Below are 112,039 nucleotides of genomic sequence, written 5' to 3' on the forward strand. Positions count from 1 at the left end.
AGAATGTTTTATACAATTTAAAATTTTATAAACTTATAGGACAGGCTAAGGTTAGGGCTTGTTCGTTTCATCTTAACTCATATTTTTTAAGAGAAATCTTTTAACTTTAAGAGAAAAATGGTTGTTTATTTCCTTTTGTCTCTAATTTCTTTAAGTGTAATGATACAATTTTTTTATTTTCCACTGATACCCAAAAAGATAAAACAAAAACTCTCATATATATGATCAAAATGAATATTTGATAATTTTTAAAATTTAGAATAATAATATCTAATCCACAATTAAAGAAAAGAAAATTTCACCAATACCCATTTATCTTTTAACATAATTATTGCACTTTGAGACAATAGACTTCAAGCAAACAAACATGCTTTTAAAAATGAATGTTTTTTTATTTTTTTATTTTTTGTTTGAAAGAAGAGGAAAAAACAATCTAACCCACCTTGGGGCCTCTCGTTTTTATACTTCTTCCCACAAGATTTACAAGAATAATTATTGGCCGTGTGCCTGTGTCCGGAAGCAGACCTAACCAAGTGAAGTGACAGCCTACGAGTAGTCAAAATCTCCTCTCTGTTTACCAAAAATAAAGTCTCGTCTCTGTCTCTGCCATTCTCAGACAAGAGCGGAATAACCCGAAATGCAGGAAAAGAAGGGAGACATGGTGCACAGCGGTAACCCTTCTCCCCAAAACCCTAAAAAGGCTAATCTGATGGATCCTCATTCTATCAAACATCTTCTCGACGAATCTGTCACGGAGGTAACAGCTCCCAAATCATTTTTTCTCTTTCTGAGTGGATCCATTCTTCCCCTCCTTTCTAGTAGATTTATAGCGCATCTGATTGTTTAATAGCGTTTCGTCTCCTAGCTCGTTACCGGTCGCGGATATGTGGAAGACGTGAGGATGAGCAATATCAGATTGTTCATGGGAATCATCATCATTGTCATTGCTCTCGTTGCTCAGTTCTATCCGAAGAAATTCCCTCAAAACAGAGACTTTCTCATTGGATGCATCATATTATATCCTTTCTTTTCTTACCTAGTTTATTAATGCGTCTCTGCTATAGGAAATAATTTAGTGGTTCCGTGGAAGTACACCTTCAAAAAGTTCGTTCCTTCTTTGACTCTGGCAAGTATATTGTCTTCAATGGATTGTTGCAGTTAATCATCTACACGAAGGAAAAGAATGCGGTCCTTTTTACTTATCCACTCCCTGTAAGATTTCCTAATTCAAAAGAATTGTTGTTTTATATCTCTTCTCTTTTACACTAGCAGATTTCTTTCTATTATTTATATGTCAAGATCTTTTAATTATCGAAACATTTTTTTATCATTTTAATTTAGTGGTTGATTCCTCTAGATGTACTGCATATATTTTTCATACAAATACGTAAATTGCAACTTTTGCTTTGTGTTTTTTCATTTCCTGATAAGTTTTTTTTTTTGCCTTATGCTATTCTATTGGTTCTAATAATTTCTGGAGACGGCTGATGCTCATAGGATATGAATTGGCAATCTAGATGAGGTATATAGTAGGTTTAGCCAACATGATTAGGTTTGTCAAAGACTTAACTATTTTTTGGGGTGATAAATTGTCAAGTGATTCTACAACCAGCTTTATATAGGATGGTGATGTGAGAAGCTTCCTAAACCCTCACTTCTGATCATGGCAGTGGAACGTAGCTAAGGGCAGGAATTTTGAACTGACTTCAACTCGAATTGGATCTTGATAGAAGATATTTATCAACCATTCAACTATTGAAGATGAGTTTGACAGGAGATTGGAACTCACATGTCAAGGTCATATCTCTAGGTCTTATATTTTCAATAAGGAAATTTAACAGGGGGAGAACAAAGGTTGAAAATATATTTATCTACTCCTATGACCTCTTTTAGCTGAGAGTGTGTATGTGTGTATGTTGGGGGGAAGGCTCATCATTTGTTTCTGATTATTCTCTTGATGTAGGATAGGAAGGTCCAATCAAGAATATGAATTGCAGTTTTAGATGTTTAGGTTTGTTATCTAAGATATGCAACTTGATCCATAAAGATTTTTGGGTCAAATTCAATAATCTATCAGTTTCTCCCTTAACTGATAAAATTTATGTAATTCAAAGAAGCAGGTGTAGGGATGGAAAGTTGCTATGGTAATTGGTATGCAGGCTTAGGATGGTGAGAAGTATGGAAAGTTTCAAGGTGTTCTCAGCAGCTTGAACACAAAAGAACAAAGATTCTCCATGAGAGGAAATTCAAAAATTCCAGAAATTAACATTCTAGGTGGAGAATTTGAATCGATACTTGGCAGGATGAATATGGAAATTAATGTTAGACATCTGGGAGAGTGTTAGCTGGCAAGGCTGTGTGGACGCCAAATTTGAGTATGGATGGCAATTTCCACCCAACCTGGTGCATCAGGGCAGCTTTTTTTTGTTTGAATAATGGATTTTGGGGTGGGGACGGGGGTTTTGGGGTTTCAAAACCTGTATGTGTATGGGTTTTGGCTAAACATGACCCTCCCCAATCTGTACATTAAATTTACTAAAGTACCCTTAGTGCTTATATTGGTCTTCCAACACCTGTTGCCATCTACCTCCTATGTAATGACATGTTTTGTCTTCAATTAAGTAGAAAGCCTTATGTGCTGATTTCGGCCAAGCTTCTTGTGAAAGGAAGAGTAGAAAGTTGGGGATTTCAGCAAGAGATAGAGGAAAAGGAAGAAAAGAGAAGAAGGTCGACTAGGATAAATGATCATAACCCTAGCCGCCAACCCCTCATTCTATTTATAATTAACTTAAGTATGAGATACTACAAAGATGCCCTTAGTAGGGCGGCAACTCAAACTAAGTTGGGAGTAGATGTCATACATCCCCAACTTGCGTAGATCATGCTCCAGCTTATTCTTTGCAACGCCTTTTGTGAGGACATCAGCAAGTTGCAAATCAGAAGAAATGTATGGAAGACAAACTTCTCCAGAAGTTACCCTTTCTCTGATAAAATGTCTATCTACTTCAATGTGCTTAGTTCGGTCACGTTGGACTGGATTATGAGCAATATTAATTGCTGCCTGGTTATCGCATTATAGCATCATAGGTTTTTCTGCCTGAACATCGATTTCTTCTAACAGAGAACGGATCCAGAGAAGTTCTGAAACTCCATGTGCCATGGCCCTATATTCGGCTTCTGCACTTGATCTTGCCACAACTGTTTGTTTTTTACTCTTCCATGATACTAGGTTACCCCCAACTAGGGTGCACACTCCTGAAGTTGATCTTCTGTCGTCGAGGCATCCTATCCATTCCGCATCTGTATAGGTCTCTAGCTTGAGCTGTCCATGATCAGTAAACAATATCCCTCTGCCTGGATGTCCCTTCAAATAAGCAAGGATCCTGTCAATTGCCTTCGAGTGCTGGTCTCGTGGAGCATGCATACTCACTACACTTACTGCATAGGAGATGTCTGGTCTTGTCATACACAAGTATAATAGCCGACCCACAAGTCTTTGGTATCTCCCAAGGTCCTTCACTGGTTCACCTTCTGATGCACTGGTTCTATGGTTCTGATCAATGGGGGTGCTAGCTGCCTTTGTTCTAAGCTTCCCTGTCTCTTGGAGAAGGTCCAAGACATACTTCCTTTGAGAGATAGAAATTCCATGTTTCGATCTTGCAACTTCAATGCCTAAGAAGTATCTCAGTTCTCCAAGGTCCTTAATCTCAAATTTCTCATGCAGGTTCCTCTTAAGACTATCAATCTCACTTAGATCATTCCCAGTGACAACAATATCATCCACATAAACAATTAGGATTGACACCAAGGATCCCCTGCGCTTCACAAACAAGGTGTGCTCAGATTGAGTTTGAGTGTAGCCAAAAACAATCAGGGCCTTTTTGAATCTGTCGAACCATGCTCTGGGGGATTGTTTCAAGCCATATAGTGACTTCTTCAGTTTGCATACCTTTCCCTCTTTAGCATTATCATAAAAACCAGCTGGAAGATCCATATACATCTCTTCTTGCAGATCCCCATTTAGGAAAGCATTCTTCACATCCAGTTGAAACAAGGGCCAAGAGTATGAGGCAGCAAGAGAAAGGAGTATCCGAACAGAGGTCATCTTTGCAACTGGTGCAAAAGTCTCTAGATAATCAATGCCATAGGTCTGTGTGTACCTTTTTGCAACAAGTCTTGCCTTGTACCTCTATATGCTTCCATTTGCCTTATACTTTACTGTGTAAACCCATCTGCATCCAACTGTCTCCTTGCCTTCTGGTAGGTCCACAATCTCCCATGTTTGATTCTTAATCAAAGCCTCCATCTCTTTTTGCATAGCTGACTTCCACTCAGGTTTGGAGAGAGCCTCACTAACACCCTTGGGTATAGACACAAAATCAAGAGAAGAGAGAAAAGCACGGTAAGAAGGAGAAAGTCCACTGTAGGATAAGTATTGTGATATGCAATGAGTAGTGCACTTTCTCTTCCCTTTTCTAAGAGCAATAGGGAGATCAAGGTTATCTGTAACAGTGTTAGTGGGACCAATGGGAACTGAAGTAGTAGAGAGATCAAGAGGAATACCTGGATCTGTATCAGTTGAATCTGGAGTCTCCAAGGGATCGACAAGAAGTGGTGTAAGTTCTGCTGTAGTGGAATCAACCTCCTTATGAAGTCTCTGCCGTGAGTAATATTGTGAGACAGAACGCAAAGGGGGTGGCAAGGTAGGTGACATCGGATGGTTGTCAAACACAGTAGTAGACACAAGAACTGGAACTGGGAGAGGGATAGACTGCTGACTTACTTCCCCAAAACACTCCCCCTGAGAAGGATTCTTTGAGAAGAAGTATGTAGATTCGAAAAAGGTGATGTCCATAGTAACAAATCGGTTCGCAGAGACTGGATCATAGCAGCGGTACCCTTTTTGATTCTCTGCATATCCAAGGAAGACACATTTCTTTGCCTTGGGGTCAAGCTTTGAACGGTAAGGACCAAGAATATGCGCAAAGCAGACACACCCAAACACCCTTAGAGGAATATGAAACATCTCCTCTTGAGGAAAAAGAAGGCTGAATGGAGTGCTGAATCCAAGTATACGAGAAGGCATTCTGTTAATCAGATATACTGCCGTGAGAACAACATCACCCCAAAAACGAACCGGAACTGTCGCTGTGATCATCATGCTTCTTGCCGTCTCAACAATGTGTCTGTTCTTTCTCTCTGCAACACCATTCTGTTGTGGATTGTAGGAGTAGCTACTCTGATGGACAACACCATACTCCAACAGATATGAGGCAAGATGTCTATCAAAATATTCCCTAGCATTGTCAGATCTGAACATCTTGATTCTAGTTCCAAACTGTGTTAATACCATCTGATGGAATTGCCTCACCAAGGATGGTACCTCATCACGTGATTTCATCAAGTAAATCTAGGAATATCGAGAGAAATCATCCACAAACAGGGGAAAATAGTGATAGCTGCCCATAGAGGGAACATGATAAGGGCCCCACACATCTGAATGAATAACATAAAAAAGGAGAAGAACATCTTTTATTACTCGGTTTAAAAGAGTGTCTACAATGCTTTACAAGTTCACAACCTTCACACTTCAACCTTGACAGACTCAGAGACTCAACAGTTTTGGAAACAAAGAACTTAAAGAAGAAAAAGACAAATGACCCAGACGATTATGCCAAAGTATAATATGATCCACAAGTTTTGACTCATTGTCCTTGTAAACATGATGACTTTGGTGAATTGGAAGAGTATCCAGGAGGTAGATTCCATTCACTTCACGACCATTTTCAATCATCCTCTTTGAATCCAGCTCCTGCAAAATACAATGTCCAGGAGAAAAATTACTGAGCAGTTCAGATTCTTAGTCAAACTACTAACAAATAACAAGTTGGTGCTCAATCTAGGAACATGGAGGACAGAGGGTAAACAAATGGAATCATTGATCTTGACAGATCCCTTCCCAGCAATAGGAACATGGGATCCATCAGATGTGGAGACCCTATCTCTGCCAGATCTGAGCTGGTAAGAGGAGAAAATGGTGGAGCAATGGGTCATGTGCTCTGAGGCTCCAGAGTCTATAATCAAAGGAGATCTCTCCTTACCTGAAGTAGAAACACAGTTTGCAGTGACATGTGGACTACCTATGTGGGCAAGGGAGGTAGAGTGAGTTCCACCTGTGCTACCTGTACCTTGTTGTCCGGTTGCGACTGAATTGGAACTAGCTGTATCCCTCTGATTTAGAAGTAACCCAAACCTCTCAAGCTCGGCCCTTACTGCAGCAGCTGCAACAGACTCCAAGGCAGTTGTAGTAGGGGGGGGCGGAGTGTCACCAGTAACTGCTATATGTGCATTTCCTTTCTTATTCTTCAATCTGGTTGGCACAAGGTGTGGGTGAAGCTTCCAACTAGTATCTCTTGTATGCTTCGGTTTCTTACAGTAGTCACAGACTAAATCCTTTTTGTCTTCCTTCTTGTTCTCATTGCCATTCTGTTTAGGTTTCACAGCACTTACCATAGCAGACTGATCAGACATGAGATTCTTAATCATTACATCCCTCCTGCACGTCTCTCCTGACACAAATGCATATGCTTGGGAGAAAGTGACATTGTCCCTGGAAAGAAGATGCTGTCGTGCAATGTCATACTCAAGGTTAAGGCCAGCAAGGAATTCGAACACCCTATACTTCTCTAAGTGTCTTTGATAGATAGATGCATCCTTGGTGGTTTCCCAAGCAAAGGTCTCTAGATGGTCAATTTTCTGCCACAGGGTCTTAAGGACTGAAAAATAAGCTGCAACAGATCTATCTCCCTACCTAGTAGCAATAATTTGATTTCTCAGTTGATAAGCCCTAGCAACATTCTCCTTCTGTGAATAGGTCTCTACAACCCCATCCCATATCTCCTTAGCAGTGTTTGCCCATAAAAAGTTTTTACTTATATGTGGCAAAATAGAATTACACAACCATGTCATTACCATATAATTTTCTTGCACCCACCGGGAGTTGCCAGTTTCGGGTTTTACCTCTTCACCAGTAATATACCCCAATTTTCCACGAGCCCCAATGGCCATCTTTGCAGATTGCGACAATTCCAAGTAATTTGTACCATCCAACCTAACTGTAGTAATGGTTCCGGCTCCGAAGGGGTCTCCAGCACCTCCTCTCACTGGTTCCATTTCATTCCCGGGCTTATATTCAACTCTGTGTCCCTCCACGTGTCTCAAAGAGGTACAAAAAGCAGCTAAAAAATGCAATGAGAACAAACAGAATACCTTCTGGAACCAACGACACTCCTTTAGTGTCCTGGACTTTCTTCCCACAAAAGATTCCTTTTCGGTGGAATGGGGAGAAGAGAGAGAAGAAGCAACCATCCTCTCTAGAGGCCTCCAAACCACATGGAACTTGAATCGCCCCTTACAAAAAACCCAGAGGAACCCTAAAAAAATAGGGCACCACTACCTAGGTCAAAATTGAAGAGTCCAACAAAATCAGGACTCTTCCCCTTTCTCCAGTTTTTCCTGATTCTGATGAGAAACCCTAGACTAGCTATAGGGCATACAGATCCATCAAGAAAATCCAAAAACTGGGCTTACCTGAAAGCTTCGATTAGCCTCTTAAATCTCCATGCAGTCTGCCGATCTAGGGCTGCAGGAACGAATCTCTTCAAGAACCTTCAACCTGCTCTGATACCAAGTAGAAATCCTTGTGTGCTGATTTCGGCCAAGCTTCTTGTGAAAGGAAGAGTAGAAAGTTGGGGATTTCAGCAAGAGACAGATGTAAGGGAAGAAAAGAGAAGAAGGTCGACTAGGATAGATGATCATAACCCTACCGCCAACCCATCATTCAATTTATAATTAACTTAAGTATGAGATATTACAAAGATGCCCTTAGTAGGGCGGCAACTCAAACTAAGTAATTATAAAAACTAATGGGCCCAAGGCCCAACAACATCTTAATTTAAAGAAAATAAACTAAACACAAGTCGGCCCACTCAACAAATTATTTGAAATTTTGATGTTTGTTGATGTTACTTTGGTTGTTTGTTGCTTATATATAACATGAATTATTTCAATTATTGGAAATTTTAATGTTTGTTCATGTTATTTTGGTTGTTGTTAGAGTCGATAGTCAGGGGTATTTGAGTCATTTCATGGTAAGTGTCCCATACATAAAGAGGGGCACTATGGTCATTGTACTTTAAATTAGAAGTCTATATATATTGTTCTGGTCGGTTGGGGAGTGAGACTTTTCTCTTTTGAGAACAGCCAAACAATCTCTTCATCTTCTCCTCTCTTCTTATCCTTCTTCTTTCTCTCTTCTTCCTCTCTATTTTCCCTTTTATTTTAGGAAGTAAATCAGGTCTGATCGAATATCTAACAGTTGTTTATTGCTTTTATATAGCAGGAAATAATCTTGGTGAAAAATAGGAAGTAACAAGGAATTAGATGCTGGTTTTGGACCTAATCCACCCTACCCTCAAATGCAGGGCGGGTTTTGCATTTTCATGTGTGGGAAGGGTTTGGATTTTCCTGAAAATCCGACCTGCTGCCAGTATGGTTGGGTGGCTTGGGGAGGTGGGGAGGCTTTGGAATTTGCAAAACCCTCCTTGAATCCACCCCTTTTTATCCCTACATTTGAGAAGGAACACCAATATAGGGAGCTATTCACAGTAACCTTGCTTCTTGAAAAGCTTAACAGATGTTCTTTTTTTGAGAGAAATTAAGTGGAATTCATTAGAAAAACAAAGAGGTAGAAAAACATTGGTCAGAAAAACAAAGAAGTAAACGAGAAGATGTACAAAGGGGCAAGGTGAACCCCAAGAGATTACACAAGAAGCAATCTATCATTACACAACACATCTAAAAGAGCACCAAACTTTGCTAAACCATCTGCTACTAACTTTAGATCTCTCAAAATCCAGAGCAAGTTGACACTTAAGGGATCCAAGAAGTCTCTAGCCTCTGAAAGGAAATGACTTAGTATCTATGGGTCACCTTCTTTATCACCTAACCATTTTATGGTATTTGCAGATTCACCTACAATGGTTAGGTTCTGACTTCCCAAGTTTCTAGCTATTTGAATACCTGCGAGGGTAGCCATCACTTCAGCCTTGGTAGAGTCGGCATTTTCAATTGGTCCACTATAGGCTCAGCAAATAAAATCCTTGTTGTCTCTTAAAACTCCTTTGATGCCAGCTATTGGACACTGAGCTGCCCAATCTGCATCTTTATATCCCTCTATTTCAAGACCTTCTCTTGATTTTTATAATAATCCATGACCTAGAGCCCTTTTCAAATACTATACAATCCTCGGAACTGCATCCTAAAGAGGAACTCAGGGCTTTTGCATAAATTGGTTGACCACACTCACTACAAAGGAAATGCCAGGCTAGGTAATAATAGTCAAATAATTCAACTCACTACTAACCTCTTGAAACTTCGAGGATCATCAAATTCATCACTAGCATCAATGCTTAGTTTGATGGTAGGCTCAATGGGTGTTTCAGCTGGGTTAGTACCCAACAATCTTGTCTCTTCTAACAAGCCTAGTACATACTTCATTTGGCACAAATTGATGTCATGCTTCGCTCTTGCAACTTCTATTCCCATAAAGTATTTTAGTTTGCCAAGGTCTTATGTTTGAAATTGATCATTACAGAAAAGCCTTCAATTTATTAATCCCCAACTTATCACTACCTATAATAACAATGTCATCTACATAAACCACTAACAGAACCTTTCCAGTTTCAAATCATAACTGAATACCGAATGATCAACCTGACATTGCTTCATACTAAAATCATTAACTACTTCACTAAATCTACCAAACTAGGCACATGGAGATTGTTTCAGTCCCAAATTGCCTTCTTAACTCTACACACCTTACCATCCTCCCCCTGAGCAACAAACTTTGGTGGTTGCTCCATATACACTTTTTCACTAAGGTCGCCATGTAGGAAGGCATTCTTAATGTCAAGCTGAAATAAGGGCTAGTCATACATAGCTACTATGGATATCAACACACAAAAGCCAATTATGGAAACAAGAGAGAACTTTTCTATATAATCCACTCCATACAATTGAGAGTACCCCTCGGCAACCAACCTAGACTTCATGCGCTCTATGCTTCCATCTGGTAAGTATTTGATGGTATGCACCCATTTACAACCTATAACATGTTTGCTAGGAGGGAGAGTGGTGAGGCCCCACATGTGATTATGATCAAGTGTTGGGAGTTCTCCTTCCATTGCTTGGCACCACTCTAGGGAGGTGATAGCTTCCTAGACATTCTTAGGAATAGAAACAATAGACAAAAGGGAGACAAATTGAAGATGGGAAGCAAAAAGATGAGAGACAGAAACATAGTTAGAAATAGGATGAAAAGTACAACCATCGTTGTCAAGGCGACAAGGCGCCCTTGGAGGCTTGCCTCGCCTAATCGCCAAGCAGTTTCCTATAGCATGTTATAAAAAACATTTATATTCTTAATTTTTTGAGGTTATAATTATAAAATAGTCATTTTTAAACTAAAATATTCATTTTGTGTGTGTATACACCAATTTCTTTTTATTATTTTCTTATTTATTAGGGTTTAATCAACACAAACATTGCTAAATACCCTTAGCTCCAATCAGAATGATGTACAATATGACATTTAATGTAAATGGATAAAGTACATATTTGATTTGTATTATTATGGTGTGTTTTTGTGTAATACCCTTAAATTGGACACGTATGAGACTCGTGTTAGTTTAGAATCTTCACAGCCGTTGGATAGATCTGGGAAGATTTATCCTGCCAAGGCTGACACTTATGTGCCACCAAGTTGGTTGGGGTGGCTTGTCTCAGCTGCTAGGGTGAGACCTAAGGTACATGCAGTGTGGGTTTTCTTGAAGCTCTGAACCGGATCAGAATTCCAGTATTGCCCTGGACCTTGGAGATAGATGGACAAAACTAGAATGTTACACCTGACCCCTAGACTCGATTATGATATTGCACTAGGTGTTGGATTGGGCTGTCTTTGATATGCTAATCAGTGAGATCCTTAGAGGGGGTCAAAACCTGGTATGTTGGGACAGTCCGAGAATTCATCTGAGTGGGTGATCATAGTGACAGTATCAACCCCTTTGTCGGACAAAGTGAATGATCAGGGATGCACTCTCTCTGATGGAAACCAAAGCTGTCGGGAGTCGATTTCAATCGTTGAAATTTGTTTTGCAAAATATATTTATATAGAGATATACATATACATATATATATATATGTATATATTATAGTTTCAAAATGCTTGCAAAATGTTTTGATTCCCGGGATCCATGTGAGTAGAGAGTGTAGCACTGTACCTTACAACTGAGGGAGAGATCCTCTCTTGTCAGGCAGTGTTTGATCATTATGGGTTGAGAGATTAAGTGTAAGACCATTGAGGGTAATACCTGATGGGCTAATCTTGCATCTGCCCACAATCATTGGGTTTTTATAAGGTGGTTTGCTCCAAAGACCATTTAGTGTAAATGTTGGGCCCATTAAGAGCCCATGGTGATGGACTTGGGGGTTCACTGTCTCCTATAGTGAATTCGGTCAGGCCTTGTGTTAGAGGTTGGGCTGAATCCATGTGGCTGATGTGTAAATCAATGTTTGGGTCCCACGTCATACAAGGATATCCAACTCGGCAACAGTTTGAAGGATAAGTGAGCACATGGACTTAATGGGCCTAAATCCCAATTCGAACTGGCTTAATTAGATTTAATTAAAGAGGGGTGGTTCTGGAATTTAGATCAGCAGATAAAATAAGGGGTTGTCCCTATCCACTCAGAGAGTCTAGATCCAAATAAAGATTTGGATAAGGAAACTCCTAATTAGATTAGGAGGGCTGATCTTTATCTACAGTTGAGATAAGGAAACTCCTAATCAGATCCATATACAAAATTTGGATTAGGAAACTCTTAATAAGATTGGGAGATGCTCTCTTTAAGGCTATAAATAGAGGAGCAGGGTGAACCTCCAGTTCATCCCTTCAGTTTTACTGATACAAGAGAGAAGATAGCATACAGTTGGACTGATGCCATCTTCTGCTCTTGCCTTCTCCTGCTATTGCCGCCATTACCAGTTCGATCTCCACCTGTAGGAGCGATCAAGAAAGGGTTCTTGATATCACATTTTGGCAGAAAAGGTGATTTGAAGTCGTGCTCACTCGCCCTCCATCAGATTCTTGGTGAAGAATCAGGTTCTTGCTGAAGAGCCATCCTGTTGATTCTACTCCACCCTACGCTGTGTCATCTTCAGTGGGAGCAGTCTTTGGTATTCGCTTTGGGCGTGAACACCTTCGTTGGGGGTTACTACTACTCCGTATCAGGTATATCCCTGTCCTACATTTTGGTTTCAGATATGGTTTGGTTTAGGTTCAAGATTGATCTTTGAAAATGCAATTTTTTAAAATAGGGAATGTTATTCCCACATGGGTGAGAGAAATTTTTGAAATTTCGCCCAACCTACTTGCAGGGTTCGGCCATCCATATGATGGATCTCTCATCCCTTCAATAATTATAAAATAGACATTTTTAAACTAAAATATTCATTTTGTGTGTTTATACACCAATTTCTTTTTTATTAATTTCTTATTTGTTAGGGTTTAATCAACACAAACATTGCTAAATGCTGTATTGAGCCTTCAAAGGCTTCAAAACCTGAACTAAGAAGTAAAGAAGAACATAAAATATTGTCCAATCAACACATTTTCTTCTTTTGCTCTACTAATTTTATGTGTTTATATACTAATTTCCTCTTCTTCCACCTTTTCTTTTCTTGTTTTCCTATAACAAAAATAGGGGTTCAGCCCCTATATTTTTTTAGTTTTTTTTTCTTTCTTCTTTTTCTTCTCGTGAATATGTTGGAATATGTTGATTTTCTTTACTTTAACATGAAATGCATACTTTTCTTATGATAATTATGGATATTTATTAAGGAAATATGGTTATGGAACCTAGGGAACTACCCTAGGATATATGTTTTTACTTGAAAAAATCCATCGCCTAGGCGACTAGGTGACAAGGTGCCCCCCTGTCGCCTAGCCTTGACTTGGCACCTTGAAAACTATGAGTACAACTACATTTACCTTTACGCAAAGCAATGGGAAGATCAAGGTCAGGCTGAGAGGGCACCAAAGGGTTAGAAACGATTGTCGGATTTGTTGACAGAGAAGAGACTAGAGGAGGAGCCGGTATCGGTCGATGCGTATACATGTGCCTGAATGGTGGTCACTCAGTAGGAACCTACAAAGGAGGTGAAGACTTGGAAGCACCATGAATAAGAGGAATGGGGCCATCAATAGGAACTGGAAGTGGGAGCACAAGGGGATGAAGAAGAAATATTACTACTTGTAAAGAATAGGACAAACTCAAAACAGGTGACATCAGGGCACACAAAGGAATACTGAGAAGAAGGATTATAACACTTGTAGCCCTTCTGTGTTCGAGAGTAGCCAAGAAAGGTACACTTTGTAGAGTATGCATTTGACTTGTCCACAGATTATGAACAAAGCATACACACCTAAAAACCTTGGGAATAAGATGAAAGGAAGACAATGTAGGAAACAAAACTGAGAAGGGAGATTGACCTTCAAGGATAAACAATGGCATCCGGTTAATAAGGAAACAAGCTGTAAGAACAACATCACTCTAAAAAGGGATCGAGCAATCTCAAGTATATGACAGTTCTTGCATTCAGCCACCCCATTTTGTTGATGTGTATAAGTGCAAGAGGTTTGATGAATGATCTCGTGTTATTCTAAGTATTCTTGAAACAGTGTGTAGAAATATTCTTTCCCATTATCAGAACGAAGAATCTTAGTGTGAACACCAAATTGAGTGTGGATTTCAGCATATAATTTTTGAAAAATGGAGAACAATTCACTCTTTTCTTTCATAAGATAAAGCCATGTCATCGTTGAATAATCAACAACAAAAATTACAAAGTACTTATAACCATTGTACGACACAACTCTGTTTCGACCTCAAATATCAGAATGGACCAAAGAAAAAGGACTGAAACTACAAATATTGACTCTAGGACTGAAGGGAACCCGATGATGTTTCCCATACTAACACGACGCACATTCCAATGAAGAAAAACGACACAATGACGGAACTAGTAACTGAAGACTCTTGAGAGATGAATAACCAAGTTTGCAATGCCATTGGAGAGGTGTAAGAGAGGATTGAAGAGCTACTGTCGAACCACCCCCATCAAGATAATACAATCCACCGGCTTCATGCCCTCTACCAATTTTCATCCCTGTCTTAAGATCTTGAAAAGCACAAGAGCTAGGAAAGAAAGTTATAGGTTTGGTCAATTTTCTAACAAACATAAGGCTGAAAGGGAGGAAAACAAACCTGGAGTCTCAGCCATATGATCGGAAGCTCTAGAATAGATAATCCAGAGTGAAGGTTTGAAAGCCAGACAAGCCATACCTAACTGGGCAAGAGTAGCCATATTCTGTTGGGAATACTCATCATCTCCTTCCTAGAGGCACTAGTAGATGTAGAAGGTGCTTGGTTAGTCTGTTGGGTATCAATTGCTTCACCACTTCCTACTGCTCTATGATTAGCCCATGTAGATCATAGCAAAAGTTAATGGTGTGTCCTTCCATGCCACAATGTGTACACTTCCTAGGCCCATAACTATGACCTTTACTATGACCTCCCCCTGAGTCTCGATCTCCACTACATCCACCACCACATTGCAACATAGGTCTATCACAACCTCCTCCTCTATTTACACGGCCTCCCCTTCTCATCACTACAAGGGTTGATCTATTTGAAAGACTAAAACTATGGAACTCTTTGAAGACCCAATAGTAATCCTACGAAGTTGTGCAAACACCTCCTCAAGAGAGGGAAGAGCAGAGCCTCCTAGAATATGAGGTCTAACTAGTTCATACTTAGCCTTAAAACCCACTAAAATTCTGGTCACATCCAGTTGTTCCCTTTGTTGTTGCTGAATTTTAACATATGATGTCAAAGGATGATAAATATTGAGCTCTTTCTGAAGGTTCCTCATATTAGTATAATATTCTTCAAGTGTTTGATTTCTTTGTTATAAATTAAAATAATCTTGATAGAGCTGATACACTCTGTAGTATTGTATTTTCCAGAACAAAGCTTCTTGGCATTGATTCCACCACTTGTCCCTCTCATCCCTCTGACATCTTTCCCTTTTCTTTTCTTTTCCATGTTCAATTAAATATAAGGTTTTATCTCCTATAATAAGTTGATCTTCTTCTGGGTTTAGCATTTTTGGAAGTGAATTAAGATTATTCTTGATGTTTTCATTGAGTATTGATTGAAGCATAAAGTCTCATAAGTAACTCTTTCACTGTTATCAAAATCCATGTATGCTGAATTCCCCATCTCAAAATGTCAAATATTAATAAAGTGGCGATGGGAAGGAAATAAAAAAGTAAAAAAAAAAGTACAATAAAATATAATAGTAAAAAGGGGCAAATAGAATAACGACTAAAAATAAAGTAAAATAATCACGCATTTGTCAAATTACTGAATGTAAAGAAAGAGCGTTGGCTTGGCATGGAAACTTGTTGTTTCACTTGTTTGTGTGATTTATAGTGTTTGTGCTTGTTAGTATCCCATTTTGGCCCCACCTATTGGACTCAAGAGAGGGGTGCCTAACCCCTTCCATCTCTCATCCAACTCTTATTTGGACTGGTTAGCCGGTGCCTTGGGCTCTAGAGTCACTAATAAAGCAAAAACGCTTTCCGATTTAAATCTCAGAGGTCCCATAACCTCCACTTCATTTATTTGATGGGTGGGCAACTCCATTCCCAGCCCAAGTGAGCCATTTTTCTGACGCTCACAACAGACAATTCCTTTTTCATTGCTGGGCGCCACCTTGTGTGTCTTGGGTTAGGATCACAGGTAAGCTTAGTTTTCTTGAGGAAAATAGGCTAAGAGACTTTGGTTAGTGAGTTCTCAGAATTCTCGTATGTCTCGCGGCTTGCCTCTTCCCCTTTTTATAGAGGGGATCTCGATGCGATTAAGAGTATAGAGTCCAAAAGACAACTTTTCCTATCAGGGAAGGGGATCTTTGCTCTCATGTCAGCCACCGAGTGAACTCCACTAGGGTTTCACCATGTGTTCAACGAGATCCTCCAGGAATCTGACTTTCCCTTTCCCTGAGGATTCTCACATAGCATGTGTTGGCTACATCCGACCACGTGTCGGCTTGTCAGGGTCTTTGTCTTTGGTTAGCTTTGTGTTTGAGTGTTTCATTAATCATCCTCGAGATGCCTCGTCACAACTTGTTTTTGCCGTGAGAAGCGTAAGTTGACCGTGCACAGGTATCACTGGTTTTGAGCTTCGTTTACCATTCATCATAGGCATGTGTCACTATTCTAGCCTTATTGTGAGTTTTGAATGATGCTTTATGCTCATCGTAGGGTGCAGATGGTGTTCTGTGTTTGTCATAGTCCTACGATGTTGTCTTATGCCCAATGCAGGTCCCAGATGGCACTTGATGCTCATCGCAAATCTTGGATGCCATTTTATGCTCATCGCAGATGTGTGGTACTTATGTCACCTTGATAAAGTGTCATTGTGCTATTACAGAGGTGTCTCGATTACTCTAGTACCTCAGACATTGTTTATTGTCTTTGTTTAGTTTGATTACTTTGTTCCTTCAACTGTTTATTGTCTTATGTCACCTTGATAAAGTGTCATTGTGCTATTACAGAGGTGTCTCGATTACTCTAGTACCTCAGACATTGTTTATTGTCTTTGTTTAGTTTGATTACTTTGTTCCTTCAACTGGGATTTCCTGCGCTAGTTCCCTGTAGATGCTGGTGAGTTTAGAAGGAATGGACTCCGTGTATTGTAGATGGTGGGCTGAAACAGTCCCGACCAGGGGAAGTGCTAACAAAGTAGCAACGTTTTCCACCATTATCTCGAACTCACTGGAAGCACCCACAAAAGTATGGGTCTGACAGCACCAATGAGACAAAAGTGGCTCCATAGAATCCACACCATCGTGCCCTAGAAGATGCATAAAACAATCGACCAGTATGAGAAGTCTGGCACTATGCAAAATCCTCCAGTGCATCGGGATTTCCATACAATGCCAGGACGTGAAACTACAAGAACCCTTAACGACTTTAGTCTTTGATTCTGGACATTTGTATGTCACACTCCACTTTTTCTGACCATAAAAACATAGAGCTCATTACCCTTCAAATCGTCATACGTTTTGTCCCTACCTAAAGAAACTGGCACAGGAGGCTAGAAACCCTTACCAAGATCTGTTTTCTTTGTTGTTTCATACTCGCTAAGTAGCTCTACTGTATGTACTTCCCAAACGAAGTCTACAAACGAGCAAACTTCCCGAATGAATTTCTTCTGCTTTCAAGGAGCCATTTAACTTAAAAAGAAGGCAAACCCTAAAGAAAAGAGAAACTAAGTAGAAGAATACGAAATGAACTGGAAGAATAGAACTGTTCGACTACCCACAACAAGAAAGCTTAGGAGGGAAAACTTCCCCCGCATGTGCTTTTAAACATGATGACACGTGCCAAAGGCTGAGGCTGCACCGTGCGGTGGTTGAAGTGACCGTCCACGCATTCCTTTGACCCTAGCCAATCGTATTAACTATTTAATAATAAAAATACACTATTACCCTTAAAAAGGGTGAGACTTTATTAAGGGCAACTTACATAATGCTATCACAGCCCTACAAAATCCTTTAGGTGTTATAGTGGCTTTACGGACGACCTGACATGCATGTGGCTCCATACACACCAATCAATCATGATACAAACAGTCCAATACCAGTAGACTTCATAGGGGGGCTGCACACTTCAGTTCCCCTATCTCGCATGTTTCTTGATAGAACACCTTCTATCAAGACATGGAGGGGGGGCTTTAAACTTAACAAGCCACAAACGTAATGTTTCTTGACAGAAGGCCTTCCATCAAGAAACAAGGGGACTAAAATAGAGGAAACACTAAACTACAACTCATGAAACACCCTTCCAATCCCATTTACACCTTCAAGACTCTAGACACGACCTAAACAATCCAAAAAATGTTGTGAGCCAATACAACACCACCAACAAAGAGAAACCCAATTTTAATAAATAGCCCCAGCCACACACTTCGTTCCAATAAGGTACAAAATCACCTGATTCTTTTCCTTTTGTGACACCCATCAAGCCGCAATCTGCGATGGATCAATCAGCTTCTCTGTTTCCAAAACCACCTAATCACGAATATATACTACTAGACGAGCAAAGTGAATCACAAAGAATGCTTATTGACAAGAATTCTCTTATTAATAAGCAAGGGGGCTAATTGTAAGTACATGTAGCTTGTCATCACCAGAACGACAATGGAACCCTAAATAAGGACTGCATAGGGAAATCCTAGCCAGAGGGAATAGAGCAATCATACTAAGCAAGACAATGAACAATGTTTGAGCTACTAGAGTAACCGAGACACCTCTGTAAAAGCACAATGACACTTTATCAAGGTGATGTAAGACTCACACACCTGTGATGAGCATAAAATGCCATCCAAGACTTGCGATGAGGATAAAGTGTCATCCGGGACGTGCGATGGGCATAACATGACATCGCAGGTCTGTGACAAACACAGAACACCATCTACACCCTGCGATGAGCATAAAGCGTCATTCAAAACTCGCAATAAGCCTAAAATAGTGACACGCCTGTGATGAATGGTAGACGAAGCTCAAAACTGGCGATACCTGTGCACGGTTGACTTACACTTCTCACGGTCACAACAAGCTATGACGAGGCGCCTCGATGATTAATGAGACACTCAAACACGTCAGCCAACCAAAGGCAAAGACCTTGACACGTGGCTGGATGTAACCAACACGTGCTATGTGAGAATCCTTAGGGAAAGGGAAAGTCTATTTCCTAGAGGATCTCGCTATACATGTGGTGAAACCCTAGTGGAGTTCATTCGGTGGCTGACGTGAGAGCAAAGATCTCCTTCCCTAATAGGAAAAGTTCTCTTTTGGACTCTTCTCTTTATAGCATCGAGATCCCTTCTATAAAAAGGGGAAGCGACAAGCTGCGGAACATACAAGAATTCTGAGCACTCACTAATTGAAGTCTCTTAGCCTATTTCCCTTAAGAAAGCTAAGCTTACCTGCGATCCTAACCCAAGACCGATCCCATCTTCATCCTTCAAGGAGATCATTCTCTATCGCCTTCCCACCACACCTACATTAGCATAATACTCCTCTAGGCTTTGATTTTCCTGCTTTAGGTTAAAGTGCTCCTAATAAAGTTGGTATACTCTAGTGGTGTTATCTTGGCCATAATAAAGTTTCTTAGCATGGTCCCAAATCTCCTTGGCTGTTTCTAAGAACATAAGATTCACACTAATTTGAGGCTCCATGCTATTCCACAACTAAGTCAAAATCTGTGCATCCTCTTGTTCCCACTCACTATGCCCCTAAGAGTCAGATGAGGGTTTCTCCTCTTTCACATGTTTCACATTCTTCTTAGTTCTTAGAAGCACTTCCACTGACTTAGTCCATGGAACATAATTCTCACCATTTAATTTGATAGAGGTCATTTATACATTTAGGTAATCAAGAGAAATCATAACACCAGGCGGGCGCCTAGGCGATGCTTAGGCGACAAGGCACCCTTTGAGGCTCACCCCACCTAATTTCCAAACAGTTTTTTACTATGTATTATAAAATACTTTTTTATTCTTTATTTTTTGACATTATAATTATAAAATAGGCACTATTAAACTAAAATATTCATTTTGTGTGTTTATATATTAATTTCTTTTTATTATTTTCTTATTTGTTAGGGTTTAATCAATATAAACATTTCTAAATGCTGTATTGAACCCCCCAAAGACTTTAAAACCTGAATATAAACATTACTACTAGTTTTCTTTTCTTTTTTTCCTATAACAAAAATAAGGGTTCAGCCCCTATATTTTTTGAATTTTCTTTTCCTTCTTTTTCTTCTCATGAATATGTTGATTTTCTTTACTTCAACATGAACTCTATACTTTTCTTATGAAAATTATATTCTTAAGGAAATATGGTTATGGTACCTAGGGAACTACCCTAGGATCTATGTTTTCTACATAAAAAAATCCATTGCCTAGGTGACAAGGTGCCCCCTTGTCGCCTAGCCTTGCCTTGGCGCCATGAAAACTATGCTGCTGTCACACACACATTTAGACATAAATATGAAGGAAAAACAGTCCCTACACATACCTACCACTCAGCATTTGCACATAGTTGAAATCCAGTCCAAAAGAGGGAGAAACACCATGCTATCAGCCAACTATAGAATTCTGTTAACACCTGTCCATGAACCAGCCCTCTTGAGTCATTGAGTAGAGGGTTTCTAGCAAACCACCAAGACCAACGCTACCACAACAACTAGAGGCATAGTTACCTCCTAGAAGGAAAAACAACCAGTCCATTGTGGCCTCTTATCGATCCTCCAATTGGTTGATGAGATGTTTCAAAATCTCAGGTCTGATATGGCGATCCAAGGAGAAAAGAAAGGAAGGAAGAAAAGTGTTTTCTAGTGCTCTAATACCATGTTTATGATTCGATTAAAACTAGTTCTGTCCTAGGTCTGAAGTAAGAAAGAAAGAGAGAAGAAGAAGAGAAAGAAGAAAGGAGAGAAAGAAAGGGTTCGGCTAAAGAGAAAAGTTTCACTCTCTTAGCCGACCCACCTTTTATTTATAGTTTGTGCATTAGACTACAAAATACAACTGTCCCTCATTAGGTATGCAACACACAACTTAAACAAAGACAAAATAGACAACTCACCTTTAATTAAACGACAAATGACTAAACTACCCATATACTGCTGATTCTAACAGCATACAATTCCTCATGTAGTCTGTTGAGTGTTGTGGAAAAATAGGAGGATCTTTGAAGGGAAGAGAAGTGAAAATGAAGATGTGGTTCAGTGGGCAGTTGCAACTCTTCATTATTGGTTGTCATCCAGAGAACCGTTTAATAAAATTCCACATCGTTGGTATTTTGATCACAATATCCTTTTTGGATGTAAGTATGTTTATGTTGATTGAAGGATCTGAGGGGTTTTTTGGTTGTTTGGGTAGCCTGATTTTTTGGCTTGCTCAGAATGATGTATAGTGTTATGGACGCATTCCTCAAGAAGAAGTATCATCGCTGCCGCCAGCAGCAGGGACCTGACCGCCGCCAGCAGCAGCAGATTCAATGTTCTCATCCTACCCAGTTCGACAGCAGTAGTCTTATCCATATTAGATTAGACTATCTTGTTCTTATCTTATTTTATTAGTTGATTAGATTATCTTATCTTATTAGATTAGGATTAAGAGAGACTTATCTTATCCTATCAGTTTTACCTTATCAAGATAGAGCAGGAGGTCTCCCTATTCAGCAAGGAGTCTCCCTAGGATTAGGACTCTTGTAATCTCCTATTTAAGGAGACACCATTATTGAATGAAGATATCGAATATTCAGTCAAGAAGTGAGTTAGGAGAGCTGGTGATCTCTTGAACAAATCACCAAGGTGCCAAGATAGGTTCATCAAGAGCAGGAAGGAACAAGGGAAAACATGAGGTTTTCCCCGTGGACCGACCCGTGACGAGATCCTATTTGCGGGCCCTCAACAATTTGGTATCAGAGCAAGGCGTCATGGGAGATCTGGAGTAGCTGCCATCCAGGGTCCATGACCTCGAGCACCAACTCGTGGAAACCAGTTTAGAAGTACGTGAGATCAAAGACAAAGTCAGGGAGCTACGATGTCTGATGGAGTTATTCCTTTCTACCAAGGAAAGGAACACTGAAGGGGGGACCGCCACTAGCGGCCGCCAACCAGATCTGCCAGAGTCTTTCGGCGAACAACAGTTCGTTAGCTAGGGGGCCGCTGTCATCCCCAAGTACAACAGGTTAGAATTCCCGTCGTACAACGACAACGGAGACCCCTTGGGCTGGCTGTACCGGTGCGAGCAGTTTTTTCGAAATCAATGGACATACGACCGGGATAAGGTAAGCCTAGCTGCCTTTCACTTAACAGAGGAAGCACAACTTTGGTTCTATCGGTTAGAACAGGAAGAACCCGAGCTCAGTTGGCCCCAGTTCAAGTCCTACTGCCTTCTTAGGTTCGGACCCTCACTGACAAGCAACCCCCTAGGCGAGCTGATTAACCTTAAACAGACCGGCACGGTGGCAGAATACCAACGCTAGTTCCAAACCCTCATCGCGAGGGCATCCTCAGTGCGACCGGACCAACAGGTGGACATGTTCACGACAGGGTTAGCAGAACCCCTGCGGGTGGACGTAGATATGCAGAATCCCCCAAACCTGGTTACAGCCATGAACTTAGCCCGCACGTTCGAGCGCAAGCTGCAACTCAGCCGCGAGACCTACAATATGGGACGTCCGCCGAACTCATGGGCACCCCCGAAATCAGCGACAGTGACCCCTCTTCTGCAACTAACTGGGAACTGAGATCTCACAACCAACACCTCTAGATCGACGACAAGTGCAAGAAGCAACATGGTAGCTCCACCCATTAAGCGTTTGACCAGGGTAGAAATGGCAGAACGCCGAGTGAGGGGCCAATGTTTCAACTGCGACGACCTCTACTCGGCAGGACATAGGTGCAAGAGGCTTTTCTGCTTCCTAGTAGATGAGCAAGAGGAGGATGAAGAAGAACCCGTCGATCACCGGAATAAAAATTTCTCAGACCATGCAGTTACAGGCACAGATAGTAGGTAATCCGGTCCACATACTCGTTGATTCAGGGAGCACACACAACTTGATAAGTGAACATGCCGCCCTTCAGTTAAAACTACCAATGGAACTCCGGCCACGACTACAGGTAGCCGTCGCAAACGGTGAAAGAGTTCACAGTCCGGGAATCTATAAGGACGTCCAGATACAGGTCAACTCTGAACTATTCTCTGCTGATTTATTCGTACTCTCCTTGGATAGGTTTGATATTGTTCTTGGGGTCAAATGGTTGATTAACCTAGGTCCAATTTTATGGGACTTCAGCGCACTCACAATGACATTCCACTTAAATGGGAAGCAAGTTTCTTGGCACGGTTGCAGGGTTAAGGAGAGGACACCACAAGTCCATGCACTTCAGACAGAACCGACAGCCATGGGTAGACTCCTCGCCGAGTTTTCAGACGTATTCCAGGAATCCAAGGGACTCCCTCCTCCCCGAGCATGTGACCATCGAGTCCCTTTGGTGGTGGGCTCAGAACCAGTCGTTGTCTGGCCTTATCGCTACCCTCACCTATAGAAGGACGAAATAGAAAAACAATGTGCAGAGATGCTGAAACAAGGGATCATACGCAAGAGCCACTTCCCCTTCGCCAGTTCTATTGGTGGCGAAAAAGGATGGAACTTGGAGGTTCTGTGTTGACTACAGAGAGCTCAATGGCCGGATGATCAAGGATAAGTTCCCTATTCCCGTTGTGGACGAACTGTTGGACAAGCTGCATGGTGCTCAGTACTTCTCCAAGTTGGACCTTAGGTCCGGGTATTTCCAGGTTCGCATGGCTCCCAGTGACGTGAAGAAGACTACCTTTCGAACCCACCATGGTCACTTTGAATTTTTAGTCATGCCATTCAGTCTCACCAACGCCCCATCCACATTCCAGTCATTGATGAATGAGGTATTTCAGCCCCATCTGCGCAAATTTGTTTTAGTATTCTTTGATGACATCCTCGTTTATAGCAAATCATGGGTAGAGCATGTGCACCATCTGCGGACTGTTTTTGAGCTTCTGCGCCAACACAAACTCTTCCTAAAACGGTCCAAGTGCTCCTTCGGGGAGCGGCAATTTTTTTATCCAGGCCACGTCATCCACGGGCAAGGTGTGACAGTTGACAGTTCCAAAATTCAGGTTATCAAGGAATGGCCCAAGCCTCAATCAGCCAAGGCCTTACGTGGGTTCCTAGGATTAACAGGTTACTATCGCAAAATTGTACAGAATTATGGACTGTTGGCTGCCCTGTTAACCAACCTGTTAAAGAAAAATTCCTTTCGGTGGGACGACGCAGCCGATGTAGCTTTTCTGACACTAAGAGACACCCTGTCTTCCACCCCAGTCCTGCAATTACCAAATTTCGCTCTCGAATTTACAGTCGAGTGCGATGCCTCTGGAATGAGTATCGGGGCCGTGCTACAGCAGCAAGGGCACCCGATTGCCTTCTTCTGCCGCAGGTTGGCTGACTGACATCTGAAACTTCCAGCCTATGAGTGCAAACTAATCGGCTTAGCTAGAGCCGTCCAGCACTGGAGGCCGTACTTGTGGGGGCGATCGTTCATCGTCAAAACCGATCATTACAGCCTCAAATACCTGTTGGAGCAACGTCTCACCACTTCCCCTCAGCAACATTGGGTTAGCAAACTGCTTGGAATTGATTTCAGGGTGGAATACAAGGCGGGAACCTCAAATCGCGCAGCTGATGCCTTGTCTAGGCGCGATGAAGACACAATGTCTCTGTGTGGAATTTCCCAACCCCGGATCTCTCTGTTAGATGACATCAAGAAGGCAACACCGCAGTCTCCGGAATGGTCGCTCCTAGTCCAGAAGATCCAGTCCGGCGTTGCCGACTCCAATTGGTCCCTTCAGGACGGGTTGGTACTGTATAAAGGTCGGGTACATCTTCCGCCAGACTCCCCGTTGATTCCCACCATCATCGCCAGCATCCATAACTCCACCCATGAGGGCGTTTAGAAAACGCTGCACCACGTCTGGGCTGATTTCCATTGGCAAGGTATGAAGACTTCTATTCAGGATTTTGTCCAAAATTGCTCCACGTGCCAACAACATAAATGGGAAAACCTACACCCGGTAGGCCTCCTTCAGTCCCTTTCGATCCCGACACAGATCTGGGCCAACATCTCCATGGATTTCATCGAGGGGCTACCCAAGGTAGGTGGCAAATCAGTCCTCTTTGTGGTGGTAGATCGCTTCTCTAAATATGCCCACTTCATTCCTCTATCACATCCATACAGTGCCATTTCACTTGCCCTTGCCTTCTTTACGCATGTTTTTTCGCTTACATGGGTTACTAGAATCCATTGTCAGCGATAGGGACCTGGTTTTCACTAGTGCCTTCTGGAAGGAGTTATTTTTGCTAAATGCGACGCCCTCCTAGCCGACGTAAACCTTCGCTTACAGCAGGCCCAGCTCCGCATGAAGCTCACCTATGACAAGCACCATCGGGAATTGTGGTTCGAACCAGGACAATTTGTTTGGTTAAAACTCCAGCCCTACCGGCAACGCTCCTTGCGCCACAGGGCTGCCCTGAAACTGGCCCCTAAGTTCTATGGCCCCTTCAAGGTTCTGTGGCGGATTGGCAGTGTGGCATACCAGCTGGAATTACCGGAGAACAGCCGGATTCATGATGTTTTCCACGTCTCCTTGCTGAAACCATTTACGGGTGTTCCTCCGGACGAAGTTCCCTCCTTGCCACCCTTGAAAGAAGGCAAACTTGTTCCCCAGCCTAGGGCTCTCATCCGCTCTCTTATCAGTCGAGGTATTCTTGAAGTTTTGGTGGAATGGGACAGCTTACCATCGGTCAAAGCCACCTGGATTCCCTTGGCAGAGTTCCAAGCCACGTATCCAGAGTTCGAGCTTGAGGACAAGCTCTTAGTCCAGGAGGGGAGTCATGTTATGGACGCATTCCTCGGGAAGAAGTATCATCGCCGCCGACAGCAGTAGGGACCTGACCGCCGCCAGCAGCAACAGTGATTCAATGTTCTCATCCTACCCAGTTCAGCAGCAGCAGTCTTGTCCAGATTAGATTAGACTATCTTACTTGTTCTTATCTTATCTTATTAGTTGATTAGATTATCTTATCTTATCAGATTGGATTAAGAGAGACTTATCTTATCCTATCAGTCTTACCTTATCAAGATAGAGCAGGAGGTCTCCCTATTCAGCAAGGAGTCTCCCTAGGATTAGGACTCTTGTAATCTCCTATTTTAGGAGACACCATTATTGAATGAAGATATCGAATATTCAGTCAAGAAGTGAGTTAGGAGAGTTGGTGATCTCTTGAACAAATCACCAAGGCGCCAAGATAGGTTGAAGGAACAAGGGAAAACATGAGGTTTTCCCATGGACCGACCCGTGACGAGATCCTATTCGCGGGCCCTCAACATATAGTTACTTGCTGTACATGATGCACATGTTATGCATACTAGAATCTGAGTTTCACAGTGAAGATATAATACATTACAATACTCTACCTCTTTTTTTTTTTTAAAAGAAAAGAAAAAGGTTGTGATCTTTATTTACTCTTCAGACTCATGATTCATTGAAATTGATTGATTTATATCACCCTTGCTTGTGGGTGAGTAAGAACATTTCGGTTATCTAAATTCGTAACTGGCATACTTGCATATGTGCACACGGTTCACTTCATGTTGCGCACAAAAAAGTGCTGCTTAGCAAGGTTAAGTTTACCTTAGAACCGTTTAATGACTTTGGCATTACCTGTAAAACATAATGATGGATGCTAATCATACTCTTTTGGTGGAATCAGAGATGCACTTTTTGCTATTTCTTTTATAAGTGTACATGACAAAAAAGCATTATTGTCTTTTTTTACACGAGGGTCGTTTGGTAATTACACTGAACATGGACACATGTAACTGCAATTGTGTGAAAGTACCTCTAGTTCTACAGTTCTACTTGAGAGTTTTGGATTAGCATATCTCAACATACAATTATCAGCTTACAGTTGAAAAGTTAAAGAAAGTCGGATGACTATAATTTTGCTTGTATTTCCTTTATACAGGGATCCTTCAACAGCACTGGGCTTGTAGTCTCATCTACAATGCCAAGATTTTCTGACATGTACACATTGACAATAGCCAGCGCAGATCCAAAATCAATTTCTGCAAATAAACCAGTTCAGTTTACGAAGAGCGTTACACAATGGTCACCTTCTCTCTCTCTCTCTCTCTCTCTCTCTCTCTCTCTCTCTCTCCACTTTATCATCTCCATTAGTCGTGTATCTCCATCTTTATTTCTGAACCGAAATTTGTGGGGTGAATGTGCACAATGCCGCAGGTTTACCAAAGATGGAATTCTTGTTGAAGGTCTTTTTTGTAAAGATGTTGATGCGCTGATCAACCAATATACTGGAGAGTCTGGGAAGAAGAACAAATGAATTGATGCTGACCTCTCAATAGGGCAAGGAGAGGATATAGAAGCACTGCTATTCAGAGATTCCTAGGTTGTTTTGCTTATGAGAATATATCGTGTCACTTAGGTTTGAATTGATCAACCAAAATTTACCGACTTAAGGAAACGGGTTCCATGATATTGAACTACTCATTTTCACCAGAAAAAGAAAATTAAATAACCAAGCCTCTCCTTGTCTCGTTTAATTGCTCATTTGGGAGGGCTCAAGTTCGGCGGCTTCTGGCGTTCTGAGGTGGTTTCTACATGGACAACCTATGTATATGTTTGGAAGCTGCTTTGAATGGGTTATCAGAAGTGCTTTAGAACACGGGCGGGTTTGGGTTGCGATTTTGTTAAAATTTCAATAGGCCCAGTCTGAAAACGTGGGTTGAATCTGTAAGCTTAGGTAGCGCATTTGCACCCCAGATTTTGATCCATTGTATTGGGTTTAATTCTGGTATATAACTATATACAGCATAAACTACTATTTATTTATTTCTGACAAAGGCACATTCACAACGAAAGGACGGGACCATATGCTGCTAATAATGTAAAATGACAATCAATATATGAAATTATGCCATTCTTTCCGGTGTAAGGTTTTTATTAGGGGTGAGCAAATGGGTAGGTTTTACTCGGAACTGAATCAAATCGACTTTAAACTAGTTCCATTCTTTCCGGTGTAAGGTTTTTATTAGGGGTGAGCAAATGGGTAGGTTTTACTCGGAACTGAATCAAATCGACTTTAAACTAGTTCTATTCGACCTGTTACTGAGTAGGGTTTGGTTCCAAATTCTTGGAATCGATCTTCACCTAGGTTGGTTTTAGGGTTTAGGGGTTTATCCTATTCGAACCGACATGATGAATCGGCCATGGAATTGAACTTGTCTTGAAATAAACCCTAAAGTATTTTAAAGGATGTAAAGATTTGAACCCAAGCACTCAAGGTTACAAAAGCCATGGTCTCACTTGACCATCGAGTTATGTAAGTGATTTGATCATTTTTTTTTTCATTTCAATATTTGTATATAATTAATAATGTAAAAGGAAAGGTCAAAGTATCAACACATGCTGATACACTGTAGGGCGTCATCGGCCTATATCGATACTTATTTTTAGGTTTTATTTATTTATTTTATCGAAATCGGTTCAGAGGAGTCGGTTTAAGGTTGGCTACCCTTTAAACCAATGTTTGACCCAATACAACCCTTGGAGGGGCGAATCAGGAAGCCATCGACACGATATGTATCGGTTGATACGTATCGATACTTTGAATCTTGTAGTAAAAGGTAATATTCACAAAATTTAAATTATAATGACAAATTTTGAGCCATATATTAATAAATTATTGATAATTTACTTATTAAATTATTAAATTAATCAATAAAGATAATATAAATTTTAAACTACATATTGGCATTATTGAAAATAAAGTTTTTGAAGGATATATTTCATTTTTTTTCTTGAAGGGGAGAGTAAAGAAAGAACAGGTTCCACGGGTAGACCTTGGAACCAATCTTCACAGAGTAGGTTCCAGTTCAAAAAACCTGGAACCAACCCTTATAGGTAGGGATGTACAATCAGCCGATTCGATTCGATTTGGTTTAAATCGAGGACCTAATCGACTATTGGGTTTTATCATTTTCTCAAACCGAATTTGGTTTGGTTGGACCATGGTTTCACATAAATGACAAGCATTTGATAAGTGTTATTAATGAAAAGTTTAAAATAACCCCAAAACCCAATGCTTTTAATTAATTAATTATTAATTATTATTAATTAAAAGTTAGATGACCCCAAAGTCCAACAATTTTAATTAATTAGCTATTATTAATTAAAAGTTAAAATAGGCCCAAAGCCCTATGTCAATGGGGAATAGGCGAATTGGCCATTTTCAAAAGTAATTAATAATTAATGAACAATTAATAACTAATAAACAATTAATAATGAGTCTAAGTTTTAATTAACTATTATTAATCGTTCATTGGAAAATTTAATAATTAATTAGCATAGAGTATTAAATAAAACATTAATGTTTAATATACTTAACTAAACAATATTAGTTCGGTTTTCGGTTTGGTTTGGTTGAAAATTTCAGTCAAATGGAACTGAAACTGAAAACTGATTAAAAAAAAAAAAAAATAAAAACTGAACCAAACCGATAGTCGAATTAACCAAACCAAATTAACTTATTCGGTTTGGTTCAATTCAGTTTTTGATTTATCAACCGAGTTTGAACACCCCTAGGTTCCAGGTTCTGCCATAGGGGAGACAGTGAATAATAGGTGGGAGGTGTTGGTAAATAAAACCCAAAAATCTAATAAAAGTCCATAGGTGGACTGGACCTTAAATTTCCCAATATAGGTTGCTAACCGTTAATTAGGGGTGTGGCCCATTTATCACATGCCCAAATTACACGATGGAATTTCTTGCAAATAAAAACCCAATACATACTCTGAAAGCATGAGAATCCAGCCTCACATTGGAAATATCTATGAGCATGTATCGGATATAATTCTTAGTGTGTGAAATATTTTCAATGTGCAATTGCATGTGTGTAGAATTTTTGCTTGCATGAGATTTGGCATATCCCAAATCACCACCCTTTTTCGTATCATTGGAGTTCCCAGTTTGGTTATTGTAGGAAAATACTTAAAACATTTACCAACTTTTATCTCTCCTTCACCTAAGCTGATAAGGTTGTTCGTGGACCTAAGTTTCAATTTCAATCACTTGGGCCCAGTTTAGGTGGACCTGTCTCGAAATTTAAAGTAGATTTGACTACGAGTCACAAGGACCCGATTTGGATATACGTTTTGATTTCTGATACCCCCTTCTTGTTTTCTTGTTTTCTTTTTGATGCAATAAGAGTTGTGGCTCTGGCAAGTTTGCGAAGGCTATGCTCTGTTTTCTGACCAAAATTTGAATTTGCCTACCTCAGGATTGGAGCAATTAATTTTCATGGCATCACTTGTTTCCATCCATGGTAAATATGGCAAGAATATGTTTAAATTGAGCAATATGCAATCTACCACTAATGGTGGCTGACTAGAATCATTTGGTGGTGTCCTATAGAAGACCCTCTATCAATTTTATATGCAAATTAATTCAGTGTAAGAGAATCAATTAGGGACCATACTCTGGAATATCCAAAATTATAAATGACTTTATATTTCAACCAACACCAATTCTTCGAGCTGGTGTAGCAAATCTTCATAGGTTGCTCATTTCCTTCTTGCTCTTTGTAGTTCTTTGTTTTTCTTGGAGCTTTCTTCTTCTTATAGAGAGGTTGAAGATGAGGATGTTCATATCCTCACAAGTAAAATTTTCACTTTCTTCATCAGGATATGCTTAACAAGATTAGGACTCAGAGAAGCTTACTTGGATTAGTTGCAGCCTTAGCACAATATTAATACTTTCAACAAGTTTGTTATCATCAGAACATATAAGGTCAACATGACTATCTCTACACCACGTTCACAATTTCCATTGTCTTGATTGCAGGCCTCACCTTTATAGCTCCTTGTGGTCGTCACAGTGTGCCTACTGTTAGACAGTTTTGTATGCCCTTAGCTTCAATCAAAATGATGTACTTTATGAGTTTATTGTAAATGAATAAAAGTGCATATTTGATTCATGTTCCCTTGATATGTTTCTGTGTAATACCCTTAAATTGGACACTTAATGAGACTCGTGTTAGTTTAGAATGTTCACAGCCAGTGGGTTGGTTTAGGGAGATCTATCCTGACAAGGCTGACACTGTTGTGCCACCAAGTCGGTTGGGGTGTTTTGTCTCAACTACCGGGGTGAGACCCTAGGCGCATACAGTGTAGGATTAATTGAATCTTTGAACCGGACCAGATTTCCAGTATTGCCCTGGACCTTGGAGATTGATGGGCAAAACTGAAAAGTTACACCCGACCCCTAGACTCGATTATGATACTGCACTAGGTGTCGGATTGGTCTGTCTTTGATATACCAATCAGTGAGATCCTTAGCGGGGGTCAAAACCTGGGTATGTTGGGACAGTCTGAGAATTCATCTGAGTGGGTGATCATAGTGACAGGATCAGCCCCTTTGCCGGACAAAGGTAATGATCGGGGATGCACTCCCACTGATGGAAACCAAGACTACTGGCAGCCGATTTCAATCGTTGAGATTTGTTTTTGCAAGAAACATTTTATATGAGATATAAAAGTATATATATTATGGTTTTGAAATGATTTGCAAAAGGTTTTAATTCCCTGGATCCATATAAGCAGAGAGTGCAACACTGTTCCTTGCAGCCGAGGGAGAGGTCCTCTCTTGTCGGGCAGTGTATGATCATTATGGGCTGAGAGGTTAAGTGTAAGACCATTGAGGATAATACCTGATGGGCTAATCTTGCATCTGCCCATAGTCCTTAGGTGTTATAAGGTGGCTTGGCCCAGGGACCACTTTGGGTAAGTGTTGGGCCCATAGAGCCCATCTGATGGGTTTCATGGGGTGCACTGTCCATAACAGTGTATTCAGCCAGGCCTTGTAACAAAGGCTGGGCTGAACCCATGTGGCTGATGTGTAGATCAATGTTTGGGTCCCACACCATACAAGGAATCCCAACTGGGCAGCAGTTTGGAAGGCTAAATGAATACATAACCCCAAATGGGCCTTAAGCCCATTTCGAACTGGGCTAATTTGATTAATCACTTAATGGGCGAATTCTGAGATGGATCAGCTGATAGGATTGGGCCCAGACCCTATCCACTTAGTGAGTCCAAGATCTAAATGAGATTTGGATCTGGAAGCTTTCTAATCAGATTAGGAGATGGCTGATCTAATCTGTAGATAAGATAAGGGTTATCCCTTATCTTAAAGGGACTTCTAATCCAAATATGATTTGGCTTAGCAACTCCTAATGTGATTATGAGCTGATCCCTTTAAGATTATAAAAGGAGAAGGGGGCGGTAGCCTTTAGACATGCAAGACACACATCCTTGTCTTCAGTGCTGAGATTACCAGAAGAGAGAATTCTGCACCCTGCAAATGCTCTCTTGATGCCTCCTTCCTGCAGCCGCCGCCTATAGCAGTTCGATCTCTAGTTCCTGGGAGAAATCAAGATTGGATCTTGATACCAATCTTTTGGAGAAAAGATTGGTGGGAGTTGTATTCACAAGCCGTCCAGTTGATTCTTGTGAAGGGTCAATTTCTTTTGGAAGAACACTGCTGATTCTACTCCACCCTGCACTGCGCCATCTATAGTGGGAGCAGATTTTGGATCTTTCCTTGGGCGTGAACACCTCCATTGGGAGATACTATTTCTCTGTATCAGGTTTTATCTCTCCCTACACATTTTGGTTCAGATCTGGTTCAGTTTATGATTCAAGAATGATCCTTGAAAATGTGATTTTCTAAATGGGGAATTCGATTCCCAGTTGAAGGGAGAGAAAAATTTTTGAAATTCGCTCCCTTATTCCGCAATTTTTGGGCATCAATGTGATGGATTTCCCATCCCTTCAGTGGTATCAGAGCCATGGTTCAAATCTTGAGCCATTCTGTTTCAGATCTGAACCTGTGCAAATAGGGAGAAGGCGTTCTACCCAATTTGCGCAGATATGGGTTTTGGGAAATTTGTTCCCAAAATTGATGGGAAAATAATCTGAAATTAATTTTATATAAATCTGATTATTATTTAGAATAGTTCTATATGATTTTCTTGATTTATGGGCTGTTCGTACAAGAGGAGATCGAATTCTTGATTTGCGTAGGGAGAATTACAAGATTTGCAGTTTTTGGATTTATTTATTACATTTGGTCTGTAAATAATTTTTTTTTTTAATTTTAGACTCAATGTATAGGCATTCGATCTGATGTAATTATTAATAGAAATATGATTTCCATTTAATTTTATTTTGGATCGAAGATGGCGGCACAGAAAGGGAAATTTCGTAGAGAAGGAGATTTCGCAAATGGGACATTCGCTATTTGGGATTTGCAGTTTGTGAAACTGCAGATTATGATCTAACCTCTGTTTTGCAGGATGGAGTGTGCAAACAACCCTGTTTAACTGATTCTTGATTTTCTTTTTTCAATTATTTAATTTCATATTATTTTCTTGAATTAAAGATTTAAGTAAAGATCAATCCCTAGACCCATTCGAACCAAGATTGGTTCAAACTGTTTGGACCAAATCTAGGGTTTAATCAAGGCTGAAAGTCAGCCCTAATTTTTCCACTAATGGGCATGAGGATTGATATTTAATTAAATGGTTAATTCCGCCCAACCTGTAAAGGCCCAGCTTTAAATAGTTAAAACTGCTAAAAACTCACTTCAAAGGATAAAGTTATATGGGTCGAATTGGGTAACCCTAATTCAGCCCATATACCTAGATAATATTAATGGTTAATATTATGGATTTTTAACGGGCTTCCAATGGGCCTTATAAATAATTAATTGATTGGATCAATTTATCCCTGCATGAGATGTTTGGATGTGTGATGTGCTACGTGCATGGGCCATAAGTGCTTGGCCCATGATCATTCGACAGTGGCTCTTGCGCACACTATGGCTGAATGCACATCATTGCCATGGTGTCCCTTTTGGTCATTGGATGACCTCCCTCAGTGGTGGCCCCCACACCTCATCAAGCTGTTACGTGCGGAACGCTAGCCGATTTAAGGCCCACCGAAATCTGACTTTATGAATGTCAGTGGGAGCCACTTTGGTTTGACCTAAATCAAAATAGGGCGTAATTAACTGTTGCCTCCAGCTAATATGAGTGCACGTGATAGGGAGATTCATATGATGAACTCTAAAGGCCTTCCATTATTAGCATGAGGATGGGTCCTTTAGTAATGAGGAAACACACCAGAAAATGGGCTATCCATTTGCTGTTGGGCTTGTCTAAGTGTTTCATAAGATGATAGGGGTGTCATAGACCGATGTGGGAGGGGCTTCACCAGAAAATGGGAACTCTCTCACGGTACCTTGTCGTTCACGAACATAATGGGTGAGCACTCACTGGATAGAAATGTTTACCTGAAAATGGCTCTGAACCTTGTCTGACAGAGGCCAAAGGGAAAACTCATATGATGAGTGGATATGATCCTTCACAGAAAGGTGGTGGGGTTATGCAGCTGAAACAGTTGGCTCCATGCACCCTATGTGATTTCCCACATTTCCAGAGACAACCCGTAGTCTCCATCACTGAGAAAGGAGGGAAATCTCAGAGATGAATAAATGGAAATGGATCATAGATTAAAATCCATATCTATGAAATGAACATGAATCAAATTAGGTTGTGGACTGATGTTTGTTCTTTTATCAGAAAATGGCAAACAGATCATTTGCAAAGCTTCTTGACGACAACAAGCTTAAGGGCTCAAACTATGCCGATTGGTACATGAACCTTATGTTGGTCTTAACCTCTAAAAAGTTGGATAAGGTAGCCAAGAATCCTGCCCCGGATCGTCCGGGAGATAGGGCTTCTGAGGCCCGTAGACGAGAATACCAAGAATGGGAGGAGAAAAACTCCCTTGCCCACTGCTATATCATTGCCTCCTTGGACAATCCAATTCAGAGGCATTTCGATCAGATCGAACTTGCCAAGGACGTATTGGATAGTCTTAAGACAATGTACGAAGAGCAGAATCGTTCTACTCGGCAGAAGGTCTTGAAACAGTTCATGACCTCGTAGATGTCAAAGAACCATCAAGTTCACGACCATTGTCTCTGGATGATGGGTTATATCAATGAATTGGAGGCTCTTGGATTCGGGCTGGATCTGGTAACATAGATCGATGCTATTCTCAACTCTCTGCCTCCATCCTTTAATCCATTCATCATGAACTACAACATGAACAACCTGAACGTCAGTTTGCAAGAACTCAACAATATGTTGCAAAGAGATGAAGAATTGATTAAAAAGGATGAGCCCATTGCCATGCTTGTTGAAACTAGCAAATCAGACAAGAAAAGGAAGGCAAAGAGAAAGCCCCAGAAGAAGGCTGCCAAACCCAAGAGGCAGAAGAAATACAAAGCATCGGATGCCTGTCACTTCTGAAAGAAGACCTGCCACTGGAAAAGGAACTATCCTGCCTAGCTGGAATCCAATAAAGGTAATTTCGAATCTTGTGTTATAGAAACCAATTTATTGTAGCTTCTGCGTCATGGTGTATTGACTCTGGGGCTTCAACTCATGCGTGTAACTCACTGCAGGGGTTCAAGGTAAGCAGAAGGCTGATTGAAGGAGAAGTTACACTCTACTTGGGGACTACTGCAACTGTTGTAGCCGCGACAATAGGAACCGTGGAGTTAATTTTTAGAGAAGGAACAATTGTACTAAAAGATTGTCTTTATATACAAAATTTAAGGAGAAATTTGATTTCTGTTTCAAAATTATGTGCAGATGGTTATTCTGTCTTCTTTAGTAATACGATTACTATTAAAAGAAATAACAGATTCATCGCATATGGAGAACTGGAGAATGGTCTCTATGTTCTACATACTTCTCTGGAAACTAACATAACCGAAACTACGTCGGCTGAAATCCCCAAGAAGAGAGCCCGTGATACAGTTAATCCCATGTGTTTGTGGCATTACCGACTTGGCCACATCGGTGTTGACCGAATCACAAGGTTGGTAAATGATGGTCCTTTGGATTTTCTAACTGTAGAAGATCTTCCCACCTGTGAGCCTTGCCTACAAGGCAAGATGACGAAATGGCCATTTAATGGTAAGCCTGAAAGATGTACATGCACACTTGACCTAATACATACTGATGTATGTGGTCCCCTGAGTGTTAGGACACGAAATCAACACGTGTATTTCATCACCTTCACAAATGATTGCTCACGATATGGTTATGTGTACCTAATGAGACCCAAGTCTGAATCCTTTGAAAAGTTCAAAGAGTTTAGACAAGAGGTCGAGAAACAGTTAGGGAGAGAAATTAAAGCCCTTCAATCAGATCGAGGTGGCGAGTATCTCTCTGACAAATTTAGGGACTACTTAAAAGACAATGGGATAGTATCACAATTAGCTCCTCCTGCTACACCACAACTTAACGATGTTTCAGAGAGGAGGAATAGGACCTTATTGGATATGGTCCGGTCACTTCTCATACACTCAGAGCTACCCACATCCTTTTGGGGTTACGCATTAGAGACCGCAATTTACGTGCTGAATCGGGTTCCAACCAAATCAGTTCCGAACACTCCATATGAACTTTGGACCGGAAAGAAACCAAGTGTCAGACAGTTAAAGATTTGGGGTTGTCCGACACACGTTAAAAGAACGAGTGCAGACAAGTTGGAATCCAAGACCAGCCGTTGCTTATTTGTAGGCTACCCAAAAGGCTCTGTAGGTTACCTATTCTATGACCCAAGTGAGCAGAAAGTGTTATACAGTCGAAATGCCCAATTCTTGGAGACCGATTACATCCTAGACACCCATCGTTAGGAAATTGTTCTTGATGAGGAGAGCTCAGGAGCAATGGGAGATGTCCCACAAGTTCCAGATAGTGACCAACCTAGAAGATCCACTCGGGTATCCAGGCCACCAGTCTGTTATGGTTATGACCAGGATAGTTACCTGGTGGAAACCTTGACTAGTGAGGAGGATCCCGTGACTTACGCGGAAGCTATGTTGGACATAGATTCCCAGAAGTGGGTGGAGGCCATGAGAGCAGAGATGGACTCAATGGAGACCAATGGAATCTGGACTCTAATAGATCCTCCCTCCGGGGCAAAAGCAATCGATTGCAAATGGATTTACAAGAGGAAGAAGGGCCCCGATGGTAGGGTTGAGACCTTCAAAGCTCGTCTGGTGGCGAAAGGGTACACTCAGAAAGAGGGCATCAATTATGAGAAAACCTTTTCGCCTGTGGCCATGCTTAAATCCATTAAGATCCTACTAGCTGTAGCAGCATACCATGATTATGAGATTTGGCAGATGGATGCCAAAACTGCATTCCTGAATGGAGATCTTACTGAAGATATCTATATGCAGCAGCCGCAAGGCTTCATTGCTGCAGGTCAGGATAACATGGTATGTAAACTCAATAGATCCATTTATGGACTTAAGCAAGCTTTAGAAGTTGGAATATCCGTTTTGACTCTGCTGTCAAATCGTTCGACTTCGAGCAGAATCTAGATGAACCCTGTGTTTACAGGAAGTACAGTGGAGATAAAGTTACCTTCTTGGTTCTGTATGTAGATGACATTCTACTCATTGGGAATGATGTAGGAATGTTAACTACGGTGGAAGTTTGGCTTTCACAGCAATTCTCCATGAAAGATCTTAGAGAAGCCTCCTATATACTGGGTCTTCGATTCTATAAAGATAGATCGAAGCAGATAATAGGATTATCCCAATCTGCCTACATTGACAAAATAGTAAAAAGATACAGCATGGAAAACTCCAAGAAAGGAAATGTTCATTTCAGGCACGGAGTCACTCTCTCCAAGAAGATGTCTCCTAAGACTTCTGAGGAGATTGATGGCATGAAAGACGTTCCTTATGCCTCTACCGTAGGGAGCATCATGTATGCCATGCTGTGCACTCATCCTGACATTGCTCAGGCAGTGAGTGTAGTAAGCAGGTTTCAGGCCAACCCAGGGCAGGAGCATTGGACTGCTGTGAAAAACATACTTAAGTACCATCGAAGGACAAAAGAGTTTTGTCTAGTATTCAATGGTAATTCACTACAGATCCAAGGGTATACTGATGCCGATTTCCAGTCGGATCCAGATGATAGAAAGTCTACATCTAGATATGTTTTCACGATAGGATTGTGTGCTGTTTGTTGGAAAAGCAACAAATAGGGGTCCACTGTAGACTCCATGACCGAGGCCGAGTACATTGCCGCAAGTGAGGCTGCCAAAGAAGCCGTGTGGATGAAGAAGTTCGTTCACGAATTGGGAGTAGTTCCGTCCAGCACATCACCCATCCCATTATTGTGTGACAACAATGGAGCTATTGCTCATCGCTAAGGAGCCACGAGCACACTCGAAGTTGAAGCACATCAAGAGGAAGTATCATGTACTAAGTGAGATTGTTGGTAGAGGGGACGTCCTGATTCAGAAGGTAGCATCAGCGGAAAATGTAGCAGACCCATTGACGAAGCCACTATCACAGAAAGTGTTTGAGAAACACGTGGAAAGCATGGGACTCCGGCTAGTACCTGATTGGACCTAAGTGCAAGTGGGAGCTGTTAGACAGTTTTGTATGCCCTTAGCTTCAATCAAAATGATGTACTTTATGAGTTTATTGTAAATGAATAAAAGTGCATATTTGATTCATGTTCCCTTGGTATGTTTCTCTGTAATACCCTTAAACTGGACACTTAATGAGACTCGTGTTAGTTTAGAATGTTCACAGCCAGTGGGTCGGTCTGGGGAGACCTATCCTGACAATGCTGACACTGTTGTGCCACCAAGTCGGTTGGGGTGTTTTGTCTCAACTACTGGGGTGAGACCCTAGGCACATACAGTGTAGGATTAATTGAATCTTTGAAACGGATCAGATTTCCAGTATTGCCTTGGACCTTGGAGATTGATGGGCAAAACTGGAAAGTTACACCCGACCCCTAGACTCGATTATGATACTGCACTAGGTGTCGGATTGGGCTGTCTTTGATATACCAATCAGTGAGATCCTTAGCGGGGGTCAAAACCTGGGTATGTTGGGACAGTTTGAGAATTCATCTGAGTGGGTGATCATAGTGACGGGATCAACCCCTTTGCCGGACAAATGTAATGATCGGGGATGCACTCCCACTGATGGAAACCAAGACTACCGGCAGTCGATTTCAATCGTTGAGATTTGTTTTTGCAAGATATATTTTATATGAGATATAAAAATATATATATATATATTATGGTTTCGAAATGATTTGCAAAATGTTTTAATTCCCTGGATCCATATAAGCAGAGAGTGCAACACTGTTCTTTGCAGCCAAGGGAGAGGTCCTCTCTTGTCGGGCAGTGTATGATTATTATGGGCTGAGAGGTTAAGTGTAAGACCATTGAGGATAATACCTGATGGGCTAATCTTGCATCTTCCCACAGTCCCTGGGTGTTATAAGGTGGCTTGGCCTAGGAACCACTTTGGGTAAGTGTTGGGCCCATAGAGCCTATCTGATGGGTTTCAGGGGGTGCACTGTCCATAACAGTGTATTCAGCCAGGCCTTGTAACAAAGGCTGGGCTGAACCCATGTGGCTGATGTGTAGATCAATGTTTGGGTCCCACACCATACAAGGAAGCCTAACTGGGCAGCAGTTTGGAAGGCTAAATGAATATATAACCTTAAATGGGACTTAAGCCCATTTCGAACTGGGCTAATTTGATTAGTCACTTAAGGGGCGAATTCTGAGATGGATCAGCTGATAGGATTCGGCCCAGACCTTATTCACTTAGAGAGTTGAAGATCTAAATGAGATTTGGATCTGGAAGCTTTCTAATCAGATTAGGAGATGGCTGATCTAATCTGTAGATAAGATAAGGGTTATCCCTTATCTTAAAGGGACTTTTAATCCAAATATGATTTGGGTTAGCAACTCCTAATGGGATTAGGAGCTGATCCCTTTAAGATTATAAAAGGAGAAGGGGGCGGTAGCCTTTAGACATGCAAGACACACATCATTGTCTTCAGTGCTGAGATTACCAGAAGAGAGAATTCTGCACCCTGCAAATATTCTCTTGCCGCCTCTTTCCTGCAGCCGCCGCCTACAGCAGTTCGATTTCCAGTTTTTGGGAGAAATCTAGATTGGATCTTGATACCAATCTTTTGGAGAAAAGATTGGTGGGAGTTGTATTCACAAGCCGTCTAGTTGATTTTTGCGAAGGGTCAAGTTCTTTTGGAAGAATACTGCTGATTCTGCTCCACCCTGCACTGCGCCATTTTCAGTGGGAGCAGATTTTGGATCCTTCCTTGGGCGTGAACACCTCCATTAGGAGATACTATTTCTCTGTATCAAGTATTATCTCTCCCTACACATTTTGGTTCAGATCTGGTTCAGTTTATGATTCAAGAATGGTCATTGAAAATGTGATTTTGTAAATGGGGAATTCGATTCCCAGTTGAAGGGAGAGAAAAATTTTTGAAATTTGCCCCCTTATTCCGCAATCTTTGGGCGTCCATGTGATTGATTTCCTATCCCTTCACCTACCTTGCCTCATTTACGGGCCTTATCATACATCCACCTACTCTCGTCCACGAACCTTGTAGTTATTGCTGAAATAGCCTAATTCAAGAAGGGGGGGGGATTGAGTTCTATAGGTTTCTTTCCCAATTAATGCCTTCTTAAAATAAATTCAAACGCAAGAATGATTCATAGCAATGATATGGTTGCCCACACAAATTTATAGAGGTTCAGCCAAACCTTGCCTATGTCGGTATGTCTTCTCTCCAGACACATCATCTGAGAATTTCCACTATATTAGTTGGCTTTCCTTTGTAACTTTTTCCTTTCTTTGATAGATTTATATTGGTCAATCCACTTCCTCAAAATCTTTTGCATAAACTCATGCATAAATATCACGAATCAAAGCTAGAGAGCATAGGGCCATTATTGAACTGTTAGGAGAGGATCAATCCACTTTAGGAAACATCCACAGCTTATTCCCAATGATGTTGAAGGCTTACCAAAAGACGAAAGAGCTATTAAGCTTTTACATGGTCGAAAATTTGATTTTTTTTTTCTTGTAATCAATTAAATCAAGCAGCCTTGTTAGAAGTAGGTAGTTGACTATTTGGACGAAATAGTCGACTTCTACTTGCAAGAGAGAATCTATTTTCTCTAGTAGTCGACCACCAGGTGAAATTTAGTCTTGGATGTTATGCAAATTCATATCGGTACCCCATGGAGTGTGCCCCCATAGGAATGGAAACGGGGCGGGGCAAGGCCATGTTTTGCCTGCTTGTACTCGACTCTGAATTCAAATTCCCCACCCCTTACCCGCCCTGAACCCCAATGCCGACGGGATAAAAATCCTAACCCCTTTTCCATCCACATGGGGAACAGGAATCCTCGACTTTTCCTTGCCTTGCCTCGCCCTGATCATTTTTACTTCTATACTTATTAATTTATTTTTTGAATTTATCTAAAACTATTATATCTATCTATCTATCTATCTATCTATCTATCTATCTATATATATATATATATAATATTCGGGGCTGGGGTGTGGTGGACAAATACTGTCCCTGACCCCAAAGTTTTGGGTTTTCCCTGAACTACAATCAGTGGAAAAAAAAACCTGCCTTGATTGAGGTAAGGCGGGGCCCCATGGGGATGAGTCAAATTGCCATCTCTAGTGCCCCACAGGTGCCCCACAACACATCCTAACCCGTACAAGTATGGTTAGGGTACGTTATTAGGCTAAACCTGACCCACATATTGTTAAAAAGCATATGAATTTTGTGTATTAAGTGTTGAATTTAATAATATTTCAAATTTTATGTGAAAAATAATTGATAGCTTATGTATTTTTTGTCTTAATCAAATAATTGGATGTTTTTATGCTTGTTCATGTTATTTTATTTATTTATTGCTTATATATAACAAGAAGTAATAGGAAATTAGATGTGGGTTCTAAACTCAATGTGCTTGCGCCTTACCCTTGAATGTTGGGAGGGTAAGGTTGGGAGAGGATTAGGAATGGAAATGGGGTGGGCCTGTCCCGTCCCTGTCCCTACGGGGATCTCCATTCCTCATGATTTTTTATAACGTTAACCATTTTGTTTTTGTTTTTTATTTTATCTAAAAAATAAAATTAAAATAATTAAAATTTACAATCCTATTCAAAAAGATTCAACTAAATTTAAAAAAAATATATATATATATATATGTGTGTGTGTGTGTGTGTGTGTGTGTGTACTTATATACTTATATAATGTATACATACATATATACATATATTAGTGTTGGGCCATATATACATATATAACGTGGGGACGGGGATCAAAGATCCCGCGAGGCGGGGAGTTCCCCATCCCCGCCCCATCCCCACTAACGGGGATGAAAATTTTCCCCATGGGGGGGGGAATCATCCTCATCCCTGCCCCATTCGAGGCGGATCCCCACGGGGATCAGGGAAATGGGGAAAATTGCCATCCCTAGAGAGGATAAATAGAATAAATAGCATGAATCAAAGTTAGAGAGCATATGACCATTATTGAGCTGCCAGGAGAGGATCAATCCACTTTAGGAAACATTCAAAGCTTATTCCCAACGACGTTGAAGACTTACCGAAAGAGGAAACAATCATTAAGCTTTTACATAGTCGAAAAATTGATTTTTTTCATTAAGTAGTCAATTAAATCAAGCAATCGAATGATGTTAAAGGCTTACCAAATTGCTTCATCTTGTTACAAGTAGGTAGTTGATTATTAGGATCAAATAGTTGACTACTACTTGCAAGAGGGAATCTATTTTCTCCAATAGTTGACTATTAGGTGAAATTTAGTCTTGGATGTTACACGAATTCATATCGGCACCCCATGGGTGCCCTACAGGTACGATTAAGGTATGGTATTAGGCTAAACCTGTTCTATCATCACCCCAAAATCCATCATTCAAACAAAAAAAAACTGCCCCATTGGAATGATTGCCCACCAGGTAGGATAGAAATTGCCATCCCTAACAAGAACGATACCATGTTCTCATTTCTAGAATGATGATATGGCATGCCTTGTATCGGGTCATATTGATATTTTAAACATTACTTCCAAATCGAGAATGTAAATGAATCGATTTTGCATTACTTGTACAAATCTATTTTCAACCAATTTGGCCCATGGAACAATCAACTTGGATGATTTATCAATTACACAGGTTTTATGCAAACAAAGCAATTTAAGCTACAAGGGAGTTGATCCTCCAAAACGTTTTGTACAAGGTGACCCTTTGTTTAGCAAAGTTCCAATTCCATTCCTTGAAATGTTTTCATTTCTAGCATTTATCATTACAAAAGGCTACAAAATTTAAAAGAGGAACACCTATCCTTATCGTAGGACCTTTTAAGAATCGTAAATCTCCAAACTCTAAACATCATTTGTACTAGCATCCAAACAACCAATGGCCAATAAACCTGCATGAAAGACAAAAGAACAAAAAAAGGAAAGTAAATCATGTCCTTTAGTGAAAATATGTCTAAAAGGAAAGGAAACAATAAAGCTCTTGCAGCAATTAAAGAAAGGAAAAAGCATTTTAAGATTGAGAAATACAAGGCAATTAAAGTTTATAACTAGAGCAGAAAAAGTATACCCAGAAGAAACGCCGGAAATCTAAACAAAGACAACTCCATGCATCCCAGGCAGGACAATATCAAATGTAACTATGCAAATGAAATGCGATATTACTACTGTTATGTTACTTTGGATTAATGTCATAAAAATCAAATCGAATTGCGAATTAGGATTACTTCTATTTTTTAGAAAGTGTCAAATATTAAAAATGAAGTACCAACCACATTATATATATATATATCCCGGTTTATACTTCATAAGGTTCTGCCTGTAATATTGGACCAACCACAACACACCACGTCAGCTTCATGGACGAGGGTTTCAAATGTCAGTTTGACATGGTAATATGATGATTACTGGCTCAATATCCTCCAATTCACATAGAGGGTTCAACTAAACTTCCGAAAAGCAAAAAAAAAAAAAAAAAAAGGTGACTAGAAATCATCCCCCAAGAGAGGAAGAAAAATAAACGTACTGCCAACTGCACTGCTGAACCAAAAACCATACAAGAAAAAAGCAGACCATAAACCAAGCTCTCCAACCAAAGACAGCCCAAACAATCTGTTAAGCATCAGCCCAGGCCTGAAGATGCTTCAAGACCTAACACCAACACACAGGAGTCCAGGAAGGAGCCCAACAATATGGCTTGTTCCCGTGCAAACTTTAAGCATGTACATGTTCAATGTCACATCCATGTCACTAACTCACGTGGATCCTCTTTCTTGTGTTCAGGCTCTATGTAAGCAAAATGTAGGGATGTTCAATGTCCACATCCAACCACAAGATCTGCTGCAGTGATGGAGGATTGAGTTGATCAGATCAAGCAAGATCTGCACAAAATGGCAGGAGAGGTTACAGAGATCAGAGAAACTTTATTGGTGGTGGCTTCTTCTTATGAGAATCTGTCTGCTGGCAGAGCCCAGGACAAAGAATTAGAAGGATCTAGCAAGGAAGTGATCGGCAAGCTTGATCTATACTCCCTGGAAGTCAGCCAAGCTATAGTTTCTATCATACTCGGGGGGGATCCCCTTCCTTGGATCTTCAAGGCTGAGCAATAATTTGAGCTCAAAGAAATACCAAGCCACCAGCGATTTCAGGTTGCATCCGTATATCTAGAAGGGGAAGCAGAGATATGGTACCAGTGATTCTGATGCTCCCACCCTCAAGTTACCTGGTCCGATTTCACCAAAGCACTTTGCGTGTGATTTTGGAGTATCTGGTTTAAAAGATTACAAAGAAGATTTAGCTAAACTCAGGCAAACAAGGCTAGTCTGTGAATATTAAATTGTCTTTCGAATGCCTTTCCACGAGAGCACATGGCTGGCCAAAGAAGGCCCTAATTGGATGTTTCATCAAAGGTCTCAAAGAAGATATCCGCCTGGATGTAAAGGCCCTGCAACCAACTTCTATCACGGCTACAGTTAGGCTAGCCTGTCTTCAAGAGGAGAAATTAAATTGCTTGAGACAGGCTCATTCCATTCTAAAGCCCCCTTGGCCCATTACTTAAGCCCACCCCTGCCAACAGAACAAGGAGCATATTGGGCCAACCCCCTGGATCACCTAACCAGTCCATTCCATTTAAAAGACTCACTTGGGACAAGATGTAGGCCCGAAGGGAAAAGGTCCTTTGTTATAACTATGAGGAGAAATTTGGGCCCAGCCACAGGTGTAAAACCCAGCAGGCCTTGCTACTACAGACCAATGGACCTAAAGGTGAATATGGGTCGGGACCTGAGAGAATTGGACAGGGAAAATTCCACTGAAGGACTAATGCAGGCCCACACCCAAAGGCTACCTGAGTTATGGGCCTACTTAAGGACCACATGGTATTGGTGCTTATTGACAGTGGCCGCACCTTGAACTTTGTGGTCCTTGAGCTTGTCAAATATCTGGATTGCTTGAGAAAGACACTCAATCCTTCACCATTAATGTAGCTGATGGTAACCGATCTGTGCACCGGTGCTTGTAAAGACATGGCTCTTCAAATGCAAAAGAATTATTTTGTTATAGACTTGTAACCACTGGAGTTCAGTGGAACAAATGTTGTTTTGGGCATTCTAGCGGTTTAGCCAATCAGCCAACTAGGCCCAGTGGGGTGTAATTGCAGCAAACTTCCCATGGATTTTGTCATTGATGTCATCTCAATACATCTGACTGGCATCACACCAATTGACACAGCATTTTAGCTTGGCCTCGGTCCATAAGCAAGGCTAACTGATGCTGATGCAAATGGGCTCTTCCCATAAAGGCCTAGCTTTGTTTTTTTTTTTTTTTTCGATATATTTTGAAGGGCTACACAACGGGGGGGTAGCCCATCCCTCAACCCAGGTGCAGGCAGGATTCGATCCCAAGTCTTCGCTACAACCAGTAGGAGACCTTATCAACAAGCTGGTTGGCACCTTACATACAGGCCTAGCATTGTCCACTACTGAACAGCAGGTAATTCGTAGATTGAATAATTTGGGCCAGATACTCCATGAGTACAGTCATATTTTCCAAGAACCCATGGGTTTGCTTCCCAAGAGGGAACACAACCATCACATCCCTTAGTGCCAGGTTCAGCCCCTACTACTGTACGACCAGATAGGTATCCTTACTATCAAAAGGTGCAAGACCTTCTTGACAAGAGAATTATACAACCAAACCAAAGATTTTTTTCCAATTTCATATATGAAAAATTGTACACATTGAATTTAAAATGAAAAAAAAAAAAATTTAGATTTTTTCAATTTGTTGTCTATCTTGTTAATTTTTTGCTAATTTTTCATTATTATTATTATTATTTTTTAATTTTCTTTCATTTTTACTTAACAAAAAAACAAAAAGTGGGCTGACCCAACACAAGCCTACTGGCTCCTCTCCTTGCAAATCATGCCAGCACAATACGGCCCACTATAGTGTAAACAACCTGCCAATGTAGGTCATGCTGGCTCGACACGGCCCACATTATAGCTATATCTTTGTGGGGGGCTTGTCTAGCTGCAGCCTAGCCTCTTCTGTTGTACTGTTTGGCTTTCTCTAATAAAATTTCTACTTTACCTTTTGAAAAGAAAAAAGAGAGATGCTCTTCTGCTCTTTATCCTATTGCTAAATTTGTGTTCTATGATTCAATGTCTTCTTTTCTTGTGCTCATTTACTTCTTCCTTGTCTCAAATTCAGCTTCCTAAGAACATCCAAGAAACCTTGAGCAAACCAACGTAAAGTGGGTGTTTATTATAAAACATAGACCTAATGGCATGGTTAACAGATACAAATTAGGTTGGTGGCAATGGAATTCAGTCAAACTTGTGGAGTTGACTATTAGGAGTTGTTTCCTCCAGTGGATAAAATGAATTTCATCATAGTTGGTTCTCTCATTGACTACAAATATGTCAAGGCCCTTACACCCAATGGATGTAAATAAATGCCTTCTGTTACATGGAATGCTGAAGGAAGAAGTTCATATGTCAATGCCACTTGGAATCATGATATTAGATGATCAGAATAAAGTATGCAAACTTAAAAAGGCCATATATTGATTAAAGCAGTCTCCAAGAGCTTGGTTGGAAAAGATTAATGGTGTCATCAGAAGTGAGTTTTGTAAGAAGCCAAGCTGACCACTTTATGTGAAGAAAACTACCAACTCAACTACTATATTGTTGGTGTATGTTGATGACATTGTGATTACACAAAACTACAATGAAGAAGTTCAGCAAGTGAAGAAGTTCCTAGTCAAGTGGTTTGAAATCAAGGATTTAGGAAACCTCAAGTACTTCCTTGGTATCAAGGTGGAGCTCCAAAGCTGGCATTTTTATTTTTTAGTGAAATAATGTGCTTGATCTTTTTTTTTTATAATTAAAAATTCATTAAGGATTCATTACAACAGTAAAGATAATCAACTGTTACAAGCTTCCCTAGTGGAGGCATGAGGTGTAACCTCACTCATAAAGAAAAAACAACACCAGAATTACAATTGAGCCCAATACAACCGATCCCTAGTTACCCTTTGCTTAGCTAATGAATTAGCTAGAGCATTTGCCTCCCTCCCCACCCATTGTATCATCAAACTCATCTGCTGTGTTAACCATCTGAACTTCTTCATTTCGTCTCGATAGCACCACATCACTGGATCCAGGTCTTTTAGCTAGCCAACCACCACCTTGGAGTCCCCTTCAATCACCAGATTTTCCAAGTTCATCTCTTTTGCAATCTGAACACCTTCTAAGACTGCAAACAGTTCAGCCCTTGAAGAGTCTTGATTCCCTACTGGTCCTGAAAAAAGTGCTACTAGATCCCTTCCCTATCTCTTGTGACTCCTCCAATTCCAGAAAGACTTGGATTGCCTTGACTACTCCCATCAAAATTTAATTTCAAGAAACCTTCATTGGGAGGTGCCCATATCAACCTTGCTTTTAACCTTTTGTACTGAGCTAGAAGCCACTAACAACCAATTCCTCCAAATATCATCAAAGGAGAATTGTCTAAACAAATCCAAAGTTAATAGCCATGTATAATTGTAGTCAATACACAGTCCATAATTTCTTCTTTGCTTCTCTGTTTCTCTTGGAAAATTCTAGCATTTCTTTCCTCCCATAATGTCCGAATCACTATTGCTCTAGTGCATCTCTACATTATTCTTCCCCTTCTCTTTGACCAGACAAAGGTAGATAGATTAAATAGCATCTTAATCTCCATTGGCATGTTCACCTACATCCAAACAAAGAGAAAAACCAGTCCCAAATATCTGTAGCAAAGGAATAGGAGATTAGTAAGTGGTAACAAGATTCACCATCAGATTTACATAGAGTGCACCAATTCGGGGAAATACACAAAAAAAGGCCTCTTCTTTCACAAGTAATCTAGAGTGTTAACTTTCCCATAAGCCACTTCCAACAAAAAGCCTTAATTTTAGGAGGAATCAGTTGACACCAAAACTTCCTTAGCAGGAAAGGAAAGAGGAATTAGGGACTGGCAAAGAGCATTAAAAAAAAGAGGCCCTTAGAATTTGGGCACCAAACCCTTCTATCCAGTTCAGGGGGCTCTAAGCAAACTCAAGCAACAATAGCTCTAACAAACAAGTGACTTCTTCATCCCTCAATCCCCTTCAAAACCCAAAATCCCAATTACGACCCAAAGGTAAAATAGGAGGGGTTAAAAAAATTGAGGAAATGAGAAAGGGACGCTATGGATTGGTTTCCAAGGTGCTGCCATAGTCTGATGTGATACACCAGCATCCCAATCACTCTCCAACCTCCCATGAAGAGTATCCACCACTTCATGCCACAAGCTTTCCCTCTCTAATGATCATCTCCATAACAGCTTCCCTAATAGAGCCATATTCTTCTTTCTCACATTCCCAATTCCTAAACCTTCTTTCTTACTTTTACACACAATCTCCCACTTAATCAAATGGTCTTTTTCAGACTCTCCCGCCTTCCAAAGAAAACCCTACATAATTTTTTCTAATTTCCCCGCTTCCCTTGGTTGAATCCTAAACACAAAGAGTGACAAAGTTCAGACCAGTGATATTCTTAGGTTCGAAATAATGAATAGAAATAAATACTAGAGAAAGGTTAGAAGAAAGAAGAGAAGAGAAGAGGAGAAGAAGAGAAAACAAAGTCTCGTTTGAACTTGAGAGATCTCTCTCTAGTTGGTCAGTTCTATTTATAGCTTTCTAAAACATTGCATGAAGTCTATTGTGCCCTCAATTAAGTGTGGGACACATCACTTAACTTACGATCTACTTATAACTACATCAGCATATAAAACAATGTAAATTGACTATACTACCCCTCAATAGCCGACTTTAACACTCCCCCTCATGCTGGTAAGTATATGTCATATAGTCCAAGCTTGTTACATATGTAATCCACTCTTCCCCGACTCAACCCATTGATTTCCTGTCTGTATTCGCATATGTTGTGCTTATCACTCCACTAAGCACCTTCTCTCTTACAAAGTGACAATCAACTTCTATATGCTTCATAGGTGTGTTAATCGAGTACCCCATTTCCTCTAAGGGATGCTTTAGCCATACTAGTTCACATGTTGTGTGAGTCATGGCTCTACATTCAGCTTCTACACTACTTCTTGTTACCATAGTTTCCTTCTTATTCTTCCATGTCACCAAATTGCCCCCAAGAAACATGCAATACCCTGTAGTGGACCTTCTGTCAGATATGGAACCAGCCCAGTCAACATCAATGTATCCTTCTATTTCAAGGCTCTCTCCACTCTTAGATAACAAACCATGACCTGGAGCCCCCTTCAAGTACTGTACAATCCTTAGCACTACATCCCAATGTGGGATTTGAGGATTTTGCATAAACTGACTCACTACACTAACTGCAAACGAAATGTCAGGCCAAGTGATGGTTAGGTAGTTCAACTTACCTACTAACCTTCTATACCTTCCAAGATCTTCAAACTCCTCACCCACATCACTACTCGACAATCAGTTCCATTGGTGTTTTAGCTGGTTTGTGTTAGGAACCTGCTTAACTCAGGGCTCTTCGAGGGGCCAACCTCCTGAATTCTTGGAAGGAGAGAGAGAGAGAGAGAGTTTAATGCTGAAAGAGTCGTTCCCTTATTCCTTTTCTGCTGTACTAATAGTTTTACAATCTTGATTGTTACAGTTGTTACAAGTGGATGGTTAGTTGTGCTGATGTGGCCTCCTCTTGTAAAACTGATTAACTGCCTTCTGTTCCTCTTGTAAAACTGATTAACTGCCTTCTATTGGTCAGTTCCAGCAGTCTTGACAATCCCCCCTTCCTTTAGAGCGACCTTGCCCTCAAGGTCTAATGTGAGAAAATTTGATTGCAGGTCTAAGTAGGAAAATTTGAGCCCATGTGCATGAATATGGGCTGATCTGGATCTCCTCTTTGCTTTGTCAGTGTTGCAAGATTGATGGGCCTTGGGCCCTTGCATGTTTTCCCTTGTAGATGGACGTAGAGTTTCTTGATGTGAAGTCCATGGTGAGATGAGCCCAGTCATAGACCACAGGTCCTAGTTGTCTTAACTATTGAATGCCTAGCACCACGTCTGCTCCACTGAGATGGAGAGGATATAGGTCCACCGCAAACTGATGACCCTGAATCTTTAGTAGTAGGCCCATGCAAATGCTATTGCAAGATAGGCCGTTATCGTTGGCCACATGAACCGTAAAGGCCGTTGTTGGTTGAACCGGAAGTCCCATTTTATCCACCAAGACTTGAGTTATGAAGTTAAGGGAGCTGCCACTGTCTATGAGGATTGACACTTGGCATCCTAGAATCAGCCCTGCAACTCTCATTGTTTGAGAGGACGCAAGTCCCGTAAGGGCTTGTAAGGATATTTCAGGCATGCCATTGGATTGTATTTCCCACCCTGGGTTAGATTCTCCGCAACCGGTGATGTTATCTTCCTCTTCGGTATCTGTTTGGAGGAGAAACGCTTGCTGTTTTCTTCAACGATGGCCCGACTCAAATTTCTCTTCGCAGTTGGAACAGAGACTTTTGTCTCTGCAGGCTTGCATCTCTGCCCAGGTCAGCCGTTTGAAAGGAACCAGTGGGCCTAGGCCCAGTACTCCTTCCTCCTTGTCTGGTGTTGTCGTCCTTTCTTGCTCCCTTCTTGCTTCTAGACCCCATGGTCGCTGCACCTTTCTTGCTCGACTGAACTTGTCCTCATACAATCTTGCTAGTGTTGCCGCATTGATGACCGAAGTGGGCTGCATCGCTTTCACTTCCAGTCACAGTTCTTCTTTTAGGCCACCGACGAAACTTCCCACCAACGCCTTCTCCGTCCACCCTTGGACTCTCACGGCCAACCTTTCGAATTCCATCTGGTATTCCTTTACTGATCCCACCTGCCACAACTTTGCCAAATTTTCATCAAGATCTTCGAACCCAGATGACCCAAAACGGACAGTCATGGTGTTCGTGAAGTCTGCCCAGGTTTGACGAGGGTGCCCCCTTCGGTACCATTGAAACCAGAGGATAGCTTCCCCTTCAAGATGCGCAGAAGCCAAAGCTACCCTATCTTGCCCCGGTATTTCATGGTAATCGAAATACCTTTCAACTCTGAGAATCCAGGGAGTTGGGTCACTGCCTGAGAAGATGGGGAAGTCGATTTTGGCTATTCTTGTTGCCGCCCCTGTTCTGCAGCTGTTTTCATTGTTGCGCTCTTCTTGGCTTCCTCTGTCAATGTTCGTTGCCCTTGCTCCAGTCGAAGGAGGAGAGCAGTGAAGCCTTCCTTCATTTCTTTGAGATCTGAAGACATTCGATGGATCTCGACCTCCATCTGATCCACTCAGGTGTCTACTGATGTGTTTCTTGTGTTGGTCATGCTGGCTCTGATACCAAATTGTTAAGAACCTGCCTAACTCAGGGCTCTTCGAGGGGCCAATCTCCTGAATTCTTGGAAGGAGAGAGAGAGAGAGAGAGAGAGAGAGAGAGAGAGTTTAATGGTGAAAGATTCATTCCCTTATTCCTTTTCTGCTCTACTACTTATAGTTTTACAATCTTGACTGTTACAGTTGTTACAAGTGGATGGTTAGTTGTGCTGATGTGGCCTCCTCTTGTAAAACTGATTAACTGCCTTCTGTTGGTCTGTTCCAGCAGTCTTGATAGTTTGGCACCTAATAGCCCCGTCTCCTCTAGCAGATCAAGAACATATTTCCTTTGACACAAATTAATACCATGTTTAGATCCTACTACCTCTATCCCTAAGAAGTACCTTAATTTTCCAAGGTCCTTTGTCTGGAAGTGATCATGCAAGAAGGTCTTTAACCTATCAATTCCTAACCTGTCGCTGCCAGTGACAACAATGTCATCTACATGTACCACTAATAAAATCTTTCCAGCACTAGACTCATAACTGAATACAAAATGGTCAACTTGACACTATTTCATGCCAAATTTCTTAACCACCTCACTAAATTTGCCAAACCATGCACGAGGAGACTAATTAAGCCCATACATAGCCTTCTTCAGTCTACACACCTTACCATCCTCCCCCTAAGCAACAAACCCTGGTGGTTGCTCCATATATACTTCCTCAAGGAGGTTTCCATGTAAAAATGCATTCTTGATGTCAAGCTGAAACAAAGGCCAATCATGCATAGAAACAAGGGAGATCAAAACACAAACAGAGCCAATCTTGGCAACTAAGGAGAAGGTGTTTGTATAATCTACACTACATCTGTGAATAACCTTTAGCAACCAACCGGGCTTTCAACTGCTCAACACTGCCATCAGGTAAAAACGTAATAGTGTACACCCAACAACATGCTTACCAAGTGGAAGAGTGGTAAGTTCCCACGTATGATTATGAGCCAAGGCCAAGAGTTCTTTCTCCATTGCTTGGTGCCACCGTGGAGAAGCAAGTGCTTCCTAGACATCCGTGGGAACAAAAATAGAGGACAATAGGGAAACAAACTGGCGATGGGAAGCAAAAAGGCGAGATATGGAGACATAATTAGAAATGGGATGAAGAGTGCAACTGTGTTTACCTTTCCGCAAAGCGATAGGCAGATCAAGGTTAGAAATAGGGGTTAAGGCTGGTGGATTTGTTGACTGTGACGAAGGTAGAGGAGCTGGTACATGACGATGCATATACACTAGTCAAATTGGTGGTCGTTCAACAGAAAGTGGCACTGGAGACAAAGACTTGGTCACAACTGGAACAAGAGGAATAGGGTCCTCCACGGGAACCGGAGGTGGAGGTGGAGGAAGAACAGAGGCATTTGACCTAGAAAAAAATAAGAACGTAGTGTGTACATGTTTAGAATTAGTGCAGGTGCTGTACAAGGGTGTGTGATCCCCTTTATCCAGGTATGTGCTGTGTTTAGAATTGGTGTGTGAAGTGTGGAGTTTACAGCAGTATACTTCTTGGATTGTTTTTTTTTTTTGGACTGTTTATGTACTACAAGAAACCCTTCAATAGTATGTACATGCTTTTAGAAGTAGTGTGTGGAGTTTTGTGGCTAAATTGTGATTATTAGAAATAGTACTGGCGTGAGGACTAGTCTTGTGCACTTGTAGTTTTTGTTTTGACTTGCAGACCTGCCTTTGAAAGTGGCGAATGATGATTCTGCATCATCTGGGGTTACATCAACCCATGGTACAACAGGTATTGGGACTGAAAGCATGATATTTCCTATGCCGATTACTCCTTTAAATGGTTTGAACTACCTGGAGTGGGCCAAAGGTGTAAAACTTTATGTAACAGTAAGGGGAAAAGTCGGTTACATAAATGGAAGGGTGAAAGAACCCAAGAGTGGGACTGTTGAACACGATCGATGGGACCAAGAAAATAGTATGGTGATGTTTTGGCTTCTTGCAGCCATGGAATTTGATGTGAAAAAAAATTTTATGTGGGTAGATACTGCAAATGAGATATGGGAACGGACCAAAATCACCTATTATGAGCAAAGGCACTTTACTAAGATTTACCAGTTACAAACTGAATCTTCAACTTGTAAATAGGGAAACTACAACTTATCAGCCTATTATTCAGCTCTTACCTCAATTTGGAAGGAATTGGACCACTCTCAGGCTATAGAATGGAAACATGAGGATGATGCTAGAGCCTATAAGAAGATGGTTTCACAACAGCGGGTTTTCACCTTCTTGTTGGGACTAAACCCCATATATGAACCCCTTAAGAGTTCAGATTTTAGGAAGTAAGGAGTTGCCTTCAATTCAAGAGGTGTATGCCGTTGTTCAGTCTAAGGAAAGTAGGCGGAGTGTGATGGTTACAATTGAGGGGGAGCAACAAGTAGCATTAGTTGCAATGGGTGGAAATAATATGAGAAAGAAAAATGATTCCAGGAAAGCCGATGATAAGGATAAGTGTTTTGCACCCACTGCCATCATTCAAGACATACACGTAACACATGTTTGGAGCTCCAATGGGAGACCAAATGGGCTGTAAAGAACCAAGAACAGGGTAAGGTATAGAGCCAGAAGAAGCCTAATACAACACACAATGCAGCAAATGTGGTAATCCAAGAAACTCAGTCTGTTGGGATGCCAACTGATACTACTTGAGAACACTTCATTGGTTCTGACCCCAAGGAAGACATTATGAACTCCTTCTGTAGTCCCTTGGAATCATATGGTAGGGCCTTGCGCCAGATGGACAGATCAGCCACTAGTAACCCTTCTACTTCATTTGCGTCTACATCAAGTAATGCAGTTTCTGCCTTCCATGTCTCCACAGCCACTGATTCCCCTTGGATCATTGACATAGGGGCTTCTAATCACATGACCGGTAAGCCAAACCTATTAAGTTCTTATAAACTTTTGTCAGGAAGGGATAAGGTGAGACTTGCATATGGATCTTTTTCTTCCATTATAGTTCAATGATCAATATACCTTCCTCAAGGACTTAACCTGAATAATGTTTTACATGTCCCTTAGCTTCCTATCAACCTTCTTTCTATTAGTAGTATCACAAATTCATTAAATTGTAGTATATAACCTTTTTTCCTGATTCATGTAATTTTCAGGACCTAACTTCTAGGAGGAAGATTGGTAGAGGAAGCTTAGCAACAAGGCTGGTTTCTTGGTGTCATCTTCAGAGTCTTATAGTCAGTCAAATAATGGTCAAATTGTTTTGTGGCATAATCAATTAGGTCATGTGTCTTTTGAAATAATAAAGTCTTTGTTTCCGTTTTTATTTAAGTCATGTTCAGTGTCAGATTTTCATTGTCAAACGTGTCAGAGTAAGCAATGTAGAACAATATTTTCTTCAAGTAATAAAAGACCGAGTTTCCCTTTCCATATTGTGTATTATGATATGTGAGGGCCTACTACCATAACGTCGGAGGGTGGTATAAGTACTTTATCACATTAATTGATGATTTCTCCTATGATACATGGGTTTTTCCCATGCGTAGCAAAGACGAAGTCCCAAAGATCGTAACAGATTTCCAAAGGATGGTGTCTACACAGTTCCATGTGGAAGTTCAGATTTTTCAATCCGATAATGCGAAGGAATATTTCCATGGTGAGCTAAATGAGTTCTTTGCTTCCCATGGATCGACTCATAGAAGCTCATGTGCAAGACCACCACAACAAAACGGTGTTGTAGAAAGAAAGAACAGACACCTCCTTGAGGTAGCCCGAGGGATGATGTTACATATGAATGTTCCCAAACGATTTAGTAGTCGATGTAGACTACAATCAATCTTGAATTAAAAAGAAAAAAGGATGAAAAAATGAATAGAAGAAGAAGAGAAGAGAAGAAGAGAAGAGGTACATGAAGAGAGTTTCAGAAAAGAGAGAGGGAAGGTTATGATTTCTGCCGACCCCACTCTTAGTATTTATATAACTATTGGCTAACTGTAAAAGGGCTGAATTGCCCTTATTGCTTACATGGCAAATAGAATAAGAAATAACTAATAATAAAGCTTAAATAACAAACTGAAATAACTACCAACTAACACTGTCATATCTAACAGAAATATTGTTGCCATACGAACACTGTGGGGACCACATCAGTGTTCTCTACACTCCCCCTCAAGTTGGGAATAGATATTTGCCATTCCCAACTTGCATAGATCTGCCTCTAACTTCTTCCTTGGAACAACCTTGGTGAGAAGATCTACAAGCTGCATGCTGGAGGTGATATACAGAAGACACACTTCTTGAGATGAAACCCTTTCTTTTGACAAAATGTCGGTCTACTTCAATATGCTTAGTTCTGTCATGATGTACTAAATTATGAGTTATATTAGTAGCAGCTTGATTATCACAATACAACATTAAGAGCTTCTCATAAGCAATACCTAACTCCTCAAATAATGATTTCAACCATAGGATTTCAGTCACACCATTAGCCATGGACCTATATTCAGCTTCTGCACTAAAACGAGAAACAACACCTTGCTTCTTATTCCTCCAGGAGACCAGGTTACCTCCTACAAAAACACAATATCCGGAGGTAGACCTTCTATCATCAACACTCCCAGCCCAATCAGCATCTGTATAAACCTCTATCTTCATGTGATTATTATTCTTGAATAGTATACCTCTACCCAAGCCCCTCTTCAAATATGCTAATATCCTCTCAACTGATTGACAACGCTAACCGCATAACTGATGTCTGGTCGTGTGAGACAAAGATAATGGAGTTTTCCAACTAACCGTTGGAACATAGTTTTATTTTCAAATGGCTCTCCACCCTCAGTACTAATCTTGTGATTCTGTTCAATAGGTGTATCTGCAGGATTAACACCTAATTTTCCAATTTCTTCCAATAAATCTAGAACATACTTTTTTTGAGAAACAAAAATCCCATGTTTAGATCTAGCTACCTTAATACCCAAGAAGTATCGTAGCTCTCCCAGATCTTTCACCTCAAATTCTTGATGGATTTGTTTGAGACTTGATCTCACCATTATCATTCCCTGTCACTACAATATCATCCACATATATAGCAAGAAAGGTCAAGGAAGAGTCCACTCTCTTAATAAACAATGCATGGTTTGGTTGGGTCTGTACATAGCCGAACCTTTCAAGGGCTTGTCTGAATCTATCAAACCAAGCTCTGGGGGACTGTTTGAGTCCATACAAGGCTTTCTTCAACCGGCAAACCTTCTTTCCTATTTCTGCATCATAAAATCCAAGAGACAACTGCATGTAGACTTCTTCCTACAAATCTCCATTGAGAAAGGCATTTTTAACATCCATCTAGAACAAGGGCCAAGAGTAACTGGCTGCAAGAGACAATAAAACTCTAATAGTGGTCATCTTTGCTACTGAAGCAAAAGTCTCCAAGCAGTCTATACCATAAGTTTGAGTAAATCCCTTTGCAACTAACCGAGCCTTATATCTTTCAATGGAACCATCAACATTATGTTTCATAGTAAATACCCATCTACATCCAACCAGTTTCTTCCCTTTAGGCTGGTCAACTAACTCCCAAGTATTATTCCTCAGAAGAGCATCTATTTCAACCTTCATTGCGTCTTTCCAATCAACAACTAACAAGGCCTCCTGCACTGCTTTGGGGATAGGAACATCAGCAATAGATGTGATCATGGGACAAGAACTGGGAAATGCAGTGGGCTATGGATGTGGTGCAACGATGTTTGCCTTTACGGAATGCAATGGGGAGGTCAAGGTCATCCAAAGGAGGTAAGGGCTCAACAGTGGAAGGTATCTTAATGGAACCTGGATCTGATAAAGGAATTATAGTACTCGGATCTGGATCCGCAAAAGGAATTGGGGCTAGCCTGAACTGCTGATGACCGAAATCAACCTGCCTCCATCGCCTGTGATAGACTCTCAAATCCCGACACCTCTGACACCCCTCCCCATTATATCCCTCGTCACTTAGTGGAACAGGTAAAGGAACTTTTGATGAGTTAACCCCACACTTACTACTCTCCCCCTAAGGAGAAACCCTAGGATAATAGGATACTACTCTCCCTTTTGAGTTTGTGCATAACCGAGAAAAATACATTTGGAGGCCTTAGGATCAAATTTGGAACGATGAGGTCCAAGAATATGAACAAAGCAAGTACAACCAAAGGTTTTAAGGGGAACAGCAAACAAGTCTTTATCAGAGTATAGGAGGGTAAATAGAGGCTTCATGTCAAGAACCCGTGAAGGAACTCGATTAATGAGATACACTACTGAAAAACACATCGAACAGGGAAAAAGGTTATTGAGTGATTTTGATGTTTTGTAGTGCTACTGACTGAAAGCAAATTAGTATTAAGCTTAGGAACATGCAGAACTGAAGATAAGGAGATGGCATTAGACAACTTGATGTCTCTCTTGCTAGAAATGGGAACAAGGGAACCATTGACAATGGACACTTTATCTCTGCCAAAAGATAAGTGATAGGTAGTGAACAGTGACATCAAGCCAATCATATAGTCAGATGCACCTAAGTCTATTACCCAACAATGTTCAGTGCTACCTGGAGCTGAAACATGATAAGCTGAGGCCCGAGTACCTGAATGAGCAAAAGCTAATGTGGGAGCTGATGGCAACTGAGATGATTGAGCTGAATTGCCAACTTCCTTTTCCAACCGAGTCAGGGCAGCTCGAACAGCAGCTAGGGTGTCTAGAGGTGTGCCTTTTGTGCCCGATGAGGAAGCACAATCAATATTAACAACCATATTAGCATTACTCCTTTTGTTCCTGAGTTTTGTTGGGACTAAATGAGGGTGCAACTTCTAACAGGTGTCTTTAGTATGCTTGGGTTTCTTGCAATGTTCACATACTAGATCCTGCTTGTCTTCCTTCTTTATATCCCTCTCCGTATCACCCCCAGACTTAGGTTTGATTGCTGCCAAGGCTGGTGGAAAGGGCTGATGTTGCATCATAACCTTTCTCCTAGTCTCTTCACTATGCACTAAGGAGTAGGCTTGTGATAGGGTCACACTGTCTCTTGTCAGTAGTTGTTATCTCACAATATCATACTCAGTATTCAGACCAGCTAGGAACTCAAAAACCCTATTAGTCTCAACCTGCTTTCTATGAGTCTGTGCATCCTTCTGGCTTTCCCACTCAAGTGTTTCTAGATAGTCAATTTCATGCCACAAAGATTTCAGTGTAGAGAAGTAAACTAAGACTAGTTTCTCACCTTGCTTAAGGTTGTTAACCTCACATTTCAGTTCATAAGCCCTAACAACATTAAGGGGTTGGGAGTAGGTCTCTTTCATGACATCCCAGATTTCCTTAACTGTTTTCACCCACAAATAATTCCGGCTGATATTATATGTGGCTGCATAGAGTTGCACAGCCGTGTCATAACCAAATAGTTCTCCTGAACTCATTTGGTATAGGTTTAGTCCTCCTTAGTTGGTTCTTTCACATCTCCCAACAAATAGCTCAGTTTTCCCCTGCCCCCAATGGCCATCATGGCCGATTGAACCCATTCTAGGTAGTTTGATCCATCAAACTTAACTGTTGTCATCTGAAAGGTATTCTCAGACATGTTACCAGAATTTCTAGTCCCCAAAACACCTTCCCCTTGATTCTTGAACTCCATTCTTGATCAAGAATTAATAAAAAAACCCTTTTTTAATTACTGTAATAGAAGAAACAACACCCAAACAATTGATAACAGTTGGCCTAGGTCTTCCAAAGAACACAGAAAACAAAATTCTGAATGAAACTAGTTCAAATTCTGATCTGAAACAAATAACAGTTCTGAATTTTAGGGTTTTCTCTCAAAACCCTAGAGAAAACACAGATTTTCCAGCCGCACCTCGCAGACTAAACCAAGATGATCTTTTCTAAAGTGAATCACAAGAAAAAAGTTTACTTTATTAAAAAATCTCTTACTGCCACCTTCTAGTTGATGCAAAACCCCAATCTTGAGGATCTGAAGCTTCTTTTGATCCAAGAATCAGTCGATCCTCCTTGTTGAAAACTTCCAAACCTAGGAGGTTCTCATGCAGTCGGCCTAATCAGACTAGCATAAGAGTTCCTAGGTTGTCTCTGATACCAAGTAGTCGATCTAGACTACAATCAGTCTTGAATTAAAAAAAAAATTGATGAAAAATTGAATAGAAGAAGAAGAGAAGAGAGGAAGAGAAAAGGTACATGAGAGAGGGAAGGTTATGATTTCTGCCGACCCACCCTTGGTATTCATATAACTATTGGCTAACTGTAAAATGGCTGAATTGCCCTTATTGCTTACATGGCAAATAGAATAAGAAATAACTAATAATAAAGCTGAAATAACTACCAACTAACACTGTCGCATCTAACAGAAATATTGTTGCCATACGAACACTGTGGGGTCCACATTAGTGTTCTCTATAGATTTTGGGTTGATGTTATACTTGTTGTTGCTTATGTCATAAACCACATGCCCTCTAGAGTGTTAAACTACAAGGTCCCTCATCAGTTATTGTTTCCTCAGTCTCCTCTTTTTTTCATTCCCATGAGGGTGTTTGGTTGCCATGCTTTTGTCCATGACTTGTCCCTGTCCTATGGTTAGTTGGATCCTCGGTCTATTCCATGTGTCTTTCTGGGGTATCCCTCCTCGCAAAAGGGTTACTGATGCTTTGATCCCGTTGGCCATAAGTTCTTTCTCTCCATGGATGTCTCCTTTTTTGAGTCTGAACCGTTTTTCCCTACCTCTCCTCAGGGGGAGAGTAATGTGGAAGAGGAGAAGCAAGCCCAGGTTCGTCAAGTCTCCCTTCCTTCTATTCCGGATCTCGCTCCTTTTTGTGTCTTCCAACGTCAACGTTGTAGAGATCAGCAAGGTGACAAAGATGTGGAGCCACCAAACACTGAGCAACCAACACTGTCTGATTCCCAGGAGGTAAGTCCAACACCTATTGATCTTATAGCCCCCGTTTCAGTTGTGGATGACCTTGACATTCCTATTGCTCATAGAAGAGGGGTTAGGTCATGCACTAACAAACACCCCATTACCTAGTATGTGTCATATGACCACATTTCCCCCTCTCACCGTGCCTTCCTATCTATAGTTGATAGTACTCCTATACCCAAAAACGTGACAAAAGATTTAAAATACCTTGAATGGACAGATGCTATAGAGGAGATCAATGCCCTCCACAAGAATCAAACATGGGAGTTGGTGGATCTTCCAACAGGGAAAGACCCAGTGGGGTGTTTGTAGTGAAACACAAGGCAGACGAGACAATTGAAAGGAACAAAGCAAGGCTGGTAGCTGAAGGGTACACCCAAGTTTATGGTGTTGACTATGATAAGACATTTGCCCTAGTCAGTGTTTTAAAAAGCGTGAGAGGCATATGCCTGGAGGTGCACCTCCAGGTGAGGCGCTCTCAAAATGCCCTGAAGTGTATGCCAGAGGCACTGACACCTATGAGGTATATGCCTCAGGTGCAAGAAGTGTACGCCTCCTGCGTCTTTTTCATGAGGCGTGCTAGAGGCGTACGCCTCATGCACATCTAATCTAAAAAAAAAAAAAGAAAAAAGAAAAAAAAGGAAAGGAAAGGAAAAGGGAAGGGAAAGAAAAAGAAAGAAGAAAAAAAAAGAGAGAAAAGGAAAGGAAAGGGAAGAAAAGAAAAGATAAGGGGAAAGAAAGTGGTTTGCCCCTTGCCCCTTCTTAATATAAAATTATTTTATTAAAAATAAAGAAAAAATGAGATCCCCCCTTCCTCTTCATCTTCCTCCTAACCCCCCTCCTCTTAAGGAGGCTTACGCCTCTTGCGTTCTGAACTACGCCTCACACCTCTAGGTAGTGGAACGCCTCAAGTCATGCCTCCACGTTTTAAAACATTGGCCCTAGTAGCCAAGATGAATTCAATACGGGTTCTTCTATCATTGGCTGCAAACCTTGACTAGGATTTGCACCAATTGGATATAAAGAATGCCTTTTTAAATGGTGATCTAGAGGAGGAGGTGTACATGGTTCAACCCCCTGGTTTCTATGCCAAAGGAAGTGAAAGTAAGGTGTGCAAACTAAGAAAGTCTCTCTAGGGTCTAAAACAATCTCCTTGAACATGGTTCAGTAAATTTCATATGGCGGTTCAACAAGTAGGGTTCAAGCAATGTCAGTCTGATCACACTCTCTTTGTGAAAAGATGTCAAGAAAAAGTGGCTGTGTTGATAGTGTACGTAGATGATATCATCATTACAGGAAACTGGAGCACAAAAATACAAAAGTTGAAGGAATTCCTAACCTCTTAATTTGAAGTGAAAGACCTGGGCCCCCTAAAGTCCTTTCTTGGAATTGAGGTTGCCCGCACAAAAAGGGGCATCTTCATCTCTCAGAGGAAGTATATCCTAGATCTGTTATAGGGTATAGGAAAGTTAGGTGCAAAACCAATTGACACCCCTATGGATGTTGACCATAAACTGGGAAATTGTGATGGTGAATCACTAAAAGATGTGAAACAATTTCAAAGACGAGTGGGAAGGTTGCTTTATTTGTCTATGACTCGCCTTGACATTGCTTACTTAGTTGGGGTCCTAAGCCAATTCATTCATTCCCCTAAAAGATAATCATCTGAAGGTGGAAGTCTACATAGATGTTGACTAGGTAGGTGTTGTGGATGATAGAAAATCCACAAGTGGGTATTATACCTTTGTAGGATGAAATCTAGTGACATGGAAAAGTAAGAAGGAAAGTGTAGTGGCAATGTCAAGTGCTAAAGCAGAGTAGGCACATGGGGTGGATGAAGAACCTTTTAAGAGAACTTGGGGTTGCTGTCAACAATCCTATGTCCCTCTACAATGACAATAAGGCAGCCATTAACATTGTTAGTAATCCAATCCTACATGATAGGGCCAAGCACATTGAGGTGGACAGGCATTTCATAAGAGAAAAGCTGGAAAAGGGAGAAATTTGCACCCCTTATGTCAAATCCAAGGAGCAACTTGCTGATGTTCTCACAAAAGGACTTCCACACCTACGACACAATGAGTTGTGTGACAAGTTGGGTATGATAGATATATTCAACCCAAATTGAGGGGGAGTGTTGTTAGATTTAAACTGTTTTTTTCTTTATTCATGTTGTTACAATATTGTCAGCTTAGATTGTTGTCAGCATGTTCTTTTCTTTATGTTTTAGGGTGTGCCGCCAAGGGCCTATTTGCAATTTCTCTTTTTATATTTGTTATGGCACATTTAAATAAAAGATAAGTTGGGCACCGCCATCTTTGATTCTTTCGACTCTCACATCTTTTCTCTACTTCTTCTCCTCTCCTCTCCTCTCTCCTCTCTCTTCTTCCTTTTTTCTTGTATGATTACATCCTGGAATAGCCAAGAAAGAAAGGAGATTATGGACAAAACACACACCTAAAAACCCTAGGGGAAAGAGAGAAAGGAGACAAAGCAGGAAACAAAACAAAAAACGGAGAATGACCTTTAAGGATAGACATGGGCATGCGATTAATAAGGAAACAAGATGTAAGCACATCACTCCAAAAGTGTTTGGGGACATTCATATGGTGCAAAAGAGGCCGGGCAATTTCCAAAAGGTGGCGGTTCTTTCTTTCATCCACCCCATTTTGTTGAGGGGTGTAGGTACACAAGGTTTGATGGAGAATGCCATGTTGTTCCGAATATTCCTGAAATGGTGTATAAATGTATCCTCGGCCATTATCAGAACGGAAAATCTTAATGCGTACACCAAATTGATTATGAACCTCAGCATAAAATTTTTGAAAAATGTTAAACAATTAACTCCTTTCTTTCATAAGGTAAAGCCATGTCATCCTTAAATAATCATCAACAAAAATTACAAAGTACTTGTAACTATTATATGACACTATATTTGGACCCCAGATGTCTGAATGGACTAAAGAAAAAAGACTCGACACACGACTATCCACCCTAGGACTAAAGGGAACATGATGGTGTTTCTCGAACTGACATGACTTACAATCCAATGTAGAAAGACAACTCAATGACGGAACAAGTAACTTAAGTGCTTTGAGGAACAGATGACTAAGTCTGTAATGCCATTGAAGAGAAAGAGATCTCTGAAGGGCTGTTGTCGAACCACCTCCATCAAGTTAATGCAGTTCACCAACTTCATGCCCTCCACCAACCTTCATCCCCGTCTTAGGATCTTGAAAAATACAAAATGAAGGATAAAATGTGATAGAACAATTAAGAGACTTGGTCAATTTACTAACAGACATAAAGTTAAAGGGAAACTTGGGAACATGCAAAACTGAGGATAGGGATAATGAATCTTTGTCAACATTACCAACACCACATATGGAATATGTGGAACCATTAGCAAGAGTAACAGAGTGTGATGTGGAGGATTGAGAAAGGGAAGAAAACACACCTAGAGTCCCAATCATATGATCAGAGGCTCCAGAATCGATAATCCAATGGGAAGGTTTAGATGCCAGACAAGCCATACCTGAATGTGCAAGGGTAGCCGTGTTCTGTTGAGATGTAGCCTGAATAAACCGCTCATACTCATCTGTCTCATCATGTGGGACACTCATCATGTCCTTTCCAAAGGCATCCATAGATGTAGGGGGTATCCGATCAGTTTGTTGGATTTCTTATCACAAACCACCACCAGTAGTCATTGCATGATTTTCCCATGGGTCCACCACCATCATGGGCTTACATGGGTTCACCACCACCACCACCACCACGACTAGGCTGAACCTCTCAGGCTCCTCTACCTCCACGGCCTCCCCCTCTTGTGACTGCAAACATAGACATATCTGATATAATGGAATTCTCCATAGGTCCAATTGAGATCCTCCGGAGACGGGAAAACACCTCTTCAAGAGAGGGAAGAGCAGACCCTCCCAGTATTTGTGCTCTCACCGATTCATATTCAGACTTTAACCCTACTAAGAATCTAGTGACATCCAACTGCTCTCTCTGTTGTTGCTGAATCTTGACGTCAGATGTAAGGGGGTGATACACATTCAACTCATTCCGAAGATTTCTCATACTAGCATAATATTCCTCAAGACTTTGATTACCCTGTTGCAGATTAAAATAATCATGATACAGTTGGTAAACCCTAGTTGTGTTGTCTTGTCTACAATAAAGCTTCTTTTCATGATCCCAAACCTCCTTGGCTGTATCTAAGAACATAAAGTTCAAACTGATCTTGGGTTCCAGCCTATTCCATAACCACATCATAATCTGTGCATCCTCTTGCTCCCGCTCATCATACCCCTAAGAGTCATATGAGGGTTTATCTTCCTTCACATGCTTCACTTTCTTCTTAGCTTTCAGAAAAACTTCAACAGATTTAGCCCAAGGCACATAATTCTCAACCATTTAGTCTGATAGGTGTCATCTACACATTCAAATGATCAGAGGGAACCATTACAGCAGACTTTTCTTCACTGCCGTCTCCCATGGCTGCCAAAAAAACCTATCACTAGTATGTCACTCCACTTCACTAAAGAGTCACAACACTACACCCCAACAGCTTATTATTGTTAGAGTACTTACTGCCACAAGTTCCAGAAACAACATTCACTTTTGTTCACCACTTTCAGCAACAACACCATTGCTGTCTTCCACTTTCAGCACCATAAACCACCAAAATACACCTCACATACATAGTATTAGGTTCTGCAACACATCGAAATCTATTCCTCCCTATAACACTCATGCAACCTACCTATTTGAACCCTCTTACAAATCAGACTTGTGCTGTCATTCAACTAAACCACTGAAACCAGCCCTCTTCAAACCGAATAGAGGGTTTTCTACCAACCACACATAACAGCCACAACACCACCCATTGGAGGCATGGAAACCTCCATAACAAAGAAACGATCACTCCTTTTTAGCCTCTCTATGAATCTCCTATCGGTTAGTGAGAAACCTGTAAAAACCTAGGAGGATAGGCACTGAAAAGGAGAAAACTGGGTTGGTCTGAACTAGATTATATTGGCTCTGATACCATGATAAAGTTCAGACCAGTGATATTCTTAGGTTTGAAATAATGAATAGAAATAAATACTAGAGAAATATTAAAGAGAAGAGAAGAGGAGAAGAAGAGAAAACAAAGTCTGGTTCGAACTTGAGAGATCTCTCTCTAGTCGGCCAGTTCTATTTATAGCTTTCTAAAACATTGCACAAAATCTATTGCACCCTCACTTTAGTGTGGGAACATCACTTAACTTATGATCTACTTATAACTACATCTGCATATAAAACAATGTAAATTGACTATACTACCGCTCAACAGCTGACTCTAACAGAGAGGAAATAGATTGGTAGGTTATTCAAAGTTGATCTTACTAGGGTGATCCTACCTCCCAACGAAATATAGTCCCTCTTCCAAGCAGCCTATCTTTTTTCACATCTTTCTACGATTGGGTTCTAGAATCTACTTCCCTTAGGCTGTGTTTGGTTTGAAGGAAAAAGTAAGGAAAGGTAGGGAAACCTTTACAAACCTTGTATGAGTTTCCCTATCTTTCCCTTCCTTTCCCTACATTTTCCTTCAAACCAAACATAGCCTTAGGGTTGGCTCCCAAAAGAAGACCTAAATATGTCAATGGCAAGGGGTGATAGGACACTCTAAGCAGCCCGCTACCAAGTTTGTCATTGTCCCCCATGTTAATCCATGCTAAGCAACTCTTTTCTAAGTTGAATTTCAGGTTTGAGATCTCTTCAAACTTCTTGATCAGTTCTTTTAATCTCCTCACCCTTCTAATATCACCCCCTTCACAAAATATTATGATATCATCTACAAATTGGAGGCGAGTAATTGGAACATTGTTTCTGCCCACTCTCCAGCCCCTAACCTCATTTTCCCTATCAGCCTTAGAGAAGAGTCTAGAGTCTACTAAACACATCCACTAACGTAAAAAGGAAGGGTGAGAGAGGATCTGCTTGCCTTAATCCTCTACAAACTAGGAAGAAATCTTTAACCACTCCATTAACAAGGATAGAAAAGTGATAAAAACGAATAAAACCAAACACCCAATTGCACTATCTCTCCCCAAACCCATGAGTCATATGCCTTTTCTAGGTCCAATTTGCAAACAAAACCTTCCTTCCAGGATCTCTTCATTTCCTCTACACATTCATTGGATATTAGGATTTGGTTAATTATTTATCTCCCTTGCACAAAATCTCCTTGAAACTAACTTATGTGGGATGGCAATACCGTTTTAATCCTCAAAAACAAGACCTAAGAAATTATTTTGTAGATACTAGTCACCAAATTAATGGGTTAGAAATCCTTGGGTTGGCTAGCATTAGGCATTTTTGGAATTAAGGCTAGGAAAGTTGCATTAACTCCAGGGATAGCAATGTATCTTCGAGAATTCTCTGAAGACTTCAAATAATTCGTCTTTCACCACTTCCCAACAATCCCGATAGAAAGCCATTGTAAAGCATCTGGACCCGGTGCTTTAGATCTGACCGTAGAAATACTGCCCTTTTTATTTCTCCTTCCTCAAAATCCATTTCTAGACACCTTGCTTCCCCCTCTTCTAGTAAAGGCCACTCTATCCCTTCTATATTCAATCTTTCTTCCATAGGTCTTCTGTAAAAGGATTTGAAATGGTCCACAAAGATCGTGGTTATCTCATCTTGATTAGAGGTTACTTCCCCATTTACTTCCAACCATTGGCTACCACATGAAAGAATTTTATATTCCCATCCCCTTCCTTGATCCATTTATGTCTTGATTTTTGTCTCCAACAGACTTTCTCCCTATTGAGGACTTCCTCCAATTCCTTTTTCAACTTCTCTCTCAGTTTCCTTTCTTTCACAACAAGGTTTCTCTCCCTTTCCCTTTCATCCAACTCTTCAATCTTAGAAATTAGAGTCAACTTCCTTTCTTCTATTCTTCCAAAATGTTCTCTATTTCACTCATTTATTTTAAATCTCATTCTTTGCAATTTTTTTTGTGGAATTTTGTTCCCTCCCATCTGACCCCCCTTAAATCCTCCTTCCACCACTCCTCCACTTTGCAAATAAAATCTGGATATGCCAGCCACATATTTTCAAATCTAAAGGGTGTAGGACCATGCAAAAAAAGATTTTAAACCTAATCTAATGGGGTGGTGATCCGAAGTGACTCTAGGCAATGCTCTAGAAATCAAACCTTCCCAATGATCTTCCCATCCTCTATTGAAGACAAACCTATCCAATTTTCAACACAACAGGTTTTCTTGAAAGTTGGACCAAGTGAACTAGCTTGAAAGAGAGGAATTTCCTTCAATTCACACAAGTCTATGAATTCATTAAATCTTTTCATATTGGTGGTAATTGATTAACAAGAATTAGAAGTTACATTGGAGAATCTTATCACATTAAAATCCCCTCCCAAAAACCATGCACCCTCCTACAGACCCCAAATTGCATACAGTTCTTCCACATTTCATTCCTCTCTCTATAATTATTTGGTCCATATACATTAGTTAACACCCAAGTGAATCAATCCTCCACATTCTTAAACTTTATTGATATTGAATATCTGCCAATTAGCTCCTCCTTTGATTCCAATACTTTATCCTTCCGTCCTCCATTGAAGTGTACCTAGGTTAAGATAAGGAAAACCCAACAAAACTGGACACACTTGAGAGTTGAGCTATGATATCTTCATATCCAATACCACATCCAGCAGTTTGCCATATTTGGCTAACATAGATTGTGAGCCTAGGTCCACCTAAGGCACACCTTTTAAAACTCTGGGTGAAACATACCGAAAACGTAAAATTCTCTTATAATTTGGCAGACTAGATAGTGCATAAAAAATGACAAGTTATAAAGTTACATCAAGAATACCACAATTCAAATGTAAAAGATATAAATCAGTGGAAGCATGTGGATTTTCATATTATCAGACTTTAGAAATGTACCTCAGCTAAATTACACCCAAAATAGAACAGGCCTCAATCCCGAAGACCAAGCTCAAGCTCTAGCTCATCATCCTCTTCGAAAAGCCTTAAAAGGCGGGCATGCTGCTCTTCTCTTTTCTTCTTTTGCCAATGCTTGAATAGAAATACAGAAAATGCCACAAGAGCAATCACGCCAAGGCATATTATAAATACCCTAAGCCCAGTACCCTGATTGGAAGCAGCACGGGTCTCAGTTTTTATCCCATTATCAGAGTTTGATGGGTCTTTGGCCAAGCCTGAGAAGAATGAGAAAATGTCTAACCAACTGAAGGACTGAAAATTAAAGAAAAATTCCAGAAGCATACTGAAGGTGTTCAAATATGAAATTTAACTCTCAAAACACGTATTTCAGAGGAACTACATCAATTCATTTGTTGGTAAATCCATGATTTTAAGGAGCAAGTAGGCATACGTATTACATGATCGGATCCTAAAAGTACATTCAAAGATTTTCAAACAAAATAGAATGCCAATTAATTATAGGAACAGACAATTTTTTTTTGTATTTCAGATAAATTAAGCTTAATGAACATTCCAACAATGAGGAATAGAATAAGGATAATGTAATGCAATCATTTTTATGGATCATGCAAATAGAATGCCAATAATATTCATTTAACAATAATTAATGATAATAAAAACAATGATCATGAAAAGGAAAACGATGCATTTAAATGATAGAAACACTTCTGAGCATTCCATAAGATCTTTTGCATGACCACCCATCTCATAGCTGTAAACATCTTAGCTCAGCAATTAAATGAGAACGAAATTCAAAATTAGTGAGTTCCCAAGGTGTGACTCTATCAGTAGATACAAATCGTAATAACTTATATAAGGATTAGAAGCAAAATCCCCAAATACTAATGTATTATCAAAACCTAAGTCGCACCAAAGTTCATTGATTAAATGAATTCCACTTTTAACACAATTTTCTCAATATCAGCAGTTTAGGACAAAAATCAGATACGAACACTCAAAGAGAAGCATAAAATGGCAGATATTAGCAAAGAGAAGCATAAAATGGCAGATATTAGCAAACCCACAAACCAAAATTATCGAATTGTATAGCTTTCAACAAAAATAAAACCAGAAATCAAGAAATCAAAGACTGATCACCATAAATTACCAGCTACGAATTACTTAAAAACCCCCAATAAACAGAAACCGAGATCCAATTACTAGAAATTTCACTAAATGCTGAGCATGATTCAGAAGAACAATAACCTGAACGCGGGAACAGAATTGAACAAGAGCATGTGAAATTTATGAATTATAGATGATGTCGAGATCCGTATGCTACTCTGAAGCACTAATGAGAAAATATATTCGATTCAAGAGTGGACCTTGTTTTCTGATCGTTCAAAGAAATAATTAAACAAGAAAACGTGTGAATCAGAAAACAAGGGTTTCTTCTATTCTTACTTTCTTTTCCACAACGTTGACCAGGGAAACGAACCTGAAATCAATTGCAGACAAATCGAGGAGAAGAAGACAAGGAACCGCAGCGATCTCCGGTTTGTGATTTCCGTCATCTCTCTCAAAAAATTATCACTCTATTGCTGTTTCTTTTTTTTTATTATTTTAACTTTTATTTCTAATGTTCCTTGATATATATAAATTGAGCGATGTTTCCAAAATCACTTGCCTCTCAGCCGTTTGATCCTCTTGAACTGGGGCTTCGTTTGTTGGGTGGTCATAGTCCCAACACGGTGGTCTGAAGCGGGAAAAAAATAAAAAATAAAATAAAATAACAAGAAATAATCTGGCCATGGGTAAATATTGGACAGTACTTATATCACCTTAAACCAGGCGTTTAAAATGACATTAGCACCGGAACTTGATTTCTTTTGCAACAAAAACCCACTTTGGACTCTAGCATTGAACTCGAACTGGAGATATTCACAATGCACGGTTGCAAATGGCCGTGAGTATTGTTGAGCATTAATCCGTTCTCTCTGGCATTTGCCCCTCCTGATATAACTGTCACGTGAAGATTTATATATATATTAGTAAGTATGCATTTTTTATGACAATTTTTTATGATGGCAATGATGATAATAACTAATATGTTTCTAAAACTTTTTTATAATTTTATATATTTTTATATGTATAAAATTTATTCCGTATTTGACATGCTTAGTTTTGTTTAATATGATGAATATATGATCTTAGAAATGTCTTCAAATATTTGTTTTTGTATTTTTTAATTTTAAATTATTTAATTATGACATTGACACATTTGATCCAAAAGGTTGAATTGTTGACTTATCATTAAATGGGAAACACTCCATTTTTGGATTGGTTTTTAGTTTGTATTTTATTTCCATCATTAATAAAAACAATTATTCTTTGTCACACTTATTTTTTTAATATGGTTAATTAATATAATATATTAAAAACATGCCCAAATGTTTTTATATAATTTATATATTTTTATGCGTTTTATCTTTTTTAACTTTTATTATTTAATTATGACTTCAAACAGGAAAAAAATTCACTTTCAAGTTAGTTTTAAATTTTGTATTTTATTTCTATCATCAATTAAAATTAAAAACATTTTTTGTTTATTGTGTTGAATTTTAAATATGATTAATATAAACTATTATAGATGCACCAAAATGTTTTCTATGAAGTTTCTATATTTTTCATTTTTTGTATTTATATCTTTTTAATTTTTATTATTTAATTATGAGATCAAGGGTTCACATATACCACCAAAAAGGTTGAATAGTTGACCTGCCACCAAGAAAACAATTTCATTTATGGGTTGGTTTAAAATTTTAAATTTTTTTACAACATCAATAAAAACAACTATTATTTAACATACTTATTTTTCTTTAGTATGATTAATATAAAATATTAGATAAAGTACCAAAGTTTTTTTTTCACAAAATTACTATCTTATTACATAATGTTTTTGTTTTTTTTTTATCTTTTTATTTTTTATTTAATTATGATATCAAGGTTTGACACATTTAACCAAAAAGATTGAATTGTTGACCCTCCACCACAAAAATAACTTTTTTTTTCTATTGGTTTTAAATTTATATTTCATTCCAACATTAATAGGAATAATTATTATTTATCATACTTATTTTATTTATATAATTTTTATTTTTATTTTAAAAGTTTTTATTTAATTATGACATCATGGATTGACCCATTGACCTAAATAGTTAAATTTATTACTCGCCACCATGATGGAAGAATAGTTCCCGTTTTTGCTCAAATTGAAAAAAGCATGTATTTTATATCACTAAAAGTATGGTATATAGATCTAGTTGATAAAATTTATTGGAGAAAATAGTAACTTAGATATGGAATTCAATGAGAGAATGAGAGTTAATACCTAAATATAAGACTTAATGAGAAGGAATTAAATAAGGAGAAATGTAGTAGTTCAAATTACATTTTGTGCCTTCATAATTAGAGAGGGACCAAATTCAAAAATAGGGGTGTTGTAGTAAAAAATAGGATTCAATGAATGAGAATGGGAGTTAATACTTCAAATATAAGACTTAATGAGAGGGATTTGAATGAGTAGAGAAGTGGTTGTTCAAGTTACATTTCTATCCTTGCAATTATAGATGGACTAAATTAAAAAGTTATGATATTTTAATCAAACAAAAATTCCACACTCCCATTCACACCTTTAATAGTAGTATAGATATAGGTAACTTTTAAAACCCAAAATTGTCTTTTGTGTTATTTGTTGACACCTTTTTACTCTTATATAAACTAGAAAGAAAAATGAGGTAAGGTATGCTTGTTTCTTCTTTCTTGTTCTAAGTATTTTGTCTTCCTTTGATTGCCATTGAGAATGGCATAGTGAGAGCAAATAGAATATAATACTCTCACAAAAAACTATTACAAAAAGCCATATATGAATAATATCATTCCTAACAAGATGCATGTACAATCATATGCCTATATGCCTTATTTTCAATGGAAATTTATAACAAACATCTTTTGTTTCTTTGCTTGTGTAAGTACATGTTTTTACCACGACTGCAATTGCAATGAAGGTACCAAATTGGAACCACAGAAACGCCGATGGCAACATGTAAGCCGATGTAGATTCTCAACAAGTCCATAACTTGTCACAGACCTGTGATGAGTTCAACAACGTCGAGGACCTGCGATACACTTAAGAACTGACGTACATCTACAACAAGCCAAAGACTATGTTACCCATGCCGACGATAGAACAACTAGGGCAACACACTAGACTAACTTTGATATCACCCATGCCATGTTGACAAAGGGGACTCATGAAAGGAAGTAGCACATGTGCACTAGGAGAATCCTTGGACGAAAGGAAATTTCATCCTGCATTGATCTCATGTGACACATGGCAAAACCCCCGATAGTGCCTCCTGATGGCCGATATCGAGCCGAGGATCCTCTTTCCAAACAGAAGTCAAATCCCTCTTGGCTACTTCCCTTCAGGGCCTTGGGATCTCCCCTTATAAAAGGGAGTGTAGACCATAACATGACACAATTCTGCCAATAGATGATTGTAGCCTACCTTTGTTACCCAAGACTTATAGCCTTTCTTTGTCCTTGAAGGAGACCACCGCACTTAGCCTTACCCTGTCCTAGAAGAACAAACCAATAATCTCAACAATGCTAACCTAAAAGTCAAGGACTAGGTTGGCTAGGAAACCACTAACTAGGTTGATATCAAAATCTTGGCCAATAAGGTGTACGACTTTGAAACTCGTTTTGACTGTCTAGAACGGATGCAAACCAAAATGAGAAACACCTTGCAACTATTTTTAAAAACGACAACAACTGAATACTCCCCATTCACTCCTGCTAGCCCTTTTGCGCCTGTCCCCACTAACCACCCTAGAGGTCTAAACCCTGGAATGACTGAGCATCCTTTCGGAGCTAACCTTCCACCTGCACCAGACATAGAAGGACCCGCTTCTCAGCCGTCGAACAACCTCACATAGTCCCACAAGGTAATGCAACGATGGAGGAGCCCTTTAGTTAAATAGAGATAAGGCAATATGTCCAGGCTTTGGTGGAAGAAAGCCAGAATAGAACCCAACCCATACTCATACTCCAAAAACCTTACTCTAATCGCATCTTATACAAGCCATATCCCTCTAGTTATGTTCCCCCGTAGTAGTGGCCACAATATGATAGGTAGAAAGGGAGCCCACAAGAACACATCAACAAGTTTGAAGATGCACTAGGAGCATTTGACTTGGATGGAGACTTAAAGGTCAAGAAATTCTCTAAATCCTTGACTGGATTGGTGTATTTGTGGGTCGTCAATCTGATGACAGGGAGCACCGACTGTGGGCAGAGCTAGAAAAGTTCTTGTCCAAGTGGTTCACTCTCAAGTGGAGGCTAACAAGGGCAAACCTACGCAACACAAAGTGGTTGGAGAAGACCTTCTTGCATACATCATGCAATTCCAAAAATTAACACACTCCGTCATCAAAGAGCATGTGACAAAAAAAGGCTTTGTGGAGCAATGCAACCAGGAGATGCACCTAGCATATAGAATTGGGGTCAAGAACATCGAGGTTGAAACCTTTAGCCAGCTTTGGAAGTGCGTTAAGAGAACAACACAAACCGTCACCACCTTGACATCACAACCAATCTCATTAAGGTCGCAGTACACTAGGAACGAGACATATGCTATCGATCGCAGACCTTAGAATGCTAGAGGGCCTAGCCAGGGGGCCTACTATGGCAGCGGTAGCCAAAACTAGTGAAGTGAACCGCTACTGGCACCCCTTCCTCCTTTCCCCTACAACAAGAGAGAAGTAATCATGATCATGAATAAGCTCGTAGAAGACCATGTAATCAAGCTACCACCACCACCGGTCGGGGTTGACCCCGAGAAGGAAAGACATGGGGGGAGATGGTGTAACTATTATCAGTCGCCAAACCATGACCTAATGGACTGCTTTACCCTTCAACTACTCTTACTACAGAAAGTAATGCTGGACAGTTTTGTTAAAAGGAAGCCAATGTAGGTAGAAACCGACCCCCTCCCCTCGCACTCGTGAGGAGGTAGTATAAATATGGTTGGATCGTTAGGAGGTGATCATGCAAACATGTTGATATAGTGGTTTGAGCAGAACCCAGACTTGTAACAATTTCTCAGCAAATAGGGGGCCAATGCCACGGTGCAAAGGCTCACTATCAAGGCACTGGCGGAGGCTTTCAGGAGACCACTCAAACCTCACTACGTAGACAAGTTCCATGTGGATTTCACCCTAGATGACATGTTGGCCACGGACCCCCATCACAAGTTCCATGTGGCGGAAGCTTTTGTTAATTGATCAATGAAGCTCTGTGAACCTGATCTCCCTCCACACCCCGAAGCTCATGAATATACAAAAAGAAACTATCAGAGGGCTGCCCATAGAGGTTACGGATTTTAACGAAAACGTGTTTGTCATGGAGGGGTTGATCGAATTTTCAATAGCCATTGGACCTTTCTTCATTAACCAAGAGTTCTAGGTAACTTCTTGAAAAATGATGTACCATGCCTTGCTAGGGCAACCGTTGATACACGGCCTGGCATTTGTCCTGTCCACCTACCACTAGTGCATAAAAGCCAAGCACAAGGGTCGCACCATCAGGATCTCAACTACTCGCGTCCCATTTCATAGTTCAGAGGCCCACCTGCAAGATGACATATATTACATAAAGCTCATTGAAGAATGAGAAACTTAGGTAGCAAAAGTAGAAATTGTGTGATTGTTAGACCCGGTGAACGAGCCTTCAACAGCTTTGGAGAGAAAAAAGCGATCTAGGTATTTGTGGGGGACAAACGGAAATGGAGGGAGCTATTATACCACCGTAGAAGAGTATGAAGAAGCTAATGCCCCAACCACGAAGAAAGCTGTTCTGGAGGTATGATTTCTCTTACCGTATCTCAATTTATTTTCAAAAATCAGTTAATCATTGTAATTGGTTTGCTTTAACAATAAAAAGAAAATGAGCATATATATATATATATATATATATGCATTTTAAATATTGTCTTGGTCAAAACTACTACATTAAAGGCTCACTATGAAATCACCTTGCAAAGACATCGTGATGCTCTGATCGCAAGTAGAACTTGAACATAAACAACAAAACGCAATAGCACTGAAGGTACATGAATTAATATCCTTAAACATCCATTAGTGATAAGAGAAATATTAAGACAATACTAATAACATGACCATTCTAAAGAAACAATAGAATACTATGATGGAATCCACGTGCCCCCTAAGCACATGCAAAAATCAAATGGTGCCATGGAAGAGCCCTTGGAAGAAGCTAACATGGCCACCAAAGAAATGGAAAGGAAGTTGTTGTATGCGTCGGCCAAGTTAGACCCTAAAGAGAAGAGAAAATTGTTGGATCTCTTAAAAGTACTAAATATCCATCCTAATCGCAAAACTAGAGGACTTGTCAAACACGACTGAAGTGTTTCTTCTCCTATAATAGAATCCTAGGATGTTTTCACTTGGTCATACGACTAGATGCCCAGACAAAACTTAACACTAGTCAAGCATTTGCTTTACATCAATCCCAAATTCAAACTCATGAAACAACCACAACATGTCTTCAAACCAAAAATAGCCCTGAAGATCAAAGAGGAAGTTGAATGACTCCTTAAAGTAGGCTTCATAAAGCCAATCACTCACCCACAATCAACAAGAAAAATGGCAAGTTAAGGTTAGCATCTAAATCCCAACACACTGGCTCATAACCATTACTACACTAACTTCCTTTAACTCTTACCCTAGGTGTTGTGTAGACTTCAAAGACTTGAACAAAGCTGCCTGACTCCTTAAAGTAGGCTTCATAAAGCCAATCACTCACCCACAATCAACAAGAAAAATGGCAAGTTAAGGTTAGCATCTAAATCCCAACACACTGGCTCATAACCATTACTACACTAACTTCCTTTAACTCTTACCCTAGGTGTTGTGTAGACTTCAAAGACTTGAACAAAGCTGCCCGAAGGATGAATTCCTACTACCTAATATGGAAATCCTCATTGATGCTATGTTCGAGAACCAACTATTTTTCTTCATAGATGCGTATAATGGCTATAATCAGATCTACGTGGACCTCGTAGACGCACCAACTAAAAGATGATGCCCTTCAGTTTGAAGAATGTTGGGGTCACATACCAAAGATCAATGACAAGTGTCTTCCATGATATGTGTATGTACATGTTTATCACCACAACTACAATAGCGTAGAAGGTGCTAAATCGATGTCATAAAGATACTTGTGACGAGTTCATGACTCAGCACACATCTACGATGAGCTCAAAGCCTGTATAGACTTGTAATGAGGACAAGGCCATCGCGAGTCTGCGATGAGCTCAGAGTCATCATGAACCTGCGATGAGTTCACAACCATCACAGGTCAGAGGTGAACAAAGAAACACATGACTTACTGATGCCACTCATGACAGAACACTTAGTATGATTAGAAAAGACACATAAGATTAGTATTGACGTCATTCGTGCCACGTCAGTTTAAGAGACTCACAAAAGGAAATATCATACATGTATTATGAGAATCCTCGGATTAAAGGAAACCTTGTCCTGTAGCGATCTCATATGCCACGTGGAAAAACCCTAGAGGTGTCCCTTGACAATTGACACTGAATCAAAGATTCCATTTTCTAGTGGGAATAAAACACTTTTGGGTCATTCCTTTCAGGACTTCGAGATCTCTCCCTAAAAGGAGGCCTAATTCATAACGAGAACATCATTCTGTCAGTCAAAGCCTTTAGCCTACCCTTTGCCCTTAGCCTTCTTTCGTCTTTTGAGGAGACCCCCATATGTAGCCTTATCACCAGACTCACATTATAATCATTGATTCTTCCTTGATCACGAAGGATGGCCGCCCATAGAATCAATCTCTCCCCTGTTCTAGAAGAACAACTTAATGAACATGACAACGTTAACCTAGAGGTTGGAGACCTAATCGTCCAATAATCAGTCGAGCAAGTTGACATCAAAATCCTCTCTAGCAAGGTGTATGATTTTGAGACTCATTTCGACTGCATAAAGCAGATGTAGGCCGAGATGAGAAGCACCTTGCAGTTACTTCTTCAAAAGTCATCTGCAACCGAGCATTCCCCATTCACCCCTACCATCTGTGAGCTTCGAGAAGCTCATGGCAGCTTAAAGAGCTGGAGTCGCTACCTATTTTTTAGAGGAAATGGGCCATCATTTTTAGATTCGAAAAATGGTTTACCTGGCTTGATAGTGATTCCGCTCTCCGCCAAGGAAAGGCATTGAACCGAAAGTCTTTGGGTTCCAAAGATTGGGAGAGGGAAGGTGTTAGGCACCCCTTTCTCCAAGCTGCTATAGCAGCCCACTATGAGAGTAATTCAGGTTCAAACTCCGGTGAAACACGAACTAACAAAATTGCTCAAAGCTCTTGAAATCTGGCAAAAATGTTCCCAACTTCGCCCAGAATTGATTTGAGGTGATGCTATTAGGTCTTAGGAACTGGTTTCCTTAAGACCCACACCTCTTGACCTCTTTTTCTCAATCTGGAGGAAGCTGCGAATACAAGTTTCCCAAAATTTAAGGATTTTAAGAAATTTGAAACAAAACTAAAGCAGAGAGATGGGGGGTGAGAGGCTTACCTCTCGTGTATGACCTTGAAACGAACTTTCCACTAGTTAAAAGGACCTCAAATGAATCTTGAACAATTCAAGAGCTAGGCTGGGTGTTTCTGGTGTTGAGTATGGAAAACAGAGGGTGAGGCTTGACTTTGGCTTTAAGGATTCCGGGATTTCCAGCAAGCTGGGTGTGTTACGGGAGTTGGAAAATTATCCCCCTCTCCTTAAGCTTGAGATGGGCCTCTATTTATAGAGAAAATTGAGGGAGAGGGGTCTGAAACTTGCCTAACTACAGTGTCTGTGATTCGGTAGAGTTTTTTCACTGAAATAGGCAAAGATTTTGAGAGAGAAGGGCTTGTAGTTGACCCTTCTTTCTTTGTGCAACAAATTTTCTCGATTTTGGGTGGTTTCTTATGGGTTTCTTGCATCCAATGAGGGATTGGGGCATGCCAGACGTTGCAGCTCCATATTTGGGTTTGATAGTGGCAAAGAACATAAATTTGATGGGCTTTTAAAAGTGGTTTTGTCATTTCTTGGTTTTAAGTGGGGGCTTGTTTGGTATTTTTATTTTTTAAGCCTATTAGGCTCAAAATAATTGGTTCAGGTATTTTAATGGGATTATGTAAGGAGCTGATGTCAGCCCCCCCACTTAAGATGCTAGGTTAGACAACTGATGTGGCGATTCAATCTGGTGCATCGAAATAGTATTTCTTCAATTTAACGGTCAAATGGATGAATCTGGTTATGAAATTTGGTGTGCTGGGGTTTTTTGGGTATCTAAATTCAGTGGTGAGGTCTGATTGGACAAATGGGGTCGGGTTGATTGAGATCCATTGCTGTCAAGTTCAGATTAATAAGATTTATTGAAATGGAATCTTTGTTTGATGAAAGGTCAACTAGGGGAATTTTGGGATGAAATTTGATGGGTAGGCGCTTTTGAATATCCCAAATTTGATGGAAGTGATGAATCTTTGATCAGAGGTGTAGATTGACCAGTTTCCTTTAGACCATGGTCTTAGCTCATGGTTTTTCAATCAAAGAGAGGGCCTAAAATGGAATCTTGCTTTTGCAATAGTCAAATGGAGGTGTTTGGTTGTAAAAATTAATGTTTTGGGGTTTTTGGGGTCATTGAACATGGTGGATGGGTCTAATTGGTCAAATAAGGCTCGGATAATGGAGATTCGTGACAAGTGAGCTTTTGATCAATAAGATTTGTCAAAACAAAATCAAGGTTTGATGTTGGGTTAGATAAGGGAAATTTGGTGGGTAGGTATGCATTAGGTTTATGAGGATGTTGGAAGGGTTTGATTGTGTTAGGCATGTGCAGATCACGGGTTTTAGTGTCATAGTGTTATATGCGTCAAAATGTGATCTCTAATTGGTGATTGGCTAAATCTAGGAATTTAAAGTTGAAATTCTGTGTGATTGGTTGTTTGAGGATTTTGTTTCATGTGATGGAGTTTAATCAAGGATCAAGTATGGTGATGTGGCATGATCAAAACCATCGAGAGGGTATCATGTAGATTAAACGATGAATTTATGGGCACTTGGGCTAAACTTTAGTTTCTTAGGGTTTTGGTATGTTTTAAGGTGATTGGTGTGGTTCGATCGGACTTCCAGAATGTTCGAGATGGGCCAAAGAAGGGACCGAGAACAATCGGGTACTAACAACTGCCCCTCTTTGTTGGAGGTAGCGAGCTGCTGAACAACAAAGAGAAAAGAAGCACCTAGAGGTTTTTTGAGGGACAAGAGGTTAGGGGAGGAAATTTTGTTGTTGGAATTTCGGTCAAGGTCGAAGTTGATATAGTGTAATACCCTCGCTTGGAAGGCGTAGCACCATCCCAGGCCTCAGCGAGCAAATGCAACCATCACACAAACAATAAAGTGGTGTCATCCTAGAAGAAGTCATTGATGATTTTTATCTTTGTTGATTGGATTTGATAAAATTTGATGATTTGAACCCCTATGACTTTGGGAAACCTGATTTTGAATTTTGTCATCTAATGAATTTTTGTATTTGATGAGTCTTATTCTCAATATTTGATGAATCTTATAAATTTAATATTTGATCATTTGATTTTGACTTTTGATATTTGATATTTGTTATTTAATGATTTGATGAGTTTTATTTGATTTTGACTTTTGGTATTTAATGAATTTGACATTTGATATTTGATGCTTTTGATATTTGATGATTTAATTAGATATTTGATTTTTGATGATTTGATAAATTTGGTAATTTGACTTTGATATTGAAATTTTTGATACTCGATGATTTGATTTTGATTACATGAATTTAATGTTTGATTATTTGATGATTTGATTTTGATATTTGATGAATTTGTTGACTTTGATATGTGATGATTTGGTTTTGATATTTGATTATTTGATGATTTGATTTTGATATTTGATATTTGATGAATTAATTTTGGTATTTGATGAATTTGATGATCTGATTTTGATTTTGATGAATTTGATGATTTGCTATTTGATGAATTGATTTTTATATATGATGAATTTCATATGTGATGAACTTGATTATTTGATTTTGATTTGTTATTTGATGAATTGATTTTGATATTTGATGAATTTGATATTTGATCATTTGATTTTGATTTTCTATTTGACGACTTTGATATTCGATGAACTTAAAGATTTGATTTTGATATTTGATGACTTGATGATTTGATTTGATATTTGATGACTTGATGATTTGATTTGATAGTTTTTATCTTTGATGATGGTACTTGATTTTTTTCTTAATTTTGGATTTTATTTATTATTATTGTAGGTACAATATTCATTCGGACCCTCAGAGAACATCAAGAGAACATCAAACATCAAAACTAGCACCACAAAGTTGTGTGCAAACAACCCATAGTTAATCCCCATGCTGCGATGAACCTACAACGCACCATAAACCATGTGATGAACTCACAACGCATATCGTAAAACCGCAAAAAACCCACGGTCCACCGGGCCTACTTGGTGCCCAAACCAAAGGAAACAATGATCAAACCCATCAAAGGGCCCTAAGCTTACTCGAACGTGCAATGGACCTACGCCCACTAAAGCGTCCAATAAACCAATGGCTTACAAATCCAATCGCAACTCAAATAAAGAGAAACCCGGTCTGAGCCCATGGTGAGGCCTGTGTGCGTCCGGAGGCATGTGGAACCTATTGTAGCAAAAGACATAGCGAGACACCACGTGGTGTCAACAAAGCGCCGCCTGCCAAGCGGTGACATCATTAATGCCACGTACGTTTAGTTAAACTACGCAAGAGGTAGTAGCACACATGAGTAATGAGGGAGGAGAAGGAAAGCCGATCATCGGGAAATCCTCATGAGGCACATGGCAAAACCTAGTGGCTCACTTAATGATTGACAACAAATCCAATATTCCCTTTCTTGATAGGATTCAAGCATCTTTATCTCCTACCTTTTAGGATCTTGGGATCTGCCCATAAAAAGAGATTATCCTTGTATTGAAATTCATTCGACTCTCAACATTTGGCATCCAACACTCAAGCACTCTCTCTCACTTTGATTTCTTGCCTTAGCATCCTTAGCCCCAAGGAGCTTATTCCCCTACTCATCGACCTCTCTCTGTCTTTCAAAGAGACCACCTACACCCAAGCCTAACCCCACCTACAATTATTATCACTCTTTTGTTTTGGAAGAATGTTGCGGGTGCATAACCTTATAGGAAGGGCGAGGTCAAGGTTAACTCCATCCAATCATGAGACCTTACACAACTTTGATCTAACTTTAGTCTTGTTGTAATTCTCGAGATTAGGAGGTGTATCAAACACTAAGGTAAGGTCTTTTAGAGAACCAAGGAAGGAAAAGACTTTGCACTCACATGAATAGAGGAGAGAATCTACTAATGATAGGATTCCCTAGCCTACTGATAAGTTGGATCCCATTTCTTGTATTTTTTTTCCTTTCTTCTTCTTTTTTACCCTTTTTACCCTCAATGCCCTAATTAGGGTTTTCGCCGAGCTTGGGTGTCACCTAATTGTTGCACATCGGAGCCATTACTGGTTTTCATCCGGATCGGCAAAATTTGGTCTTGCCATGACCTGATGCTTTTACTTAGAACGCCCTTTCGGGTTTTCACTCTGCCTTTTCAAGCCACATGATTACTTTTTATTTCTCTTCACACACTCCTTCTCCCATCATTGCCACAAGGGGATGGGGAGATGCTTTCTTTGTCATCCGATTCCATGTTCCTATTTTTATCTTTGATTAGGGAGGTCTTAGTACTAGGACGAAATGTGACTAAGGTTCAAGGGTATGTGGGATACTAGAACAACTTGGCTCATGGGTTATCAGGAAGCTGAAATTCTTAAAACCTTCTTAAATTTTCCCTTTTCTTCCTTTTCTTTTCCTTCATCATAGGTAGGAGTGAACTTGCCCTTGGTCCTTGGCTGATTCACCTGGTTGTATGTCTCGGGGCCGTACCCTCTTGTTGAATGCACGTGCCATTTGCCTTTGATAGGCTTGAGTATGGGCCATAGCTCTCAATTGTGCTACATCTAAGAACGTCAATTGCTCATAACGTGCTTGGACCCAATTTGTCTCTGGGATCTCTGACTCTAATATCACACACAAAAGTGACACTTCAACTTCTACTAGTAGGATTGCCTCCATGCCATTCACCAAAGAATATGGCGTTGCCCTAGTTGATGTCCTGACTGATGTGCAGTAAGACAAAAGAGCATATGGTAACATGTCCTACCAAGACTTGTAGGTAAGAGTCTTCTTCAAATTTTTTTCGATGTTCTTGTATGTAGCCTCTACTACTCCATTCATTTGAGTTTGATAAGGGGATGAACACAATTGCTTAATCTTGAACTGATTATAGAGGGTAGTGACTTCCTTTCCAATGATTTTTTCCATTATTTGAGATGATCTCGCAAGGTACTTCATATCTGGCAATGATGTTGCTCTTGATGAATTGAACCATCTTGGTCATCGTTGGGTGGGCTATGGACATTGCTTTTACCCACTTTATGAAATAATCAATGGTGACCAAGATGAACTTATGCCCATTTGTTGTAAGTTGCAGCGAACCGACCATGTCAATTCTCCATATGGAGAAAGGCCAGGGTGTACAATATAGCTCTGAGGGAGGTGCATTTATCTTTCGATCAAAGACTTGACAAGCATGACATCTCTGCACATGTTGACAACAATCCTCATCCATTGTCATCCAATAAAATCCCATGCAGAGCAACTTTTTGGCTAAGATATTCCCATTCATGTGAGGGCCACATATGCCACCATTTACCTCCTCCATCTTTCTTTGTGCTTCTTCTTCATCTCAACCTCTCAACCAAGGTAATCCTAGGGACTTTCGATACAATACCCTTCTTTCTATGATGAAATGCCCTGCTAGCCTGATTATAGTTCTTTTCACCTTGGGATCTGCCCCTTCTGGAAATTCTTGGTGCTCCAAGAAATTTTTGATGTCATAGAACAACGGTTTACCATTTGACTCCTTTTCTTTTTATTGTGATTGCTAGTATGCTGCTCATGTAGGAAGGCTCACAATCCCAACTTTAATCAATTGGTTCTATTGCCATGCTGGGAGGCAAACGCATGGCTGATCCAAGGGTGGCTAAAGCATCCGCAAAGCGGTTGTCTTCTCTAGGCAAGTAATTGAAGGAAATGCACTTAAACTTTTTGATCAACTCCTTGAGACAATTATGATACAATGCTAGTCGCTCATCCTGTACTTCCCAATCACCCTTGGCTTGATTAATGACTAAGAAGAATCCCCATAAATCTCTAATTCATCGATGCCCCAGGTGCCATTTAGGCATCTCTTTGGTATGCTTCCCATTCACATGTATTATTGGTGTTAGGAAAGTCTGTGCTGATAAATAAAGGAAAGTGAATGCCTTGGGGGTCCACAAGGATCATTCCCGCTCCCCATCCGCTTTGGTTTGATGCTCCATCAAAGTATGCCTTCCACCTTTTCCCCACTTGTATTTCCAAAATTGTTTCATCTAGGAAACTTGTTGGGATGACCTCATACTCCAAGGTGGGGTTATCAGCTAAGTGGTCTACAATGGCCTGCCCTTTGATTGCCTTTTGTATCACATACTTGATGTCAGATTAAAAAATGAGCATAATCCAACAGGGGACTTGACTGGTAACTGTTGGTCTCTTAAAAAAATAATTGATGGGGTCCATTCTAGAAATGAGCAACACCGAATGAGCTAACAGGTAATGGTGTAGCTTCTGACAGGCCTAAACAAGAGCTAGACATGTTTTTTCTAGCATAGTGTACCTTGTCTCATAGTCATAGAACTTCCGACTTAGGTAGTAAATGGCTCTTTCCTTTTTACCTGTCTCATCATGCTGCCCTAGTATGCATTCAGTGAAATCTTGCTGTACTGACAAAGACATAAGCAAGGGTTCCCCAGGCCTAGGGGGAGCTAATACTGGTGGATTGGTCAAGTACCCCTTAATTTTGTCAAATGCTTCCTGACAATCTTCATTCCAGTTCATCGGGGTATTCTTCCTTAGCAACTTGAAAATTGGTTCGCATATTGACATAAGTTGCATTATGAATCTACGAGTATATTGCAACCTTCCCAAAAAATTTTTGGCTTCCTTTTCTGGGAGGAGGCAAATCAACAATGGCCTTAACCTTAGCAAGGTTGATCTCAATCCTTTTTTGACTAACGATAAAGCCCAATAGCTTTCTTGATGATGCCCCGAATATGCATTTCAGGGGATTTAACTTGAGGCAGATTTTTTTTAGTCTTTCAAAGAGCTTCCTAAGGTCCTTTAAATGATTATCTGCCTTTTCGAAATTGGCAATCATGTAATCCACGCATACCACTAATTCTCTATGTATCATGTCATAAAAAAGTGTTGTCATTGCTCTCTGATAACTTGCCCCAGCATTCTTAAGCCCAAATGACATAACCTTGTAGCAAAATGTTCCCCATGGTGTTATGAAAGACGTTTTTTCTTTGTCCTCCTCTACCATTTTGGTCTGGTTATATCCCAAAAATCCATTCATGAAAGAGAACATTTCATGTCTGACCGTGTCATTAACAAGAATGTCAATGTTTGGTAAAGGAAAATCGTCCTTGGGACTAGCTCTGTTTAAATCCTGGAAATCCACACACATCCTAACCTTCCCATCCTTTTTAGGCACTGGTACAATGTTGGCTAACCATTCAGGATAGGTTGCCACTTCTAGAAAGCCTACTTCAAATTGCTTCTTAACCACTTCTTGAATTTTTACAAACCACTTTGGATGAAGCTTCCAGAGCTTTTGCTTTACTGGCTTTGCATTGGAATATATGGGAATTTTATGTACCATTAAGTCTGTGTCCAATCTTGGTATGTCTTTGTAAGACCATGCAAACACATCCCTAAATTCATTCAACAATTCTATCATGTCAAGTCTCTGTTTTGGGATTAAATGACTCCCAATTTTTACCAACTTTGGGTCATCATCATTCAACAATTCTATCATGTCAAGTCTCTGCTTTGGGATTAAATGACTCCCAATTTTTACCAACTTTGGGTCATCATCAGTTCCAAAATTAACTTCTTTTGAGTCATCTTCTGGTCTTCTTTCTTCTTGCTGTTGAATCTAATCACAGATACTTTAAGGGATCTCCTCCTCAAGAGGTTCCTTCTCTATCTTCATGAAAGAAAAGTCTAACTCAAGGTGAAAGTCATAGGCTTATGAGATGGGTTCAGGTTCTTGTAAGATCAAAAGAAAGAATAAACATGGGAATTGGAACTGGACAAAAAAATGAGATTTTTCAAAAAAGGTGGCTGGGCTCAGGTTGTGAACCAAGGCTGCCTACATACCCTTTTGACAGGGATCAGGCCACTCGTAGTTTAAGCAAAAAGATTTTCATTTCATTTGGATCAAAGGAGTACAAAAACTACTTTCGGAACTGAGACACATGGTAGAAAGCATTGACCCCTTGGTCTGAGAATTACAACTTAACAAACCTCAAGAGAAGGGGCTTCTAGGCCCAAGGCAGTCGGAGAAGACATCTAGTTGCGAACATGTACTTGTAAAGGGACAATTGACTGGACATGGTCTTTCATGAATTTTCCTTTTATCGCACATACATCCCCATCTAGGGATTCCCAAATGGCACAACCTTCAAGCTCGTCCATTTACTTTGGTCCGATAGGGATTTTCACCTTGCCCCAATCAATGGGACAACAAGGCATGTAGATTACCTCAGTCTCCTTTTCCTTCTGGGCCTTTCATGATGAGCCGATGTCCTTCCGATTTTCTTGGTCTTTAAGAAAAATCACTAAAATATCTAGGATGTCAAGGGGGGCTTCAGGGTTAGCTTGAGGGGTTCATTATTGTTCAGGCATGTTGCTGGGTTACTGGGTTTGGCAAAATGCAGTGGTGCAGAAAGAGGTACACCTTTCTTCTTCCCGCCTCATGGGACAAATAGGTCATGTTCATTAGGTTTATAGCCCACTCCAAATCGAGGGAGAGATCCCTTTGCCTTAACAGGGTTCAATCCCCCTTGTTGCTTGATACCTAATACCCTTTGTTAGGGTCAAACTTCATATGAGCCATCATTCGGAGGGGTGGTGCTATCATTTCTTGAACTTTCTTAGCCTCTTGGACCTTCTCGATGGAATTTACTTCTTCAAACTAGTAAGAGAAGAAACTTAGACCTTCTTCGAAGAGTTGAACTGATGATTCTGTAGCTGGTGCAATCTGACTGTCCCCCAGGATTGTAATGAGTTCTTTATCATGGACCAACTTTAGTCTCTAGTGGAGGGAAGATGGCACGACTCCAGCAGAATGAAGCCAAGGTCTCCCTAGTAACAGGGTGAAAGATGCTTGAATGTCTTGAACTTGGAATTGAATCTAATAAGTAAAATTTCCATTAGTTACATTAAGTGTTACATCTCCCAAATTTGGCCTAACCGAATTGTCAAAGGCCCTTACTGCAATGGGTCTCTTCTTTACATCATGCATACCCATTCTAAGTGCTTGTAGTGTTTTGAGAGTGCAAACATTTAGACCGGACCCATTATCCACCAAGACAGAAGGGACCTTCATTCCTCTACAAGTCACTGTGATGTACAATGGAAGATTGTGAGTAACACCATCTATTGGGATCTCATCATCTGAAAAGGTTATAACTCGAGGAGCCAAAATCATGTAGACCATCTGTGCTAGCCTTTCTGGTTCTATACCTGGGAGGACAAGAGCCCTCTTAAAAACTTCCATAACCTGATTCGTGTGATGTTTTGAAGACAATAACAACATAAGTATTGAAATATGTGCTGGTATTTTTGTTAGCTGATTCACTACGTTGTATCGAGACTTTCCAATGGCTCTTAGGAAATCATCACTTTCCTTGTTTTTGTACTCTTCGTTCGGCTCTTCCCCTATCTTAACATTTCCCTTATCCACTGCCCCAGTCACCTATCTTAGGGACAAAAATCTTCTAGATCTTAATAAGGCTCCGTGCTCTGAATTAGTTTGATCAAGGTGCGTCACCACTGGCTCATTGTAATAGTTCCATGGGACCTTGGGTGAATTTTCCCCACAAAGTTTTGGGTAGGAAATGACAAAGGGTTTTCGAGAGAGGTTGTCACTAGGTACAATGGAATGGGTGAAAGGGTTATTGGTTGACTATGTGGAAGGGACAAGGATGCAGAAGGGAGGTCTGAGAGTGCAAATGGTGTCAAAAGGTGGGTGAATGCATGGCACTAGTACTGTAGGTAGGGTCCCTATAGGAACAATCAACACTGTGGGGTTCATGAACTTCATATCTTCTTCGATGCAATGAACGCTCTTGCTTGGTCCTACTCTGTGTGGTGGCATGGGATTTCTAGTGATCCCCATTGGTTGCTGCTTTGGTTTCTCTACTTAAAAGGTTATGTGTCTGCCATCAATCAACCTATGAACTGCATACTTAAGTTGCCAACACCTATCGGTCACGTACCCTAGGCCTTGGTGGTAGGCGCAGTGGGCATTCTTATTGTACCCTCTTGGCTTAGGTTCCGACGGCGGTTTCCATGTCAATAAACTCAAGTACCGTTCCTTAACCAGTGCAAGCAATAATTGAAAGAGAAGGTACGACAGAGGGGGTAAACTCTATCCTCTTATCTTTCTGGATATGAGGGTTTTGGTCTATTACCATCAGTGGCTGTTAGGGAGTGGGTGGCTAGTATGGTCATGGAGCTGGAACTAGACAAAAATGGTTGGGGTGTGACAGGTGCTGGTGGTGATGGTGTAGGTAAGTAAAATGGTGGCTAGGGGTTGCTAGAGTAAGTGACTGCAACAAAGTTTGGCCGGATTTGTTGGTGAGAGGATGAGGAAATAGCATGCACTTCATTTTCTGACTTCTTCTTGGTGGAAGGCTTTTTGACAAAGGCTTGGGATGGGCCAACTCCCCCCATTTTCCTTGCCTCACGACCTCTTTAGTCTTGGTGGTCCCCCCTGACAACCTCAATTAAAATCCTTAAGAGGCTGGGCAATCAACATTGAAAAATATGGCTCGCCTAGCATTTTTATGAACATCCTTACCACTTCTTCTTTAGGCATCAGATACCTTAGTTTTGATGCCATTTCCCTCCACCGATATGCATTCTCAAGAAAAAATTCTCCTTCCTTTTGTGACAAGGCTTCTAAGTCAGTTCGATCGGGAACCAATTCCATGTTAAATGAGTAATGATCCAAAAAGGCTTTAGAAACCTTCTTCCAAGACTTCTTCTTTGCAAGGTCCAACATGGAAAACTAGGTCCGTGCATCTCCTGTCAAGCTTTTCTGGAATGCTAGGATAAGCAGCCTCTCGTCTGAATTGGAATGTATCTCCATAGAAGATCTTAAGGTGGGTTTGAGGGCAACCTTTTCCATCATACTTTTCCAACTCAGGTAATTTAAACTTTTCTAGGAGTTCTGCATTAGGGTACATTAAGCACAATTCCTTAAAGTCTTTGGTTCCCAAGTTTTGAACTCCTTTTAATTTCTGGATTTTTTCCTTCATTTTCTCCATTTCTTCCCTCATAGGATCGCTCGCAAGAAAGGCTGGCTTGATTGGGAGAATAGACTGCGAGACACGAGGGTCTTCTTCTTCAAAGTCATCAATTTGGTTGATTATTGGAGCTGTAGACTGCTTAGTGAAGATGGTGGGTTGTGGCCTTGGAGTTGGCAATGCGGTACCTGCGGTGAATACAAACAGGGTAGGAATCCCAGTAGTGGTGGGGATGGTGAAAGTTTGAGCTTAGGCGGTGGTTTGGGAGTTGGTAGAATTTCTTTCTGAGAGTGAATCCACCCGAGCAGACATTTCTGAAAGCCTTTCTTGAAAACAGAGAAAATCCCTATATGAAATAGTAGTGGGAGTAGCGATTTTCACATTAGTTTTGTCCTGTTGCCTTGAGCCCTCCAAGGTCGTGCCTTCGGTTACCAATGTGTGGGCGAAGGATCGGGTTACAATTCTATTGGTCCTTGTGCTGGCCTGGAGTAGGTAAAAAATTATTCATTGAGTTCATGAGAGAAGACAAAGAAGTCAATTTTGAACAGTTGATGAGATGATTTAATGAACCCGATTTCAATTTGATGGATTGATTTGAAAAATTTGACATTTGATGTGTTGATTTGATGAATTTGATAATTTTGATGAACTTCACTTTGATTCTTGATGCTTTGATTCTAATTTTTGATATTTGACGAGTTGATCTAACAACTTTGATAAATTTGATAAACTTAGCTTTGATTTTGATTTTTGCTATTTGCTGAGCTGATTTACAAAATTTGATATTTGATGAGTTGATTCAATGAATTTGGTAATCTTGATCTGAAGATTTCGTTTGGTGACTTTTGATTGTGTAGATTTGATGAATTTGGTACTTTAGGCAATGATGCTCAATTCGAATTTTAGGATTGGAATATTTTCCTTAATTTGATATTTGAGTGAAACAATAATGGCCAAAAACAACGATAGTTCCTTTATTAATGTTTATTACATCCACTCTTTTTCAAAAAGAAAAGGAAATATAACAATCTTAATCAGCTGGGAGAAATGCCAATGCCATAGTAAGCCAAAGTGCCTTCAAGTATTGCCATTTGATTTGTCACTTGCATCGTGTATGCTTCCATGTGGTTGACTAACTCTTCATATCTGATATTGGCACTAGTAGCCTCATTCCTAGCTTGATGGAGCTGACAATGAGTTTCCTTGGTTTCGACTTCCAACCTTTGCTTCTCTTGAAGTGCTTTTGATAATTTCTCCATTGTTTCAAAATGTCTTTCTTGCGCTTTACTCAACATTTTCCTTTGACTTTCCAATCTCTCTTTTAATTCCATAATTTTCTTCCTTAAATCTGACTTTTCTATTTCCATTTTCCCTTTTTGCATAATGTGCTCTCTTATTTGTTTCCTTATTGAATCATTGTGCCTCTCGATCGTTACTTCCTGTTCTTCATTTATCTTGTTTTGTTCATGAAATTCTAGTGCTGCTTTCAGGTATGGATCATCTAAAGGGCGCATGAGAAATTTCTTTGACATAGTACCTTTGGATGGAGGCCTTATTGGGGTGGGGAGCTCAGGCGGTGATGCTAGAGGTGACGAGAAACTTTGACTGCACACCCAGTCCCTCTATGTATGATCACACATTAACTTGAAGATTGGCAATAGGGTAGAGAATTCCCTTTTTCTAGAAGCCTAGTGCTCTTTGAACCTCCTTTCCATGTTCCCATAGTACTTGATAAAATCAACCATATCCCCTTTGATGTTGTCGATGGTTGGAATGAATTGTAAGAAGCCTAGTTGCCTTAGGACTCGTACTGGGATGTATGGTGCTAATCCATATAAACCTGCTAGAACCATGCTTTGTCTTTCTTTTGCAGCTAAACGGGGTTGATTACAACCTTCTTGGACAAACAACCCAATGTTCCAATTGATCTTTCTTTTCGTGGCCCTTTACAATAATGCCAAGCTTTGCTTCTTTGTCAAGGTTGCTTTCTATGGGTTAGTGCTCAATATTTCTTTTATCTTGTACGCGGGTTGAGATAGAAACTTTCTGGTGTGGATGACTAAATACAGTAGATGTTGCATCAATTACAGTTGCAAGATCTGGAGGGATCCATGGAACGACCATGCTCTATGTGTCTGCAACATGGTTAAACCCCTTAGAATTTCAATAAGATCATAGGAACCAAGGTGACTGATGATGCTTCTTTGATTTGACATAGCACTATGACTAGTCTTGCATGAATCCTTTTACGGTCAAGTGGGAAGAGGAGATGTCTTACGATGGCCATGAACAAGGCATCTTGTTGTCCTTCCCTATCATTCTCTAGTTTATTTGATTTGAAGACTTGGGTGCTACGGTTTAGGAGAAACTGAATTGTGATGGATTCTTCATTGGCCATCTGCAGTTGGGGCTTTTTGCAGGTTAACAATTGGCATAAGTCTACTTTGTACCCTGATTGGCAACTGGAAAGGCAATCTTATATTTGATGGGCATTTGTAGAAGATAAGCTACCTCTTCTAATGTTGGACACATCTCAATTTCCCCAAAGGAGAAAACCATTTTTTCTGAATCCCAACACTCAAAACTGCTTTAAGCATTGGCCATTCCAACTGCACCAGTGATAAGTTCATAACATTTTCCCACTGAGGTGACCCTCCAATGGCTCTAATGCCATCATCTGCTTTTTTGATAACCCGATATTTAAGGGGTGCATAACATCCTGGATATTCAAAAAAAGATTGGTCCATTTTCTGTCAGAAAAGGAAGAGGGTTAGTAGGCCATTATTATTGCACTCTGTTTATTTCAAATAAAAGAACATGAACACCAAAGAAGTACCGTTTAATACTGATTAAAGGATGATTAGTCCTTTAGCCATATTTGTACTTACTGGATACCTCTAGAAAAAGGACAGAATATCTTTTGGTATTGGTCAAAGGGATGTTAGGCCCTTTACCATACGCATACCTACTAGACATCCTATAATTAAAAAACCATTGGGCGAAACCGAAGCACACTAACTAGGAGATGAAGTATCTTTTGATATTGGTCAAGAGAGGGTTAGACCCTTGCCATATGCGTACCTACTAAATACTTCAAGAAATAAGGAATGTTGAAATGGTCTTTTGATGCTACTTTCAAGAGTTGAACTCTTAGAATTATGCATTACTTAACCTTGAAATGGGTATAGAATGAACAATAGTAGAAATCAAAATGGCCTTTTGATGCTACTCCTCATGAGTTGAGCTCATAGAGTTATGAATCTACTTAGCCTTGAGATGGGCACATGATGAAGCACATAAGAGGTCAAAATTGACTTTTTGATGTTATTTCCCAAGAGCTAATCTCATAAGGTCATGCATCTACTTAGCATTGAGAACGACAACTATGAGTGGCAAGATAGGCTTCTTTAAGCATTTCCAATGGGAGCTTTAGATTTGGTGAATTTATTGGATTTTGATCTTGATTTCATATTTGATTGAGTTTTTAGACTTTGATCTTGGGTGTAATATTGATAGCTTAAAGGGTATTTTGATGTTTTCTTATATTAGGATTTTCTTTTAAGGGATTTATGGCTTATTTTGATCTTACTTCCATGAATGGAAACCACATAGTGCAATACTCTTAGTGTCCTAATGCTAATTATGTTAAGGTCCTTTTATCCTACTTCCATCTAAGGCTCCTATGTATGGGCACTCTAGGTGCAATGCTTAAAGTTGTTGGGGGAGTTCAAGACTCTAAGGTTCCAACAAGGTTGCTAGCCTTCAAATCTCCACTCATGGATAAATGGGCTTCTTTGGTTGGTGGCTAGTTTGAAGGTTTTGGTGGAGTCTTTAAGGACCAAAATCCAAGGGCACACACCTATTACCCTTCTTCTAATAGGTGAAATGGGATTCTAATTTTATTTACATGAACGTGTGTGTGACTATGAGTTTTTAAGCATGCAAGAAAATTGAATAGGAAAGCAACAAAAAAAAAAAAAACAAGGGGAGAATGCAGCCACATGTTTGAGTTTTCAAGAAATCCTACAAATTTCTAGGTGGCCACATTTGGGGATTTAATAGAAGCTAAGTTCTCTTGATGCTTTAAAACAAGGGTAAGGAAAGAAACAAGGAACAAATGCAATTTATTGCTACCCAAAACTAAGCTAATCATATTCAGTTATAGAGAAAGAAAAAACAACAAATTTTGAGAGATTAACAAAGAAAAGAAGGAAAAGGAAAAAAAAAACAAAAAAAAAAAAACAAAAAATTGAAAAACTAAAAAAAAAGGAAAAAAATAAGGGGGTCTGGCAGATGGGAACTGTACAATTTTTTTGCTATACTGAAATCTAGTTGTGGTAGACACTTAGTGCATTATGATAGAGGGTGCAATGAGATAACCGAGCGTGGGAGGGTAGACGGGTGCAATTAGGTGCGATGAGCGGGAAGGAGATGCAATGATCAAGTTCTAATTTGTGATGACGTTGAATTGACTTGCGGTTTTGGATTTCTAGGTTGCGATGAGATTGGGTTAAGTTACAATGAAGTTCTGAGTTGCAATGAGGTTCTGGGTTGCGATGTAGTTCTGAGTTGCGATGAAGTTCTGGGTTGCGATGAGGTTCTAAGTTACGATGAAATTCTGAGTTGCAATGAAGTTCTGGGTTGCGATAAGGTTCTGAGTTGCGATTAGCTTCTAGGTTGTGATGAGGTTTTGAGTTGCGATGAAGTTCTGGGTTGCGATAAGGTTCTGCATTGCGATGAAGTTCTGGGTTGCGATGAAGTTTTGGGTTGCGATGAAGTTTTGGGTTACGATAAGGTTCTAAGTTGCGATGAGATTTTGGGTTACGATGAGGTTCTGAGTTGCGAGGAGGTTGAAAGGAAGGTTGGATTTGGATTTTTGGGCTGCAATGGGATTGAACCAGATTGCGATAAAGGTATGGTTCTAGGTGAAGTTTCAGGCGGGATTTGGTCCAAAGATGGTTTTGAGCGTACAAGGAAGAGATTACCCATGCCAAAGAATGTTAAAACGTGGAACTACACTATGAAGGTCTATCACGCTCAGCCTTCTTGAGGAACAGTTTTGAATCACTAACCAAAAACTTCAATCTAAACTTTATAGCGCACAATAACTGAGTGTGAACTTGAGCCAAAATGTCTCCCAAAAAAGGTCCTTAAAATCTCCCCAGTGGAGTCGCTAGCTGTGAGCTCTGGTAAGCTCATGGCTGGTTCAAAGAGTTGGAGTCACCACCCATTTTTTAGAGGAAATAGACCCTTAATTTTAGATTTGAAAAACGGTTTACCTGGCTTGATAGTGACTCTGTTATCCACCAAGGAAGGGCACTGAACTAAAAGGCTTTGGGTTCTAAAGATTGGGAGAGGGAAGGTGTTAGGCACCCCTCTCTCTAAGCTGCTATAGTAGCCCACTATGGAAGTAATTCAGGCTTATCTGGCAAAACTCAAACTAACAAGATTGTTCAAAGCTCTTGAAATCTGGCAAAAATGTTTCCAACTTCACCTATAATTAATTTGAGGTGACGTTGTCGGATCTTAGGTACAGATTTCCCTAAGACCCTTGCTTCTCTACCTCTTCTTCTCAATTTGGAGGAAGCTGGGAATGCAAGTTTCCCAGAATTTAAGGATTTTAAACAATTTGAAACTAAACTAAAGTAGAGAGATGGGGGGGGGGGTGAGAGGCTTACCTCTCGTGTATGACCTTGAAACAAACTTTCTAGTAGCTAAAAGGACCTCAAATGAAACTTGAACAAGGCAGGAGCTAGGCTGGGAATTTCTAGTGTTGAATCTGAAAAACAGAAAGTGAGGCTTAATCTTGGCTTTAAGGATTCCGGGATTTTCAGCAATCTGGGTGTGTTATAAGAGTTGGAAAATTCTCCTCCTCTCCTCAATCTCGAACTACAGTGTCTGTGATTCAATAGAGTTTTTTCATCAAAATAGTTAAAGATTTTGAGAGAGAAGGGCTTGTAGTTGACCCTTCCTTCTTTGCGCAATAGATTTTCTCAACTTTGGGTGGTTTCTTATGGGTTATTGGGGTGTGCCAGGCGTTGCAGCCCCAAATATGGGGTTGATAGTGTTAAAAAACGTAAATTTGATAGTATTTTAAAAGTGGTTTTGCCCTTTCTTGGTTTTTAGTGGGGGCCTGTTTAGTATTTTGGTTTTTTTAAGCCTATTAGGCTCAGAATCATTGGTTTAGGTGTTTTAATGGGATTAAGTAAGGATCTGACATCCGTCCCCCCCCCCCCCCCCCTTAAGATGATAGATTGGATAGTTGATGTGGCAATTCAATTTAATGCGTCGAAATGGTATCTCTCTAATTTAATGGTCAAATGGATGAATTTGGTCATGAAATTTGGTGTGCTGGGGTTTTTTGGGTCTCTGAACTTAGTGGTGAGGTCTGATTGGATAAATGAGGTTGGGTTGATTGAGATCTATGGCTGTCAAGTTTGAATTAAAGATAATGCTGTTGAAATTGAATTTTTGTTTTATGAAGGGTCAAATAGGGGAATTTTGGGATGAAATTTGATGGGTAGGCACTTTTGAATATCCCAAATTTGACTGATTTCCTTTAGACCATGGTCTTAGTTCATTGTTTTCCAATCAAAGATAGTGCTTGAAATGGAATCTTGCTTTTTCAATGGTCCAATGAAGGTGTTTGGTTGTAAAAATTGATGTTCTGGGGTTTTTGGGGTCACTAAAGATGGTGGCAGGGGCTGATTGGTCAAATAAGGCTTGGACAATGGAGATTCGTGACAGGTGAGCTTTTGATCAATAAGATTTGTCAAAATAGAATCAAGGTTTGATGTTGGGTTAGATAAGGGAATTTTGGGATGAAATTTGGCGGGTAGGTATGGATTGGGTTTATGAGGATGTTAGAAGGGCTTGATCGTGTTAGGCATGTGCAGATCACGGGTTTTAGTGTCATAGTGTTATATGCATCGGAATGAGATCTCTAATGGGTGATTGGCTAAATCTGGGAATTTAAGGTTGAAATTCTGTATGATTGGTTGTTTGAGGATTTTGTTTCATGTGATGGAATTTGATCAGGGATCAAGTATGGTGATGTGGCATGATCAAGACCATCAAGAGGGTGTCATGAAGATTTAACGATGAATTTATGGATACTTGGGCTAAACTTTGGTTTCTTAGGGTTTTGATATGTTTTAAAGTGATTGGTGTCATTCGATCGGACTTCTGGAATGTGGGAGATGGGCCAAAGAAGGGATCGAGCAAAAATCGGGTGCTAACACCAGCCCTTCCGCATCTATCCCTGCTAACCATCCTGTAAACTTGAACCCCATCATGAACGAATATCCTCTTAGAACCAACCATGTGCCTGCACAAGATAACAAAGAGTATGTCTAGAGTCTAATGATCAACCCTGCGTGACCCCACAAAACAACATGATGACAAAGGCACCCATCAGCCGTGATGAACTAAAAGAGTATGGCACGAACCTAATGGAGGAGAGCCAGAATAGGGCCCAAGCCGTAGTTGTACTTTAGAAGCCCTACTCTGATCTCATCTTATACAAGCCATACCCCTCCGACTACGTTCCACTACAATAGTAGCCGTAGTATGATGGGCAGAAAGGAAGCCCACAAGAGAATGTGAACAAGTTTTGAAGATGCTTTGGGATCGTTTGCCCAGGACTAAGACCTGAAAGTCTGGGAATTCTCCAAATCCTTGACTGGACCTACATACACCTGGTTCGTTAATCTGACTATGGGTAGTATAGACTCGTGGGCAGAATTGGCAAAAAGTTTCTTGACCAAATGATTCACCTTGGAGCAGAGGTTAATGATGGTAGACCTACGCAATATAGAACAATGTGCTAGGGAAGACCTCTTGTCCAAATGATTCACCTTCGTTGAACTATGCGTGCAAGGGATGCACCTAACCTATAGGATAGGCATCGAGAACATTGAAGTTGAAACATTTAGTCAGTTGTGGAAATGCACGGAAAGAGCAATGCGCACTGTCAGGAGTACCATGCCCTAGTGGAAAAATGAAGCATATGCCATCGACCAAAGGCCTCTCAACACCAGGGGGCCTAACTAGGTGCCATATTATAATGGTGGCAACCAAAACCAACGAAATAACCCACTACCTTCACCCCTTCCTCCTCTAGCTTATAGAAAGGATGAGGTAATAATGATAATGAACAAACTATTAGAGGATCGTGTGATCAATCTTCCACCACCATCAGTAGGAGTCAACCTAGAGAAAGAGAGGCACGGGGGGAGGTGGTGCAATTACCACCAGTTGCCAAACCATGATTTAATGGACTTCTTCACCCTCAGGTGGCTACTTGTGTAGAAGGTAAAGATGAACGACTTTGTGAAAAGAAAGCCAGCCCAAGTAGAAACTAATCCCCTCCCCGCACACACCCAAGGAGGTAGTATCAACGTAGTGGGAACACCAAGAGGCAACCGTCTAGATATGTTGATCTAGCGGTTCGAACAGAGCCTACAACATGGTGACTCACCAGTAGGGTGCTAGCAGAAGTGTTCAGAAGGCCGCTCGAACCCTCCATCGATTGGACAAGTCCCTTGTGGAATTCACTCCAGATGATATGCTAGCTATAGACCCCCACCACAACCGACCTCTATATATCACAACCAAAATAGGGGGCTACGAAATGCTGCATTTAATGATTGATCAGAGAAGCTCTATGAACCTAATCTCTATCCACACCCTTAAGCTGATGAACATACAAGGAGAAACCATTAAGGGACTGCCTATAGAAGTACCAAGACTTTAACAGTAATGCATCTGTCACAGAGGGGTCTATTGAGCTGTCAATGTCTATTGGTCCGCTCTTTATCAACTAGGAGTTCCAAGTGATCTCGGGGAGGACAACATGCCATGTTTTGTTGAGCTGATCGCTGATACATGGTCTGGCATTGGTTCCATCTACATACCACTAGTGTATCAAGGCCAAACACAGGGTTCACATTGTAAGGATCCCAGTCACTTGCATCTCGTTCGACAGAACAAAGACCCATCTTTAGGATGCGATCTACTATACAAGGCTGGCCGAGGAAGGGGAGACCAGAGTAGCTAAAGTGGAAAGCATCCAGCTTTCGAATCTGACAAGTGAGCCTCCTTTAGCACCAGAAAGAAAGAAGTGGTCCTGGTGTGTACGAGTCACCAAGAAGGCCCTGGCAACCCCAAGAGCGATGCCATATTCCTCGACAACCCCAGGAGCGATGCCATATTCCCTAGTAACCCCAGGAGTGATGCCATATTCCTTGGCAACCCTGGAAAGGCCCTGGTATCCCTAGGAGCGATGCCATGTTCCCTAGCAACCCTAGGAAGGCCCTGGCAACCCGACAACCCCCAAAAGGCCCCAAGCAACCCTAGGAGCGATGCCGTTCTCCCTGGTAACCCCAAGAGTGATGCCATATTCCCCGACAACTCCAAGAAGGCCCTCAAAATCCCAGGTGTGATGCCATATTCCCTAGCAACCTTGAGAAGGCCCTCAACTCCAGGAGTGAGGACATATTCCCTAGCAACACTAGGAAGGCCCTAGCAACTCTAGGAGTGATGCCATATTCCCTAGAAACCACGAGAAGGCCTTGGCAACCTAGGAGCAATGCCATATTCCTCGGCAACCCTGGGAAGGCCTTGACAAACTTAGGAGTGATGACAAATTCCTTGGAAACCCCAAGAATGCCTTGGAAACCCTAGGAAGGCCTTCACAACCCCAATTGCGATGATAGATTACTTGGCAACCCCAGGAAAGCCCTAGCAACACTAAGTGCGATGACCAATCCCGATACTTAGTTTCCCAAGTGTGATGAAATACCCTGGCAAATCCAGAAGGCTTTGGTAATCCCAAGTGCAATGACAGACCTTGACAACAAAAAGTCCTTTGTAATTTCAATCCCAACACTTAGCAAACCTAAGCGCGATGAGTCATCCTGGCAAATCCAAGAAGGCCTTGATAATCCTAAATGTGATGATAGACCATGGCAGTAGAACATCCTTATTAATCGCGAGCATGATGACAAATATTAGCATTTAATCTCACCAAGTACGATGACTTTCGTAAAAGCAAAGCACGATGGTAGACCCTAATAGGAGAAAGCCCTTGGCAACCTCAAGCATGATGACAAAACCCTACACTCAGTCTTCCTGAGTGCGATGACATATATTGGTATGCTCAGAAAGGCTTGGTAACTCCAAGTGCGATGACAGATCTTAAAGCTCCTGGCAACCCCGATAGGCGATAACATGTCCAAACACCTAGTATTTCCAAATGCGATGACATAACCAGGCAGGCTGCAACAACTTGTAAAGGGCTTCACAAATGATGACACATTCTGTGACTACATCAGGAATGATGATACACATAGAATTGGCACTCCCAGAATGCGATGGCAATAGCCTAATTATGATAGGCACATCTGTAATCGTGATGAGCAATTTACGCATCCTGGTACACCTAGGAACAACCTGTAATGGCTCAAGTGGAAACAAAGCTAATTGCAAGCTTGGATGACTCTAGGAACAACTAAATGGCAAAATGCCAGGTGGTAACAAAACAACCCACCATGTCCGAATATTTGTGCACAATCAATTGTCATTGTTAAACAAATGGTTATAGTCTGGGTACAGATGTCTACCCAAAGCCCGAAATTACTTTGCATCACACGAACACACATTCTGGTCATCACAAAAATGGTGTTAGGATGCCTTCTAGATTTACACATAAGTTGATCTGCTAAGCTCCTCTAATGCTACCTAATCACTATCAACACTAGATAAGTGTTTTTGTCTCCACATTTGATAGATAAGGTGCACGCATAGATTAACGAAACGGGTGAAATAATGACCCCAGGAAAGCCAATGGGGCCCAAGCCACAACCCAGGCGATCGACGAAGTAGCCCATCGTAGACATGCTAATAATACGTTCAGCCCAATATTTCCCACAAAGGGCAAAATCATATTGCGTATAGCCTAAGAGGGAAGCAACAATCACAAAATAAAAAGAGATAGCAACCAAAATACACAAAATATGGACATCATCCTTTTCATTGTGTAAAATATTTCTTTACAAGAGACAAGTACAGAAATATACTATTCCTTAAATCATTCATCCCTCATCGAAGCTATCTTCTCCAAGCTCTGCCGTTGCGCTTGGATCTCTGAAATTTCTTTCTCCCCCTCCTTGAATCACCTATCACCTTCTACTGACAAGCAGCCTCATGGAGCAGAGCAGTCATCTTCTCCTTTGCCTTTGTAAGACATGCCTAGACAACCTTTAGGCGCTTGCGAAGATCATCAGAAGCTTACACAGTAAGAGGTTTAGATTCCTTGTATCCTGCCTTCCAACAAACATGCGCTAAGAAAACAACCCTCTCCTCAATACGATCCATCTTGAAGCAGCCCAACAAAGCAAATGACGCACATGTCCTCATACAACGAGCAAACGGAGGCCACAAGAGTTCGTCTATGGTTTGGGACATGATGGAGTTCATCATTCTCACTACTGTGTTCAAGGATGCGCTCATGATCATTGGCAGGAAGTCAAGAGTGGGTAACCACCCTTTTTGAATGATAAAGGATACAGTCTTTGCCACCATACGTAAAACAACAAACTGCTCGTTCTTGCGAATTACTTGGATGACAACGGGATCAGTAACTAAGAAACCAATAGGCATAAGCTTGTGCCTCTCGTAATGGTCTTTCAACTCTTGGCACACCACTTCAAGTTATTTAGCAAGTGATAAAGGCTCTGACTGTGAAGATATTTCTCTCTACTTGATCTGGTTCATACATATTTTTGGGCAGATGGGTGGCTCCAACGCAGCTTTAGATGACGGGAGTTGCACAACTGAGACTTCCTCATAGGTATCAGACGCCCCATGGTCAATAGGTGCAGCCTCCTTCTCGCGTTGAGACTCAGATACCACATCTCTGGGGGGATGCTCTAGCAGTACTGCAGAAATCCTCTGTCGTACTCTTCTCTGGGGGGTTTTCTGACAATACTTTAAAAGCCCCCTGTTCACGCTCTACTTTGGGATACTGCTCCGACACCACAGCAGGAGGCCTTTGCTCCTGCCTACTTCCAGTCTTGGCCACTAGACCACTAGGGGCTCCTCTGTTACCACCTCAAAGGGTTCTCGCTCTAGCTCACAATCATCGGACACAAAATCACTGCCATGAGTAGCGCCCTCCCCATTAACAAACAATCTGACACCCACATCTTCCACGTTAACAGAAAGCTCTTTGGGTGACTTCTACCCCTCGATAAGGGGCTGAAGAGATCTAAAATCTTCTATCAACTGCTTAATTACAGGTGTCACAGGCACATTTCCTTGCGGTAAAGCAAGTGAGACACAATTGGTAGAAGCAAATACAACATGGTAAAGAACTAAACACACAACTCACTTACACATACCTCCTTACCCACAATGTCTTCAGAAAGAACTTGTGTGATAACAACCTCAGTGTGAACCTCCCTAACACCCACCTGCTTCAATACAAATGACTATAGCGCCACAGTCAATTCGAATAACAAAAGACACAGAACATAAATCCAATCAAACATCATACACACTTACCAATCTAGAAACCTTTGGCTCCTTCCTCTAAGGATGAGGAGCCATTTTCATTACCCATCCACCAGCAATGGGAACAATGGCCATGTTAGTAGGAGGAACCGGAACTGCCGACTGCATAGACTATGCATCTGTCTTCTCTCCCACCTTAGGTGGAAGGTCTGGAGGACCCTAAACAATACCTTCAGAATGGTCCTGCAACACATCCTCAACAGGTTGCTCTTCCCCTTGGGTCGCTAAGTCATTACATACAGGCACTAAAACATCAATTGACCTGGTACTGTTGGCTAAAAAGATCAAGGCACTCTGGTTGCCCTACGCCTCTTGTGTAGAGTGGGATGGCTGCTCTCGCCTTCAAATAGCAGACCGCTTACCCTTATAGTCAGCGACTGCAGGTCCCTGCTCCTCAGTGGTCGTCTGATCTACCCCAAGGACACCAGCCTCAGAAAGATCCTCTCCACCCTCCTCTGCCACTTGGCCTGGTGGTGGGGCCATTACCTGATGGTGGCAGGGCTCAGTAACCATGAACAGTTGCATCCCACCAAAAAGAGCGCACAAATATCCCATACGAAAAGACTTACAAATTTCCACATGCTTAAATTTAGCTAGAGGGAAGCGAGAAATGTCGAGAAATGCCAAATCATGACGATGCATCCAGAAAACATCTTCACCAGCCAACCTTAGAAACTGCGAACCCAGGTCGTCATAGCCAAACTGGTGGAGAAGATGGTCAGGATGGTAGGCTGCAACTTGTGCCTCTCCAGCACGTTCAAGATAAGCAAGAACCCCCAGCTAGAGAATAAGACATATGATGCGAGAAAGAGGATGGTTAGCATTGATAGCACATTGTTGATCATTGTCTTCTAGGACATTAACCCCTACATAGAATGGCAAAGAGTGACGGATGTGTCGAGTGTATGGCTGTAGAATAAAACCTTCGAGAGAAGACAACTTCAACTCAATTTCAGCAACCCCAAATTGTATCCCTCTCTTGGCACTGAGCCACTGTTTCCCATGACAAACCTCTAGAGTCACATCTTCCATTTGGTCACCCTCTAGGGTCAGGGGGGGATAATCGTCGAGGGGTGACACTAAGCTGGAAACACTCGCAAATGAACTTAAATTGAAAAGGGGCAAAGATGTACGAGCAACGATGCTTGCAACTCGGATCCATTATTTGATGCACTGTGTCATCCATCTGGTCAACGAGATAACCCAAGAACATTCATGCTAATGGCAACTGATGACCACCAATTACCAGAATAGAAAGAGGAACCAAAACCGTTCCAAGGCCATAGTCAGGATTGTCGGGAAATAAGAATCAAGACACGGCATAAAGTATGAAGGCTGCAAGATGGCATTGACTGTACCCCTTTCGAATCATGAAATTAGTGGAGCTCTTGCCCTCGAACCAGTATGCAATCCACGCTTCCAAGGGCCATTTTCCACGAGCCATAGACTCGTCAATCTGACATTTGAAAACCTGAATCTCCTTTGTTAACTCTATATACAAACCAGATAGACTTCCGGGGATAGACTCCGCATACTAAAGATGTTGGGAAGACACGACTCCCCCCAACGAAAGAGCAAGTAGAGCGGCAACATCCTCCATGGTAATGCCAAACTCACCGAAAGCACCAATGAACGTATGGCAACACCAACGAGAAATGAGCGGCTTCATGTAACTAACCCCTTCCTTGCCCAGAAAGCCCAAGAAATAGTTTAGAAAGCGGAGAAGCCCAACACTACGAAGCAATCAACAGAACATCAGGCTCTCTAGTATATAACGCACCCAGTCTGAATAGTTCACCGGCAACTTAGAATCATCCGTCCTTGGCTCATGGCACTAGGACATAGAATGATCGACATGACTGTATAGACACTTCAATTCTTCCTCTCCACAGCATCATACTTACCATTTCTACCCCTTGATACTGGCATGTGGGGCCAAGAACCTTTCCCACCGTCCGCCATACTAGTAGACTCACACATAGAAAGAAGGTCCACAGTTTCAACAATTCTCACAAAATCAACAAAGGGACACTCAGACCTGACAGTCTTTTTTGTGCATGAGGAACCATTATTGGAAAAGTGTAGGTATTAAAGAAATTGAAGGAGAGGAGGAAACAAAGAGAGAGAGAACAAACAGATACATAAGGCACTAACAGAATCAGAGTAGGAATGCAAAATAAAGCATAAGAAACATCCGAACAAGGCCCTCTTATAGAAGCTTAGCACGGGCCTAACAGTCCAAACGGCATCGTAGAAGATTGAACTTAACGATTATCAGTCACCCACCGTCACTTAGCTGAAAAAGTTGGTCTGTTAGAATTAGGATACTACCCTTATAAAAGCGGGGCACTCAGTAGTTCAATTTAAAAGCACTACCACATCATCAGGCTGCCATTTCAACCAAATAACCCCTAATTGCGAGCCACACGCGACCCATATCACATAAATGCAATTCAATAGTTATACATGTGGCATGATGAAGATCATGTCATACATATGACGATCGACCTCACCGCCATCACATAACACAAGAATGGGAAGAGCCATTCCATCTCTTAATGAATCCCTATAGAAACCAGAGTGTCGTGAGTTGGGCATGCCCACCAACACAAAGGGGGGCCGAAAGCCTTGGCCAGATAACAAAACTCCCCAATGTATTTCATGATAGAAAATACTTTGCCAAAGATAGGGGGTTGGATATCAAAACCCCAACCTCAATTGTCTTTGGCAAAGAATTTTCTATAAAGAAACAAGGGGGCTAAAAATAAAATTGATTACAAACTGCCCTAACAAAGAATCTCCTGTCGATAACAGTGGGGCTGGAAAGCAAATCAATAGCTAGTAATTGTCTTTTAACAAATTACTTTCTATCGAGATGCAGGGGGGCTGAGAACTTTACCAAACAGTCCAATATCGAAATGCCTCTAGATAGAAAGCACCCTATCAAAAGACAAGGGGGCTGAGTGTGAGCGTCGGGAAAGTGGCTCACTTGGGCTGGGAATGGAGTCACCACCCATTAGTTTGGAAAATGGAGATGATGAAACCTCTGAGAATGATTTTTAAAGGCATTTCGTGTTAATAGTGACTCCAAAACCCAAGGCACCAGCCCAACCAATCCAGGTAAGACTTGGATGGGAGAGGGAAGGGATTAGGTACACCTCTCCCAAGTCCAATTGGTGGGGCCCACATGGGAACTCAAACAAGCATAAATAGTTAAATACAAATGAACAAATACTCAATAAAGCAAAACAAACAAGAACAAGGCACCATAGGAGAAATCTACCCTCATCTCACTTATTTTATTATCCTTTTTATATATTCATTTTATTTTTATTTTTATTTTTTTGTTTTATATTTATTTATCTATTTTCTCTTTATACTTTTTTTGTTTTATTATTATTATTATTATTATTATTATTATTATTATTATTATTATTATTATCATTTTTGTTGAATTTATTTAACCAATTATTCAACTACTTTCCTATGGAACCCCATTTGGTTTCATTCTTTCTTACTTTTTATTTTTTATTTTTTTACCTTTTATGCATTTTTTATTTTTTTTATCTATTGATTTTTGTGTGCTTCTTTTTTTTTTTATTTCTTCTTTCTCCCCTTTAAGTAGCTTACTTCCTATCTTGCTCATATATTCCAACCGCTAAACAAACCACTTGGACTAATTAAACTGGTTTGATATTACACGTATATTTGTTTATTTAATTTGCATACCTACATCCTGATTTTTATTTCCATTATTTATTTATTGTAATTATTATTACTTTTTGTTCTAGATCTACTCCGCCCACTGTAGTCGACATCCTCCCTTTCAGTCTAATATGCAAACAAATTCAATCACCTCTGACTTGTTACTCTCTTGTCATCAACCCCTATTCCTTTTACTGATATAACACTTCTTTTATCTGTGAATGGATTAATTAGAACTGCTTAAGACAACAAAACAATGTGAGGATTACTTAACCTACACTTAAACAAATTGAAACAAGGAATGTATAATCAGAACCATTAACAATTAGCAATTAATGAAACAGAAATAAACAAAACTGATATCGATCATAAACACAATAGGAGGAACATATGACAGGGAAAGAATAACAACTCACCTTTAACCAACATTCAAGCGAGGGAAAACAGAAAACAGGGGAATTCAGTGGTGACCCCATCGTCAACTTATACGAAGAACTTAGATCCTATACTACTTCACATCGGAACTAACAGAAAACAAAAAGAAAATACAAAGAAAGAAACTAAACTACTGATCACCAATGAAGGAAAGTAGAAAGAAACTAAAAAAAAAAAAAGAAACAGAGCAGGACTAAAATTATCATGCCATATTAAAAACACAACATAGATAATGTAAACAGCAAGAAAAAAAACAACACTCCCAACTTGCTTTTTACAAAGACAACTCAACATAGTTCACTGCCGTCTCTCATGGTTTGCGATTGAGTATCACATTTGAGTAGGGGAGGGTGTCATTCGGGGAGCAAAACAAAGAAAGAGAAAAGGAATTACCAAATGAAATTGTGCTTTAACTGAATCAGTATTTTTGCCTGAATTTTGCTAGTGCTGCTAGCAATGACTGGTACTGATAAGAATTTCTAGGACATAGTTCACAGAAAGAACAAGGATTCGCCGATACAACTGGTAACCACAACCATCCACTGTGGTGGGTTATACTTCATTCATCGCCACTGTGGAGTAGGGGACGAACGTTGTCCTCTCCCTCTATGAGCTCTCTTCTCAGCTCTTCTTTTTCTTCTTCTTACCTCTCGCTTTCTTATCCGCTCTCTCTTTTCCTCGCTCCCTCTCCAGAGCTCCCCTCTTAGCTCTTCTTCTTGCCTCTTTGAAAATGAAAAGCTCAACCTCTCCTTTTAAAGAGGTTTTTGGAGGTACCGAGTTGTTTGGTGGGGTTGGATCGGGCCAAATAGGTCCAGATCGGGCAGATTTGGAAAATGTTTGATTTGGCTAATCTAGGTCCCAGAACGAGATCTAAGTGTGATCAAAGAGCAAATATGGTCTCTTTTGGATGAAACCTTTTAGGGTAGGGTTTTTGGGTAGTACTCTTAGGTGATTGGTATGGTCAGATTGAGTCAACTAGGCCTGGATCGGGCATATTTGGAATCCAGTTAATCTAGAGCCTTAAAATGGAATCTTGGTGCGGTAAATGAACAAACAATGTCAGTTTTGGATGAAGCTTCTCAAGGTAGGGTTTTTGGGCAGTCTGAGGTGATTGGTAAGGTTAGATTGAGTCTGGTCAATCTAGAGCCTTAAGATTTGGAGCTCAAGCGAAGCTCACAGTTCCTTTCCTTGGTTCAGTTTACCGAGTTGCCTAAGCTCGAGTCATTAGAAATGAAGTGAAGACTTAGTAGTATCCAGGATATGATGATGATGTTTGATTAGTCTTGGAGAGTCAAGATCATAGAAATTTGGGTCAACGAGGTGTTTTGGAACAAGATCTTAGTTTGATGGAAGGGAAAATGGAGAAATCTGGGGTTGAAACTTTATGGGCAAGTCTTTTGATGTATTTGGAGTTTAATGGTGTGGTTTGATCAATTCAGATGTGTTAAGATGAAGGGGATCTGAGTTTCGAGTGGTTAGGTTAATGAGATGTGTTAAAATGGAATCTTCGCCTGATGGAAGGGTAAACAGAGGAATCTTGAGCTTAAATTTCATGGGTAGGTATTTTGGGAGGTCCCGTGTCTGATAGTCATGTCTGTTCTAATGGTTAAGGTGTAAGTGAGGGTCGATCGAGGCCATTGGATAGGTATCTGGTAGGTTTAAGGGTGTATTTGGGGGCTTTGGGGCTGGAAGTTGGGATTTTTGGTGTTTTGGGTGTTTCGGAAGGATTAGAAGGGTCTGATCGAAGGTTTAGGGTGAGTTGGAGGTTTAGGCAATGAACTGAGCAAAAATTGAATGCTGGCAGCTGCCCCTCTTTGTTGTGAGGTAGGAAACTATGAAACAACAAAGACCAAAAGAAGCATACAGAGATTTTTGTGAAGGGAAGGCTTAGAAGAGGGGCGGGACAAGGAAGTTCCAGTGTAGCATCGTTTCATCATGTTCAGGCCATTTTATTCTTGGCAAAGTGAACTCTCCTAGGAATCAAGAACTTTTGGAATCAAGGTACAATTGCCTTCAAAGAGAAATAATAAAAACAACTGATAATATGAAAGCTATTCATTTTGGGAAAAAAGACCCCTCCTAGGAAACAAAAACTTTATAAAATCAGGGTAAACTTAATGGAAACCATGATTCTTTTAGAAAACAACCCTTCCTAGGTAAAACCTTACGGAATCATGGTAAAGTCGATAAAAACTACGGTTCTTTAAGAAAACAACCCCTTCTAGGTAAAACCTCAAAGAGTCAAGGTAAATTCGATGAAACTGCAATTTCTTCTAGAAAATTGCCCCTCCTAGGTAAAAACCTTATAGAATCAGGGTACACTCGATGAAAGTTGTGATTCTTTTAGAAAACTGCCCCTCCTAGGTAAAAATCTTACGAAATCAGGGTAAACTCCATGAAAACTACAATTCTTTTGGAAAACACCCCCTCCTAGGTAAAAACCTTCCGGAATCAGGGTAAATTCGATGAAAACTATAATTTCTTTTGGAAAGCAGTCCCTCCTAGGTAGAAACCTTACGGAATTAGGGTAAACTCGATGAAAACTGCGATTCTTTTAGAAAACTACCCCTCCTAGTTAAAAACCTTACGAAATCAAGGTAAACTCGATGAAAACTGCAATTCTTTTAGAAAACTGCTCTTTCGAGGTTAAGATCTTATAGAATCAGGGTAAACTCGATAAAAATTGTGATTCTTTTAGAAAACTGCCCCACCTAGGTAAAAACCTTACGGAATCAGGGTAAATTCGATGAAAACTGCAATTCTTTTAGAAAATTGCCCCTCCTAGGTAAAGACCTTACAGAATTAGGGTAAACTCGATGAAAATTGTGATTCTTTTAGAAAACTGCCCCTCCTAGGTAAAAACCTTAACGAAGTTAGGGTAAATTTGGTGAAAACTATAATTTCTTCTAGAAAACTATCCCTCATAGGTAAAAACCTTACGGAATCAGGGTAAACTCGATAAAAGCTGTGATTCTTTTAGAAAATTGCCCCTCATAGGTAAAAACCTTACGAAATTAGGGTAAACTCAATGAAAACTTCAATTCTTTTTGAAAAATGCCCCTCCTAGGTAAAGACCTTACAGAATCAGGGTAAACTCGATGAAAACTATGATTCTTTTAGAAAATTGTCCCTCCTAGGTAAAAACCTTACATAATTAGGGTAAACTCGATGAAAACTGCAATTCTTTTAGAAAACTACCCCTCCTAGGTAAAGACCTTACAGAATCAGGGTGAACTCGATGAAAATTGTGATTCTTTTAGAAAATCGTTCCTCCTAGGTAAAAACCTTATAGAAATGGACCACTTTGCAAAAAAAAAAAAAACTCCTTGGGCAGAGCAAGATGAATCGAGTTTTCCTATGCCTATACTTTCAACCGAAACAGGGTATTGAGGAATCTTTAAAAGTCTTGATCATGCTAACCAACCATTTCCCTCATGATATACAGGTGTGGTGCTTCTTTCTCTTTTTTTTTACCCTCTTTTGCACTTGGTGCCCCACGTGGAGGCTTTCACCAGGTCTAGTTGTCACCTAATTGTTTTGCCATGGAGCCACTTCTGGTTTCCATCTGGGCTAGCGAAATTGGATTTTTCCATGACTTGACGCTTTTACTTGAGGTGCCCTGGGTTTTCGCCTCACCCTTTCAGGCCACACCTTATTTTGTAATTTCTTTCCACACGCTCTACTCCCCTCACCGCTAAAGGGGTGGGGAATGCTTTTGATGTCCTTCAAATGTATATGCCATATGTCTCCTTGATCATGGAGGATGAAATTGAAAATAGTATAGGAAATGGATTCTCCCTTTGTGAAGAGAAGGGAGTGAGGTAGGATGGCTGATTTGCCCAATCACACTTGAATTCCTCAACTTTCCTTTCTTCTTTGATGCCCTCTTTTACTTCACTTTGCCTTTCTTTCTCCTTTTTTCATCCCATTGGTCATATTTCCCCATGCGCAAATTTCTGATGAAAGGTATCTTGAGGAGTTCTTGAGTTTCCACTTTAGCATTGTGATTGGGTTTTACTATAGTTGTTCTTCATCAAGATGGGTCTATATGAAGGGAAAAGTATATAGCATATACATAAGAATCACATGTTCAAGCATAATATTTTTTCACTTGATCAAGGTTAACTGGCTCAGGGAGATCTTCATCATCCATCCGGTTTAATATGAGGGCTCCTCCGGACAAACACCTCTTTACAATATATGGGCCTTCGTATGTAGGGGCTAACTTGCCCCTAATGTCTTGTTGATTTGGAATTGTTCCATGAAGGACCAGATCACCAGGTTGTATATCGTGCAGATGGACCTTCTTATTAAAAGCGCTTGTTATTCGCCTCTGATAGGCATGTACATGTGTCAAGGCTATCAATCGAGCTTCATCCAAGAGTGCCAACTGCTCATATCACGCTCTTGCCCATTCAGCTTTTGGGATTTCTGCTTCCAACAAGATTCTTAAAAAGAGGTACCTTAATTTTTGTGGGGAGCACTAGTTCCATGCGATACACTTGTGAGTAAGGGGTTACCCCAGTTGAGGTATGGATGGAAGTTCTATATGCAATTAATGCAAAGGGGAGCATATCCTGCCAAGACTTATGAGTGGGGGTCATCTTCTTCAGAATTTTTTCTATGTTCTTATTTGTTTCTTCTACTACACCATTCATTTGAGGGTGGTATGGAGAAGAATGAAACTGCTTGATCTTGAATTGGGCACACAACTCTTTAACTTCTCTATCAACAAAATTCTTTCCATTATCAGACATGATCTCATGTAGGACCCCGTATCTGACGACGATATGATTGCGGATGCATTGTACCGTTTTCTTCATTGTGGGATAAGCTATGGTCATTGCCTCTACTCATTTGGTAAAATAGTCAATAACCACCATGGCAGTAGGCTGAAGAGGGGCCTATCATGTCCATACCCCAATGATGGTGCATTAATCTTGTTACTGAACACTTGATAGGCCTGACACTTTCTGACATGTTTGCAAAAATCTTCATCCATTGTTATCCAAAAGAAACCCATTCGAAGGAGTTTCTTAGCTAACATGTGTCCATTCATGTGGGGTCCATAGATTCTACCATGCACCTCTTCTAATTTCTTTTCCACCTCCATCTCATCTAGGCACCTCAACTGTGATAGTCTTGGGGACTTTTTGTACAAGACCTCCTGAGATAGAATAAATTGGCTATACCCAACCATGCCAGAGCTCTTCGATCCTTGGTATTTGACCTTTCTGGAAAAACTTGATGGTCTAAAAAGTTCTTAATGTCATAAAACCAAGGTTTCCCATCAAGTTCTTCTTCATCAATTGTAAGGGTGTATACTTCACACCTATATGCAGGTTCAGTATCCTTATGTAAGTCCATAAGTTCGACCTCATCTTTTTCTAAAAACCTCGTAGCTGACTCCAAAGCTACCAAGGCATCAGGAAAATGATTGTCCTGAAAATCTTTAGCATTTCTTCAAGGCAATTATAATAGAGGGCCAAATGAATCTTTTGCCAGATAGAGTCTCAAACAAGCCTCCCATTCACTTGTATTGTTGGTATTAGCAAAACCTAAGCTAATGGCAAAAGGATAATGCAAGCCGTTAGGATATATAAGAATGACCCTTGCCCCCCCATCCATTCAAGTTAGATGATGCATCAAAGTAAATTGTCCATCTCTCGCCTTTTTGGACTTAGATTCATCTAAGAAATCTGCCACCAAAGCATCAAAACCGATGGAAGGGCTCCCTGCCAAATAATCTACTATAGCCTTCCTTTTGGGTTACATATGTGATGTCAAATTTTGATATGAGCATGATTCATTTGGATATCCGGCTAGTAACTACTGGCCTTTCAAATAAATACTTCAAAGGATCCATTCTAGTTATGAAAAGAACAGGATAAAACAACAAATAGTGTCGCAACTTTTGACAAGCCCATGTGAGAGTGGGAGAGGTTTTCTCCACCATTGTATAATGGTATTCACATTCATTGAGCTTCTGACTCAGGTAGTAGA

The 112,039-nt window shown here is 40.4% G+C and overlaps 2 protein-coding genes and 1 long non-coding RNA gene across 3 annotated transcripts; 1 reads left to right on the forward strand and 2 right to left on the reverse strand.

Annotated features, from left to right (window-relative positions):
* Positions 1 to 422: 422 nt before the first annotated feature.
* Positions 423 to 27,418, forward strand: LOC148852690 (signal peptidase complex subunit 2-like). The gene is made up of 5 exons (XM_088943244.1): positions 423 to 757; positions 866 to 1,017; positions 1,131 to 1,212; positions 26,824 to 26,966; positions 27,099 to 27,418. The coding sequence occupies exons 1-5, from the start codon at positions 638 to 640 to the stop codon at positions 27,196 to 27,198; spliced, it is 597 nt and encodes a 198-aa protein (XP_088799370.1). The 5' UTR covers positions 423 to 637; the 3' UTR covers positions 27,199 to 27,418.
* Positions 27,419 to 43,025: 15,607 nt separating this feature from the next.
* On the reverse strand, positions 43,026 to 70,332 carry LOC148852691 (uncharacterized). Its single transcript, XM_088945572.1, has 3 exons — positions 70,165 to 70,332; positions 68,667 to 68,941; positions 43,026 to 43,280 (listed from the first exon to the last, which is right to left on the reverse strand). Exons 1-2 carry the CDS (start codon positions 70,238 to 70,240, stop codon positions 68,700 to 68,702), a joined length of 318 nt encoding a protein of 105 aa, XP_088801698.1. The 5' UTR covers positions 70,241 to 70,332; the 3' UTR covers positions 43,026 to 43,280; positions 68,667 to 68,699.
* Positions 70,333 to 100,328: 29,996 nt separating this feature from the next.
* Positions 100,329 to 106,744, reverse strand: LOC148852692 (uncharacterized). The gene is made up of 2 exons (XR_016099392.1): positions 106,430 to 106,744; positions 100,329 to 104,192 (listed from the first exon to the last, which is right to left on the reverse strand). It is a non-coding gene; the product is annotated as an uncharacterized LOC148852692 (long non-coding RNA).
* Between the last annotated feature and the right edge of the window lie 5,295 nt (positions 106,745 to 112,039).

Source organism: Nelumbo lutea, chromosome 5 (assembly GCF_056320005.1).
Source record: "Nelumbo lutea isolate HS-2025 chromosome 5, American lotus-T2T, whole genome shotgun sequence".
In the NCBI taxonomy this organism is placed as follows: Eukaryota; Viridiplantae; Streptophyta; class Magnoliopsida; order Proteales; family Nelumbonaceae; genus Nelumbo; species Nelumbo lutea.

Bases quoted from the DNA above. Each gene is read 5' to 3' on its own strand.
- LOC148852690 (XM_088943244.1), top strand. From the start codon at position 638: ATGCAGGAAAAGAAGGGAGACATGGTGCACAGCGGTAACCCTTCTCCC. The intron at 758-865 runs GTAACAGCTCCC...TTCGTCTCCTAG, and splicing joins TCGACGAATCTGTCACGGAG to CTCGTTACCGGTCGCGGATA. The intron at 1,018-1,130 runs ATATCCTTTCTT...TGACTCTGGCAA, and splicing joins CTCATTGGATGCATCATATT to GTATATTGTCTTCAATGGAT.
- LOC148852691 (XM_088945572.1), bottom strand. From the start codon at position 70,240: ATGACGGAAATCACAAACCGGAGATCGCTGCGGTTCCTTGTCTTCTTC. The intron at 68,942-70,164 runs GTTCGTTTCCCT...CATTCTTCTCAG, and splicing joins TTGTCTGCAATTGATTTCAG to GCTTGGCCAAAGACCCATCA.